The sequence below is a fragment of the Mercenaria mercenaria genome, chromosome 7 (genome assembly GCF_021730395.1).
Source record: "Mercenaria mercenaria strain notata chromosome 7, MADL_Memer_1, whole genome shotgun sequence".
Classification (NCBI taxonomy): domain Eukaryota; kingdom Metazoa; phylum Mollusca; class Bivalvia; order Venerida; family Veneridae; genus Mercenaria; species Mercenaria mercenaria.
In genome coordinates, this window is record NC_069367.1 from 86,403,638 (window position 1) to 86,547,816 (window position 144,179).

A 144,179-nucleotide genomic window follows, 5' to 3' on the forward strand; every position below is an offset into this window, starting at 1 on the left:
TTTTGCTATGGTGCTTACCATTTGTTATATATTTTAGCTTCTTCCGCAGACGATTTTTCCTGGTGATGTCATAACCCGGAAGTACAATGCCCGGGGTTTCACTTGTCTTACTCGCCTGGATGTGATATTCCCAGCGCAGAGCTTTCGTCCCATGGTTGTGCCGTAAAACCGCAAAGACGATGATTTGTGTTATCCTCTGAAGTCAGCTCAGGGATGCAATCACCTACCACCATAGGGAGCCAATACGGAATCAACGTATTCACGGTTTAAAGGGACTGGATTTAGAGATATGTTTTGTTTGTGCTACTTAAAGTTCACAATTACATTAAAGACCTGTGTCACGTCAGATTAGAATGGAACTATAAGAACTTTTGTATCTAGAGATACTGAACTTTCTTTTTTTTCTTTCTTATAATCAGTTTTTTTTTTCATATCATCTATTCATTGTAAATAATCATCTTATGTAAATAAATTTGTAAATATTGTAAAGGGTGTTGATTTGTTTTGATGGTTACTGTCGCCGGTACGGCCTTTCCTGTCGCAGCTACGGACTTGTCCCGTATATGCAAGGTATACGTAATATACGGATCCCGTACATGTGGCATATACGGAATTTATTTGCATCTGATATACGGGGATATACGGAACTGTATTTTGTTGATATACGGGCCAGGGTTTTTCCCGTATATGCAAGATATACGTAGGATACAGCTCCCGTATTTGTATCACATACAGACTGAATTTGCTTTTCGTATACGGGAAATACACGGAACAGTATTGTTAAAATATACGTTGGCCAGATTTTTCCCGTATATGCACTATCCCTTATTTTTATTTTATTAGAACTAATCTGGTATATGGGGCACACACTGAAAGATGACATAGAATGAAGTTTTAAACAAACCTTTAGCAGAATACGGTATGTTAGGAAAAATCAACACAAAGACAGGGTATGAGAAAAACATTATCATCAATTGAAACAAGTCAGATTAAATTAACATTATATATAACATAAATTCTTTTTAAAAAAACAGTTGTTTTTTTTTTCTCGTACGAGTATGCGTTATTTTTATTTTTTGTCCAAATGAAATAAGCAGAAAATGTAATTCTTGCATACCAGACGGGGATTTCCGGTATTTTTACCGGTGCTGGAAAAATCCATCTTACACCCCGGGGTGTTAAGATGACTTTCGGGGCTTTAAATGACGTATTACGAACTACTATATGGAGATGATTCATGTAGTTATATTTTCTTTCAAAAACGAAATAAAAATCCAATACCTTGACAGTTCCTCTTGGTTTCTGATAATATATTTCTCGATTCAAAGGACGTTATTTTATCAAAAATTCATAACGCTACGCTGCAACTGATAAAACAAAATCGGAACTAAACATTGTTATTTGTCTATGAAACGTCATGACATCTTTCCTGTTTACGGACGTTGCTTTCCGGCGCTTTGTTTAATTACGCTGCTATAAGAAATAGTTCTATACAGAAGCCATTCGATTGATTTTATTATTATTATTATTTCTTGATGTCGGTATGCAAGAAAAAGATTCTGTCACTGGTTATAGGTGCAGTGGGAATATCCGGCTCTCGGCTAAAACAGTTACCTCAAAAGCCGGAAATTCCCATCTGCCCCTACAACCAGTGAAAGAATTTTTATAGCAATCAATAACATTATGCATTTTTAGATGTTCGTTTCTAATTGAAAAACTAACAATTCGCACATTTAAATATGTGCCGCACCGTTAACGCAACAGATCAGTATAGTAACACTTCTTTATTACTGTTTATAATTTTTTCGTTATTCCAGTGAATGTTGATTCCCACTACAGGCTTTTCGATTTGCCGTCTGCTTAAAGAGCAGTACATCCTTTCTAATGTCTGAAGATGTATTCAAATTTAGCGCTTTGAAAAGATGCATGATGCATTCTGTGTTGGAATTCAATATGTAAGCAGGTTACAAATGATGCACCCCATGGAAATATTCAGTTTCATGATCTCAATAAATGTAAGCTTTTATCTGTTGAGGTACGAATGTCACTGAGTACGATGACTCATCCGGGCTGTCTGTCAGCATCTATTGACCAAACTTCTCACATAAGCGTATTCTCTATCATGAAAACAAATCGTCGTCCAGTTGGAGTTAATTGAAAAATCTCTTGTGTCAACCTGAAATAGAATTTGCACGCATTAAAGGTTATATAAATGGACTCTTGTAGTTAACAGATATAGAGAATGATATCTTTTAACGCTATAAATGATGTGAAAAATATGACAAATGAAATGACGTGTGGGCAGGGATGACATCATTTAAGTGCTCATTTCGCGCAAAGAAACTAGATATACAGTCAACTTATTTAAAGTGTTTCATTTGCGTTTAATAGTTATATTACGTTAAAATCTATCCCCAACATTATATTTTATATAAAATGCATGGTGTTCATAGTGCCGACACACGCAGCCACCTCATTTTGAAGAATTGTCTTCAAACTGACATAAAGTCACGACAAAAGTAGGGAAGATATTTTCAAGAGAGATTTTACCTGCAACAATTGTTTACTTCAAGTGCAGTGATGTGATCTAAATAACACTTTCCCATTCTATTTCTGCTAAAATGTAAAAAATACATCCACTATTTAAACGAAAGCTAGATTAAACATAAACATTCGTAGCCATTTATTGTAGCAAAAAATAGAGTCACATAACCTGTTCGTCGTTATTATGCTATATTAGTGTTCTATAACCTGTCCGCCATTACGCGATTCATTTTATTTCAAACATTTCTTAAAACTTTGTAAATGAGCAAATTCTGTACGATATATTTGCCACTAAATGTTTTTTTTTGTTTTTTGTTGTTTTTTTTTTTTATTAAATGATCTGGAGAGTTTTCAAGAATTTCCAGTCTTGCGCTCAGTATAATATTCTCACTAAGATTTATTTTAGACAAGTAAAATGATTCACCAAAAACGTCTTATCTCTTCATGTTAAAATGCTTTTATTCAGCAGTCCTGTATTCAAGTATGAAATAGAAAACAAGTATAATTGTTAGACACATGTATCCAAATCTTATAGATTAACCTAAATGAAATATTAAAAGATATCAGAGTATCAATATAATTTACATTATTTCGTATAAGTGTTACCGAATACTAGTATTCGATACTATCAGATCATAAAGGCTATCTTTCAAATTGAAGTTTGGTCATATTACGAACAAAAGAATAGGAATTTTTGTTTCTCAACTATTGAAAAATACCATATCAAGAAAAATAAAAGATGACAGCGTCAGGAATCGAACCCGGATTGTCGCGGCAATAAAGAAGTTTTCTGCTGTCGTTACCAATAACGCTGAGGAGGGTTTGATGTTCAATGCGCGTTAAATTTACAAACGCTTTTCAATTTTCATCATAAAAAGTAGTTAAAACAATTAATTCTCATTTTCTGTAACATATAGTCTGTCAGTAATTAAGAAATATAGCATTAATTTCCAGAGATTTAAAAAAAAAATTGTCGAACTTTGCCTTTAATGCCTGTATTTGGTATTCTTTTAATTTTTCGTTTGAAAATTGCGTTATCTTTTTTCCCCAAGATTGCACACAGTTACATTTAACATAAAATAATCTAACTGTGCCAAATATTTAATCACACTTTAAATTTCATTGTGTATTACAACATTGCCTAGGGATAAGCATTATCCGACCAGTGTTGTTTCAAGGTGGGTCATAAAATATGTTAATACACATATAGGTATTTTTAGGGTTTTTTACGATGTATTATGTATCACCTTATTCTGTCTTTGTATCGTCTTTTTTTCTCGGGAATTTAGTTTTTATGATTTTTACAGTTATTTCACTTGACAAATTTTATATCATTGGAGAGAAAATTTTAACACAAACTAGAAAATAAAAGATTTTTTGCTGTATTTTTTTGTATATAAAACGCTACTTAGAAAACTTTTAAAGTACGTCATTTTGCGCTCTGCTAAATAAAAGACGTTTGTGTCATGGCTGCAAAATAGGTTTAATAACAAAAAAACTGAAAAATATACCAATTTTTTCGGAAATACATATGTAAATTATAAAAAATTCGTAATAGTCCGTGAAAATCGGTAGGTGGTGTATATTTAAAAATAAAAGACTTAGCTACGCAATTACTTATATTGTGTACATATATATAATAATATGAGCGGGGCCATGGAAAAACCAACATAGTGCGTTTGCGGCCAGCCTGGATCCAGACCAGCCCGCGCATCCAGGATCTTTGTTGTTCGCCTTTAAACCTTATTGCAATTAGAGAAACTGTTAGCGAACAACATGGATGCTGACCAGCCTGCGCATCCGGATCCATGCAGGTCGCAAAGCCGCTATGTTGGTTTTCTCATGGCGCGGCTCATATGTTTAATATCATGTTTCATATATTTACAAGAAAGTAAACTTATGTGTTAGATGCATAAAATCTAACGATTTCTAAATATTTCATAACATGTTTTAAGATCGAAATTACTGACACACTCGATTTCTTTTCTAACAAATGACTTTTTTGTTTTCAGGATGATTGAATATGCACGTGCGCAGGTCTATCTGTGCACGTGAACAGGTCTGGTTAGAGTAAAAACACGTTTACATGCACAGATGGACCTTCCCGCGAGATTTTTAATGTTCTTACAGTTGTTTCAAAATATATAAACCCTAGGCAAACAAAAGATCTAGAGTAGGTGTGTATTTTTCCATATTGAAAGAGAATAAAACTTTCAAAAATTCTGAAATTTTATTATAACCAACCTTTTTGATATGATACTATGAACAATAATACGTACCACAACCGCTTACATTTAGTCCAGAAAAGCATTAAATTTTGTCAGTTAGATTACCCATTTTCTAAAGATAAAAGATCGTAATACTAACTTCATGAATGCTTTCATGAGATTCCAGTTTTGATCGAATGAATGAATGTACGTGTGCCTAATTCATTCGTAAAGAAGTAGCCGTGGCTACTTTGCTTCTGCGAAATATATTTTTTCTTACAACTTTTTTTCTCGTTTAACCACAATGGTATTCATGAAATATTTTGCACGATATTTTCTTTTATTTCAAACACTTGCAACATTAGCTTTTGGTGACTGGAATTTTTGTCTACTAATGAATGAAAGAATGAATGAAATAATTGTTGAATTAATTGTGCTTGAATGACTGAATGAATGAAAAATTTCACGAATTAATGAAACTACTTAACGGCTATTCTGAATTTCCTTTTTCATATTATAATTATATAATTTAATAATTTAGTAAATAGACAATTTTTACTGAAGCTAGCAATTAAAAGGGTATTTCGTTTGAAGTGTATTATTTAATCTACATAATTGTACATTAAATATTTTCCTTTAAATCGCAGCAACTCGTGTTCCCGATTAATTAAACAAAAACAAAAAAACAGAGAACAGGAGAATTACAAGGCTAACTTCATTTTCATACAACCTTTCGACTATTTATTAAGTCTTCATCAGTAAGTCAACACATATGATATGAAATAAACAACGTCATGAATTTAAGTATTTCATGATATGCCTTGTTACAAAAAGAATTCATATTGAGAAAAAAAACCTGTCTAATTCAGTTAATCAAAAATTAAATCAAATAAGTACTTACCCGAGCCTTCGTCTTCCTCTGCAGAATAACGCTAATGTCAAGACATTTTTGCAATATACAGATTAGTGCGTGCGGTCACTTCAACCAGATGTTATCGCCTCGGGCTAGATGAATGCGCGCTGATTGGCCGATTCCATTAAACGGCAGTGGGGTTAAATTAGGCCATGCCGATTATCTCATCAATTTATTAATATGCATACAATTAGTATCAATTATGTTGCAGTAAAACTGTGCCGCAGAATCTATATGGACAATTTATTTACGAAGAGATGGATGAATTAGTGCAAACTTATATAGCATTTTGATGAAGTCTATGTTAGACGATTGTGTTTATTTTCTTAATATGTCCGTAAGTATTGACCTGGCACTCATTAATCTTTGCAAATATTTTCGGGCGTTTTCGTTAATTTACCTAATATTTGTATCCTGAAAATAACCATATTTTACAGCTAACCAATGTCACGGTGGGTTTGCTTTCCAGGCACGTTACCACGGGTATCATTTTTTAAAAATGTAATGTAATGTTAACGATACCTGTTTTATTTTTACATAAATTTATGTATCATATTTTTTTTTTAAATTATTGTTTTCTCTTGTAGTATTTATATTCTAGTACGCTTATGACGGGTAACATGCCTTTTTATCTAAAACACTTTAAACAAATTATTCTACTTGTTACAACGAGTAAATATGATAATTTTAGTAAATAGACCATAAATATCACGATACGTTTGATCAATAAGTGGTATTGGTAAGTTGCATATAAAAATTTGGGGGAAAAGATATGGTCAGAGGGGAGGATTCGAACCCACGACCCTGATATTGGCAGCAACACCGCTTGTCCACTCAGTTACCTGCACATGCAACAGTGTATCAATTAAGAGTTATATATGTAATATTTATATTGCTATTTGTGAACGAACACTGAAAATCAATTTACGGAAATATACGAAATATTCATGAGTGCCAGGTCACTACCAACGGAAACTACAACCACGAGAAATAACTTGGAACAGTGTATACTACGGTAGCATAGAGGGGACATGTTCGCACTTGTTAGCTATCACGTTCGCTTGTGTTAGCTAACACGTTCGCTTGTGTTAGCTAACACGTTCGCACGTGATAAATAAAATGTTTCCTATGTCCCCGCTATGCAACCGTAGTATACATAGAAGCATCCGCGGAATTATTTTTAAAATACGAACACATATTTCACTTAATAGTTCATAAGTAACAGCTAAAAATTAAACAAAGAAGTATAAAATACATTTTATAGCTCTCTGAATTGAACTAAACTGAATGACTACGGTTAATTATGTGCTTTCTTAATAATCAAACTGCCATGTTATCTACACGTTGGTTTAAAGGTCCGACCTAGCCGAATGGGGCCTCAGTGGCCGAGTGGTTTAGATCGCTGACTTCAAACAACTTGCCCCTCACCGATATGGGTCCGAGCCTCATTCGGGGTGTTGAATTCTCCATGAAGAAGCCATCAAGCTGGCTTACGGAAGGTCGGTGGGGCTACCCAGGTGCCAGCTCGTGATAAAATATTGCACGGAGGGCACCTGTTGTATTCCTTAACCAAAAAAGCTGGCAAGTCGTTATAGGATCAGTAATTGTATCGATGTTACATTAAATCCAAAAAAAACAACACAAAAACGACCTACCCGGACGGTAGCAGACCAGGATCTTGCGAAATTCGAGTAAGAATAAAAAATGCGAGTAGGAAGTCATGGCACTAGAATATTTTCGCGATCACGCTTAAAAATCGAGGAATTCGCTCAAACTGTCCTATTCTCTTAAAACAAACTCCTTTGAGGTAGTTGATTTATTATATCTTGTTGTTATTTTTTAAATTTTAGAATCAATTCATAGGTAAAGTATCAACACACGTCTTTGGTGTTCTATTCTACGTAAGGTCTATATTATTACTGTATAAAACAGGGATGGATTAGTTGATTATTTTTTTCTATACTAGTAATTATTTGCATTGTATACACGAGCGTTGGAAATGTGCAGCAGAAAGAGTAATTAATGCATGCATTTGATTTTTACAACGGCGATGATACGAATGTGTTTATCACTACAAATAAATAAGGATGAATGAATTTTTTTCTCAATCGGATATTTAGATTGAATGTAAAAGTAATTCAGAAACGCGCAAGAAGAATAGATGGATTTATTGATGTCTTTGATTTTATACCTGTTTTAGCCCGCGAATGTTTTTATCAGTTCGTGAGATATTAGTGCTATACATCTATTTCTTCCATTCATTCATTCATTTATTTATTCATTCATTCATTTATTCATTCATTCATTCATTCATTCATTCATTCATTTGACATACATGTTCACGTTCAAAAACATGCAAAACGTTTGGCCTTTGAAATTGCCGGAGAATATAATTTTCACTAAATATATTGATTGCATGGCCTATCATTCATAATGATTTTTCATTAGTATCGACAAGGAAAGAAATTGATAGCTTAATCAATCCTAATTGCTTGTATTGAAAAAGAAGAAGAAGAAGGAAAACATGCAAGATACAAGAAGAAAGGATGAATTATTTGAGGTCTTTGATTTTATATTTGCGATGGTCCGCGAATGTTTATTTTTCAATTTTGGACGCACAAGAACAAAAATGAATTATTCCATGCCTTGATTTTCCATTTGAATGAGTTTACTACAAGAAATCCATCTTCTTCTATCAATATTAAAGGGCCTTGACACCAGATTTTAGCTAATATGGGTCTTTCTTTAAAAATGAAAATTGGTTTATATTATGAACATTAGAACAAGCTATTCTTTGCACACTTTTTTATTAAAAGAATGTTAAACAAAGCAAAAGATATTTATGAGTAGGGAATCGAAACCGGATTGCCTAGGCAATATAAAGCCCCTAAACATCTTCACCAGCACACCACGGAGGAATTTGTACGACCGTTTAAATAAAGCTTTATAATTAACGCAGTTTACCTTCGGTACCCCGTGACAAACGTTTTCAGTCTAATATAGATTATGAATGAAACATTTAGTGAATATCGGGACTGGATTCTTTGTCTGTATACACTGAATGTAGAAATTATGAAAACACGAAGGAATATATATTGTACATTGTAGAAAGTTCGAAACATGGAAGGAAGGATGAATTAATCAATGTCGTTGATTTTTATATGCCCGAAGGGTGCGTGTAATGATACGACGCTGGTGTCCGTCTGTCCGTTAGCTTTTCTGTAACCGCTCTGTAACTCTTGAACCCTTCAAGGATTTCGAAGAAATCTTGCCACAAATGTTCACCATATCGAGACAACGTTTTAATGGCTCGCTTCAATATTAAGGTCATACATAGAGGTCAAAAGTTATATGATATTGTTTCGCGTTCGCTCTGTAATTATAACTTCTCTTGAACTGCTTGAAGGATTTAAAGAAACTTAGAATAAATGTCAGCAACATCGAGACGACTGCAGAGCGCATGTTTCGGATTGCTCGCTTCAAGATCAAGGTCACACTTGTGCTTTAATAAAGGCAACTAACATGCATATTTCATTTCAAAGTATATATAGATTTTCAAAAGCTCTATCATAATGTATATAAAACAGCAATGTATCATTAACTCATGAATCTTTACTGCATTTGTAGCCTAAAAGTGTCATATACCACTGGCAAAAACTTGGAGAATAGAATTTCCTTTTAATTATTGCTCTAACCTTTTAATGACCAGATTATAATCATTTATATTTTTTCCAAACATTACTATGTATGATTATATACACATTCTGAATCCCGTATTTCCGCCACATACGGCAAAGTACAAGTTCGAAAACATGCAAACGTTTGACCTTTGAAATGGCCGGAGATATAATTTTCACTACACATATTGATTGCATCCGTATTTTTTAAAAATATAAATTATTTAAATCCCGTATTTCCGGCATATACGGGAAATATACGGAGTTGTATACCAAGAATATACGGGGCATATACGTCCCGTATTTTTGAAATATACACATTATTTAAATCCCGTATTTCCGGCATATACAGAAAAATATACGGAGTTGTATACGAAGAATATACGGGAAATTTAATCCCTGTATTTTCGAAATATACAAACTATACATATCCGTATATCAGAATATACGGGAAATATACGGAGTTGTATACAAAGAATATACGGGAAATTTTAGTCCGTATTTTCAAAATATACAAATTATTTAAATCCCGTATTTCTGGCATATACGGGAATAATACGGAGTTGTATACGAAGCATATACGGGACATATACGTACCGTATTTTCGAAATATACAAATTATTTAAATCCCGTATTTCCGGCAATTACGGGAAATATACGGAGTTGTAAACGAAGAATATACGGGAAATTTAATCCCTGTATTTTCGAAATATACAAACTATACATATCCCGTATATCCAGAATATACGGGAAATATACGGGGTTGTTTATGAAACATATACGGGAAATATACGTCCCGTATTTTCGTAATATACGGATTTATGTATTCCCGTACACCAGACATATACGGGAATATACGGTGTTGTATACGATCAGAATAACCCTTTTTAGAATTTCCCGTATTTCAATAATATACGGGGTATCGTATACTAAGAATTCCGTATTTCATAGTATATGGAAATCCGTAGTTTATTTGTATACGGACTTTTAAATATACAAGCCCCGTACACGCCCGTATTTTAGTTTTCCCGTATTTCTTCCCGTATACGGGTAATATACGGGATCCCGTACACTCCCGTATATTAACTCTTTTTTCGCAGTGTATTCTAGTGAGATACTGTTCAGTGATGTGGTAACTTGGTGTAAATAATAAACACTTTCATCCTTCATTTATAAAAATAGTTAAATCAAAAATCTACATGTTAGATTACAGCATCGACTTCAATTTTTGAGAAAAACTTTTTCTCAGAATTTTGTAATCAAACAATAACAAGTGTATGGAAGATGATGTAACTAAGAAACTGAATGGTCATATCAATGACTTTTATGTACAAACAAGAAAATTATATGCACCTTTCTTATCATTCAACAGTGTTGAAGATACAAAAAATCTTCCCATTTCTCCCTTAAGTCTCCCTACTTCTCCCTTTATGAGTCGGCCTCCTTAAAAATTTGACCTAGCTAGAACCCTAGGCATAATATTTCAGTTCCATTTGAAAACGGACCAGATCCAATCAGGTTCAGAATTATGGCCCTTCAAAGGGCCCCAAATTGCTAGTTGGGTGTTGCAGCCATATGCAGACTTCATTAATTTTATGGTTTGATTTGATACAAACATGCAGAATATTTTCAATTTGCAACAATAAATTTTTGGGTTCCATGATGAATATTGTCAAATCTAATGATAGGTACCACACTTATGGTCCCTGAAACAGCCAAAAGAATTTTTTTTACCTTATGAACAAGATAGAAGTGACATTTAATTTTTGATTTTAACCACACTGCCAAACAAGTCACAATAACATCTTGGTTCCTTTCTAAAACCAGCTACATTCCATCATGGATTTTAGAGTTACTGCCCCTGAAAGTGGCAAAATTTTCTATTTTGGCCTTTTCAGTAGGACTGGGACGATTACTCGTTTAATCGGATCCGATTTGATTATTAGGTGAAACCGGTTTCAATTTTGCAAAACCGCTAATCGCTCTCGAACAATAAACATCACAAATACTTTTATCAATATACATTTCTGTGACCAGCACAGACCCGCAGTATATTTCCTCTAAAACACATCAACTGAACATAATACGGTCGTCAGGAAAGAAAACAGCATTTCAAATATGGCGGCTGATTAACCGGTTCGATTTGATTTCATACAAATGATTAACCGGTTTCATAATTTTGAAATCGTTACAGCCCTGCTTTTCAGCAATATAGAGAGATTTCATTTACGCTTTGATTTGATACAAACTTGCACAGAATGGTCTTGGTGATCTCTAGGCCTGGGTCGAAACTGGATCATGTCCAGACAAAAACTAGGTCACCAGGTCAAAACAAAGGAAAAGGTTGTTTACAACCTAGAGTCCACATTTATGTCTAAAAACTCGGTCGCCAGGTGAAATTAAGGAAAAGCTAACACTTCTGCTTTAAATTTTGATGTCCATAAAACTTCGTCAGAAAGTTTGTGTGCAGGCAGATGGTAGAGATAGACCCTAAAAGGGTTAGGGTTAGGGTATTAGTGAGAGGAAGATTATGTGCGCTATGTTCACGGAAGTATGTTTGCGCATACGCGAGAAATGCATTATTGGTAAAATATGTCATCATGCGATGGCACGCCTCTGATTGGCTGAATTCAAAGTTGTTGATAAAGAAGACGCCATTTTTGTTACATAGTGAATGCAGTAGGAATATAGAAGTGTTTTTTTTTTTTTGATATTTTTGCATTAATGAAAAGGTAAGAAATGTATAATTAATTGGAATTTTACGAGCAAAGATGTTTCTGTTTGTCTGCTGCATTTATTTCCGAAAGAAATATCATAAACATGCATAAAATTGCTCTCATGTGTTATTGAATGTACATGCATGACGGGTAGCAATGCTGATTTGGTTGTTTTAATCATTTTTATATAGGAAATCAGTGCTCGAACCCGTTTTTGGGACGAAAATGGCACTTGTGGGACCATTGTCCGTCCGTAGGTCTGTCTGAACGAACTCGCCGTGCGTTCGTGCGTTCGTACTAGTCTCATTGCATATAGAATACGTCATAAGGTCACGTGAGTTATGGAGCTATAAAAAGATGCCATATGTCACTTGACGTGTGACACTACACCATATTCTTAAACCCTGAATGTGAAAGAAAACACAAACCCATGACTCTTACCCTAGACCGACAATTTTGCTCGAACCTAAGTCGGACCCAAATCCCAAACCAAACCCAAACGTTTACCTAATGTCAAACCCAAACCCAAACCCAGTAGTCAATTGAGGAAGACGCCCGACCTTTTGATATTGCACCAGTTCAAACCAACCCCAAAGAGAAACCCAAACTCGAACCCAAACCAAAACTTTAATCCTAACTTTAAACCCATCGCAAATTCAATCACAAACACAACTGAAACCCAAACAAAAACCAAAGCCTAACCCAAACTCTCAGATCCAAACCAAACCCGAAGTAAACTTGATTCAAACCAAAACCAAACCAGAACTGTCAATTGACAGTGACCCTTACCCCAGACCGACTATTTTGCTCAAACCAAAGTCAGACCCAAACCCTATCCCAAATCCAAACTGGAACGAAAACCCAAACCCAAACCCAACCGAAAGTCAAACCTAAACCCAAACCTTGTAAACATTTTGATATTGCATCAGTCCAAACCAACCCCAAAGAGAAAACCAAACTCGAACCCAAACCCAGACTTTAACCCCAAACTTAACCCACCCCAAATTCAATCCCAAACACAACTGAAACCCAAACAAAAACCAAAACTAAAGACCCTTACCCCAGACCGACTATTTTGCTCAAACCAAAGTCAGACCCAAACCCAAACCCAAATCCAAACTGGAACGAAAACCCAAACCCAAACGCAAAGTCAAACCTAAACCAAAACCCTGTAACCCAAACCTCAACGAAAACCTAATGTCAAACCCAAACCCAAACCAAATAGTCAATTGACTATTAACCCAAACCCAAACACAACCCAAATTCAAACCGAAACCGAAACCCAACCCCAAACCAAACCCCAAACGGAAACGTAATGTCAAACCCAAACCAAAACCCAATAGTCAATTGACCAAGACATCCAACGTTTTGATAATGCACCAATTCAAACCAAACCCAAAGACAAACCCAAACGCAAACTTTAACCCAAACCTAAACCAAACTCAAATTCAATCCCAAACACAACTCAAACCGAAACCCTCAAATCCAAACCCAAACCAAACTTCATAACAAATCCAAACCTAAACACAAACCCAAACCTAAACCCATCCCAAATTCAATCCCAAACCCAAATGAAACCCAAACAAAAACCAAAGCCTAACCCAAACTCTAAGATCCAAACCAAACCCGAAGTAAGCTTAATCCAAACCCGAACTGTCAATTGACAATGACCCTTACCCCAGATCGATCCACTATTTTGTTCAAACCAAAGTCAGACCCAAAACCCAACTCAAATCCAAACCGGAATGAAAACCCAAACCCAAACACAACCCAAAGTCAAACCTAAACACAAACCCTGTAATCCAAACCCAAACCAAACACAAACGAAAGCCTAATGTCAAACCCAAAACCAAACCCAAACCCAAAAGTCAATTGATCAAGACACTCGACCTTTTGATATTGCACCAATCCAAACTAAACCCAAAGACAAACCCAAACCCGAACACAAACCCAAACCCAACCTTAAACCCAAACCTAAACCTAGGCAAAATTCAATCCCAAACACAACGGAAACAGAAACCCTCAAACCAAAACCCAAACCCAAAACCCAAACCCAATAGTCAAATGACCAGGACACCCGACCTTCTGATAATGCACCAATCTAAACCGAACCCAAAGACAAGCCCAAACGCAAACGCAAACCCAAACGCAAACGCAAACCCAAACCTAAACCCAACCCAAAATCAATCCCAAACACAACTCAAATCGAAAAGCTCAAACCCATACCCAAACCAAACTTCAACCCAAATCCCAACCTAAACACAAAGTCAAACCTAAACCCATCCCAAATTCAATCCCAAACCCAACCGAAACCCAAAGAAAAACCAAAGCCTAACCCAAACTCTCAGATCCAAACCAAACCCCTAAGTAAACTTAATCCAAACCCAAACTAAACCCAAACTGTCAATTGACAATGACCCTTACCCCATATCCACTATTTTGCTCAAACCAAAGTCAGACCCAAACCCAAACCCAAATCCAAACCGGACTGAAAACCCAAATCCAAACCCAACCCGAAGTCAAACCTAAACCCAAACCCTGTAATCTAAACCCAAACCAAACACAAACGAAAACCTAATGTCAAACCCAAACCCAATAGTCAATTGCTCAAGACGCCCGAACTTTTGATATTGCACCAATCCAAACCAAACCCAAAGACAAACCCAAACCCCGAACACAAACCCAATCCCAAAATTAATACACCCCAACCTAAACCCATGCAAATTTCAATCCCAAACACAACTGACACTGAAACCATCAAACCCAAACACAAACCCAAACCAAACTTCAACCCAAATCCAAACCGAAACACAAAGCCGAAGTTAAACGCATCCCAAGTCCAATCCCAAACCCAACTGAAACCCAAACATAAACCAAACCCTAACCCAAGCAAACCCCGAAGTAAACAACTTAATATAAACCCAAACCAAACCCGAACTGTCAATTGACAATGACCTTAACCCTAACCCTAACCCCTCCGTACGAGAACGCTAATCTTTGTGAAAAACTTTGTCTGGTATACCCTGAAATCCCTAGAAAATGAGATGTGCCAAACACGCATGAAGAGTTAAGGATGAACGGGTAAGGAAGAATGGTGAATGGATAATGGTGAATGGGTAAGGGTGAAGGGATAGGGGTGAAATGGTAGGGGTGAAGGGTGAATAGATATTAATTTTGTATAATATATTTCTTACTTACTACTAATATCAAACAATTCTTTGCTTAGCCAAAGATATCAACAAAATATTCGGGATAAAATATTGGGTGTTTCTTCGTCGGTCTATGCGTTATTATCGTGAATTTTTTTTTGTGATTCTGTTACGTATAAATGGATATTTAATCAGTGGTAATCAAACCTTTTCCTCCGCCTGTCTGACGGGGTCATCGTCCCGCGGATGTAAACGTTAATAGCAACAAAGGCTGCTATTGGCCATTTTCCTGCTATTAATGTACCCACAACAGTCAGACATAATACATAGATATATTGAATGATTTCTCTTTCTATTAATTCATTCACATTGCATCTTTTACGAATAAAACAAAGCAGAAATAGTAGTAGCAGTAGTAGCAGAAGCAGCAGCAGTATTAGTAGCAATAGGCAATAAAAATAGCAACAGCAGTAGTAGCATGAGCACCGGTAATACTAATAGCAGAAGAATGAACAAAAGTACATGTTTTAACAACCACACACATTAACAGTTACTTCAATCAAAAATGGTAGCTCAGGCACCTAGTCCCCCGGAACGCCACCCGACTCATTGTTGCTAGGCTTGGCTTTGTCTTCAATTAATGACTGGGATCGATTTCAGTGTCCATGTCACCAGAGACACGAATTAACTGATATTGGCTGAGAACTATCTGAGTGTAAGTGTGTTCAAAGGCAAGTAATCACATATATTAGATGATAACTATCTGAGTGTCAATGTGATCAGAGGTACGTATTCACAAAGATTGGCTGAGAACTATCTGAGTGTCCATGTGTCAGAGGCACGTATACACACACATTGGCTTAGAACTATCTGAGTGTTCATGTGTTCAGAGGCACGTATTCACAAAGATTGGCTGAGAACTATCTGAGTGTCCATGTGATCAGAGGCGCGTATTTACAAATATTGGCAGGGAACTATCTGAGTGTCAATTTTTTCAGAGGCACGTATTCACAAATATTAGCTGAGAACTATCTGAGTGTCCATGTGTCCAGAGGCACGTACTCACAATTACTTCAATCAAAAATGGTAGCTCAAGCACCTAGTCCCCCGGGTTCCAACCCGTATTAGCTGCTCTGCGGCAGGGGTATCATCGGACGCCACCCGACTCATTGTTGCTAGGTTTGGCTTTGTCTTCAATTAATGACTGGGATCGATTTCAGTGTCCATGTCACCAGAGGCACGAATTAACTGATATTGGCTGAGAACTATCTGAGTGTAAGTGTGTTCAGAGGCAAATAATCACATATATTAGAAGATAACTATCTGCGTGTCAATGTGATCAGAGGTACGTATTCACAAAGATTGGCTGAGAACTATCTGAGTGTCCATGTGTCAGAGGCACGTATGCACACACATTGGCTGAGAACTATCTGAGTGTCCATGTGTTCAGAGGCACGTATTCACAAAGATTGGCTGAGAACTATCTGAGTGTCCATGTGATCAGAGGCACGTATTTACAAATATTGGCAGGGAACTATCTGAGTGTCAATGTGTTCAGAGGCACGTATTCACAAATATTAGCTGAGAACTATCTGAGTGTCCATGTGTTCAGAGGCACGAACTCACAATTACTTCAATCAAAAATGGTATCTCAGGCACCTAGTCCCCCGGGTTCCAACCCGTATTAGCTTCTCTGCGGCAGGGGTATCATCGGACGCCGCCCGACTCACTGTTGCTAGGTTTGGCTTTGTCTTCAATTAATGACTGGGATCGATTTCAGTGTCCATGTCACCAGAAGCACGAATTAACTGATATTGGCTGAGAACTATCTGAGTGTAAGTGTGTTCACAGGCAAGTAATCACATATATTAGATGATAACTATCTGAGTGTCAATGTGATCAGAGGTACGTATTCACAAAGATTGGCTGAGAACTACCTGAGTGTCCATGTGTCAGAGGCACGTATACACAAACATTGCCTGAGAACTATCTGAGTGTCCATGTGTTCAGAGGCACGTATTCACAAAGATTGTCTGAGGACTATCTGAGTGTCCATGTGATCAGAGGCACGTATTTACAAATATTGGCAGGGAACTATCTGAGTGTCAATTTTTTCAGAGGCACGTATTCACAAATATTGGCTGAGAACTATCTGAGTGTCAATGTATTCATGTTCAGAGGCACGTTCTCACAATTATTGGCAGAGAACTATCTGAGTGTCAATGTGTTCAGAGGCACGTACTCACAATTATTGGCAGAGAACTATCTGAGTGTCAATGTGTTCAGAGGCACGTATACACAAATATTGGCAGAGAACTATCTGAGTGTCAATGTGATCAGAGGCACGTATACACAAGTATTGACTGACAAGTATCTGAGTGTCCATGTGTTCAGAGGCACGTATACACAAGTATTTGCTGAGAAGTATCTGAGTGTCCATGTGGTCAGAGGCACGTATTAATTAATATTGCATGAAAACTATCTGAGTGTCCATGTGGTCAGAGGCACGTATTAACTAATATTGGATAACAACTTTCTGAGTGTCCATGTGGTCAGAGGCACGTATTAACTAATATTGGATGAGAACTTTCTGAGTGTCCATGTGGTCAGAAGAACGTATTCACTAATTTGGTCACGTCAGACTAAGTATGTAGGGCAAGCAAACAACGAGGATAACTTATGCTATTCAATGTAATCGTCGTACTCGGCATTCAAAGGCTTTCAATGTACGGAAAGGAATGCCGATCTCAGTACATTTCTCTTGATAGCGTTCAAACGTCTTAGCTACAGATTGTCCACACCGATTCGTTAGTAACCCGTCTTACAATTCCAATTCCGTGGCAGACCAACGTTGTCCTTTTAAGTTTTCCACTGGCAGGCAGCTGCTCACGCGTGTAATGACTTGTTGTTCGTCGTTCACTTCAAAGTCTTCCGTTATCCGGTTACTTGGTCTCTCAGCTAATTCGTCTGTAATTGAAACCTTAGGTTCTTTAGAAGTGCTGGGCTGCTCCTTAGCATCGGGGTTACTGCTTTTTTTCTCTTCCTTAAACGCCAATTTCGTGGCAATGGTCCAATGCAGCCGGAACACGGTGACCTTCTTAAAAAATGGAACTCTAAGTTTCGACTGGATCTCTAAGTCCTTCAGTCTGTGCTGTCCGATAGGAAGATCTTTAAACAAATCGCAAAATGCCTCGTATTCACAAAACCAGCCTTGCATTATGAATCAAATACAGCTTATGAAGGTCAACACAACAACAAGCTGCTCATCAGTCAACTTCTCAGCTGCCAATTGTCTTAAGCAAGGCTCTATCCAGGGGAGAAGTACTGGACAGTTCTTCAGCTTAGTGGCGTATATTAAGCCTCGGCGTTCCAGTTCACCTTTAACAATTGCTGACATCAATGGTACTGACTGAACTTCTTCCAGGCCAGTACCGACGCCTGAAATCTTCCAGAAGTTCCGGCAACGGGACCACTTCAATACGGCATTTCGATGAACATCATATATTTCCAGGTTGGGAAAATGTGTCAGTTTAAGACCCTTCAAGCCAGCCTCGACCGCATCCCTTACATTTATCCCGCGTTCGGACAACATCTCACACAGACGCCCATACACCATTGGAGGACTTACCCGTCTTTTATCGGACAATATCCCAACCTTTTTCCATGGTTACAATGCCAGTCACAGGAAAAGTCATTGAAGGCCGTTTCAGTTCGGACAAGAAATTCCCGAAGTGGCAGTAAGACGCCATTCCACCAACTTCATGTAAGTCCTTTAGTAAAGCTTCAATCAGTCGCCGCCCGATTACAAATGTCGCTCTGTTTAGGGTATCGTGCAATCCGCTTGACCTCTTAATCATAGCTCCGACTCTCTCAAATGCGGTCCAAATTGCGGTACTTGGAATAGATTCTTCTGTGTACATACAGGTAGTGTATGGTTCCAAAGCCAGAAAGCCACAATTATCTGTCAAACTGCGACTGGGGGCTTCTTCGCCGGGTCCAAGATTTACTGAGAAAATTCGGCTCCGCAAACATAACGGGCGACCCCATAACAACTTCTCTAGCGCCAACTCCAATTGAAAAGACTTCCATGTCCCATCTATATTTCCAGTCCTACGGTATTCCTTCAAAAGCTTGCTCAACTCTTCTGTCGCCCATAGTCCGATCTTGCGAATGCATAATACAACTTCCCGTGGGAAAGGTACCAGTAATGGAAATTCAAACAAAAGCCTTTCTACTCTGTCCAAATCGAGGCATTGATCAGCGGTCACGACATCTGGAATAATGTCTAGTTCGGACACTATCTCAAGTCGACAAGACGCTTTCACCGTGCATAATAGGTTACTCTTCATACGGGAAATATACTTGTGGGCATCTCTTTCATAGGCATCGGCTGTGTCCTTAGAAAAACACAATCCTCCCGCTATTACACCGGATACTGGGTGGAACCTTGTGCTCGGCATTACATGAGGTACATCAGCATACATTTGTACAAATCGCAATCTCTCAGGTTGTTTACACACTTTACGAAGTTGTACACCTACATCAATCAGACGTCCATCGACATTACTCTGATAGTTGGCACAGTCAGTGAACGAGAGGCATGTACGTAGTTTGCCTCGATTACCAACGACACGCGACAAGCCGGAAGCGGACCAGAGAAGGTCAATATCACCATCTGAACTCAGATTTACAGCACTATGTACTGTTACACTCTTTATCTTATCTTTCCTGAAACACTCCAGTGATACTCCAAAGGAAGTTTTCTCGCCAAATCGAAAGCAGAACGTTATGAGTTCAAACTCACGATCTGAAAAGGCCTCAATCACGTTCTGCAACGTGTGAAGTAGAGTGTTCTGGTCATCTGGAAGGATGCTCATTCTACCTATGTCATTCAAATCATTCTTTGAAAGTGTATTCAACGCTTCATGCCTCTGAACCAATGCCGCAAATGCCATCTGAACTCGGAATTTCAAACCTTTGAAAATCTCACACGATCTGCTCTTTATCACGTCCTCTTTCAAACGAACACTTGCGCTCCTATTATGTCTTGGTATAAGACCAATCCAGCCTTCCCAGCCGTACTCGTAAAATAATTGGAAGCCGACACAATGGCTAAACATCAGAAATTCGTTCTGATTGAAGACCCGCTTCAGTGCTTTCAGGCTAAACGCTCCTAGTGGGAAAAAGGTTAATTTTCGTATAGGGATATTTATTCCGCTGACATCACTGAGTTCCACTACACACCCGTCAATGTCGGTCTGGAATGTGTCTGATGATGGCTGATCCATTGCTATTGACCGAGCAAACACATGCTTACTCCGGAACAAAAACAATTCCACAGAATGAAGGCTTTCCAAAACTGTTACAAGATTTCTGTTCTCTTCTACTGTATCAATAAAATCCTGAACGTCGTCGCCGTCGCTATCGTCCATATTGTCCATCTTGTATTGTTCACTCAGTACGTACAATCTTTACCTGTTAAAATGGAATGTTATAAGCTAGTTAGATGCGTTTGGTTACCTATTTTACTAACGTAACCTACGGTTAACCTTTATTTAGCTCGAGAATCAACTGAGTTAAAGTCTAAAGTGGGAAGGGTGAAGGTGTAATGGTGAATGGGTAAGGGTGCAGGGGTAGAGTGACAGGTGAATGGGTAAGGGTTAATGAGTTTGAAGGGTAACGGGAGAAGGAATAATGGTGAAGGGTGAAGTGGTAAGGGTGAATTGTTATGGTGAAACGGTAGGGATGAAGGGTGAACGGATAAGGGTAGAGGCTAAAGAAGTTAGGGTGAAAGGCGAAGGGTGAAGGGTAATGGTGAAGTGGTAGGGGTGAAGAGGTAATGGTGAAGGTCGATTGTGATAGATGGCAATTATGTTTACGAGAAGGCATTTTACCAGTTTACAAATATACAGTTTAATACTGTACTATTTATTTGCAGTAACAATGTTTCTTAAGAATGTTTCAAGTAAAGAAAAAAATACCAAATAAGTATTCTACAGCAATTTGCATCCATATAAAGCAAGCTTTTACAAAAATATTCTTAATTCAACCGAATGCGTCGCGCTAGAATGTTCACTCAATCAAAAACCGGTTTACCGTACGTACATTAAACGTCTTACGGACTTTTCTAAGCGTCTAGTTCTACAGAGGACTGACCTATTCATTTTATTACTGTGAGCTTATTCTTTAATATTTAATTATGAATTTTACATGTACATAAAGGAAACAGTCTGCGCTTTTTATACATATAAAATATATTAATATCGGAGTGTCCGTCTGCCCGTACGAGCTCGCTCAAATTCATGAAAAACTGGTATTTTGCCGTAAAGTCTACCAAAGTGCGAAAATATGTTAATTTCATTTTATTACTGTGAGCTTATTCTTTAATATCAAATTGTCAATTTTATATGCACATAAAGCACTCAGTCAGTGCTTTCCAAACGTATAAAATATACTATACAGGATTGTCCGTCTGTCCGTACGAGCTCGCTGAAATTCATGAAAAACTGGTATTTTGCCGTAAAGTCGGCAAAAGAGCAAAAATATGTTAATTTCATTTTATTACTGTGAGCTCATTCTTTAATATCAAATTATCAATTTTATATGCAAATAAAGCACTCAGTCAGCGCTTCCCAAACATATAAAATATATAAATATAGGACTGTCCGTCTGTGTGTGCGAGCTCGCTGAAATTCATGAAAAACTGGTATTTAGCCGTAAAGTCTGCCAAAGTGCGAAAATATGTTAATTTCATTTTATTACTGTGAGCTCATTCTTTAATATTAAATTAAAAATTTTACATGTTCATAAAGGAAACAGTATGTGCTTTCTAAATGTATAAAATATATTATTATAGAGCTGTCCATCCGTCCTTACCAGCTCGCTGAAATTCATGAAAAACTAGTATTTTGCCGTAAAGACAGCAATAGTGCAGATGTGTGTTAATATCATTTTATTACTGTATATTCATTCCTTAATATTAAATTACAAGTTTTATATGTATATAAAGCACACTGTCAGCGCTTTCAAAACCTATAAAAGATATCAATTTCGAACTGTCCGTCTATCCGTACGAGCTCGCTGAAATTCATGAAAAACTAGTATTTTGCCGTAAAGACAGCAATAGTGCAAATGTATGTTAATATCATTTTATAACTGTGTACTCATTCCTTAATATTAAATTACAAATTTTATATATATATAAAGTACACAGTCAGCGCTTTCCAAACCTATAAAAGATATTAATTTAGAACTGTCCGTCTATCCGTAAGAGCTCGCTGAAATGCATAAAAACTGGTATTTTGCCGTAAAGTCGGCAAAAGTACGAAACAATGTTAATTTCATTTTATTACTGTGAGCTTATTCTTTAATATTAAATTATGAATTTTACATGTACATAAAGGAAACAGTCTGCGCTTTCTAAACATATCAGATATATTAATATAGGATGTCCGTCTGCCCGTACGAGCTCGCTCAAATTCATGAAAAACTGGTATTGTGCCGTAAAGTCGGCAAAAGTGCGAAAATATGTTAATTTCATTTTATTACTGTGAGCTTATTCTTTAATATCAAATTATCAATTTTATATGCACATAAAGCACTCAGTCAGTGCTTTCCAAACGTATAAAATATACTATACAGGATTGTCCGTCTGTCCGTACGAGCTCGCTGAAATTCATGAAAAACTGGTATTTTGCCGTAAAGTCGGAAAAAGTGCAAAAATATTATGTTAATTTCATTTTATTACTGTGAGCTCATTCTTTAATATCAAATTATCAATTTTATATGCAAATAAAGCACTCAGTCAGCGCTTCCCAAACATATAAAATATATAAATATAGGACTGTCCGTCTGTCTGTGCGAGCTCGCTAAAATTCATGAAAAACTGGTATTTTGCCGTAAAGTCTGCCAATGTGCGAAAATATGTTAATTTCATTTTATTACTGTGAGCTCATTCTTTAATATTAAATTAAAAATTTTACATGTTCATAAAGGAAACAGTATGCGCTTTCTAAATGTATAAAATATATTATTATAGAACTGTCCATCCGTCCTTACGAGCTCGCTGAAATTCATGAAAAACTAGTATTTTGCCGTAAAGACAGCAATAGTGCAGATGTGTGTTAATATCATTTTATTACTGTATATTCATTCCTTAATATTAAATTACAAGTTTTATATGTATATAAAGCACACTGTCAGCGCTTTCACAACCTGTAAAAGATATCAATTTCGAAATGTCCGTCTATCCGTACGAGCTCGCTGAAATTCATGAAAAACTAGTATTTTGCCGTAAAGACAGCAATAGTGCAAATGTATGTTAATATCATTTTATAACTGTGTACTCATTCCTTAATATTAAATTACAAATTTTATATATATATAAAGTACACAGTCAGCGCTTTCCAAACCTATAAAAGATATTAATTTAGAACTGTCCGTCTATCCGTAAGAGCTCGCTGAAATGCATAAAAACTGGTATTTTGCCGTAAAGTCGGCAAAAGTACGAAACAATGTTAATTTCATTTTATTACTGTGAGCTTATTCTTTAATATTAAATTATGAATTTTACATGTACATAAAGGAAACAGTCTGCGCTTTCTGAACATATAAAATATATTAATATAGGAGTGTCCGTCTGCCCGTACGAGCTCGCTCAAATTCATGAAAAACCGGTCTTGTGCCGTAAAGTCGGCAAAAGTGCGAAAATATGTTAATTTCATTTTATTACTGTGAGCTTATTCTTTAATATCAAATTATCAATTTTATATGCACATAAAGCACTCAGTCAGTGCTTTCCAAACGTATGAAATATACTATACAGGATTGTCCGTCTGTCCGTACGAGCTCGCTGAAATTCATGAAAAACTGGTATTTTGCCGTAAAGTCTACCAAAGTGCGAAAATATGTTAATTTTATTTTATTACTGTGAGCTCATTCTTTAATATCAAATTAAAAAATTTACATGTTCATAAAGGAAACAGTATGCGCTTTCTAAATGTATAAAATATATTATTATAGAACTGTCCATCCGTCCGTACGAGCTCGCTGAAATTCATGAAAAACTAGTATTTTGCCGTAAAGACAGCAATAGTGCAAATGTGTGTTAATATCATTTTATTACTGTATACTCATTCTTTAATATTAAATTACAAGTGTTATATGTATATAAAGTACACAGTCAGCGCTTTCAAAACATATAAAATATATTATTATAGAACTGTTCGTCTATCCGTACGAGCTCGCTGAAATTCATGAAAAACTAGTATTTTGCCGTAAAGACAGCAATAGTGCAAATGTTTGTTAATATCATTTTATTACTGTGTATTCATTCCTTAATATTAAATTACAAATTTTATATGTATATAAAGTACACAGTCAGCGCTTTCAAGAACTGTCCGTCTATCCGTACGATGTCGCTGAAATTCATAAAAAAACTGGTATTTTGCCGTAAAGTCGGCAAAAGTACCAAACAATGTTAATTTCATTTTATTACTGTGAGCTTATTCTTTAATATTAAAATATGAATTTTACATGTTCATAAAGAAAACAGTCTGCACTTTCTAAACATATCAAATATATTATTATAAAACTGTCCATCCGTCAGTACGAGCTCGCTGAATTTCATGAAAAACTAGTATTTTGCCGTAAAGACCGCAATAGTGCAAATGTATGTTTATATCATTTTATTACTGTGTACTCTTTCCTTACTGTTAAATTACAATATGTTCATAAAGGAAACAGTATGCGCTTTCTAAATGTATAAAATATATTATTATAGAACTGTCCATCCGTCCGTACGAGCTCGCTGAAATTCATGAAAAACTAGTATTTTGCCGTAAAGACAGCAATAGTGCAAATGTGTGTTAATATCATTTTATTACTGTATACTCATTCCTTTAATATTAAATTACAAGTGTTATATGTATATAAAGTTTACAGACAGCGCTTTCAAAACATATAAAATATATTAATATAGCACTGTCCGTCTATCCATACGAGCTCGCTGAAATTCATAAAAACTGGTATTTTGCCGTAAAGTCGGCAAAAGTACCAAACAATGTTAATTTCATTTTATTACTGTGAGCTTATTATTTAATATTAAATTATGAATTTTACATGTACATAAAGGAAACAGTCAGCGCTTTTTGAACATATAAAATATATTAATATAGGAATGTACATCTGTCCGTACGAGCTCGCTGAAATATCTTTTATGTTCTAACCCATTTGTTGTACAATGGCTCTTATATGTTCTAACCCATTTGTTGTACCGTGGCTTTTACTGTCCCTGACCCAAACGGGTAAACAATAATAATTTGCTAACCGCAGTGAGTTACCGTCAGAAATTCACTCAACCAATTCCTGATACATTATATTTACGCAAACCACTGGGCTAACCCACCATGTATATTTGCTAACCATGGCGATTATCTATTATACTTGATTATCTATTACATATGAAGGATAGGCTACGTGGTTAGCAAAGCTATGGTGGATAAGCAACCGGGTGAACAACAAATGATGGGTACGCACCGCGGTTAGTAAACATGTGCTGGATAAGCAACGTAGTTACCAAATAATAAGTTTAAACATATTTATTCCCAAGAGTACATAACATAGATTTGTATATTTACAACAACAAGTTAACATGACACTAAGGAAAGGATAAGAATGAAAGACATGTCTTATAGAATTCTTCTCCTTAGGCGGACAATAAAGTCTGTATGTAAACACAAAAGAGCATTATATCATATAATACTCGTAGTGGGAATAGGTCGTGATATACCATATAATACGATGGATGAGCAACTGCGTAAGGACAATTAAGACGGGTTATCATTGCTTTTGGCTAAATAAGAATGGAAAAGCATCGTCGTTAGCAAAGACATAGCCTGGAGTTGTCATCTAAAACGAGTTGAGATAGGTAAAAAATAATTGCAGATTCGTTATCAGCGACCATGACTTCCTTATAAAAGTCACAACCGATTTGACCTATTGACCAAATTTCGTGATTTCGTATTATCAGCCTGGATTTGACATCTAAATCGAGTTGAGATATGTCAAAAATGATTGCAGATTCGTAATCAGCGACCATGACTTCCTTACAAAAGTCACAACCGATTTGAACTATTGACCTAATTTCGTGATTTCGTATTCTGAGCCTGGAGTTGACGTCTAAACCGGGTTGAGATAGGTCAAAAATAATTGCAGATTCGTAATCAGCGACCATGACTTCCAGATAAAAGTTACAACCGATTTGACCTACTGACTTAATTTCGTGATTTCGTATTCTGAGCCTGGATTTGACATCTAAAACGAGTTGAGATAGGCAAAAATTAATTGCAGATTCGTAATCAGGGACCATGACTTCCTTATAAAAGTCACAACTTATTTGACCTATTGACCTAATTTCGTTATTTCGTATTCTCAGGTTGGAGTTGACATCTAAATCGAGTTAAGATAGGTCAAAAATAATTGCAGATTCGTAATCAGCGACCATGACTTCCAGATATAAGTCACAACCGATTTGACCTACTGACCTAATTTCGTGATTTCGTATTCTGAGCCTGGATTTGAGATCTAAAACGAGTTGAGATAGGTAAAAAATAATTGCAGATTCGTTATCAGCGACCAAGACTTCCTTATAAAAGTCACAACTAATTTGACCTATTGACCTTATTTCGTTATTTCGTATTCTCAGGCTGGAGTTGACATCTAAAACGAGTTCAGATAGGTCAAAAATAATTGCAGATTCGTTATCAGCGACCATGACTTCCTTATAAAAGTCACAACTGATTTGATCTATTGACCTAATTTCGTGATTTCGTATTATCAGCCTGCATTTGACATCTAAATCGAAGTTGAGATATGTCAAAAATGATTGCAGATTCGTAATCAGCGACAATGACTTCCTTATAAAAATCACAACTAATTTGACCTATTGACCTAATTTCGATATTTCGTATTCTCAGGCTGGAGTTGACATCTAAAACGAGTTAAGATAGGTAAAAGATAATTGCAGATTCGTAATCAGCGACCATGACTTCCTTACAAAAGTCACAACCGATTTGAACTATTGACCTAATTTCGTGATTTCGTATTCTGAGCCTGGAGTTGACATCTAAACCGGGTTGAGATAGGTGGAAAATAATTGCAGGTTCGTAATCAGCGACCATGACTTCCAGATAAAAGTCACAACCGATTTGACCTACTGACCTAATTTCTGATTTCGTATTCTGAGCCTGGATTTGACATCTAAAACGAGTTGAGATAGGCCAAAATTACTTACAAATTCGTAATCAGCGGCCATGACTTTCTTATAAGTCACAACTAATTTGACCTATTGACCTAATTTCGTTATTTCGTATTCTCAGGTTGGAGTTGACATCTAAAACGAGTTGAGATAGGTCAAAAATAATTGCAGATTCGTAATCAGCGACCATGACTTCCTTACAAAAGTCACAACCGATTTGAACTATTGACCTAATTTCGTGATTTCGTATTCTCAGCCTGAAGTTGACATCTAAACCGAGTTGAGATAGGTCAAAAATAATTGCAGATTCGTAATCAGCGACCATGACTTCCAGATAAATGTCACAACCTATTTGACCTACTGACCTAATTTCGTGATTTCGTATTCTGAGCTTGGATTTGACATCTAAAACGAGTTGAGATAGGTCAAAAATAATTGCCGCTTCGTAATCAGCGACCATGACTTCCAGATAAAAGTCACAACCGATTTGACCTATTGACCTAATTTCGTTATTTCCTATTCCCAGGCTGGATATGACATCTAAAACGAGCTAGGTCAAAAATAATTGCAGATCCGTAATCAGCGACCATGACTTCCTTATAAAAGTCACAACTAATTTGACCTATTGACCTAATTCCGTTACTTCGTATTCTCAGCCTGGAGTTGACATCTAAAACGAGTTTAGATAGGTCAAAAATAATTGCAGATTCGTAATCAGCGACAATGACTTCCCTACAAAAGTCACAACCAATTTGACTTATTGTCTGTTTTGTTATAAACTTTTAGATATTATTATTTTCTATCAAAAGTAATGTTTACTTGTATTTATTTGTTCCAGATAAATCAATTTATAGGGGCATGTATTCCTTATTTCACGGCTAAATCTTTTTCCGAGAAATTTGCAAAGTTTGGCAGTACTTCCCGACGGCATATCCGTCGGGGAAATAAAAGATTTTACATATTTGTTTAGTGTTTAGTTCCAACTACTTGTTAAAAGAAATTTTAGTCTGATATGTTACTCCAAACTGTTTATATAATAAGATAAAATTGATGAAATTTTTGGAAAAATGCGTCAAAAATTTCCGATTTACGGTCCCTATAGCAAGTCTATAGATCGTACAGACGGAAAAAACTTACACAAAAGAACTCATTTCCGTAGAAATTAAAGTTATGCACCAAATCGTATTACTTTTGATCCTTAGTTGATGTAAAATAACATTTATTTGGACAAATAAGGTGCATTTTGAGGCTTTTTATGCCTTTGGACATGTTACCAATGTTCGAGCGCGGACGACCCTTAGGATCGGCTTTGAAACCTAAATTACACCTTTATTAAAAAAACCTTGAATAGTTCGACAAAGATATGCAACTTTTATTTAGATATCTTTAAAGCTTTTTTCGTAATTGTTGAATGACCAATTTAAAAAAAAAAATAATAATAAAATTCGGTCTTGGGACTCTTTGGGAAGTCTATCTGACCTTTCTAGGGGGTCGTCAACAGGTGCGGATCAACTGCAGGTCTTTGCCCAAATGCTGCCCAAATCCATGACCCTATTTGGTATACCTGTCAACATAGAACCTGGCGAAAGTGAAAATCTGAAAAACTTGTATTATTCTGGGATCTAAGATTTTTCGAAACTTTTCCGGGCGAAATTCTAATTAGGGCAGAGTTTGGGGTCAAGCCAAGGTCATAGGTTAAAAATCCCCGAACTACTCCATTGGCAATGGAAAATCCAAATAGGGTTTACTTTTGAAGTTGATACTATCCCTCAAAGTAGAGGTGGATAAGCACCGTGGTAAGCAAGAGTAAGCTGGGTAAGTACCTTGGTTAGCAAAAGTAAGGTGGATAAGCACCGTGTTTAGCAAAAGTAAGTTGGTAAGCACCGTGGATAGCGAAAGTAAGGTGGATAAGCACCGTGGTAAGCAAAGTAAGGTGCATAAGCATCTGGGAAAGCAAAGGTAAGGTGGTTTGCAAAAGTAAGGTAGATACGCAACTTGGTTAGCAAAAGTAATGTGGATAAGCACCGTGGTGAGCAAAAGTAAGGTGGATAAGGACCGTAGCTAGCAGAGGTAAGGTGGATAAGCACCGTGCTTAGTAAGTAAAATATCTCTGTTTTCCACTCGTTTCCAGCTCTTATAAACTACGCTATATACCGGTATTATACACGGTTCTGTAGGTATCTGTTCTGGGAACATTTTCGCACTAAGTTCGAATACCTGGTACGACTCTACGGCTCAGCACACAGCATGCAAGGAGCCCGGGTAGTGTTCATACTTGCGACTTTGATGACAATTGTTTACATGTTTTCCGCATGGTCTAAGCTCTATGGCCATTGCATTTACAAATATAATACATCGTTCTATAGCTATGCCTCCTGGCTATTCGTTCCCACCAAGTTCGATATTCTACACCATCCCTATGTGTCAAGGCATCCCGCTGAAGGTGACCTGCAAGTGCCGACACTATGAAAATAACACTATTTTCACGTGTTTCCTATGTTCTGCACCTAGTTCGAGCACGTACGACTACGTCATCTTCTCGTGTGATACATGCTTAAGTACATGTTGTTCCCTGCTATCATTTCATACCAAGTTCGACACCTTGCAATAGCACCAATAGCACCAAGTGTCCAGGCAGTTCAAACATAATATATGTATAGTAGGACACACTTGGAAATTTCACAATGTCAAGTTTCGCCTAAAATGAAACGCAACTCAATGTTTACCACAGTATATCTTAACAACGGTCACTTATACGATTAATGTCATCTCAGCAAACTTCTTCCAAAATGTTACAGCTACAAAATGAAGGTAGAAGCGTCTCCATATCTTTATCAATGACCAAATGACGGCTAAGTGTCCAGGCAGTTCAAACATACATGCATCGTACCCCACGATTGATTTCACCGTTTCAAATGTCAACCAAAATGTTTAGTACATAATATCTTACAACCGATAACTTATACGATTAATGTCATCTCAAGACAGTTCTTCAAAAATGTTACAGCTACAAAATGATGGTAAAAGCCTCTCCGTATATTTACAAATGATCAAATGACGGCTTTCCAAAAGCATGTCAAATAGCAAAAATTACAACAATTTTGAAATTTTTCTACAAATCATAAAAACTGTCAATGCGCATGTCCAATCTATATCACGTGATATCTGTTTACATTTTTCCTCAAAACTCATTCCCCAGGTAGTCATTTTGCTCCTACCCTGACCCTAACCCTAACCTAACCCTAACCCTAAACCCCACACTGTTAATAACTTGCCACGGTATTCAAAGAATACTTGGACATAATCTGGCCAACAAAACCCCAGAAGGATGCTTACTTGGTATGTCCTAGCACAACCCACAGAAAATTGCTTCACAAGATGGTCAAACTAAACTCACCGTGTAATAAATAGATACAAATGGACAACAAGCTAATGTTAAGAACTTGATGCAATGTACACAAAATGACCATCAAATACAATTACAAGCAAAACCACATAATGTTGCTTACTTTATGATGTATCCAAATACAACCCACATTGAAAAAGCTGATTTTCAAACAAAGCCCGTATATTCATGAAACACCACACTGTTACTGTTCAGAACTTGATTAGTGAACAAAAAAGATCCATAAATAAATATTGTTAGCAAAACCACACAATGTTGCTTACTTTATGATGTGTCCATAATAACTTGCCAGAGTTTTCAAAGAAGACTTGGAAATAATCTGGCCAACAAAACCCCACAAGGTTGCTTACTTGATATGTCCTAGCACAACCCATAACAAAATTGATTCACAAAATGGTCAAACTAAACCCAACATATAATAAGTAGATACAAATGGACAACAGACCCCATAATGTTAAGAACCTGATGCAGTGTACACAAAATGACCTACAAGTACAATTGCCAGCAAAACCACACAATGTTGCTTACTTTATGATGTGTCCTAATACAACCCACATTGAAAAAGCTAATTGTCAAACAAAGCCCGTATGGTCATGAAACACCTCACTGTTACTGTTCAGAACTTGATGAGTGAACAAAAAGATCCATAATTAAGTATTGCTAGCAAAACCACACAATGTTGCTTTCTTTATGATGTGTCCAAATACAACCCACATTGAAAATAAAACTTTTAAGATGGTCAAACAAAGCTCGTAATGTCATGAAAACATCAAACTGACGATAAACCCCACACTGTTAATAACTTGTCACAGTGTTCAAAAAAGACTCGCAAATAATCGTCACAAAAAACCCCCACAAGGTTGCTTATTTGATATGTAGTAGCACAACCTACAACTAAATTGCTTCCCAAGATGGTCAAACTAAACCCACAATGTCATAGATAGATACAAATGGACAATACACCCACTACAGAACTTAATGCAGTGAAAAAAAAAAGATCAACAAGTAATATTGCTAGCAAAACCACAATGTTGCTTAGTTTATAATGTGTCCAAATACAACCCACATTAAAAACAGCTTTTTTAGATGGTCAGACAGAGCCCGTAAGGTCATGAAACATCAAACTGGACAATAAATCCAACACTTGATGATATGTTCCAGCACAACCCACAACTAAATTGTTTATGGGGCATGGTCATTTTTCCCTGTACTGTGGGGATAGTTCGGGGTTAGGTAGGAGGAAATGAATAAATTGCTGTCATAAAATTCAAGAGACTTTTGTATCCTATCATACTTATCACAATAGTGTATCCAGTTACTTGCTTTGATAAAACTGACAGTGGCTGCTTTAAGGTGATAGACTTAGGGCTACTCGGCCCACTTTGTTTACTAAACTGTGTTTGTTTTTCTAAATTGTGTTAAATAAACACATAAAAATCTTGTTTGTTGTTATGAGTGTATACACTTTACCTAAGATACTCCATTGAGAGGTGGGCTATCAGTTAGCCTTGATTTAGTGCCAAATGCATGTTAAACTGTAAATAACAATTTTCAGCAGTTTTTGCCTGGATAGCTTATTTCCTACTAACACTCCAAAATGTAGAACATTCATGTGCTTACATTTGAAGGTCTGTTGATTAATAATGATTAACAATGATGTTCCACGCCTGTGTCTTCTTGTATTTGTAGGCTGCACTCAGAGGAATTTTACATTAATACACAACAGATATGATGAATGTTTCTTTTTAGCTCGACTATTCGAATAATAGTCTGAGCTATTCTACTCGCCCCAGCGTCGGCGTCGGCAAAGTTTTGCGTGCAACTACTATCAAGTGTATATTTCAGTGACCATAGCTTGTATTGGATTGAAACTTCATACAAGTCTTCCCAGCCCTCCAACTTACTGCAATAACCAAGGCAGATAAATCTTGGTTGAAATTTGTACAAATTATGGGCATTGTTTTACTTTGTTTAAAGTTCGTGTAAGTTCATATCTCCAATACTACTGGGTTGAAACTTCACACATTTCTTTAAACAAATGGTTTATTATATTCCTCACTTTCTTTGACTACAGCTCTTGTTTATTAAATTGTGTCAGTCATGTAAAAATGTGACATTTTAACCTTCAACAAACCAAAAGATAATTCAGTGAGGTATTTTCATGACCATATGGTCATTTTATTTGCAGTCTATTAAGACACAAGCCAAAAGTTTTCCCGCCGCCAGAAAAGTATATTTAGATCAGTCATAATGAATGTCCTTTTAATGATCTCAAAAATAATTAGGGTCATCTGCAGGTCATGGCAATCTAAATACATTGTATATTAAATTATATCCTAAAAAATCTAATATCTATAGTTTATACAAACTAACCACTCTTTCCTCACCAGAATCCTAACAGAACTAATGTAAACACATTTCCATTTACTTATCTCTATCAAAGGTTATCAGCTGATTATTTGTTTACATGTTATGTACGCGGACATTGATGACGTCATACACAACCTGTTTTTACAATTTAATATTGAGAAAAAGCATAATTCCACAAGTCTCCTATAATCGTGGTAATCCTTCATCACCACCAAATTATAACATTCTTGTATCTAAGTCAAATGTACCACATGAAAGGCAAAAATTGTAGAAATAAAAGTGTAAACAAAAGGATCGTGTGAATAAGGTCACGGTCATCCGAGCTGGTTGTAACTTACGGTATGTTACGAAGATGGTCAAAACGTGTCACGTGAAACAAGTTCTTTTCTTATTTAAAAAAATAGAATATTTTATCATTTAAATAAAGTATTAGTGTATCACACATCTACGAACAAAAAAAAAATCTGTACAGGATCGAAAACCTGCCACGTGACTTGCTCCATGTCCCACACGCGAAAAGTTTTAGCATACCAATAAACCCACCGCCTCCTCGCGGCGAGTAATTAATTGTCTTTAGATTTGATATACCTGATATACTGTGGAAAATACAGTATGTAATAATTCTTCTAACATGGTAAATGACATTGAGTCAAACGTCACTTATTTTACATGTTTATTTAATGCAGCTATTATTATTTTTTAAAATGCTGTAACACAACGAAAAATTATATAATTTACAGCAACGTTTTCTATCAGCCTTCTCTGGCAGAATATTTTAAAAATCTCAACAGCATAATTTCACCACTTGTCAGGTTTTTTTGCTCTTTTTGTCACATACCATATGCCTTTTTACTGAAATATGCTCCATGCAATAATTATTAATTCATTGCATAATTTGTATTGATTTAAACAGAATTACATTTTACTATCCAGCTGTTACAAAAGTGAATGTATTGTCCTTTTGAAGTATAAAATTGTATTTTCTAATAGCTTTTGCTTGTTGTGCATAACAGTTCAGTAAAGTCCCGTAATTAAGATTACAAAAGACACGTGGTGACATTTCAACTTCATTATTTCACGATTTCAGCTTCATGATTTTACGAGTTCCACTTCATGAATTCACGAATTCACGATTTTTGCTTCCAGCTTCCACGATTTCCACTTTGTGAATTCACGATTTCTTGATTTCACGATTTTACGATTTCTTGATTTCACAATTTCACGAATTCACTATTTCACGGAAAAACTTCACGATTTCACGATTTCTTGATTTCACGATTTCTTGATTTCATGATTTCTTGATTTCACTATTTCTATTTGGCCAATCCATCCCTTTACACTCCATTCAATAAAGTGTAAATGTAATGAATGATCTGGGTTACAGAGGATGAGTTTGTACTTCTGCGTACGTCTGTGTGGAGGTTGGGGAGAAATATTTGTACTTTCAACACTAAAACATGTATGAACAAAAAAAAGATTCCCAAGTAACTTTACTGTTTTAGACAATTCTAAAATATATAAGTATGTTTATCATGCCCCCGTCATTTATGGTGACGGAGCATTAAGCCTTGCAGTTGTCCGTCCGTCATTCCGTTGTTTTAGAATACGTCTTTCCGTTCATAGACACATTGGTTTCCGTTCATTTAAAAGAGAATGCTTGCATGGATTGAATTTATATTTTGTATGTATATCCTTTCCACGCCTGTAATGTAGTAAAACGTCTAAGCCGCTTTTTTACGTTTTAAACGGCCCTCGTGGTAAGGCCGTACTCTTGATTAACTCAGTTTGCATACCATTTACACAACAGGTGGCAATAGCTTACATGTGAATCAGATGCATCGCTTTTCATTTAATAGAACAAAGATGGGGAGCGTTCTAAAACCGAAAAAGGGACTGGAACAATTTCACATTTAAAGCAATATTGCATTCTAAAAGTATTTTGTAAGTCTATTTCCTCATGAGTTAAGGCATTTTTGGCCATTTTCCACTTTCAATACCTAAACCTGGTTGTACAAATATATAACACGCCATCTTACATGTAACGAATATTACCCGCGATTTTCTACGTCATACATTAGTCATGTAACTAATAAAGTCTCGAAAAGTTGAAATTGAACTATAATTATGAACTCGTGAAATCGTGAATTCTTGAAGTGAAATCATGAATTCGTGAAATCGTGAAATTTAATGGTTAAATCATGAAATCAAGAAATCGTGAAATCTCGAAGTTTTATGGTGAAATCGTGAATTCGTGAAGTGGAAATCGCGAAATGGTGAAGTATTGTCGTGAAATCGTGAGTTCGTGAAATCGCGAAATTGTAAAATCGTGAAATTTTGTCGTGAATCGTGAATTCGTGAAATCGTGAAATCATGAATTCATGAATTCATGAAGTGAAAATCGTGAAATCAGGAAGCAGAAATCGTGAATTCGTGAATTAATAAAGTGGAAATCGTGAAATTATGAAGCTGAAATCGTGAAATAATGAAGTCGAAATGTCACCACGGGTCTTTTGTATAAGAGCACTATTTTTCTTTGTCTTAATAGCGAAGTGGTGTAAATATCGGACTATTTTTGTTCATAAATTAAGAATTTGGGACTTGGTGTATTGTTTCCCTTCAGGAGTGTATGGTTCCCCGATTTGGTGTGTATACTTGTGGTTCCCCAATTTGTATTATTCTCCGTTTAGGAGTGTATAGTTACCCGATTGGGTGTGTATACTTGTGGTTACATAGTTTGTATCGTTCCCCGTTTAGGAGTGTATAGTTCCCCGATTGGGTGTGTATACGGTTCCCCAATATACAGTTATTTCATGTGTGTTAAGGGAACGGTCAAAGCTATTGGCCCGAGGTATCAAGGAAGACTTTTACACTTTTGCCCACATTGATTTTCTGCGCAACTACGCCGCGCATGTAACTGTTCGCTGGAGCGGGCAACAGTCAAAACTATTGCCCTGCGCAGAAACGATGTGCGAACGTATAACTGGTTCACATAATATTCATACGAATAATTGGGAAACAGTTAAAAAAGGAGAAATCGGTATGACCTCAGAATTTTTGAAGTCGTAAATTACGTTTGATTTACTTCTAAATATATTTGTTTGTTTTTAGTCCCCAACCGGTAGAAATTAAATTTCGGAGACTATAAGATTTTTCTTTTCCGTCATTCCTTTCGTCCAGAATTTTGTCTCCGGTCCATACTTTGTCATTTATCATGGGCTTTTAGTATTACTTGGCAAAAATGTTCCATATAATAAGACGACGTGCCATACGCCAAACTCGGAGGTGAATGTCAACAGAACTTTTTTCCTGTCCCGTCTGTAACTCAAGAATCCATCAAAGGATTTTAATATTACTCGGCACAAATATTCCGCATAAAAGGTCACATTTACAGGTAAATGTTTCGTACTTTCATATGACTTTGTACAACAATTCCCTATGATAAAACTACTTGTCACGCGCGATAGCCAGAACCCTATGACAAATTTCAAGGTGACACTGAGGTGCAAAGTCAGTAGGTTTTTTTTATTTTCTATTATTTAATAACTCTATCATGAATCAAGTGATTTTGAAACTACTTGGCCCAAATATTCCCTGAATGAGACAACATTCTGGTTCATAGGTCAAGGTCACACTCAGATGTTAAAAGTCAGTATGTTTTTTTTTTCCTGTCCAGTGCATAAAATTGTCATCCATCAATGGAGATTTTTCATTACTATTTATGTTCCGCGAAATAAGATGATGTCTCATGCCAAGGTCAAAGGCAAAGTCACATTGAGAGATCAAAAGTCAACATTTATCTTTTCGGAGATAAAAATGAGAATATTTGCTATGTCTGTTTTTTTATGGAATAAAACCAATTTAGGTTATTCTTTTAGAAAAATAACATATGTTATTTGTTTGTGAAGATCATTATTCATGAATAATACAATATATTTCTGTTGTTATGGTTACAATGGAGTTGCAGATATATGCTTCAATGAGACAACAATGACGTTTCTGGTAAGTTATTGTAGAGCACTTGCAGTATTTACTATTACATGTAAAAATAAAAAAAAATGCATCTCTGAAAAGTGTTCTTCAAACAATGTTTTTTTTTCAAGACATAATATAAAACAACAGAAAAATGTTTCCATGGTTACGCAGTTAATTCAGTAAACATAATAATACATAATCTCATTTAACACATAGTAATAGTTATAGAAAAATGCCTTATTAAATGTCTTGATCGTACTGAAAGAGTTAGATGATACAAACGGCAATAACATATAATTAGGCATACAAAAACTAAATTGTTTCCACAATAATCCAATGTATGTTTTACAAATTATAAATATTTTGTGATTTCAGACAGGTTAAATTAATTGTTCATGAAAAGGGAAAATGAACATGATACTGCCGACTGAAATGATTACATGCAGTTTGAATACAGCAGAAAATATTCGTAGATCTATATAATATAACTGTCGTAATAAAAAAAAATGTACATTACTACCATATATGTTACAATTATTGTTGAAAATCTTCCAGTGTTTTAGAGGAATTTCACATTTATACTGTGTTCAGCCTCACATGTATATAGTGTGTCAATATCTAACAAATGCATATTACTGTTGACACCATAAAGTTGTTAATGCAATGTTTACATAAACTACATGTAACATTTGTTCGTATTCAAATATATGGAATTTGGGTCTAGTACATCTTCAAAAAATCAAAGACACTTTCAAATTAATTAAAATTTCAGAGCTCTTTCTCTGTATTACTTTAAATGTTAAACACTTTTTCTCCATTTATTCTTCGTTTTAAATGACTTGAGTTCTCAATTTTAATGGCTTTGGCACTGCTGGTTTTGAGCATACATTGCTGTTGCTGCAAAGGGGCGCTATTTCATTATACAGGACCTGGTACCACTGTCGACTGGCATCAAGCTCAGGAATGGTAATACGGCTGGTGAATTTGCCTGTCATGCCAACCCCCTGCCTAAAAATATTAATCTCTGTCTCTGTGTTGAAGTTATAATCCTTCAAGAATACTATACCAGGTCATGCAGAAGACATTCTGTAATGATAAATGTATCAAATATTTAAGACAAAGAACGCGTAGCCTTTTTTTTCAATCCTGAACAACAGCTGTCCATAAGACAGCTCACACATAATTACATTAAATAACATTTTATAATTTTATTACAGTAATGACAACCTCTTTTAATGAAAAATTTCAACCATCACACATATTCTACATCAAGTAAGGGCCATGATTTTAATCTCATTATAACAAATAGTTCTTTAACCTGGTTATGAAAAACAATTACTTTATTACAATTATGTTATTTCTGTTTAACTTGCTTGCAGTGAGCTACACACGCTTTAACTACACAAAAAGAAACAGAAAATGTGGTATTTTAATGTAAGTGGCCTCTTTACAGACATGATCTCTGCAGCAAGTTTTATCAATACTTGATTATTAATAAAAAACATAATTGCTTAAAGAGGCTCAAGCCAAATATACCTAAACTTGTTCAGGACTGAAATCTGTATGCTGGCCTCCATCAGGTTGTACTCAATGTCATCATGTAGACCCATCATAACAAGCCACATTCCATAGCTAAAAGAACAGTATATTTAAACAATAAATTCTTAAACAAAAACTTTTAAACCCCCAACTGCCATATAAAAGCCACAAGATGGCGCTGGGGCAGGTTTTTATATAAATTATGAATATTTCACATCAGAGAGCCATTTCTCAAAATTTTAAATAAACTATTGAATAAAAAGTTATGAAAAATTGCATAAATATACATTAAAACATTTTATCAATTGTTTTTTTTTTATTTTTTAAAACAAAAAATTGTGAAGTATAGTTTCAAAAAATAATTTAAGCTAACTGCCAAAAAATTGAATTTGACGGGAGGAGCTAATGAGGTCATGAACCCTAGAAGAACAGGGAATGTAAACAATCAGTCCTACGTGGTTAATTTTATCAACGAACCTAATCAGCAGAAGGCTTCATTTAACAATGGAATTAACACCTAGAGTGCATTGCAAAATTTTCCCAGAAAAGTAATTTTGATACTTTAAACTAAATAGAATATCATAATCATTTCTACAGTTATATTTTTAAAATGTTTTAAAGATATAGTGAACTATTAATTACAGACATACAGTGATATATTTTTTTCAAATAGCTTATCATTTTTAATAGACTTTATCACAGGGTAGTAAAAGTTGGGGCTTTAAGTAGCAATAGCGAGTCCTTAGAATATAACATAGCATCACTGTATTAAAACAAATAAATGCCAGCTACACAGTTAATTTTATTACATACACAGCTAAGTCTTAATACAGTATGTTGTGTAAGTATGCAATATTCAAATTGTAAATCAAGGTTTATCAGTGGAGGTATGATTTTTATTTACATAAAATTATGCACATTATATAATATAAACTGGAAACTAGTGACTTTCCAAACTGAAGTGTATGATCACACTGTAAAATTTAATATTTCAACATCAAATTCTGTGTGCTTAATAAATATTTTTTTATTTATTGGGAATTCTTACCTTATTACAAAACATTTCTTATTTTGTCCACTATAATTGTCCATATGTAATGAAACATTCTTTTCTCCATAGCCATGATGCTTGAAGTGATGGTGGAACATAGATACCACACTGTTTGCTCCTCTTCCAATGTTCAGCAGTACTGTACTTTTCATATAGAAACAAGAACAGTTTATAAGAAATGTATTTAATTCTCATCAAAAATGAAGTGAATCAATGCTGACCAAACAGTTCATCATTTCTTATAGATAATGCTTCACATCAACTTGTATTTATCAAAATTTAATTGAATTCCAGTTCACAGTGCTTATGATATAGCATCACTATTATAAAGCAATGCAGTATTTTCAATCCAATTTCAGGGATTTACAGGAAATTCAGTGAAAAAAACCCATAGAAATTAGTAAAATCAAGTCTTAACAAAACACAACTTCCTTTAGATAATTTCACTTGACAAAATTTCTGCAAAGGTGTCACTGTAAATTCCAATGTAAAATGTGCACTGCAGGCCTGTAGCTTTTATTCATAAAATCATGATTTGTTTGAAGACTACGGAATTTACTTTAGTGATATATGGAATTTCATAGTTAAAATTGATATTGAAAAAGTGCATTTGAGGATATTGACACTGATATGAATGTAAACACTATAATATAACTTCAAAATCTTATAGCGGCATTAGGATTCACCGCAGCTCCAAAGAATCTGCATGAGGATTAACAGCAACTCCAAAGAATCTGCATTTATGAGTGGGCTTAAAATACAAAGGTCCTACTTGCTGAGCATAGTATGGGTTCAATACTTGATCAGCATAGTCAAAACTGCAATGAACCTTTATATTTCTTACTGCTGGAAGTTATCCTGAAAAATATAAATAAAGAATGTTTCATTTATTTAGTAGCCTACCAGCATGCTGTCTACCAGTAATGGCAGAAGTGAGAATGAAAAAAAGTAGTTTTTATTGTAATTTGCATGTAGAATTTTTAAGAAATTTTCAGGAGGTCTATTTTAGTTGCTATTACAACAAAAAGTGACAATTTAAACACCACTTTTCCTGTATTATTGTACTATAATGCTATAATTTTCAATTGTCATATATTCTACTGTATGTGCATAATGACCATGTAATTACTAAACCGTTCACATCTGTGACAGTTTAAACATTGTACAATATCTTGTAATATTGCTGTTCATTTACCTCTTTACAATTTCTAGATAGAAAGTTTCATACAGAATGTACTTAACACAGTAGATCTAGATGCCTGACTGTCTTGGCTACAAGTATATTCTGCCATCATGAAAATTGACAAATACACAGAAAAGATATTAAAAGTATTTGACAGAAGACAGTCGAATCGAAATGTCAACACTGCCATTTTTCGCTGCAAAGTTGTATCTTCGATACGTCAACAAACGAAGCGGTCTGCCATTCTGTTTTGCCTCAAATTACAAATAAATTTACAATGAAAATTAACACTTACCATAACAATTAATGAATCCGCCATACACTTTAAATATCCGCGTATATTCAGAGCAATAACTGCATGTTTTCTCTGACCAAGTTTCACATATGTATACACCGTTAATGGCGTGTTGATTTCAAAGGGAAACAATTCGCTAATTCACTCATTATTTGTGATATTTCACTGCTAGTGCGATAACTAAATGTTGAAACGTTTAAACTTAAAAATCTCCGATATTGTTGATTTTAACACTAATAGCTGTTGCTTGAAAAACAAATTAATGAAAACAAGTATCTAATTAAGTGACGTCAACTTCAACGTCATTTTACCGAAATCGAGGCTTGTGTCATTTCGGATTAAAATGTGTCTCGGAGACGGAGGTTTTTTTCGTTTTTGAATATGGCGGCATTGCTCACCAGCGATGATTTTTGCACTTTTTGTTGGTTTTTAATATACAAAGTAGTGGTTGAAATATTAAGACTGGTAAAGGATGCCGCCAAGGCGAAAATCATAAATAAAGTCTCAAATTTCATAGAAAATTCACATTTCTTTGAAAAGTGGGTCATGTTTGGAGTAATATATAAACACAACAACACATTATTTTTCAAAGCTATTTACTTATAATTGAAGCATGGTGTTTACTTGTTACGGACTGCATATGTTTCAATGTAGAATAAGTATTGTATAATATGGCTAAATTCGGTGCCATTTATATACATTAGCGAACCAAGCTCTTTTAATCCAAACATTTCTGTTAATACTCATCGGTTTGATTCTCATTTTCCCACATTTATTTTAAATTGGTATTGACCAGTGATATTACATTAAGGGCAAATATGCTCTGGTTATAAGATTTAGGGAATTTTATCCTTGAATGCAGAACTCTTGAACTATAGAACACGTGAAAACCACTATTATATAGCTGTTTCAGTACTTTTAGTTGTTCAGAGCTTTTTATGTCTCCCCAGTAGTCGCCCTTTTTCATCGAATATCCGTATTTATATACATTCTTTTCCAGCTTTCCAAAATGAAATTCTAAAAGAATTTGCTTGATATTAGTGTAAGATCTAGCTGAAATAACCTGTTGGATTGCATTCCACTCGTAGCCCTCAATGTCTAACTTCAATATATCCAAAATTGTCTGTAAAAACATGTAACAGATATTAAGAATGAAAATTATGAAAAGAACTGTACGCTAATCAATTGTATGCCAAAGTGATAATAAGTTTAGATCATGAGGTATTTTGTAGACTATAGAACTTTAAATGGCAGTTGCCTGTAAATTTTCTGCCAAGCGTGCACAGAGATAAACGGATGTTTAGGTATTATAACAGGTAAATACATTTTAAACATTAACCGTTAAATTTTTAGAAAAGATAATTCTTTCTTGAGGACAAAATTTTATTCATTTGAACTATCGTAATTGTAAACAACATAGCATATCTAAGCTACCTGACAAGACACTTATTTCAAAAGTACCTTTAAAAAAGAAATACCTTAAGCTTTCCTAAAAAAAAGAATGTTTCCCCAAACCAAACAGTATATTGAAGAGATGTCTGTTTGCGCTAACTATTAAATAAAACTAAGACTTACAGATATTTTTTTAAATGTTCATATCTGTATTAAATAAGAATATAACCGCCCAATTTTTACTAGACTAGCTCCTAGTCTATGATATATCTGTTTACATGTTTATGATTAAATGTAGTGAACTGAGCCGGTCTATATCCTATGTCCAATATCATAGTCTAGTACAATCCGGAAATTCACAAACCTTATTTTAGGTTTGTTATCAATCAATTTCAAGAACTGACCACAGCCGTACTGAAAGAGATCAGTGGTTTAATGCCACATGTTTATGTAACTCATTGATACCATCTGGTAGCTGAAATTTACAACTGCAGGGGTCAGTTGAGTTGAAATATTATCAGAAATGAATTTCATTTCTCTTTACTTGGTACTTGAAGTTAGATTAGAAAATCTGAAAGATGCACATTTCCTTTGGCTAGTCGTAAAATGGACATATGAAATTAAACTGTAATGGGCGATATCGGTCATTTAATTCCCCTGATAAAACATGTGCCTGTATAGGTGGCGCTACATGCGAATAGGTCCTACAAAAGTTTGTATACGTTATTTACATTGTTATACAGTCGCTGTCACTTCAAAATATTAATAGATTTGGAAAGTATCCGACAATGTCATCAAAGTTCAGCTTTTTATAACTTGAGCAAAATTTTGGGAGAAGTGCTTTATTCATATCTATTGATATTCTATGCTTTGAAAAATAACAGACTAGCTGTAAGGTCTGTTTTAAAGTGCATTTTCTGTGTGCCAGTTGGACTGTATGATTGTCAAATTTGTTAATTGAGGCAATAGATGCTTTATTTAGCTATAAGAATTTTTTTCAATATTAAATGCGCTCCTTGGAAAATCCTTTTATCATTTTGCAAGTATTCAGACTATATTCTTTAAATAAGGATCAGTATAGACAGTATATATTCCTAAAGTTACAATTTAATCGGAAAAATCTGCATACACAGCTTAATGCAATGAGGTCTTTAATAATATAGAAATTATAATAATAATTATTGTAAAACGTTAAAATATAGGCCCTTGTGATAAGATGTCCCTTCAATTTTCCATCAGTCCAGTTAATTATTACAGCTGTTTTGTCATATATGTTATGAAAATATCATCCATGAGGCATAAATGATCTCTATTGACAAATTAACATATCTCGTGTTAATTTAATTTTATGGTGCTTCCTCTTTAATTTTCAGTCAATTCAAATTCACAGCAACTTGCCCATATAAAGTGAAATACAAACTTCCAATAGAATGGTCATTGGTTCAATCTCAAATTTTTGTCGGTCCTAAAGCATCACCTCTTGAGATAACACTCCAACAATTAGTTGAAATGTTTTAATCAACAAATCAATTGACACGTCTGTTTCTTAGCTATAGAAAACAAAGTAGAAATATCACAAGAATATCAAAATATGAATCTTTACATATTATAAAAACACCCGGGGGATTTTAAATATACAGACCACAAATTTGTAGAGTTTTGGAAATAAAAAAAATGTTAGACCTATTAGACATTATGTCAAATCAGTGTTAAAAGTGAGAAAACTTATTATACACATTACATCTGTCCAATATGTAGCACCCACGTGGGAGCAGGAAGTGTTAAGTCTTCTTCAAGGACATATTTTTTAACCCCATAGAGTTAACAGAACACATGGCATGCACATTTTTATGATAACAATCAGTATGCAGCCAGTGGATAGGAAATTTTATGCAAACTTAATATATCCAGAGTAATCATTGTCTATGTAAAACAAAGCATCCATACAGAGGTAAATCTAGCAATATTTTCAACTAGCTAAATTAGCTAACTCCGCTTTGCTCACAAATTAAATAGAAATGTGACTCGCCTAAAAATAAATGCTACGTCACTATTCCAGTTATATATTACTGGCCAGCATGTTGAAGTCAGGCTATAAATTTCATAATAAAAACAGAAGAAACAGCTATCTAAATAGATGATATTGATAAATTACATGATTCTATCCTTTTAAATAATTTAATCACTTTTTTAACACTATGATAAAAGCCGAGAGTACACCGCATGATAGGACCTATTCGACCGTAGCCACACCTGTTAAATTATTTGAGAAGATAACTCGCCGAATGCTGCTATTGAACAATAAAGGATTAAAAAATGATGTGTTTTCTGCCCCGAACTGGTAGCGGAAAAGTTAGCTGTTGCGGTATTTGTATTAAAACCTTGAATGTTGAAAAGACCGAATGCACATATAATAAAGTGGTTTCACCTCTTGGTGCATTAATGAATATTCAGGTTCAGGGCCTGAATAAATGCATATTAAAGTTCTGTATTTGAAGGACAGTGAAACACATGTACAGGCACATAAATCTGCAATCTTGCTCTGAAAATATTCGGACAAAATGCTTTCATTTCTTCTTATCCTGTATTCTGTCATTTAGAAGGTCTATGGCTTTTCTGAATCTAATGCAGGTGTCACATTTTATTGGAGGAATTTTTAGCTTTAACAGTATGTATGTAAATACATGAATGCACATTTTTACATCAAAATTGGTATTTCTGCAGAAGATAGAAAAGTCTCAAAGTTAGAAATACATTTAAGGTAGTAGAGGTGTAACAGCAATCTTTACAAAATAGAATTTGCTTGGTATATTCTTAAAGATGACCGTGTTTCGCACTGCTTTGCAATTTTTTAATGACATTTACCGTGCCGTTTTTTCAAAATTTTGTATAACTTACGGTATCTCCTCTAGCTCAAGTAGCGACAAATTTCAAAGTGATGACCAATATAAAAAACGTTTGCAGATAACTCATTTTACCATTTATTTTAATAAAAGAATCATCAAACTATTGGTAAACAATTATAAAACACAAAATAAAAATATGAGTATCATTTTATCTAGGGTTCCTCAAGTAAACGGACTTAATGATACAGAATTCTAACTTCAACATTGGAAAAATATGGTCGAATCCTGTGTTTCTGTTTTGAATTTGGCTTGCTTCATTCAAAAATGACCTTGGGGCAGACGTAAAACCTACCTAAATTTCTTCCACAATATGTAATCTAAAGAGTGAAAGCAAAATAGAGAACTTTTACCACATGTAACTCAATATTTTTAAAGATGTGTAACTCTACCCCTACTGTTTAAGTAGTAAATCACTATGAACAGCAAGAAATCGCTTATCATTTTTTTCTCCATTTTTTGTACAATAAATCAATCATAGATCTTGAAAGAAGTAAATACTTACCAGAAAAAAAACGGAAAATAAGAGAAAAAAAAATTGGTCCCAGCGGGGATTGAACCTACGCCCCCGTGAGAATTGCAGTAAAAATGGGTTTATGTTAGGAATTGAATACTCTTCAAAAAGGAGGTACTCTATTACACCTCTACTACCTTAAGCTTATAATTCTTGTAAGTTTTGATTAGTGCAAATTTCGCATGTTTTTTTTTTGCTATTAGTTGATAATAGTATAGTTTCATTCATGGAAGGATTGTTCAATTTACCAAATACTTCGTTTTAACTTCGAAAATGCTTTATACTCTAAATACAAGTAAGCATTTGATATTTAGCATAACATATATAGCATTAGGAAGTTAACATTATACCTTCGCCCTTTCGTTAGAAAAATGCCACATGCCAAATGCCAAATATTTAATGCCAAATGCTAAATCTTAAACGTTCAGTCATAATTGTCAAATGCGATGGCAAAACAGTACGATGGAAGGACGGTGCACTATGCTAATTGCCAAATGCTAAATGACAAATGATTGAATAAAATAATAGCATTTAGAATTAAATAATTTTTATTTAGCATAAAGTTATTGGCATTCAGCATTAGAACTGACATTCGACAATTAGAATGGCGCACCGGCCCTTCATACAAAGCTGAGTGCTTACATGTCTTGTCCAATTTTGGCGTGACATGGTAGAACATGCAAGTGCTTCAAATCAGACTCATAAGACATGATGCAAATCTTTATTTCATAAAATTAATGGACAATTAGTATTATTTTTCAGCATTAAACATTAGATATTTGAAAATTTCGCATTTATTAAGAGAGAGAGTGTGACAAGATGGACGTACCGGGGACAACAACCATCAGAACAAATCAACACCCATTACAATATTTACAAATTTATTTACAGAAAATGATTATTTACAATAAATAAATGATAAATGAAAAAAAATCTGATTATAAGAAAGAAAGAAAGAAAATCGGAGCTCAGTATCTCTAGATATAAAGTTCTAACATTGACAGTTGTTTCAGTTAATTTCGAACTTTAAGTAGCACAAAAATACAACATATCTTCAAGTAAAGTCCCTTTAAACCGTGAATACGTTGACTCCGTTTTGGCTCCCTATGATGGTAGGTGATTGCATCCCTGAGCTGACTTCAGTGGATCACAAAAGTCATCGTCTTTGCGGTTTACGGCACAACCATGGGACGCAAGCTCTGCGCTGGAAAAATCACATCCAGGCGAGTGAAGACAAATGAACCACGGGCATTGTACTTCCGGGTTGTGACATCATCACCAGGAAAAAATCGTCTTCCGGATGAAGCTAAAATATATAACATATGGTAAGTACCATAGCAAAACAAATAAGTCAGGGCATAAAACTGCCCCTTTGGGTACACCATACCTCTGTAGGCTCCAATAGATTCGTGCTACTTATACAAAATATATGTACTACTAAGTTCATACGTCACGTGATTAAAATACATCACTTATTACTTCCATTATTTCTAAAATTAATAATTTAAAAGTCTAAAGTTAAAGTATGGAAAAGATATGAAAACTTTATGATGAAAAATTATAGATACGGAAATGATAAAGTGCAGCTATTATTTACAACTACAAATTAACAGAATTCAATGCAAAATAAACGTTATACAAAAGCTAGCATGAATATAATATCAAATGCCATACAACAAAACGGAAACTGTTTAGATGTGCTATAGACTGGCAAACAATAATTTCAAATTACAATAACATTACATACATGGTACTAGACTTGCCACATAGATTTAACATTACAATGCAATGCAGTATCGGCATTCTATAATTAACAAAGAAATGTTTGACATATGTTTTTGAAAAAGAGTACTTTACAATTATCATGTCACACAAATTTCAGTACAAATCTTACAGCTTATAGAAACAAAACATTTTAGACTCCTCTTTCGAAATAATTTACAAAAGTCTGAAAAATTTAATAAATCATCCTGACATAACGAATCTAGCCAAAATCACATGCCGAAAAGTAAATGTTACAGAATTCTGTAGAATTACCAAAAATTTACTAAATAAAAATCGTAGTTCAAAAATCATACAAAAATCTAACAAATAAACTTCTTACCTCGATCGAGCATAAATTTCTAGCAAGAAAAATCAATTTGACGTAGATCCGTCCAATGTCAAAATGTGGTGTGCGCTAGGCATATCTAGACCAGTCTATGTGTAGGGTAATGTCCCGCCAAATACTAAATTTCATGGGACTCACGACTAATGCGTGTACTCTGACTATTTGTATTTCCACGGGATTCACGATATAGCCGGGAAATCTGTCTACATTGGCGCGGATTGAAATTGACAATATAAGACCCGTTATAGTGGTTTTGGGGATAAAAACATGAATTACTGAAGTTTATAAAATATCAACTTTCTTATTACTGAACCGAATTTAATAAAATTGACATGGAAATTTAAGTTATGAAATACAGAAAATTCTGAGAGGTATTTTATGCGAAAAATCAGACATTTACCTCAATAACTCAAAAAATTACAAAAAGATGATGCAATACCTGCATTTACACTACAGATACAATGAGGCCCGTATGTCAGTTTGTGACAGAGAGAATCTGGCAATTAGAATGGTGCACCAGCCTTCCATATATGCATTGACATTCAATAGTTTTGTTGTTCATCAATCTTTGTTAAGAAAATAAAACATCTTTTTTTGTTTGGTGCTGCAGTGACTGCAGTACGGTGCTTGGTCACTGAATCGAAATCATTTTTGCTGACACTTGTGTTTCTTTCAATTTTGGTACAGCTTTCTCATAATTTTGTCTATATGCATGAGTTTATACTGCTCAGTACAAAAATGTCTGTAAAAATTCCTACATAAACTATTAACTGGCTTTCCAATGGGACAATAGGTCTTTGTTTTACTAACATCTTTGATCAGTTTTATATGGTAGCAATCGTAATCTTTCTTTTCTTTTTTGTTTTGCCACATATTACACAAAACACAAAACAGTTTCTATATCGTTTGAATAAACTTGAATTCGACATATCTTTAAAAATGTGCTTTTGATAATGACATACTCTAAGAAACTTTAAAATCCATTCTTCAATTTCAGAATTTTACTGATTAGAATAATCCTTTAAGTAAAATAAATATATTACATCAAGATTTCAAGATGAGAGTGGTTATTCAGTTATCACCATTAAAAATCATTTAGATAAAAACGATTTATGATCAGCAGCATAACACTTGACCACTGACAGGATGTACCAAATTATCCACAGGTAATCTAATAGCCATAGGTGCCAATCATCTCTCTGAGAGCATTTCGGATTGTACTAGACTGATAATTCAACATCATTCCTCTGTGAAATTCTCTAAAATAGACTGGCTTTTTGTCCCTATGAAATTGAATTCCTCGAAAAAGAAAAAAAATTAGAAATATATTTATTACCAGTCTAGTGGCTAGTCTAAACTTTCACTTGCCTACATTTACCAGTTATTCATAGCTGAATATCAATGAAATACTTAAAGTTTACTACATTTTGTATATACTAATTAAAATGATATTTTACCATCAATGATTATATTTAAAGGCAACAAAGTGGTTAAAATGTTGACTTCCCCGCTTTTGGTTTTGAAACTTCTTTGGGGTGTAGAATTTTTTCATGCAATTAATGTCTGCTGCTCTTTCCAAGCGCCCTTTCCTGCCAAAAGGGGTCCAACAGGGTCATTATACACTGGAAAGACGACTTATGACCTATTATTGGGTCGATGAAAGTTTTAACCCCACACAAAACGATGTTTGATACTTATAAAACAATTACAATTATTCCTAACCATATTTATAAAATAAAACTCACAAACACATCAAAAGAAATTTACCTAAACTTGAGGTAGTTGTACTTATAAAACTTACAATGACTTCAAGAGAAATTATTTGCAGGTATTATTTATTTAAAGTAAATAGAATTTTCAGGATACTAATGATGGTGCTTGACATGGTCAATAATTGATTAGCAGCTAAATGTATAACCCCCTACACTAAACCCTAAAGCTGTAAAATTTAATGCATGATGCATGTTTCACATTATTTCTGGTTGACAGAAGAAGATAGACCCTTCACATTTATACAATTTGAAAATCATCAATGAACATGTTGGTCCAAATGGAAACAATAATATATTACAAAGTTTGTTAGTCTTGGGTTGAGTACCGATTTTTCAAGTACTTAATACCTGTTCTAAGCAGATAAATGCCAATTTCCTCATCTGAATCAGAGTTAAGAACAAATGAATATAGACCTTCTTAGATTTGCGATTTTAAGGCAAAACAGTTTTGAGGCAAAACAGCCGTTCTGATAAAAGCATAACTTAACACGTACGTATATATAATAGTATTACATTTATACAGAACTAAATTACTTAGTAATTTGTTTCTAATAAGATTGATACGAAATTAAAATTGATTCAAATGGTAACGTGACATATGTTAAGTACTTAGGTTTTTTTGAGGTTCCTTTCATGATGCATGATAATTTCATCGTAAACTGATATATTTTCAAACAATATAGTTCACAAAATCATCAAATCATTGGTTACAAACATACAAATAAACTTAATTGATTTCAATGTCACACCGACACAATTTTAAGTTATATGGTGACTTTCCAGAGCTTCCTTCAAGAAGACCGAGAAAAGCAAACTAAAGTCTGTTTAAGTATACAGTAACACGATAAACAAAAGGCTGAAATAAAATAAAAAAGTGTTTGATATGTTAATTTTTCATGAAATTTATCAATTTCAAATATCAAAGAGCTGTGAAAAGCATCTTCACTACAATTTATTTATTCCTGTAATACCTCTTGTTTTTTCTATTTCGTAACCCAGAAATTAGGCAAAGGGTCATCTACTTCAGTCATAAATACATTCATTCCGGGATTGTTTAAGTCCGGATGTCACCTTCTACCATATGTCAAAAAATATCATTCCCATTTTAGTAAACCTGGCGTATGAAAAATGCGGGTTTTCTCTATTACTTTTAAAATTATTATCGGTTACTTCACTGGATTGTTTCACATATTACAGTTTTGCCTATGTAACCAGAGATTTGCAGTAACAATTTGTTAAAATTTTGATGATTCCTACCAAACGTTAGGGGTTAAAATAACCCACCTACCATAGCTACTTTTTCGCCAGTTTTGATAACTAATACAATTATCAAAGTAACTGTATTTTTAATAATCAAACAACTGTGTTATCTATTTTCATGTGAAAATATAATATTTTGCAGTTTAGATTATAGACAACATGCATACAAATGTAACACATATAATCAGATGCTGATTCTCAATTAATCGAGCCAATTGATGTTCCATTCAAGGAAGTTTAGGGTACCAATAATCTCTAATTATTGTAGGTGTTAAAGTAATCAAATTTATGTCATTTTGACTTTAAGTGAATAAAGATGCATTAGAATGTATCATACCTAACTGTCGCCACTCAAATTTACACCTTAGAGAACTAGCAACCTTGAAATCACACCAACGATTACATTTGTATGCTTCTAATTTGAATAAACAATGTTTACTTAAAATGTACAAATGACCATTATATTTTTGTTGGACTTGTTACAATACTGAATAGTGGGATGTTGACAAACAACAGTAAAACTGCTTCTTTTAACATCACTGTGAAAACAGCAGAGTTTAGCATTTGTTCGTGGTTGCTTGAAACAAATTAACATATAATTAAGATAACAGTTGATCAACTGTACATTTGGTACAGTACGTGCTCAGTCTGAATATTTTCAACTTTCATCCGAAAGAAAGAAAGAACATTAGAGTATTTTTTTTATTAAGAATCAAACATACCTTACCTAGGTTTTTAAGGTCACATATTCAGTCACCTATTTCGTATTTTATTCTTCATGGCTGATGCATAAATCTTGCTTAGTGACATTGCAAAACACCTACTCAGTCCTTCTATACAGCATTACAAATGTGAAATGGAACATACATTATGAAACATACGTTACATAGATTACACATAACGTTAAGTAACACTAAATCTAGGAGAGTGTATGGATTTCGTTGTACTGTGGCGATTTTAAGACAGTGGCTTTTGAATTATCAATGTGTATGTGTTTTAGTATTTAATGGAAGGTTAGACTGCATTCTTTACTAAAATGATCGGTTTATACGTATTATGTGTTCAAAGTTGCTGATGTTGTTCCTAATGTAATAAACACTGCACATTGTGTTCTTGCAGAACATCATACATTGTACATATACATGTACATCATAGGTAGTGACGCGAATGTTACTTTTGGTAAAACATGTTTCTTTTAATAGATATGTTTGTTTGACTATATTGATTTTTATCACTTAAATTGTAATATGGAATTACTGATCTGCGCAATCATTTTATATTTTCATAATAGAAACATAGATGAGACTCTGTATTCATGTTGTGGTTGTGTTATTATTGTTGTCAAATCTGATTCTTACTAAAATGTCAATATGCGTCCTCTGAAAATTTTACTTAGTACAAAAGAACTAAATTATTCAGAAGAAAAGATGTATTTCAGCTGTTACATGTATGTTACCTCAGAATGGACCTGTATTTAAAACTATGATAAGAAATATCACATAAATTTCGTGTTTACCATCCAAATCAACGTTGTCACAATATGGCTAAATTGCTTTTATTTGACACCAACTTTTTAAAACTTTATATCAAAATATAGTGAAGACAAGTTTATTATTTTTTCCGACCCGCTTTCTGTTTTACAGTCAATTCACAACCGAAACATGGAAAATCCTTTCATTCAAAATATTCTTCTCAGGGTTCATGCACTATCTTTCAAAAAGTCTGTCATATTCTTTTGGATTCCTAGTCATGTTGGTATTGATGGAAACGAGGATGCTGATACTGCAGCAAAGAAATCCCTTTTATTATCACAATTTAATATACTACAACGCTTACTATTAAACATATTTTAGTCGACTGTGTGGACTTCGTTCCACAGCACAGTATAAACTTTGACGTTCAATCTATGAAAGAGTTGTTTGAAAACATTTCAGTCAGCAATAATTTGTCCTTTTTAAAGCAGATAGGCATTTATCACAAAATCTGAAATCATATTTTTTACACATTTTGCAATATTGTTGTTTGTCACTAATATTTTAACCCTTTATATACGTTTTTGCATAAATGTTTTTAGACGGGCTTTACAATTTACTTTACATTTTATATGTTTATACATTTTTACATACTTGTTTTTTTAGAGATGCTTTACAATTTACGTTTTCAAAGCGCTTGTTTTCGACGATATATGGCCTTTTTGTGTCGGTTCGGTCTAACTCACTCACTCACTAAATTGTCATTAATTTTACTGATATGTTGCACCGACCGATTTCAACCCCAAGTTTTTGAAGGATACTAGTAGTATTATATCACGATATAGCTAAACCTTTTTCTAATTTCTGAATTAGGTCTTTCATTTTTTTTTGGCTTGGCTCACTGATCATTAGTTTATAAAGGTACATGTTCTAATATTTTGTTATTTGTAACAGGTTTTCAACTCAAACTGGGTACAAAATTGCCGATAAAAGAAATTCGTTTGATTACATTTGTAATTTCAGAAAATGTTATGCTAACGTTCTGCCTCTTAAATCCTACTCTTATGCAATCGCATGCACATAAACTGAGTTTGTTTCTGGTTATGTAACAAAACGCCCAACTGAACGGTGAAAAACGCATATATGCAAACGTTTCATAAACAGGAATATTAGAGAGTTTGAGATTTCAAGCTTCGCCTTCCCCTTCAACGTCTCTTGAGAAGTTAACGTATGAAGTTGGAGTTCGATTAAAATTCCTTGAGATTTCAAACTTTAGAATGAACCTTACTTCTTTTAATCCGCCCATTCAATTTATCTGTAATTATGATCGTTTTTCTCGTGCATTTTGATATCAATTGTCCGAAAGTGCAGGACTTTTACAAGAGGTTTTAGAAATGAAAATTAAATAAAAACATTTCAATTAACATAATCATCGCATGGATATTAGTGCGATTACAAAAAAAACAACAACAAAAAAAAACAACATTTTATATAAAATGATGTCAGTATACAATGCATGATTGTAAATCATACATGAGAGGAAATAAAAATGATAATCATATCAACGTATTTTATTGTTGATGGTGTTCTTGAAAGATATTACAGTTAATATTTTTTAAACAAAAACATGAGACATCAACTACAATAAATGCATTTCTCGATATACTTTGAAGTTAAATATATGAGATAAAGCAAACACAAAAGGCTGTTGACTAGTATTTTATAGTTTTTCTTAAAGTTTTTTTTACTTTGAATTGGTACTCCTTAAAAGACGCGTTTTACTTGTAGACTGGTCCTGTTGAAAATCTAACCTTTTAAAAGATATGTTGATAACATGAGCCAATATACACAATTTATGAATACATTTAACAAGCGATTTGAAACAAATGTAAGATACTCTCGTGATATCATACGTTTCGGCATCATGACAACTCAGACAGCACAATATAATCGTGCCAAGTCACCATGTGTCTAGCGAAACAGTCAAGAACTGTTAGGTGGAGACGAAAATTGTCGCACAAAATAAGATGTGGGCATATACACGTATTTGTTTGAATATACTATTTCATAAGTAAAGCATGTGCAGATGAAGGAATTTTGGTTAGAAGGACACCAACTTTAAGAGGGAGGTAGTCACACCGAGTTTCAAGACCGATTTTCTTTGTAAAATGTAAGAATCATTGACCCAAATGCCCCTCTGCCATGTTCTGGCTCCGTGCATGTACAAAATGGAGATATCCCATACGGCTAACAGGAAACCTCTCGCATCATGATATCATAGATCTAAAATTGTCTGATACTTCAAAAAAAATTCCGTCTTACTAGTACCATTTTATGTTTATAATTAAAACGCAATTGTCTTATTAAGTGTCCGGCAGAAACGGATTGATTCTATTTGGAAGTTAAAATAAAATGTTCCACCAAATGATAATCGCGCGTTTTCATTCATTTTTCAAGTAAAATGACTGTCATGCCATGTGCCTCCATCCAGATTTCAGTCTTTGATGCCGTGTATGTGGACAGAGTAGATGTACAAAGACTGAAGTTTTGACTTTTGTGATATCACATCTTCGGACGTTCAAAACTTCACTTCTTACGACCAAAAATGCCCATCTGGTATAATCAATACCGCCTGAGGACACAAATATGCCGTAGAAGTTAAAGTTTGAACAAAATCTCAAAGTTTCTCAAAATCAGTTGATAACTTCATACTTCCAGGTTCAATTCAATGTATTTAGTTAAAATCATTAGCCAAACAAAACTTCAATATTCTTATACTTACTGATAGTGTTTCGCATCAAATTTAGTCCAGTTATACATATGGATAATAGAATAACTTAATAAGCAGAAATCCTGAAACTAAGCTTTTTATTTCACATAGTAATAAAACGAAGTCTTAGGCTTACTTGAAATTACATGGAAAACTTTAGTAGCAACGTCTGATATAAATAAAATACACGCATATTAGTGACGTTTTACCCCAAATATATATGAGAGACGTTGAAGGGGAAGGCGAAGGTTGACATCTCAAACTCTCTATTATTATTTCACCTACGTATAAAAATGTGTAATGTGAAACGATACATGATTCAAATAAAATATCATTCCTTTGTTATTTATCAAAAGACAGTCCGTCCTGTTGCACCTAAGTAGAACCACAGACATTTCCTAAGCCAGTAAGATGGATTGCTCCCATGAAAGAACTCTACCTTCAATGCAAGAAACTGAATGAGATAGAGGCACGTCTGTAAAATGAAATAACGATAGGTTCCTAAATCGTTTTTTCTTTTTAAATAAAGTAACGTAGTATAGATGTTTTGTCCACTTTTCAATTCCTGGTTCTTGTCATTATATCTCATTACCAGGTTATTATATGTTATATCACATATTGAGTTTTTAATTCGAAACATTCTTACGGTAGCTTACGCATCGCCTACAAGTTTAAAGCCAATCTCTGACTACTGCGTCAGGGAGTCTACTCCTTGGCTCAGTGGTTAGAGCATTGGAATAGTATCCGAGCGACCCGGGTTCGATTCCCGCCACATGCAGTTGGGAATTTTCGTCATGAACTGCTATGCTCTTTGATTTGTTACTAAAAGTCGAATCATTGGGGCTGATCTAGGATACGGACTTTATTTCATATCAAAATGGCACTTTCTATGCCAAATGGCTTAAACGTCATCATAAATGATGAGTTTTTTGAAGATTGGGAGTGTTATGGTCGCTAACGCATAGCCTACACGTTTAGAGCCAATCTCTAACAACTGTGTCAGGGCGTAGACTCTTTGAGCATTGGACTAACCCTAACTCTACCCCTAACCCGAGTTCGAGTCCCGCCGCTGGCAATTGGGATTTTCCGTCACATAGTAATAATCTTATTCCAAGTCGTTTTCAACTTCCTCTTCAAATCAGATAAAACAGAGTTTTTAGTGTAAATACGTTCATCTGAAACAGATAATGGCATCAAAATAGCTGAAAAGATATAATTTCTAGGACTGGGACGATTACTCGGTTAATCGGATCCGATTTGATTACTAGGTGAAAACCGGTTTCAATTTTGCAAAACTGCTAATCGTTCTCAAAAAATAAACATCACGAGTCGTACTTTATTCTTTATACATTTCTTTGACTAGCACATAGACCCGCAGTATATTTCCGCTAAAACATATCAGCTGAACAGAATCATTAGTCTTGGATTAGCATTTCGTGATTATATGAAATAAAATACACCAAAATATGACTTATCAATTTTCACACTGCTTGCAAACAATAAAGTCGGCAAGTTTCTAATGAGTACCTTGATGCGGTCGTCAGAAAGAAACAGCATTTTCAATAGGCGGCCGATTAAACCGGTCGATCGATTCAAAAAAGGATTAACGTTTCAAAATTTGAATCGTCCTAGCCCTACTAATTTCAAATTATTTTGAATTTTAGTTTTTTCTTTAATACAGAATAAATGGGCATGTGTGTTTCCTGTTTTGTAATCTATCACATATTTGAAACAAATCTATGTGGTGGTTGGTAAAAAAAATTTCATCATGACACGCCGAGAAACAAACACCTAAAGCATTTTTGGATATGTACACTGAAATACTCAAAGCAACACAATAACAAACACGAATACATAGAGGATCACATTGGTTAACGCCTTGGAATGGTAACCACTGGGAGGTTTAACCAAATTAGTTGTAGACAATACCTCACTCTAGCTGATCTAATCCCCACCCATCTACAGTAACAGAGCATTGCAGATAAATGGTAGCACTAGCTTTTACTGTTAAGAACTAAACTGTCGTCTTTGATTGTGGTTTGCTGCACCGGTTAAATACTTTATATTGAGAATGTTAACTTTTTTTCATGATGCCTTGTCTTTTGCCAATACGGTGAGTACATTTCTATTCTGTTTATGAATGCTTTATTTTAACATAAAGTTAGACAAGTATTATTGTGTTTACCACCCATGCATTATGTTACAATCAATTGTTCTTGCACGTCCGTTGTCCATCCGTGCTATCTTATTTGTTGACTCTGTTATGTATAGTGTGATTATGTACACATTAATAAACTAATTGCTTATGTGGTTCTGTAAAAGCTTGCTGCGATTTTGAACGAGGTCTTTCTGCGGACTTAATGTCCTTTTTAGGATTTACTTATATATAAGTAGAATAACCGCCTCGATAGCCTAGTGGTAGAGCGTCCGCTTCGAGTGCGGGAGGTCGTGGGTTCGATCCCCGGCCGCGTCATACCAAAGACGTGAAAAAATGGTTACAGTAGCTCTTGCTTGGCGCTCAGCATTAAAAGGGAAACTGGCCTTTCTACTCATACCTGTGGCGATGGATTCCATCAGAATGGAGGTTGTCGAGAGTGATTAAATTAAGTTGTAGAACTTCCTTTACAACCGACCTAAAATAAATTATGTATAAACTAAGTAGAATAACATACAAAGCAGAATTAGCAGTATTTTAAAACCGACGAATCAAACTTACATCAGTATGGTTTAACGACTTCCGAATTGATGAGAGTTTTCTCATTTTCCATCCCAGCTTGTTAGTAGAGTCGGTGTCGGATAATCCAATAAGATGAAAATTAATGCTTTGTGGAATATGATGACCAGCAACTGGAGAACTTAAATATAAAATGATTAGTTATCTTATTATACTAACAAATGCTCTTCTTTAGAAATTATTATACGTGGGAAAAAGAACATAATCCAACTGAGTCTTTTTATTAGTTACATTCTATGCTTTCGAATGATCATGTTCTTATCCAATTGTCTATTTCATTTTAAAACTATTAAGTTGTTAAGTTGTGTCTTATTTAAGGCGATCATGGATTCTACATTTAATTCGTTTTATGAGCGTCTTTACTTCGTAGGTGCTAGATTTAGATTATGATATAGACTGCGTGTCTATAACTGTAATAATGCAATGTAAAAAGTTCTTATGATCATAATTTATTCTACTTTTGATGAACATATAAGTATACTGAAAGGGATTAATATTTTGTAGTTTTTGATAAACTTTATTTTTCTATTAGTTATTTAAGGCATGTGTCGCTTTGCATATGATGCTCAATCAAAATGAAACGGAAAATGTTTGCCTTATTAGCAAACAGAGCAGAAAGGTTTTGTATGAAATAGATAAACATAAATACAAGTGTTACCAAGCGTTATGAATTTCGCTTATTGTGTGTAATTTGTAGCTCAATAATATATTAATAGTGACGAAGTAACAGATATTCAAACTGAGTTCGTACTGATGTTATTACAGAAAGTAACTGAGTATGAATAGCAGCAAATAAATGGCGCCGACGTTCAATTATATCTAAAATCCTAAAAACATAATTTGTTTGTTGTATCAATATAATAATATTTGAAATTGTTGAATAACTTATAGATAACTCCTCTCAAACTTTGAGGTAATCTAGGCACAAACCAACATTGTGGCTAAAAATTGTGGCTACTGTTGTTTATTATTCTCTATAATTTCTAGTACAATTCAAATGTAGAGTAAAATCTGATTCAGGCTAAATACCTTTTATTGTTGATATATTTTTTGTGTTGTATTGTATGTCCATATCTTTCTGTGATATCTAGTTTATACAGCGCTTTTGAACGTTTATTTTATGGATGAAAAGAGCGTTATAAAAATCTGGTAAATAATAATAATATTAATGTTAAACGATGCAAGGAGATTAGTGTGTTTAAGAGATCGAATGTAACTATCTTGCCATAACTTCAGTTATTACATTCTGAAAATATTACGTGTGTTTTACATACCTTGGATCGAATGTATGGATTTCACATTTAAACTTCTTTAGAACATCAATTTCGAATCCAAACATGAAGTTTGATCTGCAAAAAATAGTTTTGCAACAAGTAGCATATAGATTAGAAATCTTAAGGTTGACATCCCGTAATAGGTACTTTTATGAAATTCTTCAAAGCTGTGAAATTTGTGATATTTCAGCATTCAACAAATAAAATACACATTTTACCAGCTTTTTACCACAGATATTTTCAAGTTTAGCTTATTTGATGTCAAAACTTGAGCTTCTCGGAAATGGGCCCAAATGAGAAATAAGCAAAATTACAAAAATCATGATTTTTTTACTTTTCAAATATTTCTATGCAATTAAGGTATTAATACATCCTGAAAATAGTTTCTCAATTAAAAAAATATTATGGCGTTATTTTATTCAATAAAATCTTATTTTTTGTAAGAAAAGTTGAACTCTGACATACTAAAAATCCTTAAAATATTTGGAAAAAATAGCATGTACTCACACAAAAACATATTTTATTTTCGAATAATGTAAGTAATGCCATCACTAAACTACACATTGATGTTATCTATATATTATATCAACTGAATATAGCAACACAACTTGAAAATAATTTACCGTCTGTAAGTGAAGAAATAAAAGTTAGAAAATGTATATCCTAATTTTCAGATTTTCTTCGGTTCGTTGTATTTTGCTACAAACTTTCAATGCTTTTCTAATTTATACATGTTACTTCAGTAAATAGTTTATCAATTTTAGTATAAAGTCTTCCAATACTTTTTTAGAATTGGTTACTCTTGGATGTCCTTCATTGTTGAGTGAAGTAAAAACTTCACGTAGTCCGTCCTCGCCTGGACGTTTATGGATGAGCCGAAGGTAGCGGAAGTTCAAACCTGACCCGGCCACATTTTCTGCGGTGGGTCTTTTGCACACTCCTGAGTAAATCACGACTTCAAGAGATTGGATATTCTTAGCTTTTGCATTATTGAATTTTAAATTGTTATAAACTGCATATACTGAAAAGGTGTTTTTCATAAGTTCTTTTTTGTCAATATTCATACATGAGATAAGCTTGCCCAGACTAATAACACCACCAACAGCATTGTGGGCATCATATGTAATTCCTGAATGAGTTTTGACAAGATCTTCTTGTTTAAGAGAACATTTAGGATATTGTTTCCTGAATATGCTCATTGTGTCCAACAAAGCAGGAACTATTTCACTAAACTTTTCACTAAGATGAAGTTTTCCAAGCAATTCAACTAGGATCAGAACGTCGAACCTTCTTCCGTTATGGGCACATAAAACAACATTTTTAAACTACTCCAACCATGACAAGAATTGGCTAACAGCATCCTTCACATGTACAGTTTGAACTATCTGTCCTCGAACTTTCATTTCTCCATTCACAAATGAAATTCCAGTCACTGTCGTTGCTTCCGGAGTTATCGGCTGGATTGGGTTGACATAGACATTGAATGTCTTTACCGACTGGTCACTTGCAGCTATCTGTGTTATGTCCGGCATCACTCTGTGAACAACTGAAATGACAACCAATGAGAAAATTTTGAGCCGCGCCATGAGAAAAGCAACCTAGTAGGTTTGTGACCAGCGCAGTCTGGTCAGGATCAACAGTTTCTCTAATTGATATAGGCTTTGAAAGCGAACAGCATGGATCCTGACTAGACTGCGTGGATGCTCAGGCTGGTATGAATCCAAGCTGGTGGCAAATGTACTATGTTGGATTTCTCATGGGGCGGCTCATATACTTTCAATGAATTCTTAAGAAATATAGTAATAACTTTCTTACAAATAACAATTCTTTTTTTCTTGTTTTGACTAACATTACATATTTTGCACGTGCAGGACATGTGTACCAACATGCACGTGTTCGTTTACACTTTTGGCATTACTGACAAAAGTCCTACTAGAAAAACACATATCATGGTTAAATTGACACAAAAGCAACGCGAAAGAGCTGTCGGAATATTGCTAGCCGAGACACATTTACGACACGTGTGTAATTATTTTTGCAATTTCAAAAGAATTATGATATAATTTGTTTGTAGCTGTTACTTTGATGGTTAAGTCCATGTTTAACCTTATTTCCGGTTACAAGAACCTTCAATCGTTGGTTATCTACCATCCGCGCTATTTTGGCAAAATTTAATCCAAGGACAATTCATTGAAGTGACCGATTTTGAGTTTTGTTGTAAAATTCCGACAGCCCGGGCGCGTTGCTCTTGTGTCAATTTCACAATGATATGTGTTTTTAGCTGCAGCACCTATTCAAATGTCGGTATGTGAAATTTCTTGTAAACGCATGCATTATTAACAAAAGAGTAAAACAATATAAACTGACCAATTAGGAATTTTGTTAAGTGTAAATCATATGAATATCAAAAGAAGTTTCTAGGCATACCATTCTGTACAAAAATTCTATACTCGACTAAATCTTTCCCCTTTTGAAATAGCAACAGGGCTCTATCTGTCAGTTCCCTCCGCCGTTTCAACTGTCTTTCCGAATGTTGAATAGTGTACTCCCCTGGAGAAAGCCCCAACTTTTCAAATCCCTGTTTCATATATTACAAGTTAAATAATAAAAATTTATATTATAGTGTTATCAACAAAATACAACGTCTTAGTGAGTAATATGAACAAACATTACTTTTCGTTCATTCAATATATCTATATTTACAATGAATTTTGATCAAATTCGCTATGTTGGCTAAATGTAATACTTGTGTAATAACTGTGCTAGTATTTGCTTGATACATCCCAGTTACAGAAACAAAACATCTTTCTGTGAGTGAAACAATCACAGACCTTACAATAGAAAATGTACAGATAAGAAAAAGTAGTACACCGTCATCCTGGTATACATTTTATTTACTTTAGGTAAAATCACATAATAATTATTGCAAAATATTACCTATGTCTGAGTTCTCTTCTTATGACTTTGGATGTGACTGTGTCCATGTAGTTGACTAAACTATGCAACAAATAAAAACAAAAATTCAGGAACAAGAATGTATAAACAAAACACTGACTGAAACTGGAACAACAATATGAAAAGAGTCATATGTCTTGTCTTTCAGTATTAAAATTGTATTGTTTGTGACTTTAGATAATCTTATTATATAATACAATGTTATGATAGTTAGTGTTTGTCCCCATTCTTTCAGAAAACAAATATTTGTAATTTACAAAATTAAGTTTTGACCAGGCACACTAATAGCTATTGTAAACACTTCAATAATTGCAAAAACCAAAAATTCAGCTTAGTCAAGCATATACCATGCTAATGAAATTATGATGCATGATTATCAGTCTGGATCCATAAAAGCATGCACAAATGGATTCTAATAGATAAGACTTATGATGTTGCAGTATGATATTGATAAATATCGATCACAATCATAATAAGCTTGTTTATGCTTGACTAAGCTGAGGTGTAAAATATTGACAAGAGAAAACATAAGTTACACAACTAAAACATTACATAGAAAAAAGAGAATGATAGTACCTGCGATAGGTAATGTCTTCCCTTATTTATACAAGCAGCAGTCGCTTCAACACGGTAGTCCAGACTCTTAGTGTCACTATAGTAATGTGATTTTGGTGCGTGCAACGAGACACGTCTGTTGGGCGACTCGCATTGTTGACTAGATCCAAGGTCAACGTAACTGTGGGCATTTGCTGTAACAGCGTCAAACACCGCCTGTAGCTTGGTCCTGAGATTACTGTCATGTAGCGGTGCCATATATGGCAGACTGCGGTGCACATACTTTTCAGACGGCCTTCTTTTATATCCACAGAATCGTCCGTGGCAGAGAATGTGGTCTGCAAATTGGTGCGGTATCAATGCACGAATGTTCTCCTCCATTCCAATTTTATCACCTAGATTTTTTGAGAAAGCATAGGACAAACATATTTTTCATGTGTGATATAACATTGTCACTTAGTTTAAGGGCACTCTTCATTTTATACAATGTCCCAGTCACATTTTTTACAACATGATTTTTTTCAAAGCGTTTATTTAGAGAAATGTTCAACTCTGATTTCAGCCTAGCTATCAAAGTGTTATCCCCATCTCCTTCCAAGAACTCAATAGGAGTTCCTTCATTGAACAGCTCTCTAACTCCAGTAGTATAATAATTGTTTGTGCGAAAACAGTTTAACCCCATTTAACATTCAGTCCCCAGTCCGAACTGACCAATGCCGGACAATTTAAAATACTTTAAAATCCACAGGTTTTAAACAGACTAAAAAGTTTTAAATATATATAATATAAGATGAGTTTACAAAATAAAATATATTGTTTGAAAGAAAGAAGATTTACTGATAATATAAACCCCCATTATGTTATAACAAAAAATGGGAGAAAAATGATAAAAGCTACCTGTTCATCTTGTGGAAAAATAAAATCAAAGTTTGTTAAAAGTACTATCAAAGCAGGTAATTTAGATATTCACAAAGCAATGTTACCTTTATTACCTAAGAAAGGCTTAACACTTCCAGGATATAATTATTGTGGGCCAGGAAATCCCCTAGATAATGGACCCCCTGTCAATGAACTGGATGCAGTATGTATGGACCATGATTTTTGCTATGACAGTGGTTTAAAAAAGGGTACATGTGATAATGTGACATGCTTTCCAATTTAAATAAAACTAAATCAAAAACATTTGGAGAAAAGATTGCAAAACATTTAGTTGTAAAACCAGCTATCAAAACGAAATACACACTTGGTCTCGGACAAAAATCAAAAAACGGGAAAAGGGGGTAGAGCAAACTTTTACTACCCCCGGAATCACTGCAGAGCCGGTAACTCTGAGCTACCGCTGGAGCGATGAATTAGCAGAAGAATTACACAAACCAATTAAAAGAAAATTTAGGAAACGAAGAGTGATAGTTAATGATATTGATGATACTTGGTCAGCTGATTTAGTTGATATGCAAGCTTTTTCAAAATATAATAAAGGAGTAAAGTACTTGTTAACCGTTATTGATATATTTAGTAAATATGCTTGGGTTATTTCATTAAACAATAAAACTGGAGAATCTGTTATTGAAGCATTTGAAAAAATAATTTTAGAAGGACGATTACCAGTAAATTTATGGGTAGATGAAGGAAAAGAATTTTATAATAAAAAGTTTGAATCATTTTTGAATAAAAATAAGATTAATATGTATCATACATTTAATGAAGGAAAGGCTGTAGTAATAGAAAGATTTAATAGAAGTTTAAAAAGAATAATGTGGAAATATTTTACAGCAAATAATACTTATACTTATTTAGATAATTTGCAGGATATGGTTGATAAATATAACAAAACAAAACATTCTAGTATAAAAATGACACCAACCGAAGCTAGTAAAAACTTAAATAAAGGTACTGTTTACTTTAATTTATATGGTGATTTAAAGATACCAAAGAGTAAAGCAAAATTTAAAATTGGTGATCGAGTTCGTTTAAGCAAACTTAAAAGACATTTAGAAAAAGGATATACACCAAACTGGACAGAGGAAATATTTATAATTTATAAAATTAATAATACAAATCCCAGAACATACACTATTAAAGATTTAAATGATGAAATAATTCAAGGTTCATTTTATGAACAAGAACTTTTACCTACTACACAAGAAGTTTTTAGAATAGAAAAAGTTATTAGACGAGACTATAAGAAAAAACAAGCTTTAGTAAAATGGAAAGGTTATAGTGAAAAATTTAATAGTTGGGTACCATTTAGCGATCTTGAACAAATTTAATTTAGAAATAAAAAGTTTAATTATATAAATGAGCAATAAAAATCTAATTTCTAATAATAATGGAATAGAAACAATAGATCAATTAATTATTCACTTAACTAAACTAGCTGCTGCTTACAGAAAAAGTTATAAATTTTGTGGGAGAGTAAGTACTGGGTTATATATTACAGCAGGTGTTTTTGGTTGCTCAGCTGCATTAGCACTTGTTCCAACTATTCCTATATTTGTAGCAGTTGCTGGCGCTGTTCCATCACTAATTACCATATTTACTAACAGACTAAAACTTGACGACAAGAAATTTATTTTAAAAGCACATCATCACAAAATAAAACAACTAATAACAAAAGCACGGATTGGAAAAGTAAATAAAGAAGATACAAATAAAGTTATTCAGGATATTTTTACAATACTATTAGAAATGCAGAAAGAAAAAAATTATTCAACACCTCTTGAAATGCACATGAAGGAATTTAAACTTAACGGATATAAAAGTAAAAAAGAAGAAGAGTTGTATTAAAGGTTATTAAAGATTATTAAAGATTTATTAAAGATTTATTAAAGATTTTTTCTATAAGTATTTTATATAAATGAGAAAAATTATATCAGTTGAAGGTAATATTGCATCAGGAAAAAGTACGTTTTTAGATATTATTAAAGAATATAATCCTAATTTTAATATAATTCCAGAACCAATTCACGAATGGCAAAATGTTATGGACTCTGATTATAATTCATATAACCTTTTTGAACTTGCTGCTCAAGAACCTTCCAAATATTTATTTCCTTTTCAGCTAACAACTTTAAATAGTCATATAAAAATGTTATCTTCTGCTAAACAGTTTGATGGTGTTTCTGTTCTTGAACGTTGTTATTTAACTAACAGTAACGTTTTTACAAAACAACATCACGACAACGGTGTTATAAATGACCCCGAGTGGGTAGTATACAATCTTTTCTTAACTGATCATATTATAAAACCATATGGAAAAAACCCAATTGATGGATTTGTTTATGTTAAAACCGACCCAGAAATATGTTTTAAAAGACTTCAAAAAAGAAACAGAACGGAAGAAAACAAAGTTGGTTTAGATTATTTAGAAAAACTACACAAATTACACGAAGAATGGTTAAACAGAATGTCTCAAGAAGGTATTAAAATGTTAACAGTTGATAACAATTTAGAAAAAATGACTTTAAAATCTTATTCAAAAGATATAGATAATATAAAAAAATTCCTCAAATCAATATAATTTCATTAGGTGCGTTTTTAAAGATTTTTTTCTATAAGTATATTATATATAGATGGTTAATAGAAAGGTAGATAGAATGATTATGCCAAAATTATCTAGCACTTTAGGAGAAATAATGAATCCAGACAAAAATTCATATAAGAAAGTTCTTAAAAGAAGAAAGTTATTAAATATTGGTTAAATCAAATAGTTAGCGATGATATAAAAACCACGTCATTGATAAATTACAAAATGTTATAGATCCTTATCTTTTAAAAAATAATTTATTTGAATGGGACTGTGGTTGTCTATTAACTGAAGAAGAAAATGCTGAAAGATTATGTGATTGTCCCAGACCAAATAATTATCGAAACAATCCTAAAAAAGTTATTGTAACCGATTGTGATACTAATGAAGAAAAAATATATAGAAGCACTTACAAAGCATCTAAAGAATTTGGTATTAATGCTGGGTTAATAAAAATGTGTTGTGAAGGGACAAACCGAGTAAAATGTGGAATATCAAAAGTTAATGGAAAAAGATATAAATTTAAATATTTTATTTCTTCTTAAAGATAATTTAAAACTTTATTTATTTTATTATTTTTTATTTTTTTAATCCTTTTTTGCCTGAAGATTTTTTTTCTAAATATAATATATAGATGGAAATCGAGAGATCTACAAAACAATATTATAAGAAATTTAAAATTAAAATTACATATAGACAAGATCCAAAGAATCAATTATATTTAACTATAAACAACTCCTATGAAATACTTAAATCTGAACTTAAAACTTTAAAAGGTATAAAAATAAACGTTGTTTTAAAAATAACTTTTGCAAAAATGGAATAAAACTGATACAATATATAAATCAGCTTGTTTTCAATCAAAGGCTTTAGAAATTATTAACACAAAACGAAATAAAAAAAAACTTTACATCAAGCTTTTGATGAAATAATAAATAGAATTGGTAATTGGATTTCTGAAGGAAGTGGCTGGAGAATAGAGTCAGTTGATGCTCATTATATAAATAGATATAAGTATAGTCCATTGGCTGCTTCAAGTTATTTAGAATTACCAAATAAACTACAAAATTCAATGAAAGGATTAATAAATATAAAGAATGATGATAACGAATGTTTTAGATGGTGTCATTTAGCTTACAAATTTCCTGTTAAAGAAAACCCTCATAGAGTTTCAAAATATAAAAAACATATAAACGATCTTGATTATACTGGAATTAAATTTCCTGTTACATTAAATCAAATACCTAAAATAGAAGTTTTAAATGAAATATCATTTAATATATTTGGTTATGAAGAAAATAGTATTTATCCATTGTACATATCAAAATATCAATACGAAGAACACTGTGACATGTTGCTAATTACTAATGATAAAATAAATGATAAAATAACTGATGATGACTGTAAGTGGGCTAAAGCCCCCGAGGGTTCCAAGAAACCGCCCTCAAGAACTGTAGTCCAACATTATGTTTGGATAAAAGACTTTAATAGATTAATGAATAACAAAACAAAAAATACAAACAAGAAACATTTTTGTAAAAGTTGCTTACAACATTTTACTCAAGAAAGAATATTAAATGAACACATACCAAATTGTTTAGCTATTAATGGTACCCAAGGTGTAAAAATGCCAAAAGAGGGAAGTAAAGTACAATTTAAAAATTATCATAAAGGTTTAGCAGTACCTTTTGTAATTTATGCTGATTTTGAATCAATAACTAAAAAAGTTTTAACTGCTTTACCATCAACTGAATCTTCATTTACTGAACCATATCAAAATCATATAGATTGTGGTTACGGCTATAAAGTTGTTTGTTGTTATGACGATAAATATACTAAACCAACCCAGATTTATAGAGGCCCTAATGCAGTTTACAAGTTTATTGAAAAAATGCTTGAGGAAGAGGAATATTGTAAAGAAATGTTTAGTGTTAACTTTAACAAAGAACTAAGAATGTCTAAAAAAGATGAAATTGAATTTAAAAAACAAAAGTTTTGTCATATTTGTGAAAAAGAATATATAGAAGATTCAATCAAAGTAAGAGATCACTGTCATATAACAGGAAAATTCAGAGGAAGTGCTCACTCAGAATGTAATATTAATTTTAAACTAACACATAAAATTCCTGTTATTTTTCATAATTTAAGAGGTTATGACGGTCATTTTATTATGCAACAAATAGGGAAATTTAAAAAGGAAATTAATGTTATTCCTAACAATATGGAAAGATATATGGCATTTATGATTTCTGACTTGGTCTTTATTGATTCATTCCAATTTATGTCTCAATCATTGGATAACCTAGTAAAAAATATTCCAGAATTTAAATACACATCAACTGAATTTAATTGTGAAAATGTTGAATTATTAAAGACAAAAGGTGTTTATCCATATGATTACATGGATTCATTTAAAAAATTCAAAGAAACAGAATTACCTTCTAAAGAAGATTTTTATTCAATTTTAAGTGAAACTAATATTTCTGATAATGAATACGAACATGCTAAAAATATCTGGAAAAAAATTAAAATAAAAACAATGGGAGAATATCATGATTTATATTTAAAAACTGACGTATTACTTTTAGCTGATGTATTCGAAAATTTTAGAAAATTATGTTTAGAGTACTACAAATTAGATCCTTGTCATTATTTTAGTAGTCCTGGGTTAGCTTGGGATGCAATGTAAAAAATGACTGGAATTAAATTAGATTTAATAACTGATATTGATATGTATCTTTTTATTGAAAAGGGACTGAGGGGAGGAATAAGTTATATTTCAAACAGATACAGTAAAGCAAACAATAAATATATGAAGGATTATAATCCTAAACTTGACAACAAATACATTATGTACCTCGACGCCAATAACCTTTACGGTTGGGCTTGTGTCAACCTTTACCCTCTGGAAACTTTAAATTTATATCCGAAAACAATTTAAGAAATTAATTGCAAAAGGTAAAAGTAACTTTATAGTTGAATGTGATCTTGAATATCCAAAAGAATTACATAAAACCACAACGATTACCCTTTAGCTCCTGAAAAAATTTATTATACCAGATCAATGGCTTTCTGATTATAGTAAAAATATTAAAACAAAATTTGAAATAGGAAAAAGTAATGTAAAAAAATTAGTTCCAACTTTAATGAAAAAACAAAATTATGTAGTTCATTTTAAAAATCTTGAACTATATACACAATTAGGGTTAAAAGTAACAAAAATACATAAAATATTAACTTTTGACGAAAGTCCTTGGTTAAAAAAGTATATTGATTTTAATACTCAAAAAAGATCTAAAGAAAATTTAATTCATTTGAAAAGGACTTTTTTAAGTTAATGAACAATTCTGTATTTGGTAAGCGATGGAGAATTTACGCAAGAGGGTTAATATTAAATTAACTCATGATGAAAATATTTATTAAAATACACAGCCAAACCTTATTTGTTAGTTCAACGATGTTTAACTCTAACCTTTTTGGTATTCATAGAATAAAAGAAAGTTTGTTATTAAACAGACCTTGTTATGTTGGAATGTGCATTCTAGATTTATCAAAATATTTTAATGTATGATTTCATTATAATTATTAGGAAAGTACGAGGGTAATTGTAAATTATTGTTTACTGACACTGATTCATTATGTTATGAAATAAAAACCAAAGATGCATATGAGGATTTTTATAAGGACAAGATTTATTTGATAATAGTGATTACGATAGTAATCAAAATTTTATTTTGATAATAATAAAAAAGTAATTGGAAAATTTAAAGATGAAGTAGCCGGCATTCCCATTGTTGAATTTGTCGGATTAAGAATTTAAAAGTATTCATATTTATTAGAAAATGAAGTTAATGTTAAAAAATGTAAAGGAATTAAAAAACTTATTGTTAAGAAAACAATAGTTCATAAAAATTATAAAGATACTTATTTTAATTCAACCCAAAGTAATCACACCTTTAAAGTTATTCGTTCTAATAAACACAATCTTTCCAGTTATTTTTATAAATAAAACATCTTTATCATGTTATGACGATAAAGATATATTCTTGATAATGGTATTGATACATTAGCTTATTCTTAAATTAATTAAAGTTTTTATTAAATTATAGAACCATAAATTGTTAACTGAATATTCATAACGTTTAAAGAATTAATATAAATAACATCATTTATTTTAAATTCATTTGCATAATTAATAGAAATAGATTCATTTTTTCTGTTATTTTTTACATTATAACTTTGAAGAATTACATTTTCTTTATTTTTTAATTGTAATTTAGCTTCTCCCTTATCTAATTTAATTGCATCAACAAGAATAATTAAAATGCAATTAAAATTAATTGTTACATTATTACCTTTTTGAACCAAACCAGGACTAGCATTTACAGTTTTCCATTGAAATAATCCACCATCGGTATCTTGGGTATAACTTGTTAAAAACAATGGAGGTTTTCTTTTAATTTGTGTGAGCTTCCAGCTCTCAGGGACTGACGTCCATCTTTCTATTTGTTTTTCTATTTTATTTACTTTTTCATTTATATTATTGAATATTCCCATTATATTAATTATTCCAGTTAAATAAATGTCCTTTTTTATTAAAATAATTTATAATAGTTTGTTCATTTACTCTTTGATTATTAATTTTTAGTATTTTATACAATAAATCATACAACGGTACTTTATCTTGTAACATTTTAATGAAAAATAAACAATAATATCCACAAGCATACTTGTTTTGTCTTGATATGAACATTGTTGTATTTTACATTTTGGTATATACTGAATTACTTCTTTTGGCGGAGGAAGTCCAAATGGGTCGAAATTACAAAGTATTAAAGTAACAAACCCAATTTTGTTCCAGGGCCAACATTTTTTAATTCCACATTCAACCTTTTCTTTTAATTTTAATAAATTATTTCTACTAAATACACCCTAAAGTTTTTAATTTTTTAATTGTTTTACCCATTGTTCGATTTCAAAGTTAGAAATTGGTTTATTTATAAATTTTATTTTTTTTTACTATAGGAATTCGTCTGTAAGGTCTCCGTTGTGAATCAATCTGTAATCCTTTCCCACTTAACAAAGATGTAATCAAAGGTATTCCTAGACTAGCAGCCAACATGCCTAAAAAACCGCCATTTTGTTTCTGTTTTTGTGTTAATTTAATCACTCCAGATCCTACTAGTTGCTTTCTTTGATTAGGTGTAAGATATGGCGATATTATATTTCTCTTATCATTGGCTACTGAAATCATACCATTCCAGTATTTTACTAACACCAGTACTGGTTTAGCCCAGACAAAGCACCAATGCCTAAAGGGGCTAATATTTTGGAGCTATTTTTGCTGCCATTGAAGAATTGTTTTTCCTAAAAAACCAGCCAAAGCTCCTAAAAATCCACCATTTTGACCTTGACTGGACATTTGTTTCTTTGAAATTGTAATTTCTAATCCCTTATTATTTGCAACAGCTTTTTTTTTTTGATTAATTTGTGTTTTTGTTAAAAGTAAAGGGAAGTTTCCCTGTAATTGTTCATGTTTTAATCTAAAAGTATGTGGAGTTTTGTTGTTGTAGGCTCGGGCTAAATTTTTCTTTTGTCCATCTGTAAGGTTAATTTTATATTCAATATAATTTGATATCATTATATATAATTTATATTTATTTTATTTAAACAATAACAAGTTCATTTCCAATAGTATTTATTTCAACTGTTTCCTCATATAATACAATTGCGTAAACACGAATATTAGCTGCTGGTAGAATATTTAATTTAGCTGTTAATGTAATATGCTTAGGGTCATCTGTAGTTACTTCCTTTTTATATTCCAAGTTAAAATGAATAAATCCAAACAAACTTTTAAAGTTTGATCTATTTAGCAGACTTCCAGTAGTCTTATTATTTTGTTTATAATAATAATTAATTACATCATCATATATTCTTGATATACTTGTGTATTCTGTTTCTGGATAAAAAACACCTTTACCAACTTCAAGACGACAAGAACTCAAAATGCAATTTTCATTTGCTGCATTAATTTTAAATGTATCTAATAAATGTGGATTATGTTCTTGTGAATTACTTTTGTCAGGTCGTTGTAAATAAACAAATACATGTTGTGGTTTTGTTACACCAGCTGTTATTCTAAAGGTTATATTATTTTGTTGTGTATCAGTTGATTGTGTCACCATTTCCCTAAGGTATGACCGTCTTGCTTTTTTAAATCTTTCAGTAGTAATTAGATCAAACCCAAATTCATTAAAAATTAAACGTGGAACCCATAGAATTAATTTTGTTACAATTACATTACCTGGATCAGCAGCATTAGCTCTAAAAATTAATTCATCATCATCTGTCAGCTGTAGTGTTATTTGAATTTGACTTGGAGGTAAAATATTAGTTTCTAAACCATGAAAAAATGAATAATTATTTAATGGAATCTTAGCATTTACTTCTTTACCACCTTGGATTAATGCCTTCCTAGAAGCAAAACCAGAATTATATTCATCTTCGGTTTTTCTGCTTTCAGCATTATCATTTATATCTAAATAGATAAATTCATTTGTTCCAGTTGATTTTGCATAATCTTCAGACAATTCAACCAAACTCTTTACATTTACTACTTTGTATAAATTATTACAATCATAAACAATTTTTCCATTTTGTTTAACCACTAATTGATCAATTAATGAAGCTGCATTATTAATTAGAGCAATTTGATCTCCATCAACATAATTATTACCAATAGCAAGCTTATTTACTTTAAAACTTACTTCAAAATAAGCATTAAACCAATCTTAATATGAACTTCTATCATTAATTGTAAAGTGATATCCGTTTTTTTGTTGCTTAACATTATTTCCCAAGACAGATATTAAAGCTGTATCTAATTGAATAGGAGTTAATTCATATCTTTCACAATTTTGTTTTGTTCTAAACATGTATATATTATATATTATTTTATTTTTTATTAAAGTTAAAACTTTAGTTTTTATTTTATTTTTTATTTTAGTTTTTATTTTATTTTTTATAAATTAATCTATTAATACGTTTTTGTTGAGCTGAAGTTCCAGCACGAGCTAAAGCTCCAGATCCTGACAATATTCTATTTATTCTCATATGAATATCCTCCTCATTATCATTATTTTTACTATTATTCTTTTCTTGTAATTCCTTAGCAATTAAATTACCAACTGCCGGAGCAGGTTTCTTTTTAAGTTTTTCAAAAATTTTATTTACAGCTAAATTTCCAACTTCTGTTCCAACCTTTTTTGTTCCACTTTCAAGTGCTGCTTTTCCTGCTGTTTCCAAAGCTTTTTTTCCAGCTGTGCTAATTGAAGATGCAACTCCGCTTGAAAACAATTTCGTTAAAGTGTCAAAGATACCTGTCCCGTGTATGATTTCTTCTCCTGTGTGAGCATCAACATAAATAAATATTCCTTTATTTTTATCATAAACTTTCTTGTACATTATATAAAACTAAAATTTAATAAAAGTTTTAATAAAAGTTTTAATAAAAGTTTTAATTAATTTCTTTTAATATTAGTGTAAAACTTGTTTCAACCTCATTAAAATTAATTATTCTACCAAATACATCTGTAATATTATCTAATTGTAATTAATTTATAATTATTTTTATTTTAATTTCAGAATATCCAACTCTTTGTGGTTCTTTTGTAAATGGATAAGCTCTTGTTAAATCTGCAGTACTTAAAGCATAAATAATATCACTGAAATTACCATCAACAAGTGAATTATCAATAAGATCACAATGAATGTAAATTGTATCCACAGAGTTAGTTATATTTGGTGTTTTAGTTCCCCATTCAGTATTTTCCAATTTTTTTTTCTCAATCCAAGCAATGTATGAAAATTTGATATTTCCAAATCCAACTTAAAATTATCTGTAATTGAAATCAAAATCTTAAAACTACTTAAATCAAATTCCAAACTTATTGAGCAAATTTCTGATTTATCAAATTCATTATCACCATTACTTATTAATGTTCCCTATATAATTATTAATATCTGTGTAACTGTAAGATCCATTTGTAAATATGATATCTTTCCATTCTTTACCATTATTGTAACGAATTCTTTTATTGTCATATTCATCACTAATATTATGCCAAGAATAGGTCATAGTGTTAATACTATCCAAACCAACAACGTAAGTTTTTATTTTTATCTAAAATTAAAGAACGACTAAATCTGATTGTAAATCACTCGGAGTATTTTTATTATCTTTAACTGTTTCAGAACTTAAAACTATTTTTTGTTCCATTTATATATATTAAAAACTAAAATTTTAAACTTAATTAAATCTAAATTCAAGAAAAATAATTTTTATATAACTTTTCATGTTGTTCTGTAAAAGAGAATTCATTTTTAATAGTTCATCAATTATTCTAATACCTTCATTTTTTAGTTCTTCATTATATTTCCCGCATCAATTGAACCACAAATTAACTCCAAGTCATTAACCAATTCTTTTGGATTACATGGACATACGTCATAACCTTGTCCTCTAATTACTTTTTTAAATTTCATAGATCTTTATTGATAGGTAATCCTGATTTTTCTGTTAATTCTTTAAATATTTTTCTTGAATGAATTGAATGCTTTTTATTATTGTTATATCTTTTATTAATCAAATCAATTAAATCATCATCAACTTTAGTGTTAATGACTTCTTTTCCAGTTATTCTATCCTTAGCAATTAATTTGTTTTGACCATAAAGTTTATTTAAGTTAATAATTAAATTACCATATTGTCCATTTGGTAAAACTTTATATGGGTTATGATATCTTATTCCTTTTCCATATGTAGAAGCCATACCAAGAATATGATTTAACCGGTCTTTGTATTTTATGAGTTCATCTCGATCATGTTTTAATTCTTTTACTTTTTCTTGCTTATTTGGATCTTTTGAATTTGATTTGCCAGTTATTGAACATTTAATTTTTAATATCTTCAGTAACCTTATCTATTGTAGCTTCAAGATTGTCTTTACTTATTTTATCTGGATTAGATTCATCTGCATTTAAAAGTCAAATAATTCAGACGGTTTGTAAAATTTATATTCTTCTAAAACATTTTATCCAGAATAGCATCTAAATCTACTGTAGGTATTTCCTTTTCTTTCGGTCTTGTCTCAACAATTTCAGGAAATTCTTCTGAAATTTTTCAGTTATTCCATCTTTTCTCTTCCGTAATCTTCTAATCTTTTAAGTTCATCTTGAGGAACCCATCCAGCTGGTTCATCTCCCCATTCTATTGGTGTATAGGGAGCCGGTTTAAAGCTTGTTGCTTTTTAGATTCTCTTGCATTCCTTTAGTTAATTCAGCAATACCTTGTGTCAAATCTTCTGATATACTTTTTGGAAAAATAACGCAAATTGTTGTTTTATTCCAGGTAATGCTTTTAACTGACTTGATAATTGTTCTTTTTGACTTTCTATTTTTTTAGTAATTGGCTTATAAATTTCAGTATACATATCCGATTTGTAGCTTTTCTTATTTTTTCTCTCATTATTTCTTCTCTAAGATCTCTCATCTTTTGCCCGACTAATTTTTTTCTTATTCTTATTTCATTAAGTTTTGATTGCATTTATATAAATATGTAAGATAATGTAAAATAATGTAAAATAATGTAAGATAATGTAAAATAATGTAAATAATGTAGATATTGTAAAATAATGTAAAATAATGTAATATTATATAAATGGAAATTCCAAATTATGATACAAAAAGTGATAAATCCAATAACTTTAAACAATTTTATCCTTTTATGCCCGATTCATGTTTTAGAATGTTAATATGTGGATCTTCTGGATCTGGAAAAACAAATACATTAATGCATATACTTCGAAAACCTCTTTATATATTATGATAAATTATACTTATATGCTAAAAACCTAGAAACAATCTAAATATCAAGATTTAATTAACAACTTAAACCAAATTGCAAAAAAATTAAAGTAGATCTAAATGAAATACTTGAATATTCAGCTGATCCCAACCAAAATTTAACCTTGTGAGAATCTTGAATCAGAAAACAAAAAGTAGTAATATTTGATGATTTTGTATGTGAAGATAAAAAAGTTCAAAATGAAATAACAAAATACTTTATTCAAGGACGTCACAAAAACTGTTGTGTTATTTATTTAAGTCAGTCTTACTATAAAACACCAAAAGATATTCGAATTAACTGTTCACATTATATTTTATTTGAAAGTCCAGGTAAAACGGAAAATGATAGGATTTGTAATGAACAAAATATAGATCGTGATACTTTTGCTAATGCAACAAATCAAAAATATGATTTCTTATATATTGACAAACCAAGGAAATTTTTAAGAAAAAACTTTACTGGTAATATATAATGGGAGTTTTTAATGATGTAAAACAAATAAGTGAACCTGACAGTATAAGTAAAGTTAAATTTGATATTGATTTAAGTGATTATGCTACTAAAAAGCAATATAAAAAGCTTAGAAAGGACATGGAATCATATCTTCACAGAAATAAGGAACTTGATAACACAATGAACAGAGCATTAGATATGGGAGGTAATGAAATAATCAACCTAGGAAATCCAGATAAACCCAACGATGCAGTTCCAAGACGGTTTGTGTATAAAAAAATTCAAAGTGTAATAGATGACTATAAACTTGAAGATGTCAAAAGTATAAAACAAACACTAGAAGTAGAAGTAAAGAATATTGAAGAATTAACAAAAGATTTTAAAAAGAATTCATTATTAATTAATCAATTACAAGGTAAAATTGAAGAAGAAATGAAAGCTTTTGACTGATTTCTATTAAAGAACTTGAAGAGAAATCTGATTTGACAGATGAAAACATAAAAAAAGTATTTAGAACCAATTTTGAAAAGTTTACACTCAAGTTCAAGAATTAAAAGATGTATGATTAAACATGAAGAACTAAAAGACAAGATTATTGAAGCTGAGAAAAAGTTACAAAATATGTATCAGTTAGAAATCAGAAACAAAATAAATAAACTAAATACTGACTTTACAAAAAATCACCAAGATTTACTCGATACATTTTCAAATAAATTTGCAGAATATAAAGCTGAATTGGAAAAGGCAGCTTCACAAAGAGGTGATGATCATGACACAGCATTAGATGACTTTAAAAAAGAGCTTAATTCTAAAATTAGATGACTCTTTAAAAAACAAATTCGAAATTGGATTAGTATTGTTGACAACCGTCACAATTTAAATATGCAGAATTAAGTAATATTACAAAAAAATTACAAGAAGATATTAATGAATTTTAATGCTAAAGTTGAAAACATAAAAAAAGAACTGGACTTTGTAGTTGAAAAATCAGTTAAACAAGGAGAGTTAATTACTGCTAATACTGAAGCAATTAAGATAATTAATGATCAAATTAAAAAAATAAAAAATGATTTGGACTCTGTAGTTGAAATATCAGCTAAACAAGGAGATCAAACACTGCTAATACCCAAGTAATTACTGCTAATACTAAAGCAATAACCGCTAATGTCGAAGAAATTACCACTAATGCTGAAGAAAATACAAAAGTAAAAAATGTTTTCTTAAAACAAGAAACACAATTAGCTAGAACAAAAGGCGTTGTTGACAATTTATCTGCTTCTGAAGTTGCTACAACAAAACGACTTGATGATTTAGCTGAAATAATTCTTAAACTTAAAAAGAAAGACAGGAAAATAGAAGAAAGGCTAGAGGAAGTGGGACATGAAGTGTTTCTCTTTGAATACTATAATAACACTCTTTATGATTACGTAAAAATGAAAAAGTATTTTAACCGTCGTGGTGCCTGGATATATTCAACATATGAAAATATGACCGGTCTGAACTATTTAAATGCATTTAAATTAAAACCTGGAATTATTGTAGATTATAAAGATTTTATAAACACAAACCAAGAATATAAATTATTATGCACAAGATGTGCTTTTGAGTGGTGTGTTTTTAAAATTAAAAAATCCGGGAAAGTATATAATAGATATTAAGATTTATTAACGGGGACCAGGCCACTAGGTGAACCAAATAAACCGATTAAAAGCCCAATATCACATTTAATATTTAGGTGGTGGAATACTGAATATCATACACATCTTGGTATATCTGATGTATTTGATAATGTAAATATAACAGCTGAGGACTTTGACACTGATCAGTTAATATCTATGTATAAGAAAAAAATTAAAATTTATCTAAAACGAGATACAGTGATTGACATTCATCCTTATAACGATTCAGCATCTACAGAAGTAACATTTTCGCTTTTGGCGGATAGTTACATCAAATTCTATATATCGGATGAACCAAAGGACAGTGATTGATTTTATAAAACCTGGGGTTAAGTATAATAACAACAATATCAAGACAAAACAAACACATTTTGTGGTTATTATTGTTTATTTTTCATAAAATGTTACAAAATGGTATAAAACATTTATGATTTATTGTATAAAACACTGAGAGTAAACAATGTAAAACATAATAAATAATTCAATCATGCATATGCCTATGGTATACTCAAACGGTTGAGTGATTTTCATAACATAAAAGTATTATGATATTCAATCATGCATATGCCTATGGCATACTCAAACGGTTGAGTGATTTCAACAACATCAAAATATCATAACATTAAACCATGCGTATGATTATGGTATAATCCTATGGTTGAGTAATTCTCACAACATGAAAGTATTATGATATTCAACCATGCGTATGAGTATGGCATACTCCTACGGTTGAGTGATTCTAACAACATGAAAGTATTATGATATTCAACCATGCTATGGTTTACATTCTTTTCTTGAAGTCTTCCCGGGGATATATTTTGTGTTAAACGTTCGTTGTCTTTATAAGTCTTGGATTTTTCACGTGTAATTCGTCTGGCTAATAATATCTTTGTAGAATTCTTGAATACCTTAAAATAAACAAAATAACATTAAAAAACCCATATCAACATACTTATTCTACAACGTATAAATAGTAAATAATAAAAAACTGGTAAAGAGTTAAACATATAATTATTTTCTTAAGCTTGTTAAAAAAACCGCCTCGGTAGCCTAGTGGTGAGCGTCCGCTTCAAGTGTGGGAGGTCTTGGGTTCAACCCCCGGCCGAGTCATACCAAAGACGTTAAAAAATGGCACAAGCAGCTTCCTCACTTGGCGCTCAGCATTTATGGGGATAGTGCTGGGACTGGTGGGGTACCATTTCCACGTGTCTACGGCGTGATATTCCAGTGAGGCAGCAAAATAAAGTTGGGCATTGTGCTCACTGCTACAAGCAGACATCGTCGTTAATATGACTGAAAAATTGTTGAAAAAGACGTTAAACCCGAACACACACATAAGCTTGTTAACAAATAAAAAATAAATAAATAAAACTTACATTTCAGTTGTTTAAATTCCACTTTTTTCGTTATAATACTTAAAACAGTAAAAATGTTATGTGTATTGATAAACTAATCGTAACGGCTGATGCAATATTGCGAATACTATAATGGAAACCCAATATCTGTTTACACTGTAAAGTCAATATCGACTTTAAACCGGAGGCTAAAACTATTTTGTAAATTGTTTTTCGGTCCGGGTGTAAAGCTTATGTTAAGGTTTTTTAAGATATTTTGAAAGTTAAATATGTATTTTCTCAGTACTTTATGGAAGTTAAAAGCTCCCAGGGACTTACGTTCATCAAACCGAAGGTTTTCACAATGAGTTGTCAAAACCTGTGGGTTTTAAAGTGTCCGGCATTGGTCAGTTCGGACCGGGGACTGAATGTTAAATGGGGTTAAACTGTTTTCGCACAAACAATTATTATACTACTAACTCCTTTCAAACCACTGGCTGCTTCCATCGATCTTGCACTCCCAGTGTGATGTTTTACACAATAATGAGGTCTTACTTTCTGACCCTGCCTGTTCCGCTTCCACCACTTGCACTTGCCACAATGTCTATGTCCATCAACTGTTTTGATGACCTTTTTCCTCCTGCCTGCTTAGTTTGTTGTCATGAAGAAGGTGTGAGCTAAAATGTAAAAGAACAAACATGCAGGGATATTATGAAAACTGAAACAATAAAACTGACATAATGCTTTACTTTTTCATTGTCAAGCTTTAAATCAAACTCTGTAAGAAATGAAATGCAAATCTTCTTTGATCAAAGGGGAAGGCATTCATAACATAATGCTGGGTGGTGTTATCTGCCCTTGGATACAAATCTACTGACTAGAGTTATAACACCACATTAGGTAGGCAAAGTTACAAGTTCAAAGCAAAATACTGAAGACTAAGTTTGGACGGCAAAAATTACTCACATGTAAGCGAATCAAAACCTTTCTTTTGCCAGGCTGTATCACACGAAGAGGACCTTCCAGTTCGTGTACGACATGGAAACTTCTTCTCAAGTCTTTGCCTTGATTTCAGCTTAGGCGATTGTTTTGCGAATCTTCTTGCCGACAGACGACTTATTCTTTCTGTATGAAGTGACGACTGAAGTACATTCTGAGGTGTACTGAAAAAATAGTTTATATCATAAATGCTTCTTAGCTGCATGCATATGGTTATAAGGAATGATTTTTGCATGGTAATTATGCACCAGCCAGTTGTGAAAATGACTTCCCCTGGCCGAGGGAATAGTGGGGATTTTGACTTTTGATTTTTCAAACCACTGCCATGGTCTTGTCATGGGCCATGGGGGCATGGTTACAATCGACCGGTGGATAGGTCATAAAAATTTGTTACCAATTCCCCATAAGAGGGTTGTTCATCTGCTTCGGGCTAACTTATTTTAGTGCCCTATTTGTACGTTAATAATATAGAATGACAAAATCATGCATGGTCTCACTGAAAAGAACAATATGTACCATTGTGCATTTGATTTACTTTACCTTGTCATAACAAAAGATTCATTCTGCGGACCTGGTACTGGATCATTTACTTCAGACTGTACAGAATCTTTCTCAACGTCGGAATCTGTTTCACATTCAATTACCGGCCTTGCTTGAATTCTGAGTCTGTAATTTGAATATTCATAATATAATAAAGTGGAAGTAAAAGTATTCTCAAATGATAATCAAAGATCTTTAAAAAAAGTACCAAAATTGTCACATCACAATTAATGATATAAGCCACGCCATGAGAAAACCAACATAGTGGCTTTGCGTCCACGCAGTCTAGTTAGGATCCATGCTGTTTGCTAACAGTTTCTCTAATTGCAATAGACTTTGAAAGTGAATAGGATGGATCCTGACCAGACTGTACAGGCTGGTCTGGATCCATGCTGACCGCAAAGCCATTTAGTTGGTTTTCTCATGGAGCGGCTCATATACTGATATAAATGATTTCTTTTTTAGTTTTAACGACAAAAATCTTTATGGGCGAATCAAGCCAGGGATCAGACCCTCAGCCTCACATAAGAACTAGATCTGCCCTTGCATCAAAACGGATAATAAATTATTTTACATACTGAAGTGATGGAGATCCTCCACACACTCCTAGGTCATCAATCTCTCCTACCATTTGCTCATGTGCTTGCTCAGTCTCTTGCCGGGCAATATCACTGCAATATACATGTACATAAAAGTATCCGACTATATGATATAGAAAACTGATGAAAAGAACAAAATATGTTCAGTAATTCAACCTGAAGAATATCTTACCTAGAAGTACAAATTGATTTTTGGATATACAATTTTGCATATTTATAACAAATAAGACATACCTCATTTTTTTTCAAAAGCTTCTTTTGCAGCATTTTTGCAGGATTCTCTGGACACCTCCTGAATAGCCTCACCAGCACGGTTTTCAATTAGTTTCAAGTTCTTTGGATGAATCGCCTTCAAATTCAGGACTGCTGGGAGATTGTTCACTTTCTCTGCACCACCCAAACTGTCAATCATAGCTGAAAACAAAAGAGCAAGTTTATCTTACCCGTAAAAAAGAAAAACAATCAGCCATTATAAGGAATTTAGATTCAGATCAGCCTAACTTCTAAAGTAACTTCTAAACATCAGATTTTTATGACATCAAAGCATCAGAATTACATGAGCCGCGCCATGAGAAAACCAACATAGTCGCTTTGCTACCAGCATGGATCCTGACCAGTCTGCACATCCGGACAGTCTGGTCAGAATCCATGCTGTTCGCTAGCGGTTTCCCTAACTGCAATAGGCTTTGAAAGCAAACAGCATGGATCTTGACCAGACTGCGCGGATCCACGGTGGCTTTGCAGCCACTTTGTTGGTTTTCTCATGGCACGGCTCACATAAAACACATCCTTCTTTTTACATATAGTAGCAGATTTCAAAGATTCAAGCGAGAACTAGCCAGCCCCTCTGGTGTTTTAGGAATTTTCGACACAGGGAGTTTCACGAATTGGCCATAAATTAAAATATAACTTACATGTATTGAAAGGGGATTCAATTCCTCATCAATCTATGTTAAAATTATCAAATAATATCCAAAATTACGAATTGTCTGGTGATTTAAACCTCTGTACTGTACACGATCAACATTTACCGTGGCGTGTGTTTACACGCCATATAAACACATAATTTTACATAACTGTGTACTGTGATTTAACTTCCATTGTTTTGGTCCTTCAAATTTTTGACATTTATATTGCCCGTCACAAATATAAAACAATCTGAACGTCAAATTACTTTGAATAGAGCCGCCTATGCCTGATAAATAAAATAAGAAATAAAGCCAAATTCATCAAAGACGATGTTAAAAAATAATGTTTACCTGCCCCAAGTTTCGTGTTTATAACAAAGCATGGCATTCCCTTGTTTTTTATATGGTGGGTCTTCCCATATGGCACTCGATTTATGTGGCTACAGTCTTGGTTTTGGCACACAACATATAGGTATCCGCCTAAACATTTTTGCAATTCACCAACGATGTTGTTGTACATAAGTGGCACTGGGCCAAGTATGCATTTTCGGCATGATTTTATATGGAGTAGCAGTTCAGTTCAATGAGCCTCTGACCCACTTTCCAACCATTCTTGTTTACTTTTTGTGGTAAAGTCATATGCAAGTAACTTGGACACTTTTTCCTTTTACAATCGTCTCCATCACACAGGAAAACATTGGCATAGTTATGGTCATCGATAAGTTTGGATTTACTGCGCCTTTTACCCTTATCTGAAGCAAATCTTCCGCGAAAATCTCGTTTGTCGGCCATACCTTTCTACTTTTGATTGCAACAATTTTTGGGAAATACCCCATGCGTGACGTCACATGAAGACAAACATTTGATAATTTTTTTAATAAAAAAGCTTTTAGTAGTAAAATTTTGTTTCTCTTTAGCTATTCATATAAATATTTAGCATTTAGAAAATAAAACATAAAAAAAAATCACAAAGAAATACACAAAACTCGATAACTACCGGAAATCACCGGAAACGTCGAAAACTTCCGACATTGGCCGAATTCTTCGATGTCGGTAATCATCGTAACTGAAAAGCGCGGGGAATCATTACACCAAGTAATTCTTAAATACATTACCAAATATTACTTCAATTGCTAAACACCTACAGCTAAAACCAAAGAACTAGCTCGTAGTTTTTATTTTTTATTGACTGTGATATGTCAGTGAAATTTGTCATATAAAATTTCATTTTTATCAATCACATTGTCTTGAAATTATCACCAATTTTCTTTCTCTAATCAGTCAAAAATGGAACAAATAATTAAGGATTTTGGTAAGCAAACAATATTAACAAATATTTATGTCATCTAAAATAGAATCATTGGAAATGATATTTATGTGTAAAGACGAACTCTATCGCCAAATCGGTAGCGAGACCAGTTTGGATGAGAGAGAGACTGAGAGAGAGACTGAGAGTTTAGTCAGTATTTCTCCATTCCCGTTTTAAGAGAAGTTTTAACAGTATCTTCCTCCAAGGACCAAACCATATACTGATGAACAACAGCAAATTGAAAAATATAAACTTGCGATCCAATGACATGTCGAATACTTGTAACTGTTAATATACAGCATTCTTTGTTAGATACCGCATTTTGCTTATGTCTCAAGAACTTAGCCTGCTCATAACTTGAATATGTTTTTGACGGACACTGAAATATATCCGTCGTCTTTGCAGTTTTTCAACTACAAGTCAACGATTGGTATCATTCTTAGCTTTAGAGATTATCAGAAAAAATCCTGACCAGATGATATATTTAAAGATTTTATAATGTAACGTGTACTGCATTACATTGTATTGGCAATGAGGTAGTTTCGTATATGTGATAAATCATTTTAAAAGGGCATTTCTGACAACGGACGGATGCAAAACTGTCAATCATTAATGTTTACGCAAAACAGACTGTCCAATCGTGACTGTCAAATACTATTGACCTAGTTTACACAATATACCTCGTGCGTTTTGTTTGTGATACCGCTTGTGAGCACTTGACCTTGGTATGAATAGAATAACAATAGAGGGAGGAGTTAGATGCAATTCATCGACAAAATCTGGAACTGTCCATTGTTACTATGCAACCTTAGTACAGTTGGTAAAAAGCGAAATGGTTGGTCTCTGTACAAAGGAAAGGCAAATACAATGAAAACAAAGATATCTGTAAATAGTTGGAAGGTAAAGGAACTATAGGATATGGTTGTAACTCTTTATCTTTGGAAAGATGTATGCATGTTATAATTATATATGTGAGCCGCGACGTGCGATTTTGGGTCTTCGGAACAAATTCTGATATTTTGAGTTTTTACTGGATCTGTAAATACAGTCTTTATTTAGATCAATCGTCTTTGTTTCATTAATTATGACCCGTAATTAGTAGACATATGGCTATTTTCCTTCCTACTAGTTTCTGAAATTTGAAAATGATTGACGTTCTTTTGACGTCGTTATGTCGTTGTTTTGACGTTCTGCTGACAGCCAACTGTAATGAACGTTGTTCTTTATTTAGGATGGTAAATCATGACAAAAAGCATAGTATACATATATAGCATAATCATCACTGACATCAGATATAATAATTTCATTAAAACCGTATTCAATAGTTTACAAACAAACTTGCGATGACTTTAAGAAGTCCACCAAGCAATCTTTAAAACATGTATGTTAGCTGCTCCTGACCAAACATTCAAAGGTGATTTAAACCTAAAGAGGCTCCCTTTGAAAAAAATATCAAAAATTTAGATTGTTTCAAGCATTTAAGAGCTAGTCACGGTGTCATACACGATAATGTATGGTCTGAAAAGCGCATTTTCATTTCGTTATAAACATTCTAAACTTAGAGTTCCGTTGATTTCAACACACTTTCTTAATTTTGTGATAATCTAAAAATATCTGTTGCAACAAAATAAAACATCAGTATGTAATTTTATATCAATATAAACGTGTCAGTTACCGAAGGATCGGAATGAGAGGCAGTTGCAGTTTGCCCGCCAAGATCAGTATAAAAAACGTTTGTGTCGACAAATTTTGACACAGCGTTTTTTCTCTTATCGGACAGACTTTATCAAACTGCAACACGGTGTTACTTTTCCTTACTTTAGCTCGTTTCGCGGAAGTAGATGATTTAACAAGCGTTTAAATGCGTACCGCCATTTTTCGATCTGACACATGTCCGAATGCGCGGAGGTTGTTCCAACAATGACTGTCCACGATTCATATATCTGCACGGATGACGGATGTAGGCCTAATCTTTCCACCAGACGACAAATATAACGGTCTGAGATATAAGCCAGCTCTGGTAGTTTATATGCGTTTCATTTAAGCTGTGTGGGACTAAAACATTTTCAACATGAGATATGATGAAGTTTAAATCTCATTCAATAATAATCAACTTCTATTTCGTACTTACCATCGTACTTTTGACTTTTTACCATCGTAGTTTCGTTATTTAAACATTTCCCTATCGTAGTTTTGTGTTTTCATCATCTTCGTCTCAACTTTTCACTATCGTAAGTTCGTTATTTCGACTTTTTAAAATCGAACTATCGTTCTTTTGTTGTTTCGAGCTCACATTATGCGACGAAAGCCCTAACGGACACGTAGCGTTCAAAGAAACGGCATTACTCTAGAATAATTACATGAACAACATAGAGTTTCTACAAAAAATATACTATGTAAAACATACAGATAAATAGCGTTACAGTTACGTTCATTCGATGAGCGTTTGATATCTAATGCTGGAAAGTATGTCTTTTGAATCCGAAAAGAACCTGATAGTTTTTGGACATGATTAGCCTGGGAATCCAGTCTGATAATTTCTTTTTTTCTACCTGCCAATTGACAGCCTGGGGAAACCTGTTTTGCGACCGCAGCGCCACCTATATTACACCCGAAATATGCGGGTAATTAATAAAGAACGATAACTTCTGAAAGCAATAATCCATGGCTAAAAATAGAAATAGAATTCTCACGGAAAAAACAGATCGGAATCGTGTACTTCCGAAGGTTTCCAAACATTTCTGGACCATAGACAAATACAAGTTTGTACCTCTAATAGCATTTCCAGCATGTTGTAACAACTTTTAAATATCTCAGTGTAAACTTAAATTTGCGTCATAGCTATCATGATGTTATTTTAATGCAGACCTAGTGATCTACGAAAATTGTCGAAATTTCGGCAGCATTGTCTCGTTTTCGATTCAAACAAGCGCAAATATGATCAAATGTTAATTAGGCTAATTATAGAAAGTCGATAATCAGTAGTTACAAAAAAACTCCTTCAGATTTACCCAGGCGTTGATAATATCAGTGAATGCCAATTAACACTAATTAGTGCAAATTAAATGATATCTTTCATGCATAAATATTAGATATGATTTCTTCTGACAAAGCACAGATATTATTAACGGCTTCCCAGGCTAGGACATGATTAATGTTTTAGTCAACAGTTCTTCTATTCTAAGCAGTTCACTGAAACTGATTAAAACGCCATGCAGCATATTTTTTATTCTCCCTACGTGTTCGTATAAAATGCTGTAAACATCAAACGTGAAGTATTCGAAAGTGACTCACACACGTTTACATAATCCGACTTTTTGCTTTTTAACTTATCATCTATCATAGATGTTGAATTTTTGACAGTAGTTTTTAAACAACAGTTTACTTTATACGATGCCGACCTTCTTGTCATTTGAGTAACATGCTGTAATTGTTATTTTGTGAATATTTGAAATCAATTACACGCCATTTTTGATAATGGCGACAAAATATTCTTTAAAAATAACATAAACAAATCAGCTCATATTGCAAACAAAACGTAGTTCGTACATGATATTTGATTTTCTTTCTGAGTAATATATATATATTGACAAATATAAAAAATATCTTTCAATTTTCAGAAATTTACCATCACACATTTTTAATCAAATAAAAACTGAAACAAATGCAACAATATTCATTGTTGTGTTTTACTCACGTTCTTTTGATATAAAGACTTCAATTATTGCAAACGTACATTAATGACCCATCTCTTTAATGTAAAGCTTTGATTTGATGAGCAATCACGGATGATTACGCAATTATGACATAATAAGTCGGCAGTGCCTCTCCATAATTGTATTTTTCACACTTGTGTTAATCACACGTGTTCACCTGCTAGCACTTTGTAATCCAATTGTTCCAGTGCTTTTATAACATTTGTCGGTGTTTTATGACACTTCGCACTTCATTGAATCATTGTGTATTGTTGAAAATTTGAAATGAGTCCGGTGAGTGTTCGGACCCGAAAGTTAAATTTTAACTAGTTTATATAAAACTGGCCCTAGGGTTTTAAATACTTTCGGAGTAGAAAAGGTCCGGATTGAAAAAGTATATTTGTATTAAATTTAGCAGAAAAGAATACGGGACCACGGGAATCGTTCAGTTTAGAAAGGTTTCCGGATTAGAAGAGTACAGATTAGATTATATATAACCCTAACCCTAACCCATATACTGATAGAGAGTATTTATACAAACTAAATTACCACCACAATATACCAGACCAATTACGACAAAGCGCCTAGCAGTACAAACGAGCGCACACATGCCGCAGCAAGTCCATTAACCTAATAAGATTAGTCTCGATGCTGCTTTAATTACATGCCCAAATTGTACTACACATTCGTACAGTATCAAAATTCGCATATATATACTCAAATCTCTGTTTTCATGTCTCAGAAATCAGCAGTGGCATTTTAGTCTATGGATGGCAACCAACGAATAGCATTTTTGGTATTCGAATATTCGATCACCTTTTGAACGAATATTCGAATATTCGGTCATCCAATGATCAACAAATCAATTCAAAATCCTACGTGTTTATCATACCCTAATCAGCGACATACATTAATTCTACTTTCGTTTACATCGGAAGTAAATCGGACATTGACGAATTAAAACTGATTAATCGTTCTCATCGCTTGTTCATCTTTTGGAGTTTGAAATATTCATTATTTGCCTTCATATACATATAATTTATATAGGATTGTTTTATTTGTAACAGAGATATAGCCCTCGCGTAAGTGATTTTTCTCCACACATATTACACGTAACCGACTTCTTATTGGATGACCGCGTTAAATACTTCAAAACGGCACATTTAAAGAGTAGATTCACTGCGGGGTGAAGGAGTCTATTAAGGGTAATATAAAGAAAAAGAAATATTTAACTTAACTTTACGTCTCTTTGTCTGAAAATTGAGTATTGATTTAAAAAAATAGTTAACCATATGAAATGCATTTATTCGTCATTTCAATCAGAAAATCTGAAAATTTGGAGTCAGGGGATGGACGAATAGTTCAGTGGTTTGCATACTGGCCTCCAATCATGAGGTCGGGGGTTCGATACCCGGCAGATACTCGGGAATTTTCAGAAACGCTTTTCAGTGTTTCCCACCCAACTAGAGGTGTACTGGTCAGGAACCCAGGCAATCCTTGCGTGTATCAGTGCTATACACTGGGCACGTTAAAGAACAAGGCTGTCTATTCGAAACGAGCTAGGCTAAGTTAGCCGGACAAGCCTGTATCTGATTTCTGATCTCTCTGTCGTGGGGATTTTGTCTCACTCTGTTCCTCTGATCAGATCGCTCTGTGTCTGTACTGGTAGAGGATGAATTATGCGCCCTGTGTGGCTGCATTTGAACTATGTAAAGCGCCTTTGAACGTGAAATTGATCATGAAAAGGGCGCTATATAAATCTGGTATAATAATAATAATAATAATAATTACTCTATTATACGATATTTTCTCTATCTGAAAGTTAACCGGATCTCGAGGATACACTGGAATTATAAAACTAGATTGCATTAAGGGATATAATTAAATTCAGATCAGTTGACTTTTCCATATGTGAGATCCGCTATCATACAAGTTCGCATTATAAATTATTAGACATTTACGAATTAAGTCTACGTGGACTGTGAACACATAAGACGATCGATTTTTCAAAGGGGACGGTCTCAACATGATTACTTTAATTTATGCGTGGTAGGAAAACATTCCTATAATGATGGTAAGGTCTGGCTTATTATGTAATCGCACAGGATAAGATTTGGATTGGTCTGTCCGTCCGTCTGTTCGCCAGAGAAATGTTTTTTTTATACATTTCGCAAAAAGAATTTGATCTAGCGTCATAACACTTTCCTGAAATGTTATTCAATATCATAAGTAGCAAATTTTCGATAAAGTTGAAAAGATGAGCTAGTCTGATCGTAATGTATCCGTATTCCATCGTCGTTGTCGTCTGACATGAAAACAATCTAAACTGGGTCAGCTGGGATCAAAATGTAGGTCAGCAGGTAAATCATTGTGAAAACTTGTAGAAAACGTAATATTTTGCCTCTCCATTCCTTTGTTGTTATTATACGCCCGAAGAAACGTATCTTGTTATACTCCAGGTGTTCTTCAGGGCGTCTGTCTGTGTGTCCGTCTGTCCGTTAGCAATTTCGTGTCGACTCCGCTCTGTAACTCGTGAACCCCTTGAAGGATTTCAAACAAACTTGTTAAAAATGTTCTCCAAATCAAGACTACGTGCTGAACGCCTGTATCAGATGACTCGTTTTAAGGTCAAGGTCACACTTAGGGGTCAAGGTCATATGACTTTGTTTCGTGTCCGCTCTGTAACTCTTGATCTGTTTGAAGGCTTTTAAAGACACATTGCACAAATGTCCACAACATCGAGACGACGTGCAGAGCGCATGTTTTGGGTAGCTGGTTACAAGGTCAATGTCACACTTAGGGGTCAAAGGTATAACTTTGTTTCGAGTGCGATGTTTAACTCTTGAACTGCTTGAAGGATTTTAAAGAAACTTGGCACAAATGTTCACCACATTGAGACGACGTGCAGAGCGCATGGCTCGCTTCAAGGTCGAGGTCACACTTAGCGGTCAAATGTCACATGACTTTGTTTTGTGTTTATGTTGCTTTGCATTGCGGTGCTCTTGTTTTTATTTGGCAGATCTCTTTTTTGTTCACTTACAATATTTTTTATCGAATTACTTCCCTTTTATATTACTATAAATAGGTTATTTTGTAACTTTTTCATTATTGGCCGTAGGGAAAAACCGAGCCCAGTTTTCTGTGGTACAACATGGATGATACCTGCGATGTTAAGATGTATTTTGACATATCTGTACCTGGTAATGATTTTTAGTGGACTTTGAGTTTTTCGGGAAATTTCTTCCCTTTGTTGTCCTTTTCCTTTGGGCTTTAACAGTAAAGTTCTTTAAGGTATTGGACCCCTAATATTAATGTTTGAAAAATGGCATTTGCTTGGTATATTCATAAAGTTGATCGTATTTGGCACTGCGTTGCAAATTTTAAACAACTTTTACCGCGCCATTTTTTGTAAATTTTGTATAATTTATGGTATTTCCTCAGGCTAAAGTAGAGACAAATTTAAATGTGATGGCCACTATCTAAAACTGTTGCAGAGAATTCAATACAACATTAATTTTGATAAAAGAAATATCAGACTATTGTTATACAATTACAAAACACAAAATAAAACGTTAATATTATTTTTTCTAGGGTGCCTCATGTAAACAGATTTAATGAGACAGAATTCTAAATCCAACATTGAAGAATTATGGTAGAATCCTGTGGGTCTGTTTTAAATTTTGCTCACTTTATTCAAAAATAACCTTGGGGCAAAAGTAAAACCTACTTGCATTTCTTCCACAATATCTAATCTAAAGAATGAAGGCAAAATAGAGGACTTCTACTGCATGTAACTCAGTATTTTTAAAGATATCTAACTCTACCCCTCCTGATTCAGTGATAAATGTACTTTGAACAGCAAGAAATCGCTTATAAAATGAAAAGCTTTCCACTTTTGTACAATACATCCATAATAAGTCTTGAAAGAAGTAAAAACGTACTAGAGAAATGGAAAATATGGAGAAAAAAGTTTTGGTCCCAGTGGGGTTTAACCTACCCCTTCCCCCCCCCCCCCCCCCCCCCCCCCGCCTGAAAATTGCTGTCAAAGTAGGTTTATGGTAGGAATTTAATACTCTTCAAAAAGGAGGTACTCTATTACGGGTCCAATACCTTAAATTTTGCTCCCATCCTCTGATATAACCCTTCGGGCGTATATTGCCCCGTTTGGCGGAGCACTTGTTAATTCTGTAACAGCCGCGTTAAAGGCTTTGTATTCGTATAACTTTATTGCTTTAATTTGTCAGTAGTGGATGGACGAAGAGATCGACAGCTTTTTGCTAGATAAATGAACGGACGATAGGAAAAACCAAAATAAAATTCTTCCATTTATACTGTATTATGGCATAAACATAAATGAAATGAAATACATTTCTTGTTGATAGTTCTCAGTTTATTATTATTATTATTATACCAGATTTATATAGCGCCCTTTTCATGATCAATTTCACGTTCAAAGGCGCTTTACATAGTTCAAATGCAGCCACACAGGGCGCATAATTCATCCTCTACTAGTACAGACACAGAGCGATCTGACCAGAGGGACAGAGTGAGACAAAGCCCCCACGACAGAGAGATCAGAAATCAGATACAGGCTTGTCCGGCTAACTTAGCCTTGCTCGTTTCGAATAGACAGCCTGGTTCTTTAACGTGCCCAGTGTATAGCACTGATGCACGCAAGGATTGCCTGGGTTCCCGACCAGTACACCTCTAGTTGGGTGGGAAACACTGAAAAGCGTTTCTGAAAATTCCCGAGTAGCTGCCGGGGATCGAACCCCCGACCTCAGGATTGGAAGGCCAGTGTGCAAACCACTGAGCTATCCGTCCACCAGTTTATACAATTAATCCGATATGTTTTCTTCTACACACAAGGGAAGCACATTTCTCTGGCGAAGAGACGGACGGACAGACAAATCCAAATCTTATCCTGTGCGGTTACATAATAAGCCAGACCCTACCATCATTATAGGAATGTTTTCCTACCACACATAAATTACAATAATCATGTTGAGACGGTCCCCTCGAAAAATTGATCGTCTTAGGTGTTCACAGTCCACGTAGACTTAATTCGCAAATGTCTAATATATGATAGAGAGAATTTATACGAACTAAATCACTACCACAATATACCAGACCAATTACGGCAAAGCGCCTAGCAGTAAAAACGAGCGCACACATGCCACAGCAGGTCCGCTTACCCAATAAAATTAGTTTTGAAGCTGCTTTATATACACGCCCGAATTGTACTACACATTAGTACTTGTTCAACATTTGCATATATATATAGTCAAATCTCTGTTTTCATGTCTCACAAAGGAGCAGTGGCATTTAAGATTATTTAGCTGATTGGGACCAGAGAAGCTAAATATTCTCTCTCTGAAAGTTAACTGGATCTCGAGGATACACAGAATATATAGAATTAGATTGCATTAAGGTATATAATTAAATTCAGATCAGTTGACTTCCCCTAGGATACAAGTTCGCGTTATAAATTATTTATAAATAAACTATATATATAGTGTGTGTTTTTTCTTCACTCTTAATATTAAAAAAGAACTGTTAAAACTCTAATGGACATTCGTAATCTACACAGTTTAAGTGTTGAATTTATGGAATCCGGCGATGAAACAATTGACTGAAAAATAGATAAAACAATTTTGATATAGACCAACTCTTTACAACAATACATTGCAAAGAGAACACATTATTTTTAAACTCTTAATTTCAGTCATGAAACAGATATATTTAATGATATTTAAAACAAGTTGTCAGAACTTAAACTCATTACGAACGACTCATTGAAGAAATGAAAAAGTGTATGTATCGGCAGGTATTCTTAGTGAAAAAAGGGGTATGTTAAATTAAGATGACACGACGCCGTCGTTTAAGGATTATGAAATATAAAACTTTTATAGGAAATTTAAAATATATTGTATCATCATATTTACACAAGCACGAAATATAGTTACTAATCGTTCTCAACCTGTTATGTCATTTGTTTGAAAATTATATATATTTTTTTTCGATTTAGGACCCTTGATCTAGACAAAAAATCGTCGGAAAGGAAAGAGACAAAAGAATATGTAATACACAGAAATAAAAAGAATCACACTTTTTGTTTCCCAAATTTTATCACATTATTCTGTTTAAACAGCAAATATAATGTGTGACATGTGCGTTCAATAAAATTACAGAAGGCCTGATCTTTTCCCGTGTTTTCTGACGCCATTAAAGTTACGTCCGTAGGACCAAATCACACGTCGTGGCTCATATACACAGTCGCTACATGTAAAGGCTATTACACTAAACACTATAGGCTGTCAGAGATATGCAAAAACAAACTTTTAGTTAAAATATTTGATCCATGAACTTTTTATAGTTGTCTTAAAATGAACCATAATCCGAGTAATTGATTTAAACATATATGAAGAAATGGATACCCATGATATGTAAGGCTTCTTTCTGTTGAATATGATTTAAGCTACTTACACATATTAAAATTAAAAGAAGTACTCCATTAAAAACGAAATATGTGCATTTTGTAAATTTTAGCATATCCGAGCTTTCTTATCAGTAACAAAACTCAAGTAAAACAAAGACTTTGATATGGATTTTGCAATTTATATAATTGCTTCTATTAATTGTAATATTCTATGCAACGAAGTGGAACTTTAAGAAGATTAAATCAATTTATCATAACATGTAATACATAGTTTTCGCCCGCTGTTGATTCTCATATCTGAATGCCAAATTAGTCATTCACGTAACATGTCCATACCTTAAAAATGAACACTGAAACATAACCTGATGATAGCTGAACGTTTCAGAGCATTTATTGAAGGATATACATGAGATACATGTATATCTTAAAAATAAAAATAAAATCAAGTTAATGTACGTCAGATAGTTTATTATAAATGAATATTTTTCTAAAACATACCCAAAAGAATAAACAATACATGGTGTTCTTGGTTTATATGGCCTGTCCATGCATACAGTGTAACCGGAGTAGCTGTTCGGCCCGCATCTTGTTTTATTTTCGCAATTCACTTGAATAGTGTCTACTAATCTATAAGACAATAATGAACCAAATGAAAATTAAGAAATGATATATCTCATTCAGTGATTTGCTCTTGAATAAAATCATTGTTTGGAGTTCAGATGCGAAGGAATTATATCACGAGGGCGCAGTCCAAGTGATATAATAATACGCATCTGAACGACAATGATTTTATTCAAGAGCAAATCTCTAAATGAGATATATTACTTCGATTCTAACACGTTACCAAGGATTTTAAAGTACATCTTTGACGACATATAAATATTTGCCTGTTTTCTGTTGGTTTCTTTTCCAGCGCGCCACTATGCCGTTTGACGCTATGACGTAATAATTGTTACGTCAGAAAAATGAATTGTTGTTTCATAACACACAGTTTTCAACCTCCTTTTTTAATAGGAAAATGGAACGGGTCATGTTAGAATGAAATGTAAAAAATTGAATAGATGTATTCGACTCCCATAATGATTGCATTAAGTTTCACTAGTATAGTTTTCATTTTACTTTAGCTGATTAGCAATTCTGTTTAAGTTTGTGAATTTTTCTCCATTTCAATTGTCAACAAGGATAGTTTTACATGAACATAGGAGTGAAAACATTAAAGTCTAATAAATGTTCTTAAGAAAAAGAAAAAGAATAAAAGACAGCCATTCACATACTGATATTCTTTCATACTGACTTGACCTAATGCTTAATCAACATACAAACATGTCCTCAACCTCTGATTCATGTGGGAAAGTTGGCAGTTACTTGCGAAGAACAGGTTTGTACTTTTACAGAATCCAGGAATTCTGATTAGGCTAACTTTCCGCCGTCATATAACAAAACACTACTATGAAAAACGGCGTTAAACGGCAGAACAAACCTATACCTATTTATAAGGTAGTTTATTTACCTCTGGTATTCGCCGTAAGTATTTCCATTGTTATCCACTGATACCTGAAGAAAGAATAAAACACTAAATGTTGTGGAATTGAGTAATAACTATATTATATCGAAAATATACTGTCACAAACTCATTTTGTCTTGGAAATGTTTTATATTTAAACTTAAAATTAATCTGTCAAGAATAGATAACATGCATATACAAGTACGACTTTTATAAATAAATCAATATTTTTTTCTCGTATGATCAACCTAGTACCTATGTTTTTATGCTAGATGCTCCAATATTTAAACTTAGAAAGCTAGTGCGAAACTAAAATTTATTCGACGTTCATATTTGGTTGTCATGGATAACATGATGGAAACGTAATACACATGCAATGAGTTATACAGTCGTCACATATATGATCCGTTTTTATTCAACATATAAGCCTTTCCCACAATCCATACAAATGCATTCACACGTACACGAGCACGCATGCACACAGGCACAAACACACTCATTTAATCTTATCTCTAGGGTACAATCTAAATTATACAGACTGTTGAAATGTACGGCATTTAACGTTGGTGTTGCGACATATACCGGTGGTTAGAAATTCTTGTGAAATAGCGTTAAGGGTGCGACATATAGCGGCAGATGATTGTTAGGATACTGGTTATATGACCCAGGGAAGTGCCTACGCCTTTAGTATTTGAACAATGGTTTGGGTCCAATCGCTAAGGTGACTATGTCTTAGACTAGCTGACAAACGATATAGAATGTCCTTGGTTAAAACGTAGAGCTGGTGAGACCAAATATCTCATATATAGAATTTTCCTCTGGCTACCTTGCCTAAATGATTCGTGTACCAATGATTTGTAAATGATTTCTTATTATGAGCTAGACAATTTAAGGGATCAGGCAAATCAATAAATATTTCAAACTAACAATCTCCAATTAAAAATGATTAGCTCAAACCCCCATAGGCTGGAGACTCTATACTTGACTGGTCTTTTTGTTGAAGTTCCCGTCAGACAATGTCTTTGAATCAACAACATTCAACTACCATATAGGTATATCCCCGATGCCTTGGCTGTACTTCGCCAGTAATGCTGACCAGTCAATAAGCTGGAACTCTCCTACTATCTCAGTAGATTACCAAACTCTGGGTCTCTGTCTCAGCTTCCCGATGCTCAGCCTATATGTGCTATCGTATATAGCATTCAACTACCCTTAAGGTAAAACTTCTATGCGCTGGCCCTATAGCTCGCAACCTTATTGAAATTCTGCAACTCTTTTTTAGTCTATAAACTTCAAAAGTCTTCTTTTTAATAATTTATCCGCCCTGACAGGGTAACTGCAATAGTCTCCTTATCAAGGTACTGGGATAAATTATTAGTTGAATCCTCGATGTGTCTTCTTCAACCGTTGGATACCGAATGAGCTCTCTGTCATCCATCTACCTATTTATACCCCAGCAGACGTGCTATTACGTTCTAAACGTGTTTCTGATTGGTCTAAATTTAAACATAACGTTTTACAACGAGTACTTGCTCTATCAAATATCTTGTTTCCTTTAACGTTTGTATATGACATAATGTGCGAAGCTGGGACCCAGCCATCCACATAATGAACCCAAATCAGCCACAAATGACCCAAATTCTATTATATACAGCAATTCAACAATAATTATAGCAATGACAACCAGAAAAGAGAGTCAAGCACTATCTGTGCTGATGTGTTAAGTTATCAATATATTAAATATACAAATTATTCTGACAATAGCCCCCTTCTCAAGAAAATACTTACAGTTTTTCGAACGCTTAAGGAATAATTTGTGTACAAAACAAAATCTCCTTTTCTTTTTACTATTTCTCGATTTTTACAAATCATGTATCACTGCTATCATTAACATACATTCAGTAATATACTTATTATCAAAGATCAATCATCTCTACAAGACTCGAAATAAAGTATATGATTTCAAGAATATCATACAACGCTCAACTCCGTACCTTTTAATTTTACTATTATCAAGAATGATATTCATTTGTTTCTCTGATCGTCAGAGTACTTGTCTTGTTTTCTGTTGGCATAATAATTGTTATCACCAAAACCTCCTTTTACACGATAACTTCTGTCAGACCTACGTATAAACCCTTTACCGGGATCATTTCTCATGCCATTTTGTCTCCATGACTTCTTATGCTCAGATTTATTTGGGCCATGGTCTTTATAACCCCTATCATCTCGTCTGTTATGACCTCTATCATATATATTCTTTCTGTTATGCCAACGTGATCCTCTGTTCACATACTTTATAGATGACCTCTCATGATAAAGGTTGAATCCTTGATCATCAAAATTGTGTGACTCTGGTCTGTCATCAGATTGTCTCCAGTTTCTTTCTGTTCTATCATGATGCCTATGTTCTTGCAAAACATGTCTACCGTAACTGCTCTTTGATGCCAGGTCAGTCTTTACTTTCTGGCATAAATCACATGACCGGCAAAACCTTGTTACTTCATTTGTGATGCCTGGCCAGTGAAAACTTGTTCGTATTTCATCAACTGTCTCTTTAGCTGATAAGTGTCCATTAACTTTTGACTTATGAGCTAATGTCATAACAATTCTCCTAAACTGTGTTGGTACTACTATCTGTTTAACAACTCTTCCTTTTTTCTCCTCGAAGATTCTATATAATACGTTTTTCCTCACTTCATAATGAAACCTGAAACCTTTTTTTGTTTTCAGATTCGCCTTATCTTTAGCATAAGTCCAAAGTTTCTTTAACGTCTCATCATCTTTCTGAGCAATCTTCATTTGCTCAACATCAAACGTTTGCTCTTTGACTTTGCAAACCTCAGATGATTTCGAAGTTACTAAATTTATTGCATGCTGGGTTTCCGTCATCCCAGTTGCAGCAACATCTTCGCCGGATGAAAACTGTCTTTCATCTCGGGTTTTCCAGTTTATGTCTGGCCTATCTGAAACTCCTTTTATATTTCCCATTATCAAATCGCATGTCATGGTCGGCAAAACCATTGCCTCAACTTCACCAATAAAATATGGTGTATCAACCTGTATCTTTACTGCAGGTACTGTCTTTGATCGTCCATCAATCGCAACCATAAGGTACTTTTAGTCTAACATTTGATTCTCTGATACGAGATCTTTCCTGACAGCTGCCAGCTCACACCCTGTATCCCTCAAAACCTCAACTTCTTTATCACCTATAATATTATATCCTTTACTCAGTACTATGTTCCTTTCACCTGTTATTGAATCAATGGTACAGGTGCTTGCTATAACCGAAACGAATTGACCATCTCCTAACATAAGTTGTCCATTTTCTATGTTGTCTTTCACCTTTTGGTCATCTAATGGTACAGCTATGCACGAAGCTGAAACTTTTCTTTCACTCGACTGTCTGTCTTTCTGCGCTTGACCTTCCCTTCTCCAGTCTGTAGGTGTAGAATTTTGCATTCCATGTCTATTTCTCTGTCTTTCCTCATAGAACTCTCTAGTAGCTAAAGCAGTACCGCTTACTTTCCTCTTGGATAGGTCTCTGCATTCTCTAGCTATGTGACCTTCCTTATTACATATAAAACATACAGATTTTTTAACAGCTCGTCTTCCTCTTTGTGTAGGCTGAGACACTGGCTGAACCTCGGTCGAAGGCTGTTGCTCCTTGCTGCATGACAAATTACTTCTGTTCATCCGGTTAGATTTGATAGAGCCATAATGAGCTTCAATATACACTCAACAAAATTCCTAATCGGTCAGTTTATATTTGTATTACTATTTTGTAAATAATGCATGTATTTACACGAATTTTCACATGCCGACATTTGAATAGCAGCTAATTATTAATTTATTTTTGACGACTCACGGATAAAATAACCACATTAGGCGGTCTGACTAATATTGCATATTTTGCACGTGCAGGGCATGTGCACCAACATGCACGTGTTTGTTTGCCCTTTTGGCATTACTGACGAAGGTCCTACTAGAAAAACACATAGCAGGGTGAAATTGACACAAGAGTAACGCGATCAAGCTGTCGGAATGTTGCTAGCCGGGACACATTTACAAAACGTGTGTAATTATTTTTGCAATTTCAAAAGAATTTTGATATAATTGGTGTGTAACTGTTATTTTGATGGTTATTTCCATTTTTAACCTTATTTCCGTTTACAAGAACCTTTCATCGTTGGTTACCTATCATCCGCGCTCTTTTGGCGAAATTTAACCAAAGTACAATTCATTGAAGTGACCGATTTCGAATTATGTTGTATAATTCCAAAAGCCCGGGCGCGTTGCTCTTGTGTAATTTTCACGATGATATGTGTTCTTCTAGTAGGACTTTCGTTATTAATGCCAAAAGTGTTCATTAACACGTGCATATTGGTGCACATGCCCTGCACGTGCAAAATACGCTAAATTGGTCAAAAAGCCTAATGCGGTTACTTTGACCGTGAGTCGGTCAAAAAGAAATCAAAAATTAACTGCAGTACATTTTCAAATGTCGGTTTGTGAAATTTCGTGTAAATACATGCATTATTAAAAAAATAGTAATATAATATAAACTGACCGATTAGGAATTTTGTTGAGTGTATTGTTCTGCCAACTGTGTAATCTCAGTTCTCGACTTTGCAACTCTTTCCTTTAAGAAAAAAGCAAGGTCCTTGGAACAAGTTTGGATGAACTGTTCTCTGATCATAAGGTCTTTCAGCATTTCAAACGTATCGTCAACTTCTGCCATCTCTGTCCATCGACTGAAATACCTGTCCAGCCTTGCCATAAACTGAAAAACAGTTTCACCACGCTCTGGCTTGCATTCCCTAAACTTCAATCTAAAACCTTCTTCTGTTAACTGATAACGCTTCAGCACGGCTTTCTTCAATGCAGGATAGTCATTGGCTTGGTCTGGAGACATGCTTGTATATACATCCAGGCCTTTTCCTGTGAGTAATGAGCTGAGGCTTACAGCCCATGTCTCTTCTTTCCAACCCTGACTTTTTTCTTCATTTTCTTTCTCAAAAAAGAATTACGGATTATAACTGATCAACTTTAGTCTCGTGTCATATTGTTTATCTCCACGAATTGAAATGATGAATTATTTTCACATACTATCTTTGAACTGTCAGGGTTTAAGAGACAAAAATAAACGTGCACGCTTGAAACAATACTTTATTTTGCAAAAAGTGCAAATTGCCTTTGTTCAAGAAACGCATTTTACAAATGAAATTTCTAACGCTTTGCAAGTAGAATTTGATGACTGGCATATATATAATGCTTTTGGCAATACCCAAAGCAGGGTCTGTTCTATATTTATAAATAACAATTTCGAAAGTGAAGTTATAAATATTTTTGACAAAATATTTTTTAAATATTTAACGATGAAGAAATAAAAATGTTTTCGCGAAAACAACTAACATTTTTCGTAAAAATATCTCTCCTTTTGCTTAAAAATATACTAACAAAAAAGTCCTTGTTTGGACATCAAGAGGATCATGGCTGGAGACCTGCCTGTGTCCCTGTGTCCACATGCAAAAAGATATCACTGTTTGACCAGGCTTTAGTCTGAAATGTTTTCAACGCACAGAAGACCGTTATTTGCAACTTCAATCAGCCATACTTAACAGAATGTAACTTACATTTTCATGTAATTTTGCCAAATTTGTCTGCAGCTTATCATAACAACATATCTAAGGTTCTTCATAGCCGTGAGCAAAAGTTGTAAGCAAGGACAAATGATTCTCTGAAAGTTAACAATCTATTTGTTGGTTCGGAATTATTTGCAATATACTGACGAGATAAAGAAACTCCTCGTCGAAAGTTTGCGTTAGTTTCGTTGCATAGTTTAAATTTGATGGGCAAGAAATGTCAGAAATGTACATCTACTCTGACCGACAAACACAGCCAACCGAGACTCGTACAATTTTATTCAGCCCATTGTTTAAATCTTGTACCTGCTCATGACTTCCTCGTGCATCCCGTGTGTGTCAACCAGGTGGATGTATTGAGCAAATTAAACACAGGCACATGTGTTAGCCGACATACGACCATATTTTCAGAGATTTTCTGATAATTAATCAGTCTTTAATAATGACGAGGCTAAATTGCGAAGAGAGTGCCCACATTTTGCCAATAATCGAATGTGGGCGAACGCAAGAACAAGTCGCTGGACGTTTCAACATGTCTCGTTCGACAACACTGCGTCTTGTTCGACGCGTAAGAGATACGGAATGCTTGTCGATGGGCCTCGTTTGGATAGACCGCGTGTAACTTCAGTTTGGCAGGACAATTACATACGTAGTGTTTAGTGATGAGTCACGTTTCAACTCTTTGAACGCCGACGGACGTATCCGTGTCTCATGCGACGTCGTGAATGCTACGCTCACAATTGCGTTCTGCCGCACAAGACTTATAATGTGGGAGGAGTTATGGTCTTGGCAGCCATCAACCATAATTTTAAGTCCTAACTCGTCATGTGCAAAGTTAATCTCACAGCCAGGCTTTACATCGACCAGATATTACGTTATGTGGTTGTCCCTATATACCGTCAACGTCAAGACTTGGTCTTTTAGCAAGACAACGCGCGACCTTACGTTGAACGTGTCACCAGGAACCTTTTACAGACGAGCAACATTGACATTTTGCCTTGGTCGGCGTGCTCACCGGACTGTTTTCCGATTGAACACGCCTAGGATTACCTTGGACGGTGGTAACGTCAACGTCAACTGAAGCCAGTCAACGTTCAGAAACTGATAATAGCGCTCCACCAGGAGTGGGCCAGAATCCCACGATATCTGCTACGTAAAAGGTGCGGGTCCATGGGATGAGGTTATGCTGTTGTGGTTGTTGTCATACGCACTACTGATTGTTTCTCGTCAGTATAGTTGACATCTCTGTCGGTGTTCCCAAAAGGCTTCGCCCTTGGACGTCTACTTTGTCTTGTCTGTGTCGGAAACCTTTCAATAAGCTACTTGGCTATCTATCATATCATTTTGCAGACGACAGTTCTATGTCCGTCTCATCCAATGACATACTGTATTTAGAAATGTCTTTCAATCGAGAACTCCAAATTATTGAATAATGATCTACAAATATTTATCTGATGATAAAATATGTTGTTAAGTTGAAGTAATATCTATAATCTAAACAGAAAAAAGAGTGACTGACGGACTGACGTTGCTTCTAACAGCCTTAAATCTTTCTTGATATTCAAACTTCATTGAACTATTGAAATATTAGAGTGAAATATATTTGATAGTTTTAAACAGGGAAAGGACTACATTTGAAACGGAACTACACTTTGCAATGTATTCGTCCATGGCCAAAGACTTATCTGCCATGGCAAATGCAATCATACATATATGACACATCATAAATATTTACAAAATTGGTAATGATTTAAAGTAAAACCATAGTAACTTTCAAACAGGTTAGTCAGTATAACAATTTAAGACATTTTTCATTTTTGCACAATGTTTGAACAATTTCCTTATTAAAGGCGTTATTCAGATTCTGTATAAAAGTAGAGTAGAGTAGGTTAAAATTTTTAGTCAAAACCCATCTCTGATTTATAGATTTGACCAGTGAGACCTATCACAGTAAACAATAATTAATTATATATGTGTTATCAAACTTTCAGTGCAAATTCGTTTTGTTTCTAGATTTTATAAAAGTTATGATATTTGGTTTCCGTTGGGAATCAAGTCAGATTGAAAATCTCATAGGTCATATGGCAACTTTTCAGCTTTAAATTGAGGAGGAAGAGTAGAGGAATTTGTCAGAATAATTTGTATATTTGATATATTGGTAACGTAACACATACGCACAGATAGTGCTTGACTCCCTTTTCATGGTGTTATTGCTATAATTATTGTTGAATTGTTGTTTGTTGTTTATAATAGGATTTGGGCCATTTATGGCTGATTTGGATTCATTAGGTTGATAGAGGGATCCCAGCATCACACATTATGTTATATACAATAGTTAAAGGGGACCAGATATTTGATAGAACAAATGCTCGTTGTAATAAGCTATGTTTAAATTTGGACTAATCAGAAACAAGTTCTATAAATAGCACGTCTGCTAGGGTATAAATAGATAGATAGATAGATGCCAGAGAGCTAATTCTGTATCCAGCGATTGAAGAAGATTTAACTAATGATTTATCCCAGTACCTTGATGAGGAAGGTATTGCAACAACACTGTCAGGGCGGATAAATTATTAAAAAGAAAATGTTTGAAGTTCATAGACTGAAGAAGAGTTGCAGAATTTGAACACGGTTTCGAGCTTTAGGACGAGCGCATAGGAGTTTTATCTTAAGGGTAGGTGAATGCTATAGACGATAGAAAATATAGGCTGAGCATCGGAAAGCTGAGACAGAGACCCAGAGTTTGGTAATCTACTGAGATAGTAGGAGAGTTCCAGCTTATAGACGGTTCAGTACAGCCAAGGCATCGGGGATATACCTGTATGGTAGTTGAATGCTACATGCGTTAGCATCTAGGCGCTGAGCATCCAGGAGTCAGGAGGGCATTTATATAGAGTTGCAACTTCAATTAAGAGGACAGAGGCCTAGTTTGAGCTTATTATTGAAGATTGTAAGTTTGAAATTGTTTAGCTCCTAATAGAAATCATTTACGAATCATTGGTAAACGAATCATTTAGGCAAGGTAGCCTGGGGAATATTCTATTTGGTCTCGCCAGCTATACGTTTTAATAAAGGACATTCTATTTCGTTTGTCAGTCAGTCTAAGATATAGTCACCTTAGGGAAAGGACACATTTCATTGTTCAAGATACTAAAGGCGTAGGCACTTCCCCCCTGGGTCATATAACTCGTATCCTGACAATTTGGGGGCTCGTCCGGGATCTATTTTCAAGGAGGTACAGAGGCTAGTGGTTTTAACGTTCTGTTGGTGTACCAGAAGGCGTTGTTACTACAGGTAGCCTGAGCTTATAACTGAGTTTTATAGATAGTTTCCGCTTAAAACTTTAAGATGAACTACGATAAATGGGTTGAGATGGGCAAATGTATGGGTCTCTCAGGGTCAAAGCTCATAGAGTTTGTGGATAGGAAAGAGAAAGAGTATACTGAACGCGAGGAGAAGATGCTGAGACGGGATGAAGAATGGCGGCGTCATGATGATGAACAACGTAGGTTTGTGGCTCAAGAAGCTAAGGAATAACGACTGTTTGAGCTTGAACAGGCCGAGAGGAAAAGGTTATTAGAGATTGAATGCTTGAAAGAAGAACGTGCTTTGAAAGAGGAAGAACGAGTTATGAAAGAACAGGAGTTGGAAAGCTTAAAAATAAAAGTTGAGGCCGGAGCTGATACAGGTACTGAGCACTTGAGCAGTAACACGTTACGGCCAAGACTACCGAAATTCGAGGAAAGTAAAAATGATATGGATGCATACCTAGAACGATTTGAGCCGTTTGCAAAAAGCCTGGGATGGAAAGAAGAGTCATGGGCTGTCAGCCTCAGCTCATTACTTACAGGGAATGGTCGGGACGTATATACAAGCATGCCTCCAGATCAATGACTATCCTGCATTGAGGAAAGCCGTGCTGAAGCGTTTTCAGTTGACAGAGGAAGGTTTTAGGTTGAAATTCAGGGAATGCAAGCTGCAGCGTGTTGAAACTGTTTTTCAGTTCATGTCAAGGCTGGACAGGTATTTCAGTCGATGGACAGAGATCGCAGAAGTTTACAATACGTTTGAAATGCTGAAAGACCTTATGATCAGAGAACAGTTCATCCAAACTTGTTTCACAGACCCTGCTTTGTTTTTAAAGGAAAGAGCTGAGATCACGCAGTTGGCAGAACAATACATTGAAGCACATGGTGGTACTATAACCTCAAACAGGGTTTTGAAAAATAATTCCTCATCCAACAGGCCACCACAACGTATACGTATGACACCTTCATCTCAGCCCCAACAAAGAGAAAGGCCAACTTTTAAAAAAACCCTGTATGTTACTTATGTAATAAGGAGGGTCATATAGCACGGGAGTGCAGAGACCAAAAAAAGAAAAAGATAAGCGGGTCTGCTTTAGTCTGTAGGGGATTCTATGAGAAGAGACAGAAAGATAGGCATGGAATACAAAATTCTACACCTACAGACTGGAGAAAGAAAGATCATGAACGTAATGACAGACGGTATGATGACAGGAAAGTGTCAGCTTCATGCATAGCTGTATCATTAGATGATAAAAAGGTAAAAGACAACATAGAAGATGGATGATTTAAGTTACTACCCATACTACCGTTTGCCAGTTTGCAGTCGTTTACTTGTGAATCACTCAAACACCTGTTTGCCCTCGGTACATGTCTTTGAAGCTTATGTGTCATCGGGGGTTGCGCGTGTACATTTCAGTATAGACGGAGTTTATCGATAGGCATGTTGCAAACACTCGGTTAGGCCCAAATCAAACTTTTGTTTGTTTTCCGCTTTATTTGTTTTTATTTCTGTTTATTAAAATATGTCTGTATCAGCCTGTCGAATTTGAAGTCTTGCTATTGCTTTAAAATTCATAGGGTGCCCTAATTCGGTAAAAGTTTTACGTGGCTTCTGTTTTCTCAATACAGTTTCTGGAATAAAAGATGTAATAGAATCTGTTTGTTTTACTGTGTCATGCACTAATGTAATAGTCGACTAAGTCCGTTTATTTCACTTGAACATGCGCACTCGTGTACAATAAACATGCGTATATCATGTATAGGAGAGCACAATGCCGTGAAATAACGTCTACTTTTATTATTATTGTGATTTTATTTCAGTATATCCAGCAACAGAAACAAAAGCTAAATTCGAATTAATGCAAATCAAGTATGTCATTTTGCGCTGTGTTGAAAAGACAACGTTAGTGGTCATGGCAGCGAACTGGAGAAACAAAAACACGTCAATTTTAATCTGCGACAATTTTATAACAATCCGTTGAAACATGAGGGATGGCGCATTCTATAATAAACGAGGAAAACATATTATGATTTTAAACATATATTTGATATCGGTAATATGTCATTTGTTACGACATTGGCAGAAATGTATCGCAACGCAATTTGATGTAACTGTTGTGCACTGGGAATTGTACCTAACTTTTCTGTCGAATCCTTAACCCTAGAGTCTCCAGCCTATAGGAGTTTGAGCTTATTATTGAAGATTGTAAGTTTGAAATTGTTAAGCTCCTAATAGAAATCATTTACGAATCATTGGTACACGAATTATTAGGCAAGGTAGCCAGAGGGAAATTCTATATATGAGATATTTGGTCTCGCCAGCTATACGTTTTAAAAAAGGACATTCTATTTCGTTTGTCAGCTAGTCTAAGACATAGTCACCTTCGAGATAGGATCCATTTCATTGTTCAAGATACTCGAGGCATAGGCACTTCCCTGGGTCATATAACTCGTATCTTGACACAGTTATTTCAGAAACGAATCATACCTTCCATAAGCTATTTGGATATGTTATTCACATAAAAACATTCTACACCCCAAGTGAAATTCCAAAATCTACAACAGTGAGAGGCAAGCAATTCAAAGTCAGCAACATATACACATTTGAATCTTGACATGTTGTTCTCTTATATCAATGACTTTCCGTCGAAATTAACTCAATAATTTCGTCTTAATTGCTTTTCGATTGATGAAAGATTAAATAAAAAATATCGTAAGTGATACCACAAATTAGTTAAAACCAGATCAAATAGAAGGTTCTGATTTTGACATTTTATATGAACTTTCGTAAAGTCATGTTTAACGGAGACAACGGTAATTTGAATTATTTTGTGCAAGATATCTTCCTAAATGCTTACATTAAATTGTTCAACTTTTAGGCATATAAGTGAATAAACAGTAGCCTACCTTCGGCAGTAAAGTTTTTGTAGTGTACGAGTACTCATGCAGTTTGCCTGTATACAGTTTTATTATGAATAACACAAGACCAAATAACACAATATTGGTAGCAAAACGTTCCACATTCATTTCCTTTTCTGTTTTTTTTTTATATAGAGTACATTTGATTGTACACTTACAGTCCTCGTTTCAACAGAACATATAATTAATAGCAAACGTGTTCAGTGATGTTTCAAAGAAATAGTTCCCGTGTTATCATTCGTCGTCCAGTAAGATATTTTTATTGATTACATTATAAATGCTCCGAGTTACACTGAGCGAAAATTGTAGCTAGACTCTGCATATATTGGCTGTTAAATTGTTTTAATGAACCAACATTCTTTTTTAATTTTCAAAGAACAATATTATTACGTTGCGCTTTATTGTCATGTGATGAAAAATTTCATTGAAACTTGATGCCACATTGTTAATAATATATAGCCCGAGCGTATAACCGAACTATCACAGGAAATATGTAGTATGAAAATGAAATATCTATTTTTCTAGCTTCAAAATTCCAACAAAATTGGTTTGATCACCAGTCAGAATCTAGGTTTAGAGCTCTTATCGAAAGAAGGTTATGCTGCATGGATTTAAGCCAATGTTAGTACAAGTTATAGTTCAGATTTTATAAGTGCGTTACATATACATGTATTATGAGACTTATTTTATAACGTGTGTAACTAGTTTTAAAATTTGCAGGTAAAAATCTCAGGTGTGTTTTTGCAATTAGTAATATTTCTATGGCCAAGCTTTATCCATGAATACATTTACAAATTATTAGGTTGTATTCCTAAGCACAGAATATTAAAAAGATATTATGCTAGAGATTCGTTGTCATTACTCTGTGCTTATTAACTGTATTCATAGTTGAATGCACAACGCATTTTATGTCTAATTATGTCTATGTTCTGAATGAGGATTTGAATAGTAGTGATGGATGTCTTGGACACAGGGCGATGTGGCAACGTTTGTTGTTGAACTATGGCATGCTTGTTCCAAGGTAAGCTTTTAAGGAGGTAGGTTACCTAGTTACCAGGGTAAATTGAAATATGATGAACCTCGTCAATTTATTGGTTTTCGTGTAATTTAATGTTTTAACTACTACAATCTCAATTTCGTTTAATATTGACAAACAAGTGACAACTGACTATTCATACAGGAGTTCAACTGTTTCTCGCAGACATAATTGGTGTCCCTTCAAGTATAATTTGTATCCAGGTTTGAAGTTCATGACCCTCCAAAGGTATTTTATAATGAAAGAAGAAGGAAAATACGGATATTTAACACTTTTCAGTGTATTTTGGTTTTACCGTTATCCGTAGAAGTCTGCATAATTGATAACTTTACTAGTATGCACGTTAGCTTTCTAATATATGCTTAAAATGTATATGTCGCTGGGCTCCTGTTTCCACGGATACGCATTTTCTCTCATTTTTAAACAACTGTGTATGAACATGGGTTTTTCGACGGCTTCAGTGCCTTTCTGTTAATGACCAACATGGAATATTAGAGTAATATTGTTAGCAAAATACCAAGCACTTTACATGGTACCCTATTTTTATCAACGTTTAAAGTAACTATGGCAACAGAGACGCTTAGAATAGCTTATATCTTGCTTTTTATCGTAATTTCTTATAAAAAAAATATTGAATAAAATTATATTTCTTGTTAATGTAGCTTTAAAACATCTTATTTCTAACGTAAGTAATATTTTCGTGTTATTTTCATTTATTTAAACAAATTTAACAGCTTAAAATATTTACAGCAGTACCCCTCGTCTGACATTTTTATGGAAAAATCATTGTGTATGCTACTATTATTCTTATGGATATTGTTGAAATGCAAAAACAAAGCCGAAGCTGTGTTCCTTAAATAGACCAGGGTCAAGGCTTTTGAATTTTACACTGAGATATATTGGTCACGGACTTCGTTTCCATGGTAACATTAACTTAATTCAAGAAACCACAATTTTCTACTGAAATTTGAACAACTTTAGAGCTTAGTGTTAGTATATAAGTAGTATAGGCTGGTGATCTGGCACCGGTGCCGGATCACCAAGCTGCTTGTTGCTAGGTGCCAGATCTCCATCCAGCCCGTCCGTTGCTAGGGACCGTCATCCAGGGTGTCAGATCACATCCAGGGTGCCAGATCACTATCCAGGGTGCCATATTACCACCCAGGGTGCCAGATCACCATTTAGGGTACTATAAAATTTACCCGTAGACAATAAGAGAAAAGGTACTTTCTTTCGTAAAAGAAATGGAGTGGCCTTGAAAAGGGCCGTTGTGTTTTTTGAGTAGCATCTCTACTCAGTGATGCTATCAGCCGGGGTCCTTTCGACATATGGGTGAACCCTGACAACCCTGACGTAGCGCCGACCCATGCATCGCTCCTCCATTCTCAGTCTTTCTGCCCGTCTCCACTGTTCTCTATCTCTTAAGGATCGAATGATCTTTAAAGCCTCATTCGTTCTTCGTTGGGTGTCCCTCCACCCCTCTTCTTCCCTCCTTAGCGTATTGAGGATACTGTTCTGAAGAACAGCAGCTCTGGCCTCAAGTTGTTGCAGCTCTTCAATTTGCACGACAATGGACTCCATTGTGAACGAATGATGGAATGAAGGCCAATGTACTTGCTTATATAGGGATCGCGCGGACCGGATAGAGAATCAATATATTAGTCAGTGAGATTTGATCTTATATGGAGGACCAACATCTACATGGCTAAGTTGAAAAAAGACAAGGACTACTGGTCTTTTTGAGGGATGGGGTTATGGCACCTTTACTACTACCCCTAGAAGGGGAAAAATAACAAATCAAGAATATTTTGTGTACACATTCTTTTTTATATTGAACAAGACTTAAGTAACTCTATTAACAAACATTAAGGATACAAATAATCATGGTCTAACACATACAATTTAAACAAAGCTATACCAAGTTTATCAGATTGATCTGCTGTGCAACACTGACAATGTTCAGGTTTAGCTAGTGATCTAGCTTTTGCAAACAAGTGTCCATAGAATTGTTTAAACCAAGTTCCTACATCTTTGTCATTGAGATGCCAATATCTTGGCTCTAAACGAAATTTGATAGTCAATATAGTCTCTAAATCATATCCTCTGGCTAAAGCGTCCAAAGCAAATATGCAGTAAACACCACACATGGCACTGCTTCCCCTTTGAAGTCGTATGTTGTTCCTGGTCCAGCTTCGGGTATTGTTGTCTAAGAAGGGTTAGGGTTAGGGTTAGGGTTAGTACTATATAAAGGCCTTTCCCTTAGGCTTAACACTGTAAAGGCCTTGTCACTATACAAAGGCCGTTGAACTTGGGCTTAACTATTAACCCACTGTGCAAAGGCCTTTATACAGGAAACTGTTTTCAGGGCCCATAACTCGTTTCATCCTAAGTTATGGGCCCTGGTGTACAGAGCTTTTATATAGTAAACTGGTGTACGCATTACTATATAAAGGCTCTTTAAAGGTATTCGTACCTAGTCGGTGTATCCAAGTCAAGTAAAATCACGGCCTTTGTACAGGAAAGCCTTTATACAGTAAGGTAGAGTAACGGGATCCTTGTCACTATATAAAGGCCATATAAAGACCGTTGAGAAGGTGGTCTTTTCAAAGTGTGTACCTCGTCGGGATCGATGAAAATAAGTTGAGTCAGGAGGATTTGCACTTGAAATTACAACTCTGCAACGCCTTTTCACATAAAGGCCCGTTCGTTCATTATTGACAATGAGTATTTAATGTTGTGCCAATAGTTGCATCTCGATGAGGTCAATGAAATACAGTTGAGATTTCCAGATACCCCGTTGAGGTTACGTGTTAAGGCCATGAAATGACGCCTGCTGTGCAAAGGCCCTAAATTTAACCAATTACTGTACAAAGGCCTTGGGGTTAGGGTTAGATGTTAGGGTTAATCTTCCTATATAAAGGCTCCTATGCAAAGGCCCTGACAAAAGAAACTATTTGACTGATGGCCGTTGAGGTTTGGTTTCTTTTCTAAAGTGTGAAGTTCGTTGAGGTAAATGAAGCGCACTTGAGTCAGGAGGAATCGCACTTGAGATTACATGACCGCAACACCGTTTGACATAAAGGCCCTTCGTTCATGATTGACAATGGGTATTTAATAATGTGCCAATAGTTGCATCTCGATGAGGTCAACAAAATACAGTTGAGATTACCACATACCCCGTTGAGGTTACGTGTTAAGGCCATGAAATGACGGATGCTGTTTAAAGGCCCTTAATCCAAAATTGAGTCCCGTAGAACGGCCTAGGGGTTATTGCTATATAGAGGCCTTGAAGGCCTTTATACAGTGTTAAGCCGAATGAAAAGGCCTTTATATAGTACTTAACATCGTTGTTGCTATATAGGGGCCTTTACTCAGAACATGCCACTGGCTAACTCCCGTACAAAGGCTCTGAAATTTGTAGCATCTGTATATGCACCCCCCCCCCCCCCCCCCCCCCCAAGTAACAGCCCTGCAAGGGCCTTTGCACGGGAGTATGTGCTCGGAGACTTTACATAGTACATGCCACTGGCTAACTCCCGTGCAAAGGCTCTTCATGTAATCCCGTGCAAAATGCCCCGATTCCTATGGGCCTTTATACAGTAACAACAGGGCCAATAACTTTAAACGAAAAGAATTATGGGCCCTATAATCAGTTTCTTGTAGAAAGGCCGCAAGGAAATGCTGACGATTTCCTGTGCAAAGGCCCTGACATGTATTGCACTGCAATTGCAGGGCCTTTGCACGCGAGCATGTGCCCGGAGCCTTTACATAGTACATGCCACTGGCTCCAGACACCTAACGCAGACAGCCGCTTCTCTCATATTGTTTGGCAATACATACTGGAGATATTCCATTTGCCTCGTCTAACGCTCCCTTATATATAGATCTTGCGATTAAAATGTGGGTATCGACAGAAATCAAATTTTCTGTAGCGGCCAAACGGCTTGACGTAGAGAGCTGGGACCGGTCTCATTCGACGCAGCTCGAAAAGTGATCCGCAAGAAGTGAAGGTCTCAAGTCCATGGCAGGTAGCATTTGGCCGCAGGAGCGAGAAAACGAAACAGGGGGCTATCCGATTGCCCAATCTGATGAAAACAGGCGGGATTTCCCTAAGGTGCAGGCATGCACTTGGCTTGAAGACGTAACTCGAGAACGGCTGATCGTAGAGAGTTGGGACCGGTCTCATTCGACGCAGCTCGCCAAGTGATCCGCAAAAAATGAAGGTCTCGAGCTTGTGGCACCGCCCGTATAGGCAGCAGGGGCGGAAAACAAAACAGGGTCTCTCCAACGGCCTGACACACCCAGGATTTCCCCAAGGTGCAGGCTTGAAAACGTAATTCGAGAACGGCTGATCGTAAAGAGCTGGGACCGGTCTCATTCGACGCGGCTCGCCGAGTGATTCGCAACAAGGGAAGGTCTCGAGGTCGTGCCAACGACCGTTTACGCACCAGGGGCGGAAAACTGAAATCAGGGTGCCTACAGGGGGCCCTCATAGTGGCTCTCCCCTATGGCAGCAGGCATACGTAGAGGCCGAACGGCTGGTCGTAGGGAGCTGGGACCGGTCTCATTCGACGCAGCTCGCAGAGTGATCCGCAACAAGTGAAGGTCTCGAGGTAGTGGCACCAGCGGTTCGGCCAGCAGGGGCTAGGGTTTAGGGTTAGGGTTAGGGTTAGGGTTAGGGTTAGGGTTAGGGTTAGGGTTAGGGTTAGGGTTTAGGGTTAGGGTTAGGGTTAGGGTTAGGGTTAGGGTTGTTAGGTTAGGGTTAGGGTTAGGGTTAGGGTTAGGGTTAGGGTTAGGGTTAGGGTTAGGGTTAGGGTTACAAATAGTTCTCAGTACTTTTTGCTTTAAGAAGGATTTTTCCTTTAAATCATTGCTATCTATTGATTGAAATCATATTGCATGCCTATACTTGACATATTGGTAGCATTTGCATGTTGAAAAAATACTCCAAATTGATATAACATGTGAAATTTATTCATACACCCCTACCCTAAATTGTGATTGTCATTTCAGTGTAAAAATTCCGGTGTGTCTGTTTGACCAGAAATATTTTTCTTGCATCAAACATGACCCCTACTTTTCTTTAGATATTTTTACAGTATAAATATTGCTCTACAAGAAAATGTAAGTTAAAGAAATTTAAAATGGGTCTAGGTGTGTACTGCAGCATTGTGAAAATTTGTTATTTTATATAGAATATATAGTGCTGGCTATCTAGTGTGTTATAACCTATAAGAATTGTCACCCGGTAGAATTACTATAATTTTCAGTTGTCTGCAAATAAAAAATATTTTGTAAACATGGCACACCAACCAAGACAATTGATTTTTTAAAGAATTAAGCAAAAAATTCATGATAATTCTATACCGGTGGGGGAAAAAGGGTGTTGGAAATGGCTTGGTTATACGACAGTAAATAAAAATCCTAGCTATGGAAAAATAACCACAAAACTGCCTGGAGAAACTGTCAGAAAACAATATTATGTGCACAGACTTATATGTCAGGCCACTAGAAATATTTAAAAAATACCCGAAGGCCTACACGTGTCGCATATATGCCACTTTTCTTTATTTGTAAACCTGGAACATTTGAGCATTGAACCCCAGTTTATAAATAATGAAAGGCAGAAATGTGGGGACCAATGCTCAGGCCATAAGTTTAGGGAGTTTTCTTTCAAGGACTGTATTCTATGGTATACAGTAGTTTACTATTTTTGTATAATATTTTTGATAAATATAGCACTATTATATACACAACTTATACAAGGCTTATTTACATTTGTGCGGTTAATGTAACTTGTTATATGTGTGCAGTGCCGGCTCAGCTGGCCACAAGGCAGCACAATAATTTTACTTATAACCATCTTTATTTCATGTTAATATCACACTCTATGCATAAGCATAATCTTTTAGGTGTGGGTTGCTAGAAAAGTCAGGCTTGGGGTCAGTGAGACCCTTTGAATAGTGTAAATCTGTATGTAATTTGTACCTATACTGGCGTGATGCAGAACGACTGCCTCTTGCTCGCGATATGTACCTGGTAGTTTTACGCAACTTGTCGTAGTACTCTGTTCTTAAAAAGTGTCTGATAACAGAAGAGCCATGTGACAGTTTTACACCATTTACCCTAGCTTTAAGGATAACAGTGTCAGCAAGCCCATGATTTAGTCTTAGAATCTGGCCATGGATACAGCCATGGCAGTTGCAGAGAAATGTTACATTTTTGGGCAAGCATGCATTATAGGATCTGTTCACTGCTTCACATTTCTGTGTAGATGTTGAAAATTTAGTTTTTTCTATGCTTTCTGGACCAAGGAGAATTTCAATACATTTTCTGAGTAGAGTCTCATCATCATCAGTCATTTTAAGCCTGACATTATCTGGCATATAGTTTTTTGCTTTTCTGTAGTTGCCAGAACAAACCAAGCTGTATTTAGAACATGAGGTACCACAGTAACCTTTGAAACATAGTACTATTGTTGAAATTATATTAGGCATTTTGTGTTTTATTACTTTCAAATTGCTTTTGTACTTCTTATGTGCACTTGATAGCTCTAAAACATACCTAGATTTAATAGATAGAGCAAATCTGTTTTTTAGATTAGACTTCTGTTCAGGTTAGAGACCACCAATTGTTTTCCCATAGACTTACATTGTAACATTATGGCGTGTACGGCCTTCCATACATCGAAACATGTATATCTAAGTACAAGTTTTTCAAGAACTATCTTAGTTCTACCAAAATATCGTACGAAAAACATATGAATGGTGATACTTTATTTAAGTAATTTTCGTGTGAATGAGATGACCCCCTCTTTACCTCATTGACATGGCGGGAGAAATTTGTTTGATAAAACTTCTTTTAAATACACATAAAATGTAGCAAATTTTGTCAAAATGTATAATAAAATACTGTAAATGCAGTGAAAAAATATCAATTTTGAAAAAATAATCACTTCCTGGGTTTATTTACATGACAGACCAATCAGAACTCACAGACGTTACCTTATTCCCAGGTATACACACCTCATTCCCAGTAAGTTGCCTGTACTTTTTTGAATTGGTGGTCTCTGACCTTTACCACGGAACATTTTGTCACTAAATGGTGCCTGGTTAATTTGCCTTTTTAGAGAATTTGCTAGGTGCCTCACATCTTTCAAGTGCACAGTTTTAGTTCCTTGAGCTTTGTCTACACCTGAATGACCTTTAGAATCTCCATCACCTGTGTGGTGTGAAATCTGAAGATCTTTAGTAATATCCTTAGATACCATTTCATTCCATTTGGCTTCATCACCAGTGGATTGGGCCTCATCTAAATTTACTGTACAGTGGCCTGGATGATTGTAGTGTTATTTCTAGAGCGACGCAGCGGGGCGCCCGCCTTGCCCATTTTTACTGCGGCCACGCTGCCCTTAAAATGTGCCCTCTTGCCTTTGATCTTCTGCTAAATCCCGCCAATTTCCCTGTTGACATGCCTCGACGATGGATTGATTATCAAAAGAAGATTGATTGAAAAATTAGTTCCTTTCCAAGACCCCATTTAGAGAAAAAAACTTCAAACATTTTCCACAGCTGAAGTTAAAAGGAAAGTAAGCAAATTCTCAAAACAAAATACTACAGATAAGAGCAGAATGTAACGTATATGAACAGTTGGTACTTTTGGCTGTTCAGCACAACATAGATCTAGAACTGACACTTTCTTTTCCTCTAGGACCTGTCACCTGGCCGTTATAGCTACTGCGACTGGAATTCCAATGAAAATAGACACGTCAAATCTACTTCACTATGTAGAGGCTGCAGCCATCCAAGAAGATGACATTGTTTTGTTGATTGACAGTAACACCCTGCTGCAAAACTTAGTAACCATCCTTGCAACATTCCAAGGCGTAGCCGAAGCTGTGTTCAGTCAACTACCTAAGACAGCTCGAGTCGATTTTGTAACTGACACTTACAGTCCTCGGGACTGAAAAGCATTCAAGTCAAATAGTGAAAACAGAACACAGTGATCAATCTAATTTTTGAACAATGAAAATGTGATTCCTATGCGCCAAAGATGAAGAGAAGACAACTGTATTTTTTAATGGTGAAAAGTGTTATTTACTCACAAGTGAAGATGGGAACAAAGATGGGAACAAAGTTCAAGCTCAATCAAAGTTAGATCCCGAGATAGACGCGTTTGTGTTATTGGGGATATCTTCAAAAACACAAAATACTGTTTTATTTCACACTGGAACAGACAATAAGAGACACCATTTAAATACTCACAACATCTTTATAAGCAAAGGACAAAGAATCTGCTCAATTTCGCCTGCAATACACCATCTGACTGGTTGACATAACCGGTGCTCGCACAGGAAAAGTAACACCGCTCAAATTAGTAGAGAAAAACCAGGTGTAAGTTGCAACATTAGCAGAAGTAGTTCATACACATCACTGTTCAGATGACCTCTATCAAGTACGTGCTGGCAATGTCCCGAGTACATATAATGGTATGGACATGAGTCTATTATCACTGTGCTAATTGTCACTTAGAATGCACATAACACGTGTGAACTGTCTACTTAACCAGTTCTACCAAAAGCAGATGAAAGTGGATAGAAATTTGGATCATTTGGAATATGACTGGTGTTCCGATAATATAGTACTTCAAGAAATAGCTGAAATTATTTGTGACACATCAGCAACATGTGACTCTGATGATGACTATGAAGAAGTAGAGATGACCAATATAATTGACACCATATACGAAACAGACAGTGATTATGATGACTTAGGTGACTGAACCCCGCAACTTTATTGTTTCTCAAATTTGATTTATGTGAATTTATTTGGTTAAACAAATAAGCAGTTGTAAGCGTGTATTTTTCAGTTAAATTAAAATACACATTCAGTAACATATTGTAACGTAGGTTACAATGTCAGTGCTGGGCTATATGCATTTTTATATCAAATTAGTTCGAACTTGATAAGATACTTGCATTATCTAAGTTTGAACATCATTATAAGGATTACAGAAACAGTCTATTGACTGGGAAATGAAAATAATATATCGTGAATTTTAGTAACGTATATAATATTGGTAACCTACTTGTTCTTAAAACTGTTGAACGGTAAATTCTTAAATACTAATGTAATGTGTATCTGAAAATACTATACTTTAGACATAGCTGATATTTTCTGACAATTAAACCCATTGAATTAATGGATATTGAGTATTTTTATAAAACAGAATGGTAATGTAAGTTACAAAATGAATTGATTGATTTAGAGAACAAAACTAAGATAGAACATTGACAACAGCATATTCTGCATATTACTAAACCCACTTGCTGATGATTTTGGTTGTTTCTACCATATAAATCACCACATTCCAGTTTTATCATTTATTAAACAATTGTTAAGGTAACGTAAATAACAGGCTGTAACTCATAGAGAACCCGCTTGCCAGATGGCAGAATTCAGAAATATGATCTACATACAAGGGACTTCAAAAATAATGGGGTCTACAAAAATCCCTAGAGTGGGGGGAGGGTTTCACCTTCCAGCTCTAGGCCTAGATATAACACTGAGATAAGTTAACCCACCAGTGGAGCTTCATAACCCTTGAAATATTCCCAACTTAACAGCCATTAAAATTTCATATATAATTGATGTATAGGAAACACATTGAAATTGTAAATATTGTCTTATACTCTTTGCATTAATAAACTAGCTTTTTGTACATCATATTAGGAAATTTTCTTTTTTAGAGAAATTTATGAGGCAGAGCTATCAGCAGTATGCCAGAGACACAGCAAGAAGTACACATTGTTTTGCACAGATTTGTGTTCCACATGTATGGCCTTGATGGAATTGTCATAGTATAAGGTAAGAATACCAGGTATGTACCCACTGAAAAAAAATTGTGTAAACTAATCAATATGGCCCTTGTCTCGTGTGATGCAAGTGATGATGGGGAACAACTATTATAAGAGATGAAATGAAATTTCAAGAAAAAGGTAACAACTAAACTGTTTGACTGTATTTTGTGCTATCCTAGTGTCTCTTGCATCAACTTCTGTGTCAGCAGTTGTTAAAGTTTTCTTGCAATTCCATTTCATCTCTGTTATTACTTGATTGCTTTGCTTCAGACTTATAATAGTTGTTCCCCATCGTCATTCACACGAGAAAAGGGCCATAACTCTTGCACCAATAATACATGAATGAATGATGCCATCATTTTATTAATTTTAATTAAAAAATTTTGAGCATTTTCTTCGTATTTCTATTATTACTAAATAAAATTTGATTCAGACTCCACATAGTTGTTTCACGTCATCACCCACATCATATGGCACAAGAATATACCTTTTTGGTACTGAAAAATTCTGGTCAATGTTTTGATGCACTTTACATTGGGTATATGACTATTAAATGGATTTGACTCAAATAGTTGTCCAGTATCATTCTTCACACTGGGGGTATTAATCAATACAGTGATAGCTCTAAGTTCAGGTATGCCCTGTTTTGCTATCAAGCTTGAAAATAGTCATGCTTGCTGTCTCCTCTTACAGCTCTTGCCTTTTTTGGGATTGACAAAGAATTGGGGCACAACCGTCCCTAGTTTTCTTCACTTACTAGTTTTATCTTGTCAGAAATGTCATTCATACACTATTTTGTTTCCTCTGCTTTATTGCTTCACTGAGTTTCATCAGATATGCCCAATTACTTCAGTGATAGCTCTAGTTTCATTAGATATGCCCAATTTCACTTTTTAGCATCAAATTCATCAAGCATGCTGTCTCTGCATTATTGGCTTCATATACATGTAGTGTCATAGCAGGTTTAATGTTAGAGGTTATTCAGCGCTATAATAATAGCACAAGGCTCTAAGGGTCAGTGCGTTCGACTTGTGTCCACATGTGAAAATGGTATATGATATTGACACACATGATATAGGTTGAATTCTGTCCAGTTTATTACAATCATATTGTATGTTAATGTAGTAAAGCAACACACTCTGAAAACAAAGGTTAAAAGACGGTCAATATATGGTCAAACATAGTAGAAGCAGTACACAATGCATAATGCACAGGTTCCTGTAAGTAGGGTATATTCACATTTTGAACATAGCAACATAGTGGCCAAATAACCTTATTTCTCCTATAAGGTATATAACACTTATAACACATATAGTTACACATAGCACATAGCACATCATGTGACTTACCATCTATGGGATGAACGATCCACAACTGTACAATTTCACACTTCATTCAAACCAGTGACTGTTACTTGATACTGCAAAGTTTAATGTTAGTAGTGAATTAAGAAATAATTTATAGCAAAACAGTGCTTTATCGCTATTTAAACACGATGGGCGGTTATACGTCGGGTGTAATAATTTCACGAGGGCGCAATTATTTAGGACGGCGTATAACCGCCCGAGTGTATAAATAGTGATAAAGCACTGTTTTACTATAAATTATTTCAATTCTAATATGTTCTTTATTGTAAACTTTATATCAAATTTGATGGAACTGTTTCTTCGCGCAAGCATGGTGCCAGTAGTAGGTATTTGTTAAAACACGCTAGGACCAGAAACGGTAATATGTCTTGCGGCAGAATTCAGTTAGAGCGAAAATTATTGCGAATTATTCAGCAATGCTTATAACTAATTCAGTATGTGTAACTTTTTAATATTCTTTCAAGAAAGAAAGAGCTAGAAAGACACATTGCAACATTAAAAGGAAAACTTGAGTGTAGGACAAAATCCCCTGCAGACAAAACCCCCTTCGCTCATTTTTGCATAGGCGGACAAAACACCCTTTATGTTTTTAGCCCACCATCATCAGATGGTGGGCTATTCAAATCACTGCGTCCGTGGTCCGTCGTTCGTCCGTCCGTCAGTCCGTCCGTCCTTCCGTCCGTTAACAATTTCTCGTTATCGCATCTCCTCAGAAACTACTGGGGGGATTTTGACCAAACTTTGTCAGAATGATGTATTGGTACCCTAGTTGTGTCCCCCTGAAAATCAGACTGGTTCAACAATTTTTTAGTGAGTTATGGCCCTTTGTTTATTTCTATAATTTACATAGATTTATATAGGGAAAAACTTTGAAAATCTTCTTGTTCAAAACCACAGAGCCTAAGGCTTTGATATTTGGTATGAAGCATCATCTAGTGGTCCTCTACCAAGATGATTCAAATTATTTCCTTGGGGTCTAATATGGCCCCGCCCCGGGGGTCACATGGTTTATATAGACTTATATAGGGAAAAACTTTGAAAAACCTCTTGTTCAAAACCACAGGGCCTAGGGCTTTGATATTTTGTATATGACATCATCTAGTAGTCTTCTACTAAGATTGTTCAAATTATTCCCCTAGGGTCAAATATGGCCCCGCCCCGGTGGTCACATGGTTTACATAGACTTATATAGAGAAAAACTTTGAAAATCTTCTTGTCCAAACGACAAAGCCTAGGGCTTTGTGCATTTGTAATGTAGCATCATCTAGTGGTTCTCTACCAAGTTTGTTCAAATTATCCCCCTAGGGTCAAATATGGCCCCGCCCTGGGGGTTCACATGGTTCATATAGACTTATATAGGGAAAAGCTTTTAAAATCTTCTTGTCAATAACCTACAACATTCAAATTTGGACCACATGTATGGTTTTGAGTGGCAAGATGAACCTTGACATGAGTTGACCTTGATTTTGACCTAGTGACCTACTTTCACATTTCTGTAGCTACAGCCTTCAAATTTGGACCACATGCATAGTTTTGTGCACTGAAAAAAACTTTGACCTTGACATTGACCTAGTGACCTACTTTCACATTTTTGAAGGTACAGGCTTCAAATTTTGACCACATGCATAATTTCGTGTTCCGAAATGGAATTTGACCTTGATTTTGACCTGCTGACCTACTTTCACATTTCTCAAGCTACAGCCTTCAAATTTGGACCACATGCATAGTTTTGTGTACCGAAACAAACTTTGACCTTTACATTGACCTAGTGACCTACTTTCACATTTTTGAAGGTACAGGCTTCAAATTTGGAACACATGCATAGTTCTGTGTTCCGAAATAAAATTTGACCTTGATTTTGACCTAGTGACCTACTTTCACATTTCTTGAGCTACAGCCTTCAAATTTGGACCACTTGCATAGTTTTGTGTACCGAAATGAACTTTGACCTTAAGATTGACCTACTTTCACATTTCTGTAGCTACAGGCTTCAAATTTAGACCACATGCATAGGATTGTGTACCGAAACAAACTTTGACCTTGACATTGACCTAGTGACCTACTTTCACATTTTTGAAGGTACAGGCTTTAAATTTGGACCACCTGCATAAATTTGTGTTCTGAAGTGTAATTTGACCTTGGTTTTGACCTAGTGACCTTTCACATTTCGTCCTTGAAATTGATCTAGTGACCTACTTTCACATTTCTCAAGCTACAGCTTTCGAATTTGGACCACATGCACAGTGTTGTGTACGGAAATGAAATTTGACCTTGAGCTAGTCAGTAAGTCTTGAAATTTGGAACACTCAAAAATGGCACATTGGTGGGTGCCAAGATCACTCTGTGATCTCTTGTTTACAATGAGGACAAAACCCCCTTCGCTGAATTTTACAAAGAGGATAAAACCCCCTTCGCATTATTTACAAGGAGGACAAAATTCCCTTCGTGCTATTTACAAGGAGGACAAAACCCCCTTCATCCTAGTATCAAAAGGGCAAACAACAACAACAACAACAACAATAAATTTATTGCATTAAACATTTTACAATGTCTATAGCAAACTGACAACTCCAACACGAACATAGCTTTTCTGAAGATCTTACATGTACTTAGTTTCTGATTTTACTTGCATGGTATAAAAATTTGGACAAATTTATTAACACATTTCTAGATTTTATTGACAAAAGGTTAGATAGTTTTTGAAGCGTAGGCCATGTATAATAATATTTTTTTAGGTATTTTTGTCTGAGATCTTTGTATTTAGTACATATTAAAAGATGATGAAATTCATTTTCAACCATATTTGATCTACATTGAACACATATTCTATTATTTCTTGGAACATTAACATGTCTACCTGTTTCTATAAAAAGATTATGGGAAGAAGTTCGAAATTTAGTTAAGGCTATTCTGTATTTTTTCTCTTGTATTTTGTCTAAGTACGACTCAAAAGCAAATGAATGTTTGAATAAACAATATGTTTCTAAACGAGGTGAATTATTAATTGCCGCATACCAGGTTTGATGATATATGTCTATAATTCTTTGTCTAATGATATTATAATTTAACAACATAGTAAATTGATTTTGCCACAAATACGCTAACCCTGCTTGATCTAATATACATTTTACTTGATACGCCCAATTGGTTCGGTTATACGTAACGCCATTATCAACATCAGTCTTTAACATACAATACGTTTTAAACAATAAAGAAGTATCTTTCTGTTGTAAAACTTTAAGCCAGTATTTTATAATTATTAGTTTCCTATAAATATACATCGGGATTCTTCCTAATTCCCCGTAAACAGCATCCAGATTGGTGGAATTTCTCACACACAGTAGTTTTCGACAGAATTTAGAGTGCACAGATTCGACATCCGGGCTCTTATGATAGCCCCAAATTTCTGCGGCATAATTTAATATAGGAGCTACAAGTGTGTGAAATAAACCTAATTTCTGTGACACTGGCAGTTCTAACTGATTATTCACAATAAACAAGTTATGCATGGAAAACGAAGCATGTTGCGCAACTAATTTTTGCGTGCGATTCCAATTTCCGTTTTTAAATAGATGAACGCCTAGATATTTAAACGTTGTAACAACTTCTATACGTGAATCATAAAGATAAAAATCATGGGAGGTATGACGCCCGTTTTCGAAAATCATAACTTTTGTTTTGTTTACATTTAAACGTAATCCCTCGCTATTGCTATTTATACATGTACTATTATTTATAATTCGCGTTTTTCCGAAGATCTGAAAAGTTTGATCTTGCATAAAGTTAGTGAATGACTCAACAGAATGATTCACATTACTACTCTCTACGCTTTCAGTCATGCGTTGTAAAGTTGTAAAATTAGCCAATAGATTGCTTCGGAATGTATCAACAAGTGTGACGTCCCACACAATGAAGCGATCCTGTACGATAACATTATCACGTGACTGTATTTGTGGGGATTTGAATTCAATGCTAAAATTTAATGCGCAATGGTCAGAAAATTCATTCGGTTGCATAATTTGGAAGTTCTTAAAGTATTTAAAATCTTCGTATTTTAGCAAGAAATAGTCAACCACTGACGCACCATTCCTATTATAAAATGTCATGTTTCCTATTCCTTTATCCAAGCCTAGCCTAGAATTTGCTATTAATAAATTTGTAGATTTACATAACTGAATAATACGTTTACCTTGAGTATCTAATATCTGATCTTTACTACATCTCGGAAAAACAACATCATTATACAATAATTCTGCATTATCTAAATATGCATCACGTACAAGATATTCAATTTCATTCGAGGTTCTACCGTTTAAGTCTCCAATTATGCATGTCTTTCCTAAGGCATTATACTTTTCAATTCCAATTTCTATTAAATCGAAAATATCATCATTGTTAAAACGTGTTACAATTTTAGAATCATTAGGTTTAATATATGTACTACACAAATATATATCCTGATCAAACTGAAAAAGACTCTTACAAAGTTTAATCCATACTATTCCACACTGGTGTTTTTCTACGACTTTAATTTTGCTTCTAAATTTTGATTTAAAGTAAATGGATAATCCTCCACTATATCTACCTTTTCTGGTATTCACAGATTTATTTCCAAATAAATGGTCAACATCATATCCTTTTATATTTAAATTGTAATGCGTTTTGGGTGATACCCAGGTCTCAGATAGAATAATCACATCGTGAGATTTAACTATTTCTAAGAAATCAGTATCGGTTAATTTTCTCGTTAATCCATTTATGTTCCAGGAAAGAATGTCCAAACTTTCTTCATGACTCTCCTAAGCTGTTGTGGGTGGGGGTGTGTATACAGCACCGTCGATGTACAATTTATCGGCGACAAGTTTCACTGTCTTGCCTTTCTTCTTTTCGTTTCTCATAACGGAATAAAGCGGTTTACGAGCCTCCCGCCATTTTTGAGGTATTTGGGCACCTACGCCAAGTTGCTTTGCCTTAAGATCGTCCTTTAGGTTAAATGCCGTGGCGCGAATTTCTTCTCTATCAGAGAACGAATGAAATTTGACGATTATCGGTCGTGGCTTCTTGGAAGTATTGGGATTTCCCATTCTATGAGATCTGTCAAACTTCATGCGCGAACTGTCAATACTAAGATGATCTTTGATCATTTTTCTAACTTTCGTCTCGTCGGTTTCTGGAGATTCTAATTCCATTCCCATGGCTCCCTCTTGGTTTTCCGGTATTCCATAAAATATTAAGTTTTCCCTCATGGATCGAAACTCTAAGTCCGTGACCTTGCTGTTCAACTCGCTGCGATCTTTCTCTAAGTCATTAACATGTGTTTTAAGCAAAACCCCCTTCATCCTAGTATCAAAAGGGCAAACAATTTAATAATACACTTTTATCATTTTATTAATAGAAAGAGATATCTTGAAGATAATTATAATTAATGATTATAATATGAATAATTTGATGTACTTGTTCTATTATATACAATTATTACAGTTTGTTCTGTAATAACTTTGAAATTAATTAGACTATACATATGCAATTATAATAGTTAGTTAAAAAAAACACACAAAAAACTGTTAAATATTTCTTAATTAATTGACCTGTTAATTTGTTAATAATTTGTTTTTCTCATTTTCTCATTGAACTGTAAATTGTTAAATAACTCTTAGATTCCTTAATTAGTTTGATGTTTAATTTAAAAAAAACAACATTTTCATACTTACAGAACTGACAGATGTGCTTTCTTATGTGCTATTCATGTAATGTCCATGAAAAATACAGTGATTTCGAAATATATTAAATGAAATAAATAATCATAATTATTCAAAAAGAATGTTTTAAATAATATTAATAAGTAAGTTATTATAATTTTTTTAATTTTTTTTTTGTATGATATATGCAGTAATTTTGGCATTGTGCATTTTTCAGTCTGATCAATTTTTGTTATTATGGAAGAAATAATTTCAGACATTATGGGATAATTGCAATGTTTGGAAGACTGTCGAATTCTAAGTTTTTGAAGTCAATTTTTACCCCACCATCATCAGATGGTGGGCTATTCAAATCACTCTGCGTCCGTGGTCCGTCCGTCAGTCCGTCTGTTAACAATTTCTCGTTATCACATCTCCTCAGAAACTACTGGGGGGATTTTGACCAAACTTTGTCAGAATGATGTATTGGCGCCCTAGTTGTGTCCCCCTGAAAATCAGACTGGTTCAACAATTGTTTAGTGAGTTATGGCCCTTTGTTGAAAACCTGAGTTATTAGATTGGGGTATGTCGTTGGTCGGGCGGGCGGGCGGATGGGCGGGCGGCGGCGTCAAACTGGTGTTTCCGGTCAATAACTTTTGTTTCGGTAAAGATATTTGAATAAAACTTGGTATGTATGTAGCTTATATCAAGACAAAGGCTGGGATTGATTTTGGGGTTTCTGGGGTCAAGGTCAAGGTCACTGTTACTTAAAATAGAAAAAGGGTTTCCGGTCAATAACTTAACTTAGGAATGAGCTATCATGGTGTATAGAAAACTTATATAAAGTTGTAGCTTGGGATTGATTTTGGGGTTTCTGGGATCAAGGTCAAGGTCATTGTTACTAAAAATAGGGTTAGGGTTAGGTTAGTGATAGGGTTAGGGTTAGGGTTGTGCTTTAAAGTGGTGCACTGTGATTCAGTATACTTTTTTATTCTTATGAAAAGTGTTGAAAACCTGGTTTCGTGGCATTGCCGCGTTTCTTGTTTATTTCTATAATTTACATAGATTTATATAGGGAAAAACTTTGAAAGTCTTCTTGTCCAAAACCACAGAGCCTAGGGCTTTGATATTTGGTATGTAGCATCTTCTAGTGGTCCTCTACCAAGATGATTCAAATTATTTCCCTGGGGTCTAATATGGCCCCGCCCCTGGGGTCACATGGTTTATATAGACTTATATAGGGAAAAACTTTGAAAACCCTCTTGTCCAAAACCACAGTGCCTAGGGCTTTGATATTTTATATGTGACATCACCCAGTGGTCTTCTACTAAGATTGTTCAAATTATTCCCCTAGGGTCAAATATGGCCCCGCCCCGGGGATCACATGGTTTACATAGACTTATAGTGGTTCTCTACCAAGTTTGTTCAAATTATCCCCCCAAGGGTCAAATATGGCCCCGCCCTAGGGGTCACGTGGTTCATATAGACTTATATAGGGAAAAGCTTTTAAAATCTTCTTGTCAATAACCTACAACATTCAAATTTTGACCACATGTATGGTTTTGAGTGGCAAGATGAACCTTTACATGAGTTGACCTTGATTTTGACCTAGTGACCTACTTTCACATTTCTGTAGCTACAGCCTTCAAATTTGGACCACATGCATAGTTTTGTGCACCGAAAAAAACTTTGACTTTCACATTGACCTAGTGACCTACTTCCACATTTTTGAAGGTACAGGCTTCAAATTTGGACCACATGCATAGTTTTGTGTTCCGAAATGAAATTTGACCTTGATTTTGACCTAGTGACCTACTTTCACATTTCTCAAGCTACAGCCTTCAAATTTAGACCACATGCATAGGATTGTGTACCGAAACAAACTTTGACCTTGAAATTGGTCTAGTGACCTACTTTCACATTTCTCAAGCTACAGCTTTCAAATTTGGACCACATGCATGGACCACATGCACAGTGTTGTGTACGGAAATGAAATTTGACCTTGAGCTAGTCAATAAGTCTTGAAATTTGGAACACTCAAAAATGGCACATTGGTGGGCGCAAAGATCACTCTGTGATCTCTTGTGTTTCAGAGAACATGATGATTTGTTGGTGAATACGGATTGAAAATTATAAGTTTGAAAATGAAATAGAGTAGAACAGTGTTTGTGGTCTTATAAACCAGTGAAACCTAAAAAAGGTTATTCCATAACTCCGCATAATGCTGGTAAGTAAAATTGACAGACTATCTCCATAGCTGAGGGGTTACATGCTCTTCACCGATGTGGATTACAAGTCCTGCTTTGGTGTAGAAATCTTTCAGTTGAAGAATCTGTCCTCGGGCTGGTACATGGAAGGTAGGTGGTTCTACCCAGGTGTCTCAATGAAGGTGGTTCTACCCAGGTGTCCAATGGGATAATACCTGCAGGCACACCTTATGTATTCCTCCAACAACATCAGAAGTTTGAAAAATACCAGTAACACTTTAATTCTGTGAATGTGACTCCGTTCACAATACAAAGAAAAAGAAACTTTCCAATGTAATGTTACTGAATATTCGTGAATAATCACAAAATTAGGTCCATGTCCATGTCAAGAGACAAGAAAAAATAAGTGTTCAGCAATAGACCAAATCAGTTATTACCATTTCTGGAGCCCCATCATGAAGTCTGGGAAAAAACTGTGATGACAGTTCTTGTACAATTCCTGTCAAAGTGGCTTGTGTTACGGTTCTCGCTGTGTAGGCAAAGAGCGACATGTACTCCAGTTCGTTTTATAGTCTGTTCCACTGATCTGTCTTAGCAATACAGAGTTAATATGTAGTATGAAGGCATGGAAGAGTCTAGCGCGCCACAATAAATTAGTGGCTTACTACTGTTTGCGAAACCAGTCAAGCTTAGTCAGCTGTAGTTCAGTTGCCTAAAATGGCGGAATGCAATACCTTGTAATTATATCTATCCTTAGACCAAATTTTTAAGATTCTTTAAAAAGCGAATTTGGGACATACCATCAGTGCAACCAAGTGCCTGTGGTCATGATTTCGTTCGGACAGATTGAGTTTTCAAAATTTCTAAAGCCCTGTCTATTGGATGTTGCTTGACAAAATAGATAAAATCCTTTTCTGTTGGATATTGCTTTACAGAATAAATACATCCTTTTTTGTTCGATATTGCTTTACAGAATAAACAAAAGCATTTCCTGTTTGATATTGCTTTACAGAATAAATACATCCTTTCTGTTGGATATTGCTTTGCAGTTTCTATTGGAATTTTTACAGGAGAGATGGTATGGTACCATGAGAATCCAAAACTATGCACTATTGTATTCCATCATCTCGAGACGCTGGTAGAAATGTTGAGGGCTATATTTAGACATGACTTCAAGGAAGTCGTCAGCTAAGTAGACACTCTTGGACAGATGGCAGGTTTGTTTTATGTACATTTATTCTTACATTTCTTTACTGGCACTGTGGGGCAGAGTGGCTGAGCGGTTAAGGTTGCTGACAGTGGATCACTTGCCCCTCACCAATCTGGGTTCAAAACTTGCTACAGGTGTAAAATTCTTCTAGTGAGGAAGACATCCAGTTGGCTTACGGAAAGTCTCTGGTTCTACTCAGATGCTTGAGCATGATAGAATAATGCCTTGAGGAGCACCAGTCCTAGGATTTTTCTAAGGCATCAAAAGGTGGAAAAGTTTCCATATGACCAAGTTTGTGTCCATGTGACTCTAAACATAGCAAAAACAACAATAAAAAAAAACTGTTGACAATGTAAATTGATGCTCTGTAATTCTGACGATAACATACATTCAGGAAATAATCAATTGGCTGGCCATTGAAAGGTCAGTGGTTCTACTAAGAGGCCTATGAATTCATGAAATTTTGCCTGTTAGAGAACCTAATAGTATAGTCTTCCTTCACCATAAAAATTACATCATATATTGCCAGTTGACCTAAGTTAAATGGAAAAGGGACTTGTAATCCCAAAATAAAGAATTGCATTGCACTTGGAACTTTCATTGAAAGAGCATTTAACACTTTGAAAAAAAACTTTTTATCATTAAAAATGAAAACAGTAAAAGACAAATGTCTTATCAATACATTTTGAATTATCTTATATCAAAAGTAATTTTATATCAAATTATTGTGCACTGAAAACGTACTTTTGTATTATATAACATGTTTATGATTTTACAGGTCTATCCGAGGGGCGATTTGAAAGTTTGAAGGAGGAGTTCTTATAGCGAGGGTTGGTGACAAATGAGTTGTTAAGTTACTCACGGTCTCCAACATTTCAGTCTTAGTCTGGAATCACAGGAAATCTTTATGGACTTGATGCTGAAGTTTGATCTCTGCTATCAGGTATATCTTGCATGGTATATTTGTATATGCTTAAGGTAGTTATGTAAGTAGGTGATGGATAGTTCTGGCTTACTTTCTGGTATTAACTTATCCATGGTTCGCACATACCTTGAAAAATCCTTGAATTTAATGTAGGTCTTTGAAAACATACTCCTTGAAAATGGATGAAAATGGATGAAATAGATAAACATCTGGAAAAAAAAATGTGAAAAAGAATTTAATTTTTAAAGAAACATTTTGAATTTCACCCAAAACTTAAAAGCAAATAATGGTCTTTAGTCATTTATTGATCTGAAAACAGTCTTAAATAGCAAATTTAATAGAGCACAGGAAATAGTTGATAAAAATTGTTGAAACTAAGTTTTCAATGTGTAGTTTCAAGAAAAATGTTCCTTGAAAGGTGCTTGAATTTGTTCCATGTGACAAAAAGTCCTCTTTATATGCCTGGTGTTCAATAACTTTAGATTCCATAAGGCTGGTTGGAATGTGAAATTTAAGATTTTTTACTTTAGAAACATATAGCTTTGTTCCATATTCCTTGTGATGTATTTGTGAAGAAAAACTGTGGAAAATATTGGAAAAATATATCATAGATTTAGCTGTTAATAATGAGTAGGGTAATTGTGTATTATTTTCTTTGACTTCTCACAGGTGAAGAATCCTACAAGTGCGCCAGGAACTTTGGGTTCAAAACAAATTCTCCAGTTTCCATGGTTCCTTACATTTACTCCGCCTGAAGATTTTGCCACAAGATGGCCAGAAATGGTAGGAAAAGTTTTAAGTTCAAACTGCCTTACTGCGGGTAATGAATTATTTTCTAACTAAGTCAGAATGGATTAGAATGCCTCATTCCAGCAACAGGGAAACCTTAGATCAGCTGGACGGGGATCTCGTGATATTGGGCCTCTTTAGCTAAGTGGTTAACATCCCAAACTTTTGATCAGTTGTCTGGCACTGTGGTGCTTTTGAAACCCCACAAGGAATGTAGAATTCTGGTTTAAAGGCTATCCATCTGGCTTAATATGAAAGGTTTATGGGTTTGCCAAGGTGTCCACCTTTGTCTGGAATAATGTCCAATTTATTTAAAAGGACATTATTTCGGACAAGGGTGGACACCCAAGGTATTTTTCTATCATTAAATGGTGTAAGACAATCTTAAACTTTTTACATAAAAGCCAAGAAAACAAGCTCAGCTTGACATAAAACCTGAAAACACAGTATCAGAGGTGTCTAACAGTTGTGTTTCTTTTTCTTTAAATACATCTTTTTGATTCAATACCAATACAGTATCAATACTCCCAGTTGTATCTAAACTTATAGAAAGACATGTATCCAATCAAATGAAGAACTTCCTAGAAATAAATAATCTTCTCCATTCAAAACAATCAGGCTTTTGTTCAAACCATTCTTGTGAAACTGCCCTCACTAACATAATTGATGAATGGATTACTACTATAAATAATAACTCGTATGTTGGAAGTATTTTCTTAGACCTGACCAAAGCCTTTGATCTAGTAAATCACTCTCTGTTAATAGACAAATTAAAATTGTACAACTTCAGTGAATCTTCTGTAGCATGGTTATCATCATATTTAGAGAACCGTTCCCAAAAAGTTTGTGTAGCTGGTCAGCTATCTTCTGCCCAAGATATTTCTGCTGGTGTACCCCAGGGCTCTGTTCTGGGGCCAGTATTGTTCATGCTATATATCAATGACCTTCCACTACACACAGGCAAATCATCAATTGACATGTTTGCAGATGATACAACAATATCTGCCTCGGGTAAATCAATAACGGAAGTACACAATACACTACAGGCTGACATAAATACTGTTGGAAATTGGTGCACTGATAACTCAATGCTTCCTAATACATCTAAAACAAAAGCTATGTACATCACTGCCATATATAACAACAATAAAATAACAAATCACACAACCTGTAATACTATTCAAATGCAGGGTCAAGCACTTTCATACTCATCCACTGAGAAACTTTTAGGAGTGCATGTTGATAAACATCTAAACTCTAAACTGGAAGTATTAGGTTGAACAGACCATGAAAAAATGCAATACATATTTATATCTTCTCTTACGAATAAAATCTTTCCTTAACTTACACTCCCGAAAGCTATTTTTCAGTGCCTATATTTTGCCACATCTTGATTATTGCTGCACTATATGGGGAAACTGCAGTGACAAGCTTCTAGAAACTGTTTTGAAATTCCAAAAACGTGCTGCAAGAATCATTCTTGACAAAAAATTTGATGCCCCATCTGCTGAATTATTTACAAAATTGAAATGGATGACTTTTTCTGACCGAATTAAATACAAAAAAGCAATCCTAGTATATAAATCAATTCATGATCAATGTCCTAATTACCTTACTTCAAAATTTACGCAAAAGCAAACATCTGATTGTGAACTTAGATCTAGAGAAAATGATGAACTAGTAGTACCTATGCCAAAAAAAAAAAGGATTTTTTTCGCAAATCTTTGCACTACTTTGGAACAGTTATCTGGAATAACATACCTAAACATATATGTTCTTCAGACACCCTTGAGAAATTTAAAAGACTGTACCCTCAGTGGCAATACTATATAATAAGGAAGACCCAAGGTGCCCCTCCGTGCATTATTTCATCACGAGCGGGCACCTGGGTAGAACCACCGACCTTCCGTAAGCCAGCTGGATGGCTTCATCACATGAAGAATTCAACGCCCCGAGTGAGGCTCAAACCCACATCGATGAGGGGCAAGTGATTTGAAGTCAGCGACCTTAACCACTCAGCCAAGGAGGCCCCTAATTGCAATTAAATGTCAGGAAATACTGTCTCTACCATCTCTCTCCATTTTCATTGTAAATAGTTACTCCAATTATTAAATATAGTGTCCTGTAATGTATATAATCTTTCATTCTCATATTATTTTTCTGATAACATATAACTTTGTGTGTTTTATTTTGTCATAATTTTATCCATGTTTGTATATAGCCATGTATATGTGGACCATATTGTAAATTGGCCTAGCCAAATATGTTATCCACTATAAATAAAGTCGTCACTAGGCCAAATGTCGTAGTCACAAGGACCTGGAACAGTTAAACGGTTTCCGGATGATAACTCAAGAACGCTTTGGTCCAGGATCATGAAAGTTGATAGGGAGGTTGGTCATGACCAGCAGATGACCCCTTTTGATTTTGAGGTCAGTAGGTTTAAGGGCAAGGTCACAGTGACCAGGAACAGTTTAACTGTTTCCAGATGATAACTCAAGAACACTTTGGGCCTAGAATCATTAAAGCTGATAGGAAGGACCAGCAGATGACCCCTTTTTGATTTAGAGGTCAGTAGGTCAAAGGTGAAGGTCACAGTGACTCAGAACAGTAAAACAGTTCCCATGGGATAACTTGAGAACATTTGGACCTGGGATCTTGAAACTTAAAAGTAGGGTGGTCATGACCAGCAGATGACCCCTTTTAATTTTGAGGTCAGTAAGTCAAAGATCAAGGTCATAGTGACTCGGAACAGTTAAAAAGTTTCCGTACAATAACTTGAGAACATTTGGACCTAGGATCACGAAACTTAATAGGGAGGTTGGACCAGCAGATGACCCCTATTGATATTCAGGTAGTAGGTCAAAGGTCAAGGTCACAGTGACTAGGAACAATTAAACCGTTTCTTGATAATAACTTGAGAACACTTTGGCCTAAGATCATGAAAGTTGATAGGGAGGTTCCTCATGACATGCAGATGACCCCTATTGATTTTGAGGTCAGTAGAACAGAAGAACTTTAGTATACAGTGAGCAGTTTATTTCTGATCCTTGTGCAATTACTGAATGCATCAAGAGGGGTATTTCGTGTTCTACAAGCTCTTATGTTTGGAGTAAATTTCAAGGATTGATTCAGCCATGAAAATAAAGTCTCCAAGAATATTAATGACTTGTGTGTTTGCAAATACAGAAGCTCTGGCATTTTTTGGGGTCTCAAATTATTTAATCAAGTCTGAAGCCCAGTCTCATAGTCCTAGCATTTGATTGGTTGCTTCTGAGCAAAATTTTAAAATCTGCCAATGGCAGTGTTGCATCTTTAGACTGGTAACCTAATATTTAGCTTGACAATTCAAAGAATAAGTACAGCTATCCTACTCATCACGGCCTCGGCGTCAGAGTCGCACCTTGGTAAAGTTTTTCTTATCAGTCTACATTTTGACAAAACCTTTTGACATATGGCTTTGAAACTTTCAACACTTGTTCCCCATCATCATTTCCAGTTTTAGACAAGAGTACATAACTCCTTCAGGCATTTTTCTGAATTATGGCCCTTTTTGGACTTGGAAATATTGGTTAAGTTTTTTGTACCAGTTCATATTTTGTGTTAACTGTTTGACATATGGCTTTGAAACTTTTATCTCTTGTTTATTATAACAATCTCTACCTTAAGCAAGAGTACATAACTCTGTCAAGTATTTTGTCTGAATTATGGCTCTTTTTGGACTTGGAAATTGGTTCAGTTTTCGTACAAGTCCCATGTTTTGTCAAACCTATTTGACATGTGGCTTTAAAACTTTGAACACTAAGTCTTGTTTATTGAAACAATTTTTATGTGTAAGCAAGAGTACATAACTCTGTCAAGTATATTGGCTGAATTATGGCCCTTTTTGGACTTGGAAATTGGTTTAGTTTTCGTACAAGTCCTTATTTTGTCAAAATCATTTGACATGTGGCTTTGAAACTTTGAACACCTGTTCATCCACATGATCTCCATCTGTAGTCAAGGGTTTATAACTATGTTAAAGATATTTTGCTCAGTTATGAACCTTTTTGACATAGAAATCAGTTAATGATAATAATAAGTTACACGTTGCCATATAGTATAAGACTTATCCAGTTCCACAAATACAGGTACATTGTTTGTCTTATCCATTTTACTTCTTTTCTCTGAAAATCTCTGGTTATATTTTGACACCATACTTACATGGATTCTTCCAATAGTCAAGCACGCTGTCAACATACAGCCCTTGTTATAAACATTTTAAATCTTAGGTCTGGTTAATGATATTGTTAATTGCTTCTCTGTTTATTGCAGGATTATTGTCAGACCTTGTAATGGCACGGATTGCAGCTAAGTTAGGGTTTTAGCAGAACAGAATGGCATTAGAGCTCAGACTGACCCAGGCTAATATAGAACAAATCCAGATCAGCCATAAATATGAGGGAGCTCACAAAATGATACTTAGCACCTGCTTAAGTAAGAACTATATAAAATTAATTTGTAATACTTCATTATTGTAGGTTATCTCTCCATTTTCAAAACAACATATTATGGGAAAGTCAGAAATCTTTTCAAAATACCCCTAAGTTGCCAAGATATCATATTTTTCAAAGAATTTGCTGTTAGCTGTAAGCCAGTAATCAAAATTTTTGATAGCATTTTTCAGTAAGAAAATTAAACTTTTGGTAGAAATATTTCTTTTTCTTGGAGGGAAGGAATGTAACATTATATTTAATTCCTTATTTTGCACATGCAAACGGCTTGATAATAATGCAGGTACTGATGAAGAGAAGATTGAGATTCTGATGCAAGTTATATGAGATAGCGACTGGAATGATCTGGCTGATGAATTAATGGCTCAGTATATACATGTAGGTATGCCAGGGATATATGATCTGATATGAGAAGAAAAGAATGCATCATGGCATGAGATTTTTAAGTCATCTGATTTTTTGAAATAAAACATTGAGTTATTGTTATCACTTGGTCGGCATTGGTGTTGCCTGGTTAAGTTTTATGTTTAGGTCAACTTTTCTCCTAAACTATCAAAGTTATTGCTTTAAAACTTGCAACGCTTGTTCACCATCAATAGCTGACTCTGTACAGCAAGAAACATAACTCCATCCTGCTTTTTGCAAGAATTATGGCCCCTTTTGGACTTAGAAAATCAGATTTCTTGGTTACGTTTTGTGTTTGTCAGCTTTTCTCCTAAACTATCAAAGCTATTGCTTTAAAACTTGCAACACTTGTTCACCATCAATAGCTGACTATGTACAGAAAGAAACATAACTCCATCCTGCTTTTTGCAAGAATTATGGCCCCTTTTGGACTTAGAAAATATCAGATTTCTTGGTTAAGTTTTATGTTTAGGTCAACTTTTCTCCTTAACGGTCAAAGCTATTGCTTTAAAACTTAGAGCAGTTATACCCCATTAAATGCTGATTCTGCACAGCAAGTACCATTACTCTACATTGCTTTTTGCAAGAATTATGGCCCCTTTTGGACCAAGAAAATCATGGTAGGACAATATACAGAGACAAAAAATCAGATGAGCATCTGCACCCGCAAGGTGGTCTTGTTGAATTTCAAAGTCAGACTGAGATATCACAGGCTTACTAGTCCTTTTCCTTTACCAGACCAAAGAGTTGTCATTCATTAGTCAAAAGATTCTGAAAATACTTGGCACTATTTTTTTCCAAAATGTGATATGCCACTTCCAAGACCAAGGTCCATATCTCCAAGGTTAAGATCACACATAGAGGTCAAAGGATTTATTGATTATGTTTCATATATGGACCATCACTTGTACTTTTAGAATACTTTGCCTACTTGTTCCACTAAACATGATGATCCATTTCTTGTTCAGACCATAACTCCTGATTCATCAAAGGTCAAAAGTATTTGACATAAATTTCTGTGCTAACAGGACATGTTAGTTACAAGACCTAGGTTCGTAGTCCGAAAATCGTCAGATCTGGAGATAAGGGGCCCATAATGTTCTAGGCTTTTGAAGAGATTGTAACTAAACCATTCATCAAGTAATATGCAAATACTTTGCACGAATGTTCACCAAACAAGAAACAGACTTGTAGATTTAAGTTCAAGGTCACACTTTTATGTTCATATTGATTATTGCCTTTGATGTAGTGTTTTAGCTCACCTGTCACATAGTGACAGGGTGAGCTTTTGTGATCGCCCTTCGTCCGTCGTCCATCCACAATTTCTTGTCTGCACGATAGTGGTTTCATTTATGATTTTATTTTAACCAAACTTGCACACAACTTGTATCACCATAAGATCTTGGTTCCTTTCTTGAACTGGCCAGATCACATAATGGGTTTCAGAGTTATGGCCCCTGAAAGGGCCAAATTTAGCTATTTTGACCTTGTCTGCACAATAGCAGCTTCATTTATGATTTGATTTTAACCAAACTTGCACACAACTTGTATCACCACAAGATCTTGGTTCCTTTCTTGAACTAGCCAGATTCCAATATGGGTTCCAGAGTTATGGCCCCTGATAGGGCCAGAATTAGCTATTTTGACCTTGTCTGCACAATAGCAGCTTCATTTATGATTTGAATTTAATCAAACTTGCACAAAACTTGTGTTACCATAAGATCTTGGTTCCTTTCTTGAACTGGCCATATCCCATTATAGGTTCCAGAGTTATGGCTCCTGAAAGGGCCAAAATTAGCTATTTTGACCTTGTCTGCACAATAGCAGCTTCATTTATGATTTGATTTTAACCAACTTGTATCACCATAAGATCTTGATTTCTTTTTATAAGCCTTAAGGGACGTATTATGTTATTGCCTCGGTGTTCGTCTATCTGTTTGTCTGTCTGTCTGTCTGTTGGTTAGCAATTTCCCTTCTGCTCTGTAACTCTTGAACCCCTTGAAGGATTTCAAAGAAACCTGACACAAATGTTCACCTCATCGAAACGATGTGCAGAGCGGCATTTTCGGTTGGATCAATTCAAGGTCAAGGCCACACTTAGGGGTCAAAGGTCATATGACTTTGTTTTGAGGTCATTTGATACATTTGACACTAACCTGAAAATGATTTAGATTGTCTGGATCTGTGTCATATTAGTAATAGTGTATATTCAAAGGGGTTAGATACTGACATAATACTTTTTCCTAAGCCCGCCCACTTAGCTCAGTAGGGAGAGCATTGGTCTAAAGATCGTGGGGTCGCGAGTTCGATCCCCGGGCGGGGCGTATGTTCTCCGTGACGATTTGATAAAAGACATTGTGTCTGTAATCATTCGTCCTCCACCTCTGATAATTCATGTGGGGAAGTTGGCAGTTACTTGCGGAGAACAGGTTTGTACTGGTACAGAATCCAGAAGCACTGGTTAGGTTAACTTCCTGCCATTACATGACTGAAATACTGTTGAAAAAACGGGCATTAAACCCAAAAACAAACAAAACTTTTTCCTAAAGACCAACTTGGTTTTTGTTTGTCTCAGAAACACAATTTTGCTCCATTTCTCTCCAATAACCAGTTTGATCATGAAGTAGTATTCCATTATTATACTATGCAGCCTATCTCTCAGACTGTACTGCTCTGGAAATAACTCTTCTGGTTATTTAAATATCTATACACATTTTAGTCTGTCAGCTAACTTCCCAAACTGTAAGCATTCAGGTTGTGCCGCTGCCTTGACTGTCTGGTACTAGAAAATTAACAAATAAAGTGAGATGTATGTCGATACCCCCACTTGTTTTCACTATATGGTAAATGATACGTGTTGAACACGCAAGACTAGATGGACTTTCATATTGCCTTGTGTTAGGTGTTGGGGAACACATCATCAAGGGGAGGGAGTATGCATACTACAAAACATCAGCAAGAAACACAAGATAAAAGAAACTGAAAGGGTTAACAGTTATTTTTCTGAGTGTATATCCCAAAAAAATTCCAAGGTGTACAACTTCACAACATTCCTGTTAAGTTTCAAGATTCAAGGTCAAATAATTTTGAGATATGTGCAATAAAAGTTTGTATGCCTTTTATGCATATTTTTGACAAAATGTTAAGGGCCATAACTCTGGTCTGGCAGAGTGAAATATCAAACAAAACTCCACATGCTATATAATAATCCTTTAATGTTTTAAGACACTATGTCAAACACATTTTAGATATATGTGCTACACAAACTTTTAGACCCTTGCATATTTTGACTGTGTCAGTTGTAATTTGTCGGGTCTGCAAGAGTAAAATACCAAACATTACCTCAGGTGCACAAATACACTACACTAATATATACTATATTATATTTCTTTAAGATTTCAAGATGTTAGATCAAATATGTTTTGAAATACATGTGAAACTAACTTTTAGGACAGACTCAAAGACAAAGGTAAATGGAAGTGCACCTATTCTAAAGAAAAATGTAGGAATGGCAAAACAAAAGAGATTATCATGTCGATAGCCAGAAAACGCCAACAGCTTAAACATGTTAGGATCAGGTCTTTTTTCGTTAAATGTATCTAAAGGCTGTAAAGCGGCATATGTGTGTGTGATATCATATTGCTTCCAAAAATCACCATATTGCATAACCCCTTTGCAGTGCTTCATAAAGGGAGTCATTGATATTATGATAACACACTTTTCTAGACCAAGATTTTATGCTCCCGCAACCCCAGTAATTTGGGTTCCATTAGATTTTCTTTTGTCTGTATGTCTGTCCACCCAAACCTGTAGTATCCGTTTACCCTCTCTACCTCCCCCCTCCCAACAACCACTCCCATATCAACCCAAAGTAATATGAAAGTTTAGCGTTGCAGTTCCAACAATTCAAACACGACCAGACTTATTTTCTTTTTAGCTCACCTGTCACATAGTGACAGGGTGAGCTTTTGTGATCGTCCGTCGTCCGTCTGTCGTCCGTCCACAATTTCTTGTCTGCACGATAGTGGTTTCATTTATGATTTTATTTTAACCAAACTTGCACACAACTTGTATCACCATAAGATCTTGGTTCCTTTCTTCAACTGGCCAGATCCCATCATGGGTTCCAGAGTTATGGCCCCTGAAAGGGCCAAAATTAGCTATTTTGACCTTGTCTGCTCAACAGCAACTTTATTTATGATTTGATTTTTACCAAACTTGCACACAACTTGTATCACCACAAGATCTTGGTTCCTTTCTTGAACTGGCCAGATTCCATTATGGGTTCCAGAGTTATGGCCCCTGAAAGGGCCAAAATTAGCTATTTTGACCTTGTCTGCACAATAGCAGCTTCATTTTTGATTTGAATTTAATCAAACTTGCACAAAACTTGTATCACCACAAGATCTTGGTTCCTTTCTTGAACTGGCCAGATCCCTTTATGGGTTCCAGAGTTATGGCCCCTGAAAGGGCCAGAATTAGCTATTTTGACTTTGTCTGCACAATAGCAGCTTCATTTATGATTTGATTTTAACCAAACTTGCACACAACTTGTATCACTATAAGATCTTGGTTCCTTTCTTGAACTGGCTAGATTCCATTATGGGTTCCAGAGTTTTGGCCCCTGAAAGGGCCAGAATTAGCTATTTCGACCTTGTCTGCACAATAGCAGCTTCATTTATGATTTGAATTTAATCAAACTTGCACAAAACTTGTGCTGCCATAAGATCTCAGTTCCTTTGTTGAACCGGCCAGATCCCATAATGGGTTCCAGAGTTATGGCCCCTGAAAGGGCCAAAATTAGCTATTTTGACCTTGTCTGCACAATAGCAACTTCATTTATGATTTGATTTTAACCAAACTTGCACGCAACTTGTATCACCACAAGATCTTGATTCCTTTCTTGAACTTGCCAGATTCCATCATGGGTTCCAGAGTTATGGCCCCTTAAAGGTCCAGAATCGGCTGTTTTGGCTTTTGCAGCCATATAGAGACTTCATTTATGGTTTTATTTGATACAAACTTCCAAAATATCTTCAACAACAATAAATCTTGGATTCCATGACAAATCAGATCCAATCGTATGTTCCGGAGTTATTTTATATCTGATTACCTCCCCTGATTGTAGTCAAAATGGATTTATATTATTAAGTCCTTATAGGACTTATTTGAAATTTCATTATTGTCATTAGTTGGACTGAGCCAATCAGGGTAGATATCTATGGACTGATTTTATGTCAAATTACCTCCCTTTATTTCAAATTAAAATGGGTATATCACCGTAACTCATGAAGATACTGATCTGAAATTTCATTTATGTCAACAGATTTATTTGGCAGATCCTTCTTTTGATCACTTACAATAATTTTCTTTTTAATTACTTCCCTTTTACGTTAATATAAATAGCTTATTTTAGTAACTTTTTTATTATTGGCCGTAGGGAAAAACCGAGACAACTTTTCTGTGGTACAACATGGATGGTACCTCCAATTTTTAGGTGTATTTTGACATATCTGTACCTTGTAAGATTTTTTTTCTTTTTGGTTAAATTTCTTATCTTTGTTTTTCCTGTCCTTTGGACTTAGATATTTTTTCTGAGGACCTTGTCCTGAAGTGCAGTGATAACAGGTGAGCGATTTAGGGCCATCATGGCCCTCTTGTTAAATAGATGGGACTGGAAACTGTGTGTTATTATGCAAGAAATAACTTTGTACGCCACAATAATTACACCATAGCGTAAATCGTCACAGCGGCGTGCTGGGAAAGAAAACCACACAAAACAGACTCATACCGTATAGGGGGTTATTTCTAGGGGTGGAATACTTCTGTGTTTCTGTGGTCTCTCAGTGTAATCGCAAAAATAATTCCAGCAGAACATTTACCAAGCAAAAATTTAAACCGCAAAACAATGTGCATTTTGTTCACCATTTTTTCATGCTTTGTTACCAGATGTAATCCAAAGTTCACAATATCTAATTATTGAAAATTAGCATCACCATCTGTCAATTAACGAGTGTGATGGTCAGTCAAAGTTCAAACTGTTAATCCAACAGAAAACGTGAATAAAATAAACTGAGTGAATTTCACATTAATTGTTCTTAATAGCGCCTTGTGAAGATATTACTACCTATGCTATAGTAACATTTATATAACCTTTATACCGGATATACCGTAGTTTGCAGTTGTAGATTGTACAAGTTAGGTTGAACTTTTAAAAACGGTAGAATCAAAATTTTACGATGAATACATCTGTTGTTCTGGAAAATGATAGAAAAGTAAAGTATTTGACTGGCGAGGGTGTGCTTCAGGAAGAAATTGATAAATTACAAAATTGTAATCACTTCTCTGTCCACCCCGGGAACTTCTGGAACTGCAGGGACCCTTAAATCTAAGGACAAATATGCATCATACACACCATCTGACCGCGCTAGCATCGGAATATACTCTGCCGAACTAATGTAGTTTATTGTTTTCCAAACGCTAGTCATTCTCTCGATGACGCATAATGCATGAAATTACCTCTGCTTTAGCATCGAAAACGCAGAATTATCTTCTTCTTTTTATTCAAAAACGCAGAAATAAAACAAGCAGAAATTCATTCAGCAATTTTTACGACCAAAACGCAGAATATTTTGTCCGCAGAAATAACCCGCTATACGGTATCTGATATATGTTGTCAAGGATGAACATAATAAAAATTAATAGTTGGAACTAAAATGATATGTTTCAAACCGTGATTTTCTGTTGAATAACCTCATTTTCGTTTAATGCACATTATTATATCACTTGGGCTGCACCCTTGTGATATATATTTCCTTTGCATCTTAACCCAAAACAATGATTTAATTCAATGACAAATAGCTGTTTGGGATATATTATTTCTTAAGTAACATGACCATACAGTGACTGGGAGTTAGGACACCAGTGTCTTCTGTTCTATGGACATGCATCAAGATCAGTTTTACAGTGCACAGGAACAATGGTATTTGGAAAGGGCCAGTTCTGTTTTTCCATATTTTGCATAAGTGCTAAAAGGATATCAAGTAAACACGTCAATATCATGTTGATAGGACACTAGGTCAAATCAAAGAAAAATCTTGTGTTTGCGATAGAGAATGTATTTTTCAATTGATCTTCATGAAATTTAGTCAGAATGATTGCCTTGATGAAATCTAGATTGAGTTTGAATATGGGTCATCTGGGATTAAAAAGTAGGTCACTAGGTCAAATCAAAGAAAACTTTGTGTATGCGATAGAGACTGTATTTTTCATTTGATTTTCATGAAATTTGGTCAGAATGTTTGTTGGGTTTAACGTCGCACCGACACATGATAGGTCATATGGCGACTTTCCATCTTAAATGGTGGAGGAAGACCCCAGGTGCCCCTCTGTGCATTATTTCATCACGAGCGGGCACCTGGGTAGAACCACTGACCTTCCATAAGCCAGCTGGATGGCTTCCTCACATGAAGAATTCAACGCCACGAGTGAGGCTCGAACCCACATCGATGAGGGGCAAGTGATTTGAAGTCAGCGACCTTAACCACTCGGCTATGGAGGCCCCTGGTCAGAATGATTGCCTTGATAAAATCTAGGTCAAGTTTGAATATAGGTCATCTGGGATCAGAAACTAGGTCACTCGGTCAAATTATAGAAAAACCTTGTGTATGCGATAGAGGCTGTATTTTTGATCCAGTCTTAATGAAAATTGACCAGAATATTTGTTTCCATGACATCACTAGGTCAAACATTATTTTGTGTTACTCAGGTGAGCGACCTAGGGCCATCTTGTAACGATCTGTTTCCTCATTTACCACAGGGTGATAATTTTTTTATTCTTTGTTTTACAAACCCTCCTATGACAAAATAAATTGGGGAATTTTATTTTTCTGTCTGGGAATTTCTGTCAATTTATTTTTTTATTTCCTCCTTTGTCATTATTCTTTATTTTTTACTCTGTACTCCTTTCCTACAGTAAAATAGAATTGGGATTTGAAATTTTACTTTTAATTTTATTCCCTCCTCCTACAACACTTGGGCAATTCCACGGTTTGTAAAACGAACATTCAAAAAATAAAGGCCCAGAGAGGGATCCAATATGCATACACACCGTGACCATCAGATTATAAAAATAGTGTCAGTTAAGTTTGGAAGCCAGAACAATTTAGAAGTTTGACCTTGAATTTGACTTTGACCTTTAACTTCCTTAAAATAATTAATGGCAAGATTTTAATAACCATTCTACCCATTTGTAGTTTTAACTAAGTCTAAAATGTTTGAATGTTAATGAATGTAAATAAAAAAAACATATATTACTATACTTTAAAATCTCTGTAAAAGTTTACGAAAATGTCGGCCATCTTTGACGCCATCTTACATTTGTTCTAGTAAATTTTTGTTATTTAATAACTTATTAACACAGTATACCACTCTTTTTGATGTTGCTTTCA

The 144,179-nt window shown here is 34.6% G+C and overlaps 1 protein-coding gene across 1 annotated transcript; it reads right to left on the reverse strand.

Annotated features, from left to right (window-relative positions):
* Positions 1-41,858: 41,858 nt before the first annotated feature.
* Positions 41,859-108,226, reverse strand: LOC123543345 (probable methyltransferase-like protein 24). Its single transcript, XM_045329425.2, has 6 exons — positions 107,749-108,226; positions 95,892-95,935; positions 94,880-95,008; positions 59,481-59,555; positions 58,189-58,327; positions 41,859-42,402 (listed from the first exon to the last, which is right to left on the reverse strand). Exons 1-6 carry the CDS (start codon positions 107,866-107,868, stop codon positions 42,052-42,054), a joined length of 858 nt encoding a protein of 285 aa, XP_045185360.2. The 5' UTR covers positions 107,869-108,226; the 3' UTR covers positions 41,859-42,051.
* Between the last annotated feature and the right edge of the window lie 35,953 nt (positions 108,227-144,179).

Bases quoted from the DNA above. Each gene is read 5' to 3' on its own strand.
- LOC123543345 (XM_045329425.2), bottom strand. From the start codon at position 107,868: ATGAATGTGGAACGTTTTGCTACCAATATTGTGTTATTTGGTCTTGTG. The intron at 95,936-107,748 runs GTAGGCTACTGT...TTCTTTCTTCAG, and splicing joins CAAAAACTTTACTGCCGAAG to GTATCAGTGGATAACAATGG. The intron at 58,328-59,480 runs GTATGTAAAACA...TTTATATTTAAG, and splicing joins ATCCATACATTCGATCCAAG to TTCTCCAGTTGCTGGTCATC.